The sequence below is a fragment of the Brachycentrus maculatus genome, unplaced genomic scaffold (assembly GCF_059751285.1).
Source record: "Brachycentrus maculatus isolate JH-2025_06_01 unplaced genomic scaffold, ASM5975128v1 h1tg000013l, whole genome shotgun sequence".
Taxonomy (NCBI): Eukaryota; Metazoa; Arthropoda; class Insecta; order Trichoptera; family Brachycentridae; genus Brachycentrus; species Brachycentrus maculatus.
Window position 1 is genome coordinate 1,157,997 of NW_028280767.1, and position 144,179 is coordinate 1,302,175.

Here is a 144,179-nt window from a genome sequence, read left to right on the forward strand (position 1 = left end):
TTCAGGTACCACTCTAGTGCAATATTAAAAAAAAAAATCTCGATCACATCTTCCAAATCAAGCAACGAATTTTCCTACATATAAGTACGTTATGCATTACAGTACTTACGCTAATTACATTTTTTTCTAAAATAAAATAAATATTCTTAATACAATACGTATTTGTTTTTTTTCCCTTAAATTTTCCCTAAGTTATTATTAGCATCCCATACAAAACTTATAATAGATTACCATTTATATTAATTTGATATTAACAGGTAAATAATGCATTGTTTTGTAATCCAAGAAGAGCTGATCGTATTTCAGTAATATCAAGATGATTAATACAAAATGAACCTCTGCATAATTAAAGGTATAAAGCAGATTGGCGGTAAGTCACCCCTGTTACAGGCGGTTTCAGTTTGAAATCCAATAGCCTAATTGATTCCTCGCGGAAAGCTATAAATTGGCATTACGGTGACACGCGGGTCATAGAGAATCGCTTAGTGGATTTGGGGGAGAGAGAATAATGTCGCCGAGAACGAGGCAATGAGGGTAGCTAGTAGCTACCCTTTCCTACTAGGGTAGGCCGAGCACTAGCCGCCGGCCCATGGCGAGTGGCCCGTAGATAGGTAGTGTGACCTCCTTGCCAGCCGTAAACTTGCTCCGACTTAATACATTATTAGCTGCCTCGTACTTAATCAGCCATTTTACGCTCATTCGAGATAGCTGCTGTGGACGAGACCATCCCTTCCATCTTGTATATTATTATATATTATACACACTTACTTTGCAAACATCTTGGGAGATTTTGCTTCGAGGGTTTATTTTTACAACAATGTGCTATATATAGTGTATAATATTGTCATTTACCATCCGACGAGCATAAACTCCCCTACCCTACGTAAATGATCTCCCATTACGTCGAAATATACCTTGCGTGGCACAAGTGTGTTGTATGAAAGTATTCGAAGGAGCAGATTTCTTCTCCATTATATATTTATTCATTTTGATTTACCGTTGATGACTTTTCTTTTTGTTATAATATAAATTAACCCGTATTTTTTTTTTGACATCTCATCGAAGATGAAGAAGAATATGATAATGCATATTTCATCTCACCAATGGATGTCTCTAGTGAAATTCTAATGATTCAAGAACAATGTTTCGAAATTGGTTCATTTATATAGAACTTCCGAGAATTTGAGTAGTGTGGTTGTCAATAATGGGTAGAATTCTTGAATGTTACACGTGTGTAAAGTAATTACTTAAACCAGCCTATGACGGTCGTCATATGCTGGTTTTGTCCACCTCCGTAGTGTAATGGTCAGCACGCTTGGCTATCGTTCTGGAGGTTCCGGGTTCAATTCCTGGGGGATGTCAAATAAATTTAAGTTAATTTTTCATTCTAATATTTTTTCAATTTTTTTCTAGACTGGTACCTGAAGCGCAGGGCTGATCACTTTTCCTTCATGTATAAACGATCAAGATAACACTGCGTTTATATGATGCAGTGCCGTATGCACCATTGGGGTGCGGATAAGGGTTTGAATGACGGTCGTCAGCCCCCTAACTGCCAGACTTCATATTTATCTTCATCTTTGATGAGATGTCAAAAAATAATATGAAACATAACTCCGTTAATTGGAGATAATCTATATTTGTGAACAATTATTTGGACACACTCAAAACGTTGTAAATGAACTTATTGAATAAGGTGATTCTTGTATTTATTGCTCCTTATTTATGTTGTCATCATTTTTTGATCCTTTGTTGAAAACTATTGAATAATTAAAATGATATTTTACGTAAAATTTTCAGTGATATGCTGATGCAATTTTTACTTACGATTTAAATTTAAACTACCACTTTTATAAGTAAATGTTTTGTTGGTAAATCACCAAATGAGTGAAAAGAGAAATACCATATGTTTTTAGAGATGATTTAATTACAAATCCATCTGATATACTTAAGTATATTTAAATATATTATTTTTTACACAGATATAAACAATATATTAAATAAAAAATAACAAGTTGCACATTCGATAGTTATATTCATTTTATAATATATGTTGTTCTTTAATGTACCAATGGCAAATATATTTGAATGGGAATATGATTTCTTCTATAAATATTCATATTCTTATACCGTATGTGCATTAATTATTATAATAAATAATTGCTATTTAAAAATATATATATAATTTTAAATATTGGGGAATTTAATGTTAATTTTATACATATTTCTATAAATTCAAGTAATTGTTGTTGATTTCAGGGAATCAAAAATATTTTGAATAAAACCATTCTTAAGTTTAAAGTTCTTTTGCATGTAAATTCAATCATGGATAATAACGAAAAAATATATCTATTTTCCAAATAAAAAAGATTAAGTGTAGTAACGAGTTGATAATAATTGTTCAATAATTTTTGTTTTTCAATAATACGTGCCTACATACCTAAGTATGAAATAATATCGACATCTCGAGTAAGTACTGCCACCTATCGTTGACGTACAAAAGCTTTACACCAGAAGAGAAAACTGAGTATCCATTTTCCAAGTATGGAAAATAGTACGTTTGCTTAAGAAGTAAAATCATAGATGACTTGATTACAATTTAAGAAAAGGATACATAAACGTATCCTTATTAAGTAAGAAAATTAATTTTATTTTGTTTCAAATAGAAAAGGGTTTTAATTACCTTAATGCAATTTGATCACATATTCATCTATATTATTTGCTTATAATTTCATAAATAAAGTATCACAAAACATGTCGAGAAAGTTAATTGAAAGATTGTTAAATTAGTTTATTTTGAGTTGAAATGAAACTTTTACTTTTCTTCACTTAAGATTCAAACCTTTTTTTATGATAAATATTTTAAGTGAAAAATTTCTTACGATTTCTATTAAAATCTTAAGGTTTTACTTTCATTTTATTTTTAAAGTTGTCTAAAACAGGTATTAATAATATATTGTTTTTATAAGCACAGGATTCTTTACACATAAGTATTAATAATTATAAAAAAGGGAAGATACTACTCATTGATCTACAATCTACCCTATGTTTCTTTACTATGGGGTAGAACTGTACGAAATTTTCATCCCAAGATCCAAACCTAAAACTACTCTAAAGCACCCCTAGTGGCTCACGTAATAAGCTTTGTATAGTACAACCAATTTCACCCTAACTTGGATTATATCATACATGATAATATATTTTCAAGTTGTATTTGCAGATGTCTCACTTATTCCAATTTAAAGCTTTCTTATAACATTTGATATTTCTCTGTCCCATGCTCCTCGCGTTCTGTTTTGTATACTTAGCAAAAATGGTATATAAAACAGATAATTCATAAAATTCAATATCCTCACGAAGTAAAGTCATGAACAAATTTTTCAAAGTAAAACAATATCTTTTAATGCGAAAAAGATGGAAACCTGAGAATTTGGCTGGCTTAAGTAATCACTTTATGCACATGTTTACGTTAACCATTCTATCAATTTTTAACATCCTCATTGCATTAATTTTTTTTAATATGTTAATTTGAACTGTTGGTGGTTTCACATAGGTGTTGAGATTCGGTTTTTCGTTTTTGCTATTGTAAAAGCCAATGTCAGAAATAAAATTGTGTCTTTTTTTAAATATACGTGGTGGGAAAAATAATTGAAATAAAACAATTTTCTGATGCTGAACATATATGTATTATCACTAAAAATGTATTAATAACATCCATTTATCACAAAGGTATAATGTACACGCTTTACAAAGTATTTTAAATAGATTTTTCAAATGTCGTATCACAAAAATGACTGTATTGGTAAAGCGTTGGAAGTCTGTTGAAAAATTACATACTTGTAGTTAAAGAAAGAAGAAAAAAATATAATTTGGGATGAAATTACAATTCAATTTGATTGTGGAATGAAAATCAATAAACTTCATTGTAGGAGTAATATTTCGCCATTTTTAAAATCAGATACAAAATATAAATATTTGTTTTGTTAAATTACAAATTGAAAGATTTAAGCGGTATTAGGTTGGCGAAGGATTATTTAATGTATTCCAGAATGGCGGCAACCCTTCAGTTGTTGAAGAGGCACGAAAATAATAAGTAGAAATGTGTCGCCTACTTTCAAAATCCGCCACATCCATGTCAGTCGATTTTCCAAAAAATGCGAAATTCACCGGGGAACATTTATGTTCAAAAGATTTGTCTATCTTTACGTAAAATATTATGAAATAAAGAATTTTAACATTTTCAAGTTTTTTTTTTAGTATTTGAAAAACTCACAGAGACACAAACCGATAATGACGTCATCTTAATTTTTGACCTATCCCCGCTCTCTGATTGGCCGATATGGGTTAGAAGGCAAGTTCCACGAATATAGCGGAATTTGAAATACAACGCTGTTTTTAAGTATTTTTTAGCAGGGTTTTCAAGTATATAAATATTTTACACAATAAAACCCACAATTGGCATTCCGATAGAGTATTTATTTTAAAATCTTATAAAAATGGATCTGGTGGATTTTGAAAGTAGGCGACACAAATAACAAACACAATTATAATTTGTACAATACTACTACTTAAGAAATAACGTCACAATATATCTAATATTTTCTTATAAATTGTAAATGTTATTAACAAAAAATATTTCATTTGTTTCGTAGTAAAATTGTAAGTCCAGTTCAATACAAACCGCTCTCAAAATTGTAAAAAGTTTCGTCCAAATTTATTTCATATATTTCTGGTAAAGAAATGTAAATACAGATTTTTATAAATATTTACGTACTTTATTGTACTCGTTTTCAAAGTCCCTATTACAGTATTGGAAAGTATTAATATTATTACAATCTAACAGACGTTACAAAACACACAGGGAATATTATTTTTAACACATTTACATAATATTATAATGTACATTTCATATAAATAGGTACATTTACTTACAGAAAAAGTAATCATTTGGAATGATAAAAACACCAACAAAAACAAAAAACAACAATTAAAATAAATGGTTTTTTTAATTATTTACATATTTTTTTTATATTTTTCATTGGTAGGAAGTACATTTTGTTCAAATTTTTAAAATATACATATTAATGAAGTTTAAAGATAAATAATTAAATAAAATAATATACAATTGTAACAATTTATTATTATTAATAAAAACAATATTAAAACAGCCGAAATATCTGCCTGGACTAGTAAACCGTTTTGATTTTCGTGGCCATTTGCCTCCTTCTAGGAATTTTAATAACGTTGAATTATTAATCTACCTGAAAAACGATTTTGATTACAGTTCATTCCAATTATGATTTTATTGTAGAGTATAGAATACTTTTAATCGTCTTCAGGAAATGAATTCTAAGGTCGTAACGGTTTATTTTTTTCCGTTAAAAAAAAGCAATCGATTCACATTTTACGATAAAAATTATATCTTAAAACACAGGTTTTATAAAAAAAGTGATTGTATTTTAAATTTTACTATAGATTTTTATCAACTCATTTTAAAATTGTTTAAATTATCAAAGTTACGTATGCGGCGGTTGCCATAAGAATATATTATAATATTGCTTCAAAGTATGATGATGGTTGAAAATAAGTTGGTTTTTGTGATCATAAGCTTAAACCTAATACTAATTTGGTAAGTCGGATGATATTTACGCTGCAGAAACAACAAATTATTGACGATGTGGCCTCTTCTTCTTTCACCAAACGTTTTATTTTATTTTTCCTACAGAGCAACCCTGTACTTCCACAAAATAGTATACTATTATTTAATCGTATAGTTTATTTAATTTGCATATTTTTACTATTTTATTTAACACTTCCAGATGCGTTCTTTACAGAGCTCTGACAATATAAAAATACATAATACTGTACTTATAGTCTGAACTCGCATTTATTCTAGTTAAATTATTATTATTTGTAGAAATGATCAGGAATGCTATACATAATTAACCAAAAAAACATGAAAATTAAGGTAAATTATACCAAATAACTAATACACCAAAAATGTTTTGAAATACAATAAAATGAATAAAATAGTGTAAAAAAATATTGAAAAAGAAAGAAATTTTGTTTTTTATAATTGTTAATGTTGCCATTATTATTTTGTATTATTCTACCTTATTAAAATGAATGTAACGTAAGTGAAAAATAAATGTATTTTTACGTAAAAAAAAAATAAGTACATCCTCGTATAATATTATACACATAATGATTAAGAAATTATTAATTAATTTCAAATCCATTTCATAAAAGTTTTATTAAAGTAAAATGTTTAAACAATATTAAAAACTTCTTTAAAATAATGATGATGTATAAAGTTTTATAAAGATTTTTTGTCGAAGAGAAGAAACATTATTAAACGGATCTTAGACTTAAATTCGGTCCGGAAGCGAGCCGGGATACTGATATCCTCTCGGGAGTTTATTAAATACTTTGGGATCGTCCTGAGATTAAGGTGGTCGTAATTAATGTTTAAATGGAAACACTGAAGACTGAACGTTGAGTTGTTCGTCCGAGATAATGGGAAAACAGAACAGAAATAGGAACATCCAATAAATGAAATTACAAAGCCCATCATCAAGTATTTATAAACACTGGATTCTGGATTCGAACTTACTTTTCCACAACTTGATACCTATTTTGAATAATGGGCCACTTAGCCTTATATAAAGAGGATGAATTTTATACATTTTTGTTTATTATAAAAACACAAATAATTTTCTCTAAAAAAAAAATAAAAAAACAAAAACTTATGTTTTCCTTGCGCTTCGTGTAATATTGTAAGAATTATTTATATTTTTCAAATAGTTTTAACATGACATTAATCATGACAGTATATGATATCAAAATTAATATTAAACTTCGGATTTTTTTTAAGTAAAAAAATATTTAATATATTTGAAAGATGATAAAATATATGTGCTTGTTAACGTTAAATTATAAATATAGGTTTTACCGGATTACTATTCATAAAAAAATAAATTAATATACTATTTATAAGATTAAAAAAAGTCTTTGTATACTTCCACAGAGCGCTTTTAATAATAATAAAAAATAAGTAGCGAGCAATACGTCAATTCGATTTTATTTTTGAGGAAAAGCATTGCGTTCTGTACTATTGCATTTGAACATTTATTGATGGTCAAAAAAATCATTTAAAAGCACAAAGTAAATATTTCCATAAAGTTATTTACCTAACTATAAGCTCAGACTGAACGTGTTTAATAGAAAAATACCACTAGAGATTATTGTATAGGTATCATTATGTAAATATTATATTTTTAGACCGACCATTTATGTTCCCATTTCTAGCATAAGCCCTGATGTCGAGGTATTTTGTGAAACTAGTGCTAGCTCATGATTACGCACCATAAACTGCTAATATGACGTCATTTCTAATCTTTACTTAAGCCCGATTTGTACCCGTATTCTCAAGTAATGTTAAATGTTTGACCTTATATGTATTGATTTTCTACATAACGAAATTATTTTTAATGTATTCTCATCAAGAGGTAACAGACTACTATATACCGGAAGAACATTGTTAAAAAAATTAAAAAATAAGCCAATCAATTAGCATATGTACTTTTATCAAGATAATGGTAAGAATCCAAATTTTTTATAATCATATATAACTAAACTAACTAACCAACTAACTAACCATCACGCCGCTTCCCCGCAGGGGTAGGCAGAGAGAATAGAACGCCACACCACTCTGTCCTTGCAAACATTCTTCGCCTCTTCCACGTTCATGCATCTCCTCATACATACGACTACGTCACGACTCCTAACCTGACCACTTTTAAGTATTTGGCATACCTGATCGTATCATGTTTTTCTCGGTCTTCCTCTGCTTCTTTTCCCACTAACATTCACCTCATAAATTTGTTTTACCGTTCTTTCGTCACTCATTCGTTCCACATGTCCAAACCATCTCAACACACTTTTCTTAATTTTATCGATAATGCTTATCTCAGCTTTGCATTCCTTCCTTATTTCACTCTTCGCACATCTATCATACATCGTTTTGTCGCACATTCTTCTGAGAGATCGCATTTCGACTGCATTCAGTCTACTTTCATCCTTCTTTTGCCAACTCCATGTTTCACTTCCATACATTAGAGTTGGAACCAGGACTCCGTTGTGCACTGCCAGTTTAGCTTCCGCTGATAGGTTTTTATTTGCTATAACTGATTTCAGTGCACCATTCACTTTGTTCCCAGCATTCATATATACAGTATAATCATATATAGAGAAATAATCTTCCAGTTTGATAGATAATATTAGCTTTTTGTTAAGTACGGATGTAGTAGTTGTGTTTGCATTATTTGCATGGCACTTACTGTCGATCACCGGTTATTTCCTAGAAAATTTTATGGTTTCAACTTGATAAGGGTAGAATCCAAGGGGTGAGAATTGACTTAATCTCTTTTTATGTTTCACGAACATTTTGTTACAAGGTAAAACATTTAGCAGCATTTCTGAATACGGGTAATGATCAAATATATACAAACTGTGAAAATACCGAAACCAAAATCGAAAGAAATGTTACTTATATGAAGGGAATTTTGAAACTTTAGCAGAAAGAAGGAAAATTGACGGTATTAACGAAAGTATCCGATAATGGATCAAACATCTTTGCAAACATGTTATCAGAGATTCAGGAAACATCGCGTAGACAATTTGCCGTGACACGTTTAAGGAGATATTGATGGATAGTACGAACATGCTTTATGGGGAGAAACGCTCTTTTCATTTTTGATATTATTACTGAAACACCATAATGCGTTGAATAAAAATATTCGTTCATAAGTATGTCCTTATCATTCATTATTAAAAAGTTGATTTATCATTACTTTTGTATTATTATCATACATTATTTTGTTGAAATGATTCAGTTTATCATAAATGTACCAAAGGAACCAGTATACAATTATACAATTATTATATTTAATAAAACACTCATGTACATAATTTCAATATAAATGTAAAAACTCACTATCGTATCTGTTACAAAAACAAATTTGTGAGTCACATTATGAACATTTTAAGTAAAAATCACTACGTCAAATAAAAGTACCTTCCGTAGATTATACCACAGTTGTTTTCATGAAATTTCTTACTCTTTTCATTGATTTCTTGAAAAGAGGCAATTTCTCAATATAATGCCTATTTTTGTTAACACAATTGTCTTATAATCATAACGAAGATATTTATTAATAATTGAATTGTTTCAACTAATTGTAAATACAAAATGAAATAAATATTTTTCGAACGATATTAGTAAATAAATAACATTTAAATAAATAAAATTTCTGCTTACAACAAAAATTAAATACAATGTATAAACGTTTAAAATATTTGAATTAAAATTGAAAATAAAGATGAACATAATTGACAAAGTTTTTAAAAAACCAGCATCTATAATATATGAAAAACAAAAATCCCCAACCATCTAAAAAAGTTCAAATTGACCCAAATCCAAATAGATTACTTAAGTACTTAACATCAAGCAAAATATAGTAAGTTCTTTGGAAAAATTATGCATGTATGTGTATATATATATATATATATATATATATATATATATATATATATATATATATATATATATATATATATATATATACACATACATAGTTATAATTTAACTTAAATGATATTTACAACGATATGACTATACAAATATATAATACAGCTAATCCTTCAATACAAATGGAGTCACCACGCACTGTATATATATATATATATATGTATGTACAGTGTACCCTTTCCTTCTTCCCGATTCTTTTACAAGTATTTTTACAAATTTATAAAAGTGGAATAGTACAAGTACTCGCTTTGTAATACTCGTATATGTGAATGACTTATGTTAAATTGACAAATTAAATAATAATGTACAATATCAAACGGTCGACGGGATCAGGGTGGCAGCAGTCACAGGTAGCAGTCGGCCGCGTGGGTGCCCGCGCCGGGCTGGCTCGCCTCCTCGTCGGGCGCGGGCGAGCCGGCGGGCAGTACGAGCTGCACGCGCTTGCCGACGCCACTCGCCAACGCGTTTTCGGAGGCTCGCCTACTCACCTGCCGAGAGCGGTTACCGTTGCTTATCAGATTCTGGAAGAAAAAAGGGTTTGTGATTTTTTTCATGCAAATGATCCACACAGATCTCATCTCCATTTTAATTAATGTTTTACTAAGTAAATACCACTATTTCTTAAAATCTACTGTGACACGTGTTTCGATGCATTCCGCATCATTTTTAAACACCGTATTTGACATCTCAATAAAGATGAAAAAGAAGCTTAATAAATGCTTTCCTTATTTCAACATCGATGTCGGTAGTGCGCTCACATAAACTGTGTCACGAGATTATTCAATACATCTAGGGGTTCCGAAAATTGAGTATTGTGGTTATCAATCATGGGTAGAATTGGTGAATGTTACACGGGTGAAAAGTGATTACTTCAACCAACCCATGACGGTCGTAAACCCAGTAAATGCCCAGACTTCTGTATTCTTTATATTGTGTATATTAAGAGAATTGCTTTTTTTGGTATTGTAATATAACACTCTCCTTATCATTCATCGCTCACATTGAGAAATACCACTTTACAACATCGATGTCGGTAGTGAACTCACATAAACTGTGTCACGAGATTTATCAATATACCTAGGGGTTCCGAAAATTGAGTATTGTGGTTATCAATTATGGGTAGAATTGGTGAATGTTACATGGGTGTAAAATGATCACTTAATCAAGCCTATGGTCAAGCTTACGGTCGTAAGCCCTGTAAATTCCTAGACTTTTATATTCTTATCATATCATATATATTAAGATGTTTAAAAAAATGAGAAAAAACTTCTAATTGGAGATAATCCAGATTTGGGAAGTTTTTGGACACACACAATGCTTTAAAACTAATAAATTTAAAACCTAGGTAGGGCCATAATAAACGGTGTTGCACAAGCCGCAGTAAGATTTCAGAGTCACTATGAGGTTAGGTAATTCAAAAAGGCATTGAAATTCTCCCAACCACATTCCCGGATCTGATACAGAAGCATCTAAGCTTCCTGAAAGACCTATTTTGCAAAGTAATTTTATTTTATGTACCAACTTGCGATAATTATCAGAAAATTTGAAAAACGTTTTTTCTGGTTTTGATGTGAATTTACATTTAATAACTTTCAATTTTCCTGTCACTGCCAATAAAAATAAATACAAGTTTGTAAAACCACCACCAAGTTTCTAGAAGTGCCCCAGTGTAGGCAGTGAAAAGGATTTGTATGAGTTTGTTCAGTTAGTCAGCTAAATCCCAACCCGACGTTGGCCGGTACACAGACGCCTTCACAATTTCGACTAGCATAGCAGACAGACACGGAACAGTGACAAGGCGTTTGCATAGAATGTTCGCATTTCTCGCTTAATAATTTTTCATCGGTATTCAATATAATGCAACGAATCCCTTTCACAAGATGTAATTTTTAGTTTCTTGATACAAACCTATTATTTAGGGTACCGCAAAGGCAAACGCGTTATAATCAACTTTTTCAAGTACCTAAATGTAACACTGATTTTGCCAGAAATACTACAATTAACCGCATTATGGATACTTATAATAAAATGTTTAATGACGTAGATATATTTGGGAAAAGCACTAATTCCATAAAAAATGACATAAGCAGGAAATTAGGTGAATGATTGATCGTTGCCGTTTGTTCAACAAGCCAACTGTTTAAATAGGTACTACACACACACACACACACACACACACACACACACACAAACACAAACACAAACACACACACACACACTCACTCACCCCAACCAACATAAGAATAGCATTATCGGAGGATTTTTTGTAATTGGCCATAGTTTGGTTAATTAATGTTGTATAATATATTGTTTTGGCTGTAAAAATCCCAAATAAAATAAAATAAAATAAAAATAAAATTATTCTTAAACTTAACTAACCCTATCATAATAATTAACAAACGACGGAAGGAACAACCATAACTCACAACCAGCATGATATCCTAATGACATGACACAGAAAGACAACCTAATGCAGCACATAAAACACCCTTTTGATGCAGCACTTTTGATCAAACATAATAATTTAAAAATCATAAGTACAACGTCCGATCCATAAGTCAAACAAGTGAACGAACAGCAAATACATCGTGAAGCACTGTATCTTCATTGGAGAAGTTTTAGTTCTTCAAAGCGCTGCATGTTAGATATTCTCGTGAGAATTATCAGTATAAAACTTGTAGTATTTCTAAGTAAAACTTTACAGCTTCCCAGAATACTTTCTAAAGAACTTTTGCGAAAATTTTGCTCATTTGTACATATTTTGTTTTATAGTTGCCTCAGCGATTCTTTTAATAGTAACAAAATGTGGATGACATAAACAAAGTAAAATATAAAATCTTTTCATAATTTGAAGAAAAAAACATTCATAATAACGAGGCTAAAACCATTCATGGTAGGTTTATACCGATATGACCATTAACAGTCGATGTACAACCAAAAAAAAAATGGAATGTCTCAGAGAATCATAGGATAATGTATATTGGACCTGGGATTTGATTCATTTGGTGATCTGATCCGCTGATTAAAGTGCGTATGTAAAAAACAGTTAATATGCTATTCCAAGATATATGTTTCAAAAGATAAACTCTCATTACTTTAACACGTGAGATCAATAAATAAGTAATATATTTATTTATTTATTATTAATTTTTATAATTTGTTTCGGGAATTGTACGGCTTTACATTTAATTAAGTATATAATAAACAAAAGTTGTCTGCCTCTGTAGTGTAATGGTCAGCATGCTCGGCTATCGTTCTGGAGGTCCCGGGTTCGATTACCAGGGGGGTTTAATAAATATAAGTGATTTTTTCACTCTAATATTTATTCAATATTACACTGGACTGGTACCTGAAGTGGAGGGCTGATCACCTTTCCTTCATGTGTGATCGATCGAGATAACACTACGTTTATATGAAGCAGTGCCCTATGCACCATTGGGGTGCGGTAAGGGATTTATTATTATTTATTATTTTATAAACAAAAGTTACATTAACAATAATAAACATTACATTACATTAACAAAAATAGTAACATTTATAAAAATAAAGCCAGTTAAACAATTCCACATGAATGTTATAATAACTATTAAAAACATTGAGAGATAAAAAAGGGTATGGTTCAAAAAAAAATTGTAGGAAAGAGAATATCTAACGTTTATACCTGCATATACTCACTCGTATATATTAAGTACCTATATTCATATGAATTAAATTGCCAATATTTATGTTAATGCAATTTTTAACAGGTAATGAGATATATATTCATTGCAAGCACATTCTACTCACTTTTTTTAAAATCAATTAAATATTCATATACAAAATTGAGAAGGTACACGCTTAGAGATCAATGTACATACCTATATAGAACATATTTGTTTGTACGAGTATGTACGTTTAATACAGGCACTGTATAAAATATGGATAATGCGACAGCGAAAGGGTGGATTACAGTAAATCGTTTGAAAATAGGTTGGACGTGTTAACGATTACGTCCGATCCTGAAAAACAATTTTTTATAAAAATTTTAGGTCCTTTAACAGTTTTGCATCATAAAATTTTGGTTATATCAAATACCCAATTTCTTCGGTCGAAATAAAAATATTACAAAATAAAATACATCTATCAAGAATACATACATTTTTGACATTTCAACATAGATTGTGAAGAACACACGTATGGAAGTCTGGGTATTTACAGGGCTGTCCTACCTGTCATAGGCTGGTTAACTGATCACCTTATATACGTGTAACTTTGACCATTCTACCTGTGATTGACAACCGCACTACTGAATTTTTTGAAACTCTTGTGTGTATCATTCATCTCATGACTCTGTATATATGTTCACGAGAGCTATCTATGTGGCATTGAGAAAGTTTTAAATTAGCAGAGACTGTTTATTTGGATTTAGTTTGGATCGGATCTCTGGATTCTTTTTTACATACTGCAAATCATTATAAAAAAGACTGAGTGGTATCATGATGTAAGTATTTCCATATCGCACACTCCTTTCAAGAACGTCATAAATCAAAAAACTTGATTTTTCAGGAGAACGTTTTTAAAGTTTAAGAATATAACACAATGTATTAAAAATAAATATCAAGCCACTTATTGAACTTTTTACTGTGCAACACATCTTTTTAGGTAAAACCTGAATATTTTTTCTCAATTTGAAAAATATTAAATATATTTAAAAAAAATATATATTTAAACAATACTTTTTCTTCAAAATGCAAAAACGACATGCAAAAAACATGTACAACTGAAAATTGTCGATTTTTGATTTATGACGTTTTGGAAAGGAGTGAGCTATATGCCCTAAGTATTTTTAATTTTAATTTATAAAAAACGGTTATCCTCGTGTATAAAGTGAGATTACCATCTGCGTGGCCGAGTTCGCTCTCTCCCTGAGAGTAAGGGTGGGTGGCCGCTGCTGCAGCAGGGTGCCGCGGCGCTGGCGATGTGATGACGTCAGCATCTCGCTCAGAGTCGTCGAGTCTCCCCGTCTTCTCGTTCCGCTCTCCTTGCAGCAACATATCCACTTAAAGGGAGGAATTTTCCTGAAAAAAACATGCATTATGGGTTTTGATATCTCATCAGATAGAGAAGAATTTAGAAGTCTGGATTTACAAGGCTTAGACGACTTGTGATAGCCCGGTTTATGTGATCACTTTGTAGACGAGTAACATTCACCATTCTACCCATGATTGACAACTATACTACTCAAAGATAACTATGGTTGACAACATTTTGAGTGTGTCCCAATACTTGTTCACAAAATCTGAATTATCTCCAATTACAGTAGTTATTTTTTAATGATATTTTTGACATCTCATCAAAGACGAAGAAGAATATGGAAGTCTGGGCACGGGGCTGACGACCGTCATAGGCTGTTTTAAGTGGTCACTAAATGCCCAGACTTCTATATTATCCTTCATCTTTGATCACATGTCAAAAAATAATATGAATTATGGTTGAAATTATCTTTTTCTGTTAGTAGAAACCACCATAAAAGTGTATGAAACTCATAAATGTATGAAACTCTCATAAATACATGATACGATTTATACATCGCATCGTGTGCGAGTTCACAGTCAGTATCTATAATTGATTTAAGTACGTTTTTTTAACAGATTCCCTTTTAAATGTACAATTATTTCTAAGATATCGAAATGTAAATTTTTACTCCAACCCAGATTTTTGAACAAGATTTTCAACTTTTTTTTTATATGTAAACAATACATACTATGAGATATTATTTTTTGACATCTCATCAAAGATGAAGAAGAATATGGAAGTCTGGGCATTTACGGGGCTTACGACCGTCATAGGCTGGTTTGAGTGATCACTTTTTACACGTGTAACATTCACCAATTCTACCCATTATTGACAACCACACTACTCAAATTCTTGGAAGTTCTATATATATGAACCAATTTAGAAACTTTGTTCATGAATCACTAGAAATTCACTAGAGACATCTATTGGTGAGATGTAAAGAAGCTTTTTACTAAGCAGAAACTCTTATATTAGTATGTGAAATCCGAATCCTGGATTATAATCACACACATGAGAAACGCCAGAAAATACCATTTTCATTTTTATTATCAAGCTTATAATTTGACCAGATAATTTATTTACAACATTTTGAGTGTGTCCAAATACTTGTTCACAAAATCTGGATTATCTCCAACTACAGGAGTTATTTTCATATTATTTTTTGACATCTCATCAAAGATGAAGAAGAATTTGGAAGTCTGGGCATTTACGGGGCTTACGACCAGACTTATGCCCAGACTTCCATATTCTTCTTCATCTTTGATGAGATGTCAAAAAATAATATGAAAGTAACTCCTGTAATTGGAGATAATCCAGATTTTGTGAACAAGTATTTGGACACACTCAAAATGTTGTACATACTATGAGTGTGAAAAATTTTTTTCAAGAGACTCAAGTGTGTTGAATGTTGTTCAAGACGCAGCCTCCGTATTCTTATCTCAAATTCTTTTTACACATAAAAGATATCAATAAAATTCCAATATATGTGTTAAAAGAAAATCCTGTAAAATATTATATATTATTGATCGATCTTAATCGTTTTGAGAAGCTATTATTCAAAGATTTTCAAGAATTATGACAGATTTAGTATTATAATAGTATTTTTCGTACATTATATTATTTTACTTGACACCGAAAGTGATATCTCTTCTATACATTAAAGATTTTCTCTTATAAACACGATAATACCTCTTCTTTTTATAAGATTTTTATCAAACTTTCCTACAAAATCGCCGTTTAATACATTATTTTATATTATCCTAGTTGGGTTTCATAAATAAAATGTTCTGTCATCACTTTTAAGAGTGTAAAATATCGAAATTCGCTTTTCTTCAATATTAGTTCTGACAAAAAAGGAAATTCTATGTAAAACATGCAAAATACGTGATGGAGTTGTGTCTAAATATTATATTTTGTAATTAAGGGATACTTGAAATTATAAAAGGAAAACACTTGTTTTTAAACACTTGAGTTATATTTATTTCATTATAACAACCCTAATCACGAAACAGAAAGACAACAATACAATACAGCACATTACACTAATAAAACACCCTTATGTTACAGCACATTTGATCAACCATAATAATCAATGTTGCGGAAGCTATGCTTCCATCCTTATGCTTCCGAAACTAATCGTTATAATAAAATAAATTGTGTCGAGTTGTGTTCCCGTGACTAGTATCGCGGACTCTAAAGTCAGAGTTTCTCGGTTCGAACCCACTCTACTACAATTTAATACCTATTTGTAATAATGAACCGTTTAGGCTCACAGAAATAGTATGAAATTGAAATATTTGTGTAAATAATTTTAAAAAAAGTAATATTTCTCTTTATATGTATAAATATATATATATATATATAAATATATATATATATATATATATATATATATATATATATATATATATATATATATATATATATATATGTATATATATATATATATATATATATATATATATATATATATATATATATATATATATATATATATATATATATATTTATATATATATATATATATATAAATATATATATATATATATATATATATATATATATATATATATATATATATATATATATATATATATATATATATATATATATATATATATACAAATACATATATATACACATAAAATATATAACTTAAGTGGTAAAAAAAACAAATGTTTTTCTTTAATAATGTCTTACCACAAAGGGAATGCAGAAACAATAAATACGAAGGGATAATTAAGTAATTGGGAGGTTCCCCTTAATGTTGCCTCAATCCTACAATGAACGTCGTTTAGGTTTGGTAACAGGATATACAGATCTAAGATATTGCCCATTATACGTTCATTATATGTATGTCAGTTACAGAAATGTGTAGGTACTTACCGCAGGCTGTTGAAGATCTGCGTGGAGAAGATGCAGTAGATGAGGGGGTTGGCGGCGCTGTTGAGGGGAGCGAGGCTCTGGATGAGGGTGGCCACCGCCACGCTGGTCTGCGTGCGCGGGATGCAGTCGTACACTTGCAGCAGGTCGAAAACTATGTATGGCGACCAGCAGATTATGAAAACTGGGAAACAAAATACACAATTTTCAGGAATTTCACAAAAAAACTACCTCATAAAAGAATATAAGTATCTATTATTATTTTTTTGTTTGCTTGTAAGCAATATTTTTTTATGAGCAATATTTCCAGACTATTTTTAATTATTAACATATAACCTAGTATATATTATTCATATGGATAACATATACAGAGATAATATACAATGGCAGGAGCTTTTTCTGTGATTTTGAGTTTCACGTTTTTTTTAATTAATTTAATTGGCGTTCATTTTGAGAATGTTTAATGTGGCTTTTATTGTTATTTGAATATTTTTATCTGTAATAAAGTGCGAAATCAATTAAACTTTTAGCTGAAAAATTAATTTAGATTTTTTAATAGTAAGAAGTAAAATTTCGAGTGAACAACTTCCGAGATAGTTTCTGGGTTAATTGAATAAAAATATATAACGGCTAACGACGCGTAAAGATAAAAGATAAAGATCCCTAAAATTACTATTCTAAAGCATTTTAGGGACAATGAAATTGGAAAAGTCGTAATGATCAAGGAACGCAGAAAGTGCTAGGGTAAACAGAAAATTGGTCCGATAAGGGAAGCTAATGACTAAGCACTCTCAACATGTAAACGTGTGTGTAAAATATATTTAAATTTGATTTTGTCTGTAATTTAAAGATTATAATACTTACTCATACTTTCTCTTTAAGACCCTTATCCGCACCCCACTGGTGCATAGGGCACTGCGTCATATAAACGCAGTATTATCTTGATGTTTATACATGAAGAAAAGGTGATCAGCCCTCCGCTTCAAGTACCAGTCCAGGGTAATATTGAATAAATATTACAGTGAAAAAATTACTCATATTTTTTCTTACCCCCCCTGGGAATCGAACCAGGGTCCTCCAGAACGGTAGCCGAGCGTGCTGACCACTACACTACGGAGGCGGATACCACTATACTTTCTTTTTACCTTAAATATACTAATCAATGCTATTTTAATTTTCGTGATTCAGGAAATTGTACATAAATTCATACTATTTTGACATCTCATCAAAGATGAAGAAAAATATGGAAGTCTGGGCATTTACTGGGCTGACGACAGTCATAGGCTGGTTTAAGTGGTCACTTTACACACGTGTAACATTAACCAATTCTACTCATTATTGACAACCACACATCAAATTCTTGAAAGTTCTATAAATATTAACCAATTTAGAAACCTTGTTCTTGAATCACTAGAATCACGAAAATCACTAGAGACATCTATTGGTGAGATGAAAAGAAGCTTTTTATTGAGCAGAAACTCTTTAGTGAATTTTTGATGGTGAATGTTACACGTGTGTAAAGTGATCATTTAAACCAGCCTATGACGGTCGTCAGCCCCGTAAATGCCCACATTTCCATATTTTTCTTAATCTTTGATGAGATGTCAAAGAATAATATGAAAAATAACTCCTATAATTGGAGAAAATCCAGATTTGTTAACAAGTATTTGGACACACTCAAAATTTTGTAAAAAAATGTTTACCAAGAGCGATTCATTTCTCTTGATATTATAAATATTATATAATCTATTCGTAAAAACATTTTTTATCGTTTATTGGCGGTTATAATTCTCTGAAATGAAATAAATCATTGAAGACACTAAACTATTTGCTTTGTAATGTAAGTGGCCTTGTATTTACCCGTAAATACCAACTAGAGAACTCTGTTTAGATGGAATATCTCAGACAAGGATGAAGAAGGGAAAATTCAATTAAATAATAATTACATTCAACTTCAAGGATGAAATTCTATTTACGAAATGTGCAAACAATGAGATTGATCGAAAATGTGTTTTCCGTAATAAATAAATAAATCAATAAGTACTTGAAGGAATATTTTCAAGACGTTAATTTGTAAAAGCATTATTCTTATTACTTCTGTCATAATCAGAATGTTTTTGATGTTTTCGAATTTCCCATTTTGATATTCATTTAGTTGAATCAGTGAGCGTATTAAATATTATTACGTGTTTAATACGAGTAAAAGTTTAACATAAAAGGAGAGAAATATATATCACTGCGAAATTGAGAGATATATGTCGACATAAAGGCTGGTTCAAGTGATCATTTCGTGCACTGTGTAATATTCATCATTCTTTAAATAATAAACAGTGAAACCACATCAATTTTATTGTAATCTTTTAATGTTGCAAGTGACAAGAAACAACGTCTTTGAAATAAGCCAGTAAACAGATAACTAGTAAATAAATAAATTTTTACCTACATTTTTATCTATAAAGGCGTCTTTATCTACCTACGTTAAGATATCAATTATTGTTAACATCTCAAGATAAATGAAGAAGAATATAGAAGTCCGGGTATTTATAGGAAGTCCGAATATTTATAGGACTTCCGACGTATTGAAGACTGGTCAAAGTATCACCGTCCATACGAGAAAATTTGTGAACAAGAACAAATTTGGATTCAAAATTTTGTGAAAGTATAAATATTCATTATTTTTTAAATAAAATAACAACAGTATAGTTATTTTCCAAAAAAAAATTATTTGAACAGCGACCGTGTTTTATCGTAACCAACATCACCAGACTGGTGATGTCGGTTACAACGAAATCGGGTTGTTGGTCAAATGAAATTCATGTGGAAAAAACTAAATATATGCTTGTTATTTTATTCTATAAAAGGCAGTTCCACCAAAAATTGTCAGTACAAAAATTAAATCAAATATATATTTTTTTTAATTTTCTCATTATTAAAGACTGTCTTTTCAAAAAAAAAACATCAGGCGAAATGAATGTAAGTTTATATAAAACCAAATAATGTTAAAAGTTTGCCTAATACTTATCTCACTAGGCGTATAGAACTGTTCTGTCAATAAGATAATTAAATTAACACATGCTGGCGTCAAACAAAGAGAGTCTGAGAATGAATCTTACTTATGAAGAAATAAATACGATTTCTAAAACACACTGTAGAGACGTTTACCTCAAGGGTACAATAATGAGAAGAGCATTATAGACTTAATTAAAAACGGGCTCAATGCTATGCGAATTCAATGACTTTTGACCGAAAAATCAAATTGGATAATGGAATTACTAAGGAAAATAAAGTCGCAAAGCAGACTAAATATAGTCAAAATGCGATCCCACAGAGGAATGTGCAGCATAACGATGTATTATAGATGTTCGAATGGTGAAATAAGGAAAGAATGCAAGGTTGAGATAAGCATTATCTACAAAATTAAGAAAGGCGTGTTGAGATGGTTTGGACATGTGGAATGTATAAGTGAGGAATGAACCGTCAAAAAAATTTATGAGGCAAATATAGTTGGAAAAAGAAGCAGAGGAAGACCGAAAAAAACTTGGCACAATCTGGTATGTCAAATACTTAAAAGCGGCCGGGTCAGGAGTCGAAAAAATCCGGTAAGTATGTATGAGGAAGAGGCGAAGGATGTTTGCAAGGACAGGGTGGTATGGTGTTCCATTCTCTCTGCCTACCGCTGCGGAGAGGCTGCGTGATATTTAGTTAATTAGTAGTTAATATTTTGCTGTATCAACTTGAATTGGATTAGCAAATTTAGATGATCAAAAAGTGATCATATTTTAATAAGGCTAGTATTTTCATCAGATTTTCGAGGATAGTCTCAATGAATAATAGTACAATGCAGACAAAAAAGACGAATTAAATCTGAAGTCCAAATAATAATTTTATAACGCCACGAAAAACCGTACCGCAAATATAACATTTTATTTCTTAATAAATCATAATCTCTTTAGATTTTTTTTTTCATAAATCAGAAATAAAAAGAAAACGATTTCCTTGCTTTGCTTTTTACCCAATTATTTTGAGTGGTTAGTTTATTACCCAGTTTAAGGTTTACGGGTAAATATTATTCGCTTTTATCCCCTATTTGGCTTAGAATGACTTAGAACTCGAGGAGGTATAGTACGTACAAAAATGAGAGTAGCAGCAATAAGTAGGGCACTCGGGGTTACATGCCCATACTTATTCAAGTTTGTGTTAGCTACCGCGAAATCATACGAGTTCATTGAGGAAACCTTTTTTAAAAAAATTAAATTCGTTTATGTTATTATTTTTAACTAACTGAATAACTAACCGTCACTTGGCTTCCCCGCAGGGGTAGAAGGAGAAATTAGTTTTTTCAGATAATTTTCTGCACTTTCATATTCATGCATCTTCTCATACATACCCGCCAATTATGACTCCCTGACCTATGCACTTTCAAGTATTTGAAATACTTGACCATCCCTCGGTCTTCTTCTGCTCCTATTAACAACATTATTCGTCTCATAAATTTGTTTTACCCTTTTTTCCTCACTCATTCGTTCCACGTATCGTAACCTTCTAAACATACCTAAATATACTACTACTACTACTACTACTACCATCACGCCGTTTCCCCGCAGGGGTAGGCATAGAGGATGGAACGCCACACTCTTCTGTCCTGACATACACTCCTCGCCTCCTTCACATCCATACATCTAGTCATACATGCCCTCCGATTACGCAGACTTTTGACACCGCCAGATTTTAGGTTCTGATTGATCTGATCGTGCCAAGTCTTTTTCGGTCGTCCACGCTCTGTTTTCCCTCTCACATTCGCCACATATATTTTCTTAGTCATTCTCTCGCTATCCATTCGCTCCACATGTTCATACCACCGCAAAGAGCTCTTCCTAATCTTTTCCATTATTCCTTGTTCAGCCTTACATTCCTTTCTTATATCGTCGTTTTTAATTCTGTCATACAATGATTTTTCACACATTCGTCTGAGGGAGCGCATTTCAACCTTAATATTAAGTGTGTAAATTTCTTAATTTTTTTCCGTATACCTATCACCGTTCGAACATCTATCATAGATCATTTTGACGTACATTTATCTAAGAGATCTGCATTTAGTCTACTTTGTTCCTTCTTTTCTTAACTCAGTGCTTCACTTTCATACATAAGGGTTGGAGCCATGACTATGTTGTATGCAACAAACTATAAGTAGTTGGGGAATTCCGACTTAATTTCTAGGTTAATTGAATAAAAAGTACATATAGTATATTGTTCATGGTTAAGGAAGTAAGAATATAAAAGGAATTACAGATCTGGGTGTTGAGAGCTTCGTTTATTTATTACTAGGTAGGCGCTGTTTGTTTTTTGGCAATCATCCAATAAAAGGATGTCCCAGACAGTGGATTGAGAGGTTACATTGGAACACGATTTGCTTTTTTATATTCGAGAATTATCTCGGATAGAAATTGACGATTTTTGTTATTATCGAACGAATTGTCGTTAAAAAATTAAAACTGGAATGTAGGCGATAAAATCAATTGGATCTTCTGCTTCAGATGTTTAATAGAAATGTGTTAAAAAGATATTTGATTTAGATTGATATACGAGTATATTTTTTTGTTGTTTTTTAAATTAAAAACGTAGTTCAATTCGTGTGAAAATGACATAACTAGACGAAACAATTGTCGCAATATAAATTTTTATGTGTTTTTTTAATAAAATACAACTTAGTAGACTCTAAAAATACTTGAATGCTTAATGAACCTATGACAGGTCATAGGCCCTGTAGATACCCAGTCGTCCATATTCTTCTTGGTCTTTTTTAAGATACCATATTCACAGTATGCAGAATTAGTACATCCATCACATACGGTATGGTTCAAACTGAATGGCGCCTTGAAATATTTATGTTTATAAATTAGATTAAAAGAAACAGCAAGATTCATGAATAAAAAATATTAAAAAAACTAGCCAATCAACCATCACGCCGCTTCCCCGCAGGGGTAGGCAGAGAGAATAGAGCGCCACACCACTCTATCCTTGCAAACATTCTTCGCCTCTTCCACGTTCATGCATCTCCTCATACATACCCGCCGATTGTTACGACTCCTAACCTGACCACTTTCAAGTATTTGGCATACCTGATCGTGCCATGTTTTTCTCGGTCTTCCTCTGCTTCTTTTCCCACTTACATTCGCCTCATAAATTTGTTTTACCGTTCTTTCCTCACTCATTCGTTCTACATGTCCAAACCATCTCAACACACCTTTCTTAATTTTATCGATAATGCTTATCTCAGCTTTGCATTCCTTCCTTATTTCACTATTCGCACATCTATGCATAAAACTTCTTCAAACTCCATATTCTTCTTCATCTACATATATCGAAATGTCGAAATGTAAAATGACAATTTTATTTTTACTGTAATCCCTCAATTTCCATTAGAGATCTGCTTGTCACATTGTATTATATAATGTAAAGGAGATAGAATCTTTAGTAACGTAAAGTCTTTCTACTCGAGATTGTAATGACTTTTTAAACCGAATACATACAAATGTACTCACAAAAACTGATTCCGTCAGCATGTTCATCACGCGAAATTGGATATTTCCATATATCTGTTACACATCTGAGTCTCTCGCTATTCACTGCTTAAAAAATGAATGTCTGGAAATAATGAGATTTGTCTGCGAGATAATTCCAAAGAAATGTGTATAATTCATGTAAAGAGAAATATTGCATAAAAAAATCGCTTTAAGTAAGCGCTCTTAAATGTCAAATTGATTTTAACAATTACATTTGTTCACAACATTTTGAGTGTGTCCAAATAAATTATCTGGTCAAATTATAAGCTTAAATAATAAAAATGAAAATGGTATTTTCTGGCGTTTCTCATGTGTGTGATTATAATCCTGGATTTGGACCTCACATACTAATATAAGAGTTTCTGCTTAATAAAAAGCTTCTTTACATCTCACCAATAGATGTCTCTAGTGAAGTTCTAGTGATTCAAGAACAAGGTTTCTAAATTAATTCATATATAAAGAACTTCCAAGAATTTGAGTAGTGTGGTTGTCAATAATGGGTAGAATTGGTGAATGTTACACGTGTGTAAAGTGATCACTTAAACCAGCCGATGACGGTCGTCAGCCCCGTAAATGCCCAGACTTCCATATTCTTCTTCATCTTTGATGAGATGTCAAAAAATAATACATTTGTTCAATTCAAAAACCTGAACTATTGACTTGGCATTTTGTTTAAAGAACCCCATAATTTATATTTTAAATATTAAAATCAAACACTCATACTTAGGGTCTACTAAGTTGAATATTTTTATTATAAAAAATTTGACATTGTTAGTGAATTATCAAACTGTCATTAAGTTTGATCATAATCTATCATTATTACTATTAGGGCGTTCCCTAACAATGCGCAACAATTACGAAGAGTTTTATTTTAATGTGTTTTTTTTTTATAATTAAAATATACAATATAGTAGACCCTAAAAATCAGTGTTTGATTTTGATATTTAAAATTTGTATGATTTTTTTACATTTTTACATAGATGAGAAAGAATATGGAAGTCGGGATATTTACAAGGATTATGACCAGTCATAGGCTGGTTGAATGATCACTTTACACATGTGCGATATTCATCATACTGCCCATGATTGAACCAAGATACGAAAACATAGATTTAATATACGAGATAAGACGGAGATCATACTCGTACTTGTAGAGGAGGTGTTTATGGTAGACCTGCTCAAATCAAGGACAATTACTCTCAAGTGATTCGACGTTAGTGAGACTTGATTTGACACGCTAAGATGATGTAGGATTTCCAAAAAATTTAGTAGTGTGGTTGTCAATCATGGGTGGAATGGTGAATGTTTGTACACGTGTGTAAAGTGATCACTTAACTAGCATTGACAGGGCATACACCCTGTTAATACCCAGACTTCCACACTCTTCTTCATTTTGTTCAGATGTCAAAGCTTCTAAGTGGAGAAAACACAGATTTGTGAACAAGTATTTGTTTTTTTTTCATTTAAACCCTCATCCGTACCGCATTGGTGCATAGGGCACTGCATCATATAAACGCAGTGTTATCTTGATCGTAAACACATGAAGGAAAGGTGATCAGCCCTCCGCTTCAGGTACCAGTCCAGGGTAATATTGAATAAATATTAGAGTGAAAAAATCACTTATATTTATTTGACCCCCCCTAGGAATCGAACCCGGGACCTCCAGAACGGTAGCCGAGCGTGCTGACCATTACACTACGGAGGCGAACAAGTATTTGTACACACTCAAAATGTTTTGGATAATATACAAAATGATTTGTTCAATTGAACAGCTGCGTAACAATTATTTGTTTGGAAGATATAAATATTCGGTTGACCATTATCGTAAAGCCCTAAAATGTACATTTAAAATCGTTATGATTTATCCGTGCCGAATTGTTTGCGTTCCGCGATTTGATAAGGGTCCACGGAAAAAGGTAAAATAATGGTGAGCCTGCGAAGTGGAAGGGGTGAATATAAATAGTAATGTATTCGGAGGCCTATGGTAATGGGGAGGATGAAGGCACTTACACAGCGGTCGGCCACACAATAGTGCTGTTAGTGCCGCGCACATTGCTCCTGGTCGACGGCCTCCTAGCTCGATCTCTCTCCGGTTGGGGAATACAAGTGATAATATGTCTTCCGTCTTCATTTTAATAAATTGTGTACAGATTGGCGACTTTTTGTAGTCGTTATAACTGCTGCCACTCAAGCGTCAACGCCAATTTCACCTCATTTGCTCTGTATATATGTATATGTATATATATATATATATATATATATATATATATATATATATATATATATATATATATATATATATATATATATATATATATATATATATATATATATATATATATATATATATATATATGTATATATATATATATATATATATATATATATATACACATACACACGTATATAAACAATCTCACGCAAAAAATATAAAATATTCTTTATTCTAGCATTGTTTATTCTAATAAACAATGCTTTCAACGTAAAATACATAATAATATTGGAAAAACTCAGTATATTTTTAAATTTCATTTTTGTTTTAAGGTGCTTCAATATTTTTCTCGCAGCTTTTTCGTGTATTTGGCAATACACCTCTAGTGAGATTAATTCGTAGGAAAAAAAAAAAACAAATTACATGAATAAAATTGAATAATTATCCTTACAATTAGTTGAAAATCTTCTATTTGAGACAGTGTTAAATATATATAGTACAGTTTCGACGACTAAAACAAAAAACAAACTATACCGATAAAATTAACCAAATTAATGGAACAAAAATAAGATAAAATCACAGTTAGAATACAAAAATTAATACGACAGGTTTGAAATGAAAATTTTAAAATGTTACTAATGATAAGTTAATAATAATACAAATTACGTTTAGTTGAGATAAAAGAAAAAAACAGTTAACATAGTTAGCTTTACTATGAAGCAAAAACGTCAACATTTTTGAAAAATTAAAATAAATAATTAATTTTAGTAAAGGTAAAATTATAAACTTATAAAATACAGTAAATATTTCTGCAGTTTAGTCAAAGTTATAATATAAATAAAAAAGAGAAGATGACAAACAGGGAAATACTATTATTAGACAAAGGCATATAAAACTAGCTCTTAACAGTAGCTCCTAGTCCTTGCCTTCTTTCTCTAGTTTTTATTCCCTTCTACCCGTTTCCAGTTATCTTCTAAGCATTCTGTCACACAAGCTACAGAAAATTATCCTAACAACTCAAAACAAAATAAAAATAAGGAATGAAAACTGATTTTCGTTGTTTTTGAATTGCCATTATTTAGTTAAATCAATATTTGACTTACCAAAAACGATGACAAATGTCATTTTCACAGTTTTGATTTTCGCTCGTGGAATGAGTCCCCTTGAACTAGCTCGCCTTGAATCCAACTCATCGGTGACTGAAATATAAAAAGTGTGTCATATTCAATAATAAAAAAATAATAATATAATATATAAACCTATAAACCAATTAATAATCAAACTCTTTGTTCTTATACTATGTTTATTTATTGATTCGGCATTAACTTTGTGGAATGACATGATCATTTTATTCAAATTAAACACTTGAATATACCACTTTAATGAGTTTTATTTTATTTACGACTAGTTTCGAAAACGTCTGTCGTTTTCGAAACTAGTCGTAAATAAAATAAAACTCATTAAAATGGTATATTCAAGTGTTTAATTTTAATAAAATAATATGTTAATATTAAAAATTATTTCACAAAATGAAATAATTAAAAATCGATCGAAAACCCTTTTGAAGCAGATTAATATTGCGTGCCAACAAACCAGGAATCAGACTAAGTAATACTCAAACAGTTGTGATATTAGTCTCACAAAATATTTAATTGTATGATTTTTTGGACTACGATTCATTAATTGAAGGCTTTGGACACAAAAAAGATTAAATACAGCTCTAAAATAGATTTTCATTAATAGTTTATAACTCAAATCAGTACAAAATTCTTCAATTATATAAATAAAATTAAATAAATAAGGTGTCACTTTTTTTTTAATCCTGAAAGGTACTTAAATTAACTTATTGACGTGTCAAATAATATTAAATCCAAATAAAAAAGAATTCGCGATGTTTCAAATTCAATTTTTGAAACAATCCCGACGTTGAAAAATTATTAATACGAAGGACGTTTCGACTAGAAAAGCTTTCTAAGAAAATGAAACTAGTAAGATTTTTTAGAAATCAGGTTTTCTTCAGTATAATTTAATTATTCTGCAGACATCTGAGGGTAAAACTTTTTTACTTCTTTTGAACTCCCTAAAGGCCAAGATTTCGGTAAAAAAAATGTAGGTATAGAAGTCACCATTCTCTTAAAATTCTAATAATAAGGGCCTTAAAGATTAATTTGGCTTCATTTTAAGGTTAAATAGAGAAACACAGTCTCAACTAAGATAATTCAATAACAATTGACTCAAAAACAAAATTAAAATTAAATCAATTACTGCATCTGTGAATATATTATTATATTTTTGAGTTTGTCCAAATTTAGCTTTACAAATACTTAATTACTAAAAGGAATAAGACATTTACAGAACTTTATGACATATCATTAGCTGGTTTATGTGATAGCTAATTATTTCTAGAATGTTTTCCGCAGATACTTTGTGGCATATTTTATAAACTTTATAAAATTAATTAACTTTGTTTTCACCACTTTTTTATTAATACAATTTAACCTACCGGTTTCGACAAAAACTTCGTCATCATCAGGGTTTGTTTTGATTCAAAAACATTCAAAACATTAAAATACATTCACCAAAAACTTCCACACACTCCGAATAATTAAATTAAATGAAACCGGTGGGCTAAATTGTATTAATTTAAAAAGTGGTGAAAACTAAGTTAATTAATTTTATAAAGATAGCTAGTTATATTATAAAACGTACATAATTGCACCCAAGATTGTATTTTAAACGATAAGTTTTGAGAAATCCAAAATTTTATCACGTGTGACAAAGGAAATTATTTTTTCGAATTTACTTTTTACCGATATCGATTTTATTGATATGCCAAATCTCTGCAAACAAGAGTCTCAAATACCCACCGAGTCTGTTTCTCTTCACGCGTTTGGAGTTCGGTGGACTGATGACGTCCTTGCTCTTGGTCCAGATGGTGATGACGATGACGGTGTAGCACGCCGTGATGGCCACCGCGGGGGCAAGGAACAGCGTCACGGAAATACTCGTCATGTAGATCTGCCAGTTTTGCGGAGATCCAAGGTCTATCCAACACTGCATCTGGTCTGAACCGCGTAAAATAAATCAATTTGCAATCCCAATACTCGATATTACGATGTTCATCTAAGCAACTGAAAAAGACGCTATTTATGGTGAAAAAACACATAAATTATTTTTTAAACCGACAATTAATTTAACTTTCTATTTATTGTTCTACTTTTTGAGGACTTTTTACTAAATACATTATGATTTTAAAAAAAGTTTTTTTTAAAAGGAATAACCCGCAAAGCCTCTATTAAAGGCTTGTCTGCAGGTAGGATAGTAAGTATAGGGGAGTCAAATGTAAAAAAAATATATTGCAAACACCTCAGACCAATTGAAAATAAATATTTCTTGAATTTATTTTGCATATGGTGGAAATGGAACCCGCGACGCCAGTTTCGCAGTCGATCGTCTACTCAACTACACCACGGTACCTGTCGAATAGATGTTTTGCAGATCTTTTCGAAATATTATAACCGGCTTATCTTTACATATGTAAAACGTGCTAGCTTTATCTTTATTTTAAATGCTTTGTAGTTAAATTACGTGTAAAAATGCGAGTTATTTTGCTTTTTGATAATGATAAGGTAGTTAGGAGAATAAAATGAATTGTGAACATACTGCGAAAAGTAATTGAGTCAATCTACATAATTAATTAATAAATTCACTCGAATGTCCAATAAATCTTCAGGTTTTGCAAAATTATTTGTTTAAATTTCGTTTTAATATTCGTCGGATATCCTAGTCATAGGTTTAAAACATTTTTGTAACCAACAAATTTAGGATTCAGAATTCACGAAGCATTAAATTATGCTAAACCATTATTTTAGTTTTTGATCCGGTCAGTTTACATAGAAATCAATATTTTTAAAAAAGCTACATACCTTGCACTAATTTCTCTTCGTAGAGTACACAAATAGGGATAGAGAATACGACACTTAAGATCCAGGCTGAAGCTATGAGACCCCTTGCACGTTTCCCTGTAAAACAAAAAGATACAATTTAAATGTGGGTCTGTTTTTCGAGGTTTTTCTCAAAAACTACGTGCCAACTCTCTTGCTTCAGATAAAAGTGGATTTATTTCAAAGTAAATACAAACTACTTCAATTTTCAAAACATTTCAAAGACTTATCAGTAGTCTGATAACTTTCCTCTAAGAATATATTTTACTTCAATCTGAAGAGGCTCTTTTGAGGAGTATATTAAATAAATAAGATCATAACTGAATAAGAATAAATTTGAGATCTTTCACTTTATTTTAAAGCAGACTCCTAGCAGTAGCTAAATCACAAACACTGAAATAATAAGTATCAGTAGGCAAATCCAAACTTCTTAGTCATTTATGCAGTTCTCGATAGCCTTTTCAATAACAGAAAAGCAATGTTTTTACTTTTTTATTAGCATTTTATATGTATCTCACGAAATACATATATCCCATTCGTATTTGCAAAAATCTGGTATGCCGAACTGAATAATAGGATAAAAAATATTTTATATACGTACTTTTATACCTTTACAATATTTTCGGTTGAAAATTTTCGAATGAAATGGTCAACATTTGCATTTAAATGAATAGGACTAAATTAGCCCCTTTTACCTTTTATCTAAGTAATGTTGGTCACGGTTTCAGTGGGTTCGTTTAGAAAGGCGTATTAATTCGATACCAATTATCCTTGGATAAAAAGGACTCTTGTCTAAACATTTTAATCAACATTGTAAGAGAAAATAAGAAAAATACATCATTTCGAATTGGACAATCCAAATTGGACACCTTATAAATCAAATTAGAAGTTTTACAAAACAAATTGGACGTTACATTGTAGTTTTATAAATAGTTGGAATTTTAAAAATTATATATGAATTAGTACTCATCATTTCAAGTTGTATTTAAAATCTTGCCTGAAATCTGAAGTACACATCGCGCGCACAGACAATGACAGCGCGCCGTGCAGACTTGACAACTTGACGACTAACGCACTAGCTAGACTTAACAATAAAGGATGTGGCCAGGTATTTAAACTGATGGTGTATGTAGTAGCAGTGGCGTGCACAGATAATTAGTTAGTGTAGGCAGTAGAGGTAGATAGTAAAGTAAGCTAGCTACCACCTAGTAAGGAGGGCAGGTACTGATTAGGTTTTTTATGTCACGCGAGTAAGTAAGGATAGGTACTGCTTTTCTACATATATGGAATGCACACCTTTATGTAGAAGGTACTAGTATGAATAAATATATATATATGTAAATATATATATATATATATATATATATATATATATATATATATATATATATATATATATATATATATATATATATATATATATATATATATATATATATATATATATATATATATATATATATATATATATATATATATATATATATATATATATATATATATATATATATATATATATATATATATATATATATGTATATATATATATATATATATATATATATATATATTTACTTATTTTTTTAAATAAAATACAATATAACGCCCAATTTGTTTTATGAAACGTTTAATTTCATTTATTTAACGTCCAATTTAAAGTTTATTGAAAATGATATATATTTGCTTTTTTAAAGTAAAATTATGAATATATATTTGATACCTTAGAAAAAAACAAAACTGTGGTAAAATGTTCCCCTCTCCAGGCAGGGAGAGTTTAAGAAGGTGGTTATTATAAAGCTGCAATTATCAAAGGCTATGCGAGTCAATTATACGAGACTTACAGCTTCCCGAGAAGTTCATGGGGTGGGTGATGGCGTCACAGCGATCTATGCTCAGCGCCACAAGGACGTATGTTGAAGAGTAGGTGACAACTGCCTGGAACAATCGAAAGTACTTCATCACAATATGACGACATGCGAAATTTTACACGACAAAACGTGACAGCTCAAAAAATCAAGCGTCCCTTATATCGAAAAATGTCGGTTGGTTTTAAATTGAGTTTTTGTGTTCACTTTTTTAGAGATATTTATTTCTTTGGTTTGCGTATGACGTTTGTTCTCATTGTAGTTTTAATAACTCCAATATTAAGTGTCGAAATTGTTAGTTTGTTCATGGATCAAATATACAGCTCCAATCTTAGCCTAACCTGATGTGAAATGGACAAAAATTTCAACTAAACAGGCGTTGTCTCGTATTCAATTTTCTCATATACTTATGGGCTGTATAATAAAATCGAATAAATTAATATTGTCAAATTATTTTCACTTGTATTATAACTATCAAACTAACTATCACGCTGCTTTCTCGCAGGGGTAGACAGAGAGAATAGAACGCCATACCAATCAATCATTGTAAATACTCTTCGACTCTTCTTCATTCATGCATCTCCTCATGTAGGTATACCCGCTGATTATTCTGACTTTTAACCTGATAACATTCAAGTATTTGAAATACTTCATGGCAAGTTTTCCTCGGTCTTCTTCTGCTTCTCTATTATCAACCACATTTGACACCATTCTACCCATGATTAAGAACTAACCTTCTTAAATTTTGGAAGTGGTTTTTATCCTTAAATTGACACATTCCTTCATATGCTAGTTCTCGGCACCATCTATGATTCAGTTAAGTACGTTCTTTTAATTAGTAACTATTATTTAGTAAACATATGTGGGACTATTCCCAACTTCCTTTAAACATTGAAATTCTTCTTGCCATATATTCTATGGAGATATCAGTATAAAAATATTGACAATCCAGATTTGTGAACAACGATTCGGGCATACTTTAATAATTGTTATTTTTATTGTTGTCTATTTTATTAATTATTATTCATGAAGTTTTAATATTCATCATAAGAATTTGTCTCGGAAAACTAAAGTTTAAAGTTCAGAAGAGATTCAACGATTTCAAAACCTTTGAATATTATCATAGTAAGTGTTTTCAAACATTTTGATATTTTGACTTCCAATTTATTATCATTCGAGTTTAACTCGAAATTCATAACTTTCCGACGATTTGCTTTAAATATAATACACCAGTGCTCCGCAACCGGTGTGCCGTGGCACAATGGTGTGCCGTGAGCAGGATTCAGATGTGCCGCAGCCAAATTCAATGTAATTGACATTTTTTATTTAACATAATGTAATTAAAAACAAAAATAATTGGTCATTAATAACACACAATGACAAATTATTTTTCATAACATTGTCTTTTATTTCAAAATTATAATATAATTATAAATACATAATTTTTCAACGTATTTTATGTATTAATTGTTAAATCAAACACAGATTTTTAAGTCTACTAGTATTTTATTGTGAAAAAACACATAAAAATTAATATTATGACAATTGTTTCGCTTAGTTATGGCATTTTCAATCAAATGCGAGGCGAAACAATTGTCACAATATAAATTTTTATGTGTTTTTTAACAATAAAAAAACAAGTTGACTAAAAAAATCGGTGTTTAATTTAACAATTAATGCCTAAATTAAAATAGAGTGCTACAAATTAAAATCCAAATCAATAAATAAATTTTCGAGGGTCTATATATTTCAACTTTAGGTGTGCCGCGGAATTCTAGGAAGAATTTTGGTGTGTCGCAGGTGAGAAAAGGTTGCGGAGCACTGTAATACACAGTTTCAATTTAAGCGATATCTTTTCGTTTAGAAAAACTTTTCCTCTTTCAACATTTTCCCTGAAAATAAAAGATTTCTTGTTCAAATGTGTCTAGATATAAAAGTTTACTAAAAGGAATTATTTGTAAACCATCATATTTTTTTAGAATCTAAAATTGTAAAATTTTATTACTACGATCTCAACTTTAGGAATTCGGAATGAGACCTTTTTAAAAATACATTTATCTCACGATAAAATTTAAATCTGTGACTTGAACATACTTTTACGACTTTATTGATTTCTCAAAAAATATGATAATAATAATAATAATAAAACCCTTATCCGCACCCCAATGGTGCATAGGGCACTGTGTCATATAAACGCAGTGTTATCTTGATCGTTTACATATGAAGGAAAGGTGATCAGCCCTCCGCTTCAGGTACCAGTCCATGGTAATATTGAATAAATATTACAGTGAAAAAATCACTTATATTTTATATTACCCCCCTTGGGAATCGAACCCGGGACCTCCAGAACGGTAGCCGAGCGTGCTGACCATTACACTACGGAGGCGGACAAAAGACTTACTCTTCTCATAAGAAGATATCGAGAAGAGAATATTGAAGATTAAAAGCGTATTTGCATAAGTGACAACCTGTGATTGGCTGCCTTCAGTTTTAATTTATATACTGTGTAATATTCACCATTCAACACATGATAATCACTTCTTTTTCATCATGTACGTTATCAAACACTAAAATTTACAAAAAAATGCACTCACTGACGGCACTCCTTACAATACTTAATTAAAGTATTATATCTTTTACGAAAAGTATGACATCCAATCAAATAAGACATGGTCGAAAGATGCGATGTACTTCAGATCTACCCATCTCTACTATTTATTCATGAAAAGCTCTTTTGTACATGGTTTTAATGACTTTTTTGGAAGCAGGTTCTATAACAGTATTGTCTACAAAAAAAAATGACCAAATGAAGCACGTGTTTTGTTTGATATGTTTCTGTGTTGTGGAACTTGGGTTTCTATGATGCACGATTACATAAAGTGTGTTTGTTGAGATTTGTGCGTTTTCAGTAGAAACTTCACTTCTGAAGGTCACTTCTGTGGTTGAAAATTTGAAATATAGACAGGGACTATTATTGATGCATGTAAAATTATTTTACAAATTTTATATTTCATTTACTAGGACTATTAACACGTTTACTTACTGTGATCGCTTGAACCAGTCAGTAATATCTATTACTGGCTTACATCTGTAAGCCCTATAAAATACTGAATCTTACATGATACATATTATCAACTCAATAAACTTCTAAAATTTTGATAGAAATCAGTGAAATGTTGATAATTATATATATATGTATATATATATATATATATATATATATATATATATATATATGAATATATATATATATATATATGTATATATATATATATATATATATATATATATATATATATATATATATATATATATATATATATATATATATATATATATATATATATATATATATATATATATATATATATATATATATATTTATATATATATATATATATATATATATATATATATATATATATATATATATATATATATAAATATAAATTTGTCCACCTACGTAGTGTAAATGGTCAGCACGGTCGGCTACCGTTCTGGAGGTCCCGGGTTCGATTCCAAGGGGGGGTCAAATAAATATAAGTGATTTTTTCACTGTAATATTTATTCAGTATTACCCTGGACCGGTAACTGAAGCAGAGGACTGATCAACTGTCCTTCATGTGTAAACGGTCAAGATAGCACTGCGTTTATATGAAACAGTGCCCTATGCACCATTGGGGTGCGGATAAGGGTTTTATTATTTATATTATATATATATAAAATATGTATTTATGAAACTTCTTAGTGACGTGAAATACAGTATTAGTGACATTTTTGTAATACAAAATAATAATTTTCTTATTAAAGAATATTGTGTTATTAAAAAAATATATCATGAAGATATTTTCTTGGAAGGAGATTCTTTTGAATTATGAATAAAGATAATGAATTTCTAAATATATACCTGCAGGAATCTTATAACTTTACAGGCTATGTGTCCCGCCACCCACGCTATGGTTATCTTTTGTATGATGTCTGTCAGAACACTGATGAGTCCCACCGATAAATCTGAAATTAAAACGACAGAATTAATTCAAATTTTCTTTCAATAAAACCTTTTCCAACCTTCCAGTGACAACAAGGGTAGGTTTCTTTGACCAAACTTACGCATTTTTTTCTCCAAATTGTCAAATTTACATAGATATAACACACTTGACTTATAAGTCAGTAATATGTAACTGTGTAAAAATTATAGTATATGGATGTAAAAAAAGAAGAGAAAAATCCCTCTCCAAGCACAAGAGCTCAGTCTTCTTTTTGGAAAGGCTCAGCGCAGCTAAAATTATGAGATTGTATTAAGTAGAAATAAATAGAAATTGTGTAATAAAATGTAACTGTTTTAAATAAATGAATTTAAGAAACAAAGTTGAATTAATTTTTTTAATTGAATTTGAAACTCTTCATTATAACAAACTTGAGGGTTAAGTAATTACTTTTTTGAGAACGAAATTTATAATATCTCCGTAAATAAATTAATGAAAAATAATTGGGAAATGTAAGCTTATTTATTTAGCAATGTGTGGAATTAAGTATTTGATTGCGAATAAAAATACAATGATTCTGTAAAAGTATTAACAATATGTGTCGAGTTGTGGTCCCGCGGTTAGTGTCGCAGACTCTTAAGTCAGAGTTTCTCGGTTCAAACCCACTCTACTGCAGTTTGAAACCTATTTCTAATAATGAGCCGCTTAGGAATAGTATGAAAATTAAATATATATATATATATATATATATATATATATATATATATATATATATATATATATATATATATATATATATATATATATATATATATATATATATATATATATATATATATATATATATATATATATATATATATATATATATATATAATCGGCGGAAATCGTTAACATAAATAATATTTTAAGCATCCGCTTTTCTAAGCACTTAAATGTGCTTACATTATTTTATTCAGTTTTTTGTAAATATAAGACATCTGAATCAATTTTCATATATCATACATTATACAAATTATCTTCTTTTGACATATATACATACATATAATACATAACCACTAAGGAAATTAAAAAAAAAACATGAAAAATTATTTATTTTGTTATAATAAAATAAAAGAAATCTGATTTTTTGAAATTATAAATTATTGATTAATAATAAAGTCCTAAGTTAAATTATTATTTGTCTTCTCACCGCCTTTAATGCTCTTTTCCGCAACCAATGGTGCAAAGGGTACTGACAAGCGTTGTGGCGTAATTAGATAGACGCTCGACTACGAAACTGGTGTCGCGAGTTCCATTCCCGCTAATTGCAAAATGAATGCAAGAAAGATTTATTTTCAATTAATCTGGGTGTTTGTGATATATTTTTCACATTTACAAGCATCTAAAAAAGACGCTTTGCGGGTTATTCCTTTAAAAAAATCGTTTCTACGCATTGTTATTTTAATTGTCAATCTTACACAAAGGCCAGATAATTACAGCCATGGGTGTTTTTAAGTAAATATTATTTAAAAAAATCACCAGTGCATTTTTTTGACCCTCCCGGTATTGAATACAGGATCTTCGGCATGGCAGTCAAATGGAAGCAAGCATAATGTATTAATACAAAGTTTTTTTTTATCTAAGGCAGATATATGTTACTATAAAATTAAGGAAACGTTGATTGAAATCATCTGAATTTATTTACCTAAAAATCTAATTCTTAAAATAATCAGAAAACCAGATACTCGTATTTTGGCAAAAATAACAAGTATTTTTAAACAACTCTCTTTCATTTATACGCAGGTACATATTTGATGTTATATTTTCAGTATTTACTCTGATGCACAAAAATATTGCTAGAATCAATAACCTTGGAAGTCTTATCTACCTGAAATAACGTTTAAAAGTAAAGCTGCGTTACATATTTACAAACATTGCATATTGAAACTAATGTGCAGAATATGACTGATCGTGATCCCTGTAAATACTTCTTCCCTGTAAATAAATAAATCTTCAATAATTTATTCATCCTTGTTAAGACTTCGATTGGGATAGGTATTGTTTCAAGAAATCAAAGTCGCACGCTAATTATGACTCCACTCCTCTGTCCGCCTCCGTGGTGTAATGGTCAGCATGCTCGGCTACCGTTCTGGAGGTCCCGGGTTCGATTCCCAGGGGGGGGTCAAATAAATATAAGTGATTTTTTCACTGATTTATTTATTCAATATTACCCTGGACTGATACCTGAAGCAGAGGGCTGATCACCTTTCCTTCATGTGTAAACGATCAAGATAACTTTGCGTTTACATGACGCAGTGCCCTATGCACCATTGGGGTGCGGATAAGGGTTTTATTTTATTATATTTATAATTATGACTCCCAAAGATTTTTTTATGCATATAAGGATTAAACCTACTTTCAAATAATAATAAATCAAAATAATATATATTTCGAAGCTATGTATTAAACACTATAATTATGCAAGATTTAATTTTTTTCATTCATCTTTTTTGTATAACATTTTGAGTGTGTCCAAATACTTATTCACAAATCTAGATTATCTCCAATTGTATGTGTTATTTTTCATATTATTTTTTTACATCCAGCATAGACGAAGAAGAATCATGGGTAGAATTGGTGGTAAAGTGATCACTTAAACCAGCCAATGACGGCCGTAAGCCCCGTAAATGCCAAGACATCCATATTCTTTTTCATCTACGTTGAGATGTTAAAAAATAATAAAAAATTGAATAAAAAATGCGAAGTTTAAAAAAAATCCTTATCGCATTTGTATCCTCATAAGTTGAAATGTGTTTAAATTGTACCTACATACAAACGTACTAACAAACATATAAAAATAGAGCTTGTGGTTGAATCTTAGTAATACGATATCTGGAAGTATTGATCCAGAAATTTATGTCAACGAAGGAAATTTCATATCAATAAGATCCCATTTTTTATTATCGTTCCATCAAACTGCATTCCTGGGTTTGTTTTGAAGTTGGGGAAAGACGTCGGACGGAGAAAATCGCGAGCTATATATCATCTCTGCCGACCATCAAACTCTGTCGACGAAAAGTTATCGCTAGACAGCAGCACCAGCTCGCCCCGTTTCAGTCAAAGCGACCCGTATGACCTCCCCATCACTCACGAAGGGCATTTCAGATTCGCTACCAGTAAATATTACGTTTTTCTTTTACCAAAATTTAGGCAACCATATCTTCGCCAGAGAGAGATTTAAATCCTTATCTCGCAATATGACTGGTAAACGTATATTACATACAGGGCGAACTATCTGTATTCATTTATGTATTACTTTTAAACCAAACACAAATATTTTGAGTTTACCAAGTTGTATTTTATTAACAAAAATACATAAAAAAATAATATTGTGATAATTGCTTCGCCTAGTCATGGCATTTTCAAACGAATGTGCCATAACTGCCATAACTAGGCGAAACAATTGTCACAATATTAATGTTTTATGTGTTTTTGTTAATAAAATACAACTACATATGTTTAGTAGACTCAAAAAATCTGTGTTTGATTATAAATTTGAGTTCTACAAATTAATCGCTAAATCAATAAATACATCTGTATTTACATTATTTATAGATTTGGCGTTTAATTTGTAGGACTCCTTTGTAATTTATAAGTTAAACTTTAAAATCAGACCCTGATTTTTAGAGTGTACCTAATAAGTTGTATTTTATTGTTAAAAACACAAAAATAAAATTTGTGACAATTGATATTAGTTTGAAAATTCTTTGGAATTGTTATGACAAGGCGAAACAATTGTCAAAATTTTTATTTTTATATGTTTTTTACAATGAAATACAATTTGCTACATTTTAAAAATCAGTGTTTGATTTTCATATTTCCTCATCTCCTTGTTCTTCTTTTTGTAGATCCTAGGGATCTGTTTGTGCCTCCGCATGTCGCTCTTGGGATGCTGACTCCCAGCTGTATCTCCATCTTTTCGGAGATATTTATTTTATTTTTAATATTTAATTTATAAATTCATACTCTTTAATCCCCGAAAATTCTGTACTTTGACTTCCAGTCACATCAATAATTTTAAAATAAAGTTACTGAAATAAACTTTCGTCATTCAAATATTATATTTTTATGGCTTTTAAGGTCAGAGAATATTTATTCTTTTATAGCTGTAAGCTTCTTTTGTAATATAATAATTAATTTTTTTTAAGGGCAGAACAATTATCATTTCTCTTCAGGCTAGCGACTGTTTTTTTATTGAATTGATATTTATAATTTCAAAAAATCAGATTTCTTTTATTTTATTATAACAAAATAAATAATTTTTCATGTTTTTTTTTTAATTTCCTTAGTGGTTATGTATTATATGTATGTATATATGTCAAAAGAAGATAATTTGTATAATGTATGATATATGAAAATTGATTCAGATGTCTTATATTTACAAAAAACTGAATAAAATAATGTAAGCACATTTAAGTGCTTAGAAAAGCGGATGCTTAAAATATTATTTATGTTAACGATTTCCGCCGATTATATATATATATATATATATATATATATATATATATATATATATATATATATATATATATATATATATATATATATATATATATATATATATATATATATATATATATATATATATATATATATATATATATATATATATATATATATATATATATATATATATAATCGGCGGAAATCGTTAACATAAATAATATTTTAAGCATCCGCTTTTCTAAGCACTTAAATGTGCTTACATTATTTTATTCAGTTTTTTGTAAATATAAGACATCTGAATCAATTTTCATATATCATACATTATACAAATTATCTTCTTTTGACATATATACATACATATAATACATAACCACTAAGGAAATTAAAAAAAAAACATGAAAAATTATTTATTTTGTTATAATAAAATAAAAGAAATCTGATTTTTTGAAATTATAAATATCAATTCAATAAAAAAACAGTCGCTAGCCTGAAGAGAAATGATAATTGTTCTGCCCTTAAAAAAAATTAATTATTATATTACAAAAGAAGCTTACAGCTATAAAAGAATAAATATTCTCTGACCTTAAAAGCCATAAAAATATAATATTTGAATGACGAAAGTTTATTTCAGTAACTTTATTTTAAAATTATTGATGTGACTGGAAGTCAAAGTACAGAATTTTCGGGGATTAAAGAGTATGAATTTATAAATTAAATATTAAAAATAAAATAAATATCTCCGAAAAGATGGAGATACAGCTGGGAGTCAGCATCCCAAGAGCGACATGCGGAGGCACAAACAGATCCCTAGGATCTACAAAAAGAAGAACAAGGAGATGAGGAAATATGAAAATCAAACACTGATTTTTAAAATGTAGCAAATTGTATTTCATTGTAAAAAACATATAAAAATAAAAATTTTGACAATTGTTTCGCCTTGTCATAACAATTCCAAAGAATTTTCAAACTAATATCAATTGTCACAAATTTTATTTTTGTGTTTTTAACAATAAAATACAACTTATTAGGTACACTCTAAAAATCAGGGTCTGATTTTAAAGTTTAACTTATAAATTACAAAGGAGTCCTACAAATTAAACGCCAAATCTATAAATAATGTAAATACAGATGTATTTATTGATTTAGCGATTAATTTGTAGAACTCAAATTTATAATCAAACACAGATTTTTTGAGTCTACTAAACATATGTAGTTGTATTTTATTAACAAAAACACATAAAACATTAATATTGTGACAATTGTTTCGCCTAGTTATGGCAGTTATGGCACATTCGTTTGAAAATGCCATGACTAGGCGAAGCAATTATCACAATATTATTTTTTTATGTATTTTTGTTAATAAAATACAACTTGGTAAACTCAAAATATTTGTGTTTGGTTTAAAAGTAATACATAAATGAATACAGATAGTTCGCCCTGTATGTAATATACGTTTACCAGTCATATTGCGAGATAAGGATTTAAATCTCTCTCTGGCGAAGATATGGTTGCCTAAATTTTGGTAAAAGAAAAACGTAATATTTACTGGTAGCGAATCTGAAATGCCCTTCGTGAGTGATGGGGAGGTCATACGGGTCGCTTTGACTGAAACGGGGCGAGCTGGTGCTGCTGTCTAGCGATAACTTTTCGTCGACAGAGTTTGATGGTCGGCAGAGATGATATATAGCTCGCGATTTTCTCCGTCCGACGTCTTTCCCCAACTTCAAAACAAACCCAGGAATGCAGTTTGATGGAACGATAATAAAAAATGGGATCTTATTGATATGAAATTTCCTTCGTTGACATAAATTTCTGGATCAATACTTCCAGATATCGTATTACTAAGATTCAACCACAAGCTCTATTTTTATATGTTTGTTAGTACGTTTGTATGTAGGTACAATTTAAACACATTTCAACTTATGAGGATACAAATGCGATAAGGATTTTTTTTAAACTTCGCATTTTTTATTCAATTTTTTATTATTTTTTAACATCTCAACGTAGATGAAAAAGAATATGGATGTCTTGGCATTTACGGGGCTTACGGCCGTCATTGGCTGGTTTAAGTGATCACTTTACCACCAATTCTACCCATGATTCTTCTTCGTCTATGCTGGATGTAAAAAAATAATATGAAAAATAACACATACAATTGGAGATAATCTAGATTTGTGAATAAGTATTTGGACACACTCAAAATGTTATACAAAAAAGATGAATGAAAAAAATTAAATCTTGCATAATTATAGTGTTTAATACATAGCTTCGAAATATATATTATTTTGATTTATTATTATTTGAAAGTAGGTTTAATCCTTATATGCATAAAAAAATCTTTGGGAGTCATAATTATAAATATAATAAAATAAAACCCTTATCCGCACCCCAATGGTGCATAGGGCACTGCGTCATGTAAACGCAAAGTTATCTTGATCGTTTACACATGAAGGAAAGGTGATCAGCCCTCTGCTTCAGGTATCAGTCCAGGGTAATATTGAATAAATAAATCAGTGAAAAAATCACTTATATTTATTTGACCCCCCCCTGGGAATCGAACCCGGGACCTCCAGAACGGTAGCCGAGCATGCTGACCATTACACCACGGAGGCGGACAGAGGAGTGGAGTCATAATTAGCGTGCGACTTTGATTTCTTGAAACAATACCTATCCCAATCGAAGTCTTAACAAGGATGAATAAATTATTGAAGATTTATTTATTTACAGGGAAGAAGTATTTACAGGGATCACGATCAGTCATATTCTGCACATTAGTTTCAATATGCAATGTTTGTAAATATGTAACGCAGCTTTACTTTTAAACGTTATTTCAGGTAGATAAGACTTCCAAGGTTATTGATTCTAGCAATATTTTTGTGCATCAGAGTAAATACTGAAAATATAACATCAAATATGTACCTGCGTATAAATGAAAGAGAGTTGTTTAAAAATACTTGTTATTTTTGCCAAAATACGAGTATCTGGTTTTCTGATTATTTTAAGAATTAGATTTTTAGGTAAATAAATTCAGATGATTTCAATCAACGTTTCCTTAATTTTATAGTAACATATATCTGCCTTAGATAAAAAAAAACTTTGTATTAATACATTATGCTTGCTTCCATTTGACTGCCATGCCGAAGATCCTGTATTCAATACCGGGAGGGTCAAAAAAATGCACTGGTGATTTTTTTAAATAATATTTACTTAAAAACACCCATGGCTGTAATTATCTGGCCTTTGTGTAAGATTGACAATTAAAATAACAATGCGTAGAAACGATTTTTTTAAAGGAATAACCCGCAAAGCGTCTTTTTTAGATGCTTGTAAATGTGAAAAATATATCACAAACACCCAGATTAATTGAAAATAAATCTTTCTTGCATTCATTTTGCAATTAGCGGGAATGGAACTCGCGACACCAGTTTCGTAGTCGAGCGTCTATCTAATTACGCCACAACGCTTGTCAGTACCCTTTGCACCATTGGTTGCGGAAAAGAGCATTAAAGGCGGTGAGAAGACAAATAATAATTTAACTTAGGACTTTATTATTAATCAACATTTTAATCAGTAAAACTAGTAGGTTAAAATAATCTAGAATTTTTTTCAAACCCTTATCTGCACCCCAATGGTGCATAGGGCACTGCATCATACAAAAGCAGTGTTATCTTGATCGTTAACACATGAAGGAAAGGTGATCAGCCTTTCGCTTCAGGTACCAGTCCAGGGTAATATGGAATAAATATTAGAGTTAAAAAATCACTTATATTTATTTGACCCCCCTGGGAATCGAACCCGGGACCTCCAGAACGGTAGACGAGTGTGCTGACCATAACTAGAATTAATCCTCTTTAATTATACAAGTCTGACGCAAAAAATGAAGATTGTCCTATGGAAATTCATGTAGATAGCTACATACATGATACGAAGATTGATTTGATACAATATATTGATCCTTTATTTCGTATGATACATCGTCCCTGTCATCTTGTTTGCGAATCCGATTGGATTGGCCAAACAAACAACACGTATATGTTACGAGAGCTCACAAATGTGGAAACTTTAAAAATTGTGACCCGGATTTGGACACTTGAAATTGGGGCTTGATATTTGGACGTGAAACTATTCTGCAAGATAGAGAATCTCGCAAAGAAGCTGGAACGTCCGAACAAGAAATCAATCCGGGCGAGTACTTAGAACATTGCATTTCGCATTTACGAAAATATTCTCATAACCCACTGTTTTCATTCCAACAAGATTTTAAAATAAACAATTTAAAAAACTTTAGGAGCTTGATGGTATAAGTTTATTATTATATCAATTTTTGTTCATTTGTTGTATTTCGTATTCAGTCATGTCATATTCATCAATTTATAACCCTTATCCGCACCTAATGGTGCATAGGGCACTGCATCAAATTGATCATTACTTACATGAAGGCAAGGTGATCACTCTTGCGCTTCAGGAACCAGTAAAGAGTAATATTAAATAAATATTACAGTGTTAAATCACTAATATTTATTTTCACCTCCCCCCTGGGAATCGAACCCGGCACCTCCGGCACGGTAGCTAAACACGCTGACCATTACACCACGGAGGCGGACAAAAATCAAAAATCATCAATTTAGAAAAACTAAAACATGTAAAAAATAGCGCATTTAAAAAAATACTCCTTCATACTCATATGCTATTCACAAAAGTTAGTATTTTTCTTTTATTATTATCATATATGTACTGATAAAATTATACCTCTATCATAAGTACTCGAAAGCAAAAAGAAATAATCTAATATAATCGGAAAACAAGGAAATTTAGCAGTCAGTATAAGAATAGAAAACAAATTAATATATTGTAAAAAAAAATATTATTAACCTACTCAGCCTTTCTTTCTTATTTTTTTCTGGTAAAAATGGCTCTACAAGTAAAATTAATGCAATTTTTACCCTAAATCTTACGATTATTACATGTTAAATGTTTGCAGGCGCAATAAATCAAAATGCGTTTTTAATTGACATTTTTACCCTTGGACTAGTTTTCCCTCGGCTTGATCTTCATTACCCATGTAATATTAGTAACACCATATCGCCTCCAGTCCTATTGAATAATTTTATCGTCTCAACTAAATATATGCACATACTCGTGCCTAGTGAACACGTTCGCATATTTAATTAAATGTAGTTACTCGTTACGGTCGTACTGAAGGTGAACAATGAGATATGTATGCTGAATAATTAAGTATCTAGGAGAAAGACAGATATAATAATATCTCGAGTTAATATGGAATAGATTTCCCACCTGTCCCCCCTTCACCCTCTACCCTCTGCGCAGACCCCTTTAGAGTACACGTCATCCTAATCGAGAAGAGTCCTCTTTCGACAGTGAGTTCCATACGTTTTCTTACTTAAAGAACCGATTATTAACAGTGCAGAATGAATGATAGAGCCGATATTTTCAAACTCTCCTTATCATCCATCGTTCACTTTTTTCAATATGTAAAGCCTTTTTTTTAAATACCAAACCACAAAATTAACAATGATTTTAATCAACAAAAAAAGACATTTTCATTATAAAAGAAAATCACTTGTTTTTTTTACCACTTGAGTTTATTTTATGAGGACTAGTTTCGGAAGCTATGCTTCCATCTTCAGGTCTAAATGTAAACCAAAACAAAATAAATAATTCACTGTTTTATAAACAAGGAGAGGAGTAAATTATTTGGAGGGAGGGTTAGTCAAGGGGGTAGAGTTTAAAACGAAAAAAGAAAAATAGAAATCAAAGGTGAAGAATATTGAAACAATATATTATATATTAAATTATTATTAGAATTTAAATTTTCTGAATAATTTATAATTTGGCGTTTGTGTGGTATAAGATGTAATAATTTTAGTTTATGAGAGTGGAATAAGTGATTTGTATCTATTACGTGATTTGCAAATTCCGAAAAATAATTACTAACAAGACCGCTACGATGTTCTTTGACTCTAATCATTAAATTTCTCGGGGTTTGGCTTATATATTTTCAATCGCAATCTCCACACCAAACAATAATGCCGAAACAATACATAAGATATTTTCATTCATTAAATGCTTGACTATTTAAAGATTTTTAGGTTGCAAAAGTAATTATGACATTTTCATTCGGATTGCTTGAGTTCTTATGTAAGCACAACACAAAGTATATAAGTACCAAACATGTAAATACAGAAAGTGAATGCATCAGAAAATGAAGAGAATCTTGTAAAACTGGTTCCTATAGATTGCACTTGTGGTTTATAAATACTACAAAGAATTTCTACTTCTTTAAGTATTTCCAGGTGGTAATGAGGAATGCATATTTTATTTAGTACTCTACAAGTACCACTCTAAAAGCCCATTTCAACAAAATTATACGGTAAATCTACGTCTAAAAAATAGAAGAATAATATTTTTTTCAAAACTTTTTTACTACATTTTACAATTGATAAGGAATATTCATAACGAATATTCAAATTGGAGTGTATTTATTTTTTCTTCTCTATTAAATCAACTATTACTGTGATGACAACTAACTCAAATAAAATTTATGGTTCTGAAAGTACCTTTGTTGAATATTTATATATTTATACGTGCTCTCCGTATGAAATATTCCCGTTTTGCAAATATACTGGAATGAACCACATTGTGTTTATTTAGATTTTATGAATTTTTAACTGGACTGTTAATTATTTTATTTCTGATATAATTATTAGCTATACACAACGTTGTGTCCATAATATAAATCATATTTCATAATGAACATCAATTGTGTAATAAATACAAACATTAAACAATTATGTTTTTGAAAATGTAAGTGAAAAAAAACCTTACATCTTGTCCTGTCGCATAATTAAAACAATTAAATGTTTTGAATATTAGAGTACGTTTAAAATAGATAATTCAAAGTAAAAAGCAAATATTCTACTTGAATAAATAAAAAGTAGGTACCTACTAATTTATAAAATAAGTTAATGTAGACCTAATGTTATCATTTTATTATTATTATTAATATTATTATTTTATATGTAGAATAAATTAAAGTATTCATGACTAATGTTTGAGTGGTGTATTTGGTATGAATATGTGAGGCAAACATTATATAGTATAGTATGTAGTTGGAGACCGTAGGCACAAGATAAAAAGATATTTGCGAGCTCTCATTGCGACGTTTACAGCACCATAGTTTATCGTATACATATTTTGTAGCTATTTGTAAAAAAAGTGGCAAAGCTTTTAAATCTTATTATACATTTCACACCATATTATCATTATTAAATGATTATAAATACAATCGGATTATAAATGATAAAATGAAGATATGCAATTTACGTTTGTTATTTTTGGGGCCATCGTCTTACAATAAAATGATTGCCCCTGTTATAATATCGCCAATAAAAGATAGTTTTAACGGAAAATATCCTACAATAATATGCTACCTATAAATATATACATGTTAATTCATGTAAAAACGTATTAAATGTTAACAAAATCAGATGATTGCATGCATTTTGTAGCAAGTATTATATACTAGATTTTTGACTATTGGTAACGTACAACCAATGTTTCAATTTATATGTGTTTTAAATCTTTCAAGTGCTTATCGTAGGAATTCAAGATTAAAATATATATATATATATATATATATATATATATATATATATATATATATATATATATATATATATATATATATATATATATATATATATATATATAATATAAATTAATATATATTTGTATATATTTCACAAGATTTTGGAAGATTGCCACCCTTAAAGCGAATTTAACAGTCTATAATATATACGAATATACGTACCTAACCATGTATCTCCATTTTGTCACTTGAAAGTTAAGGTTGTATTCGCAGAGTTATGCGGCGCGTTTATCTAACGGAATGAAGGAGTTATCACGAATGCATTCAACCAGAAGTTATTCGTACACCCCACAAGAGTTTTGTATTTATTTTGAAGCTGAATGCATTAAGAATATAAACAAAACAACTGGACTTTATCTTGAACAAATTTTTATTTTAAAAATGCACGTATTTTAAAAAAATACCAGTATCGGCTAGGGTAGTAAGATTGCGTACCCATACTCGTTAAATATTAAGTAAAGACATAATATAGTTTATATGTAAGAGCCCATTAATGAGATGCTGTCAATAAAAATAGAATGTAAAAATATACGTAAGAAATCAAAATTTACTTCTAAAAATTGTAAATGAAAACTCTGTTTTTTTTTTACCTCGTCAGTTATATTTATTTAAACGGCTAGTTTTGGAAGCTAAAGATGCTTTCATCTTTGGGTCTGAATATAAACAAAATATATGTATATTTGGGTCCGAAGATGGAAAAATCTGAAGCTTTCAAAACTAGTCTGTGTTTTCATTTACAATTTTATCATGTTTTACCACAAAATGAATGTCGAAACAATAAATTAAAAAAATTCTTAAGTCTGTTTATAATCATGCACTGGGTCCTGTATTACTGTATTGGATTGACGGCGTATTATCTTGATATTTAATATTATAAAATAAATTAAAGGTCCTGTGCTCCAGATTTTTTTATAGTAGTTGAATGCTTAAATAATTACGTTGATTTAAATACAAAATACACGCTGTTTCCACATCGTTGAGTAGAGATAGTGTTCTTACTTCCTGGAGCGATCCGTGTTCCAGATTCGTACTCGCTTGGCATCCCTCCACCCCCCACCCTTCCTGCTAAGAGACAAAGCAGTGTGTGGAGAAAAGTGGATGGAACAGGGGTGAAGAGTTTATGGGAACGCACATTACAAGATTAATCATCTTTATGGTGCATTTTGTAAGATTTACAGGATACTTCTCCACCAAGTATACAGTATACAGCCGCGGTGCAAGCTCGCCCATTTTTGGTGCTAAAATCCCCTATTACAAGTTGAATTATGTCCATCAGGGTTTGATCTTGTTAAATAATGTTGATGTTTTTTTTTTCTTCTTTTATTTATTAATATTTTTATTTAATTTCAATTATATTAACGTTTTACAAACATTTCTTTGTTCTTGTAAATTTAACGAGCATTTGTTTTTTAGCATCATAAATTTGGCGTGAAATTAAATTAAATGTAATATTTTTCACCATAAAATAGATCACATTTGATTCGAATTGATAAACCATATTTTTAGTTTACAATTTTTATCACTAATTTTAACTTTTTAACTTTAGAATCATTACAAATAAAATTCAAACATATATTCATTTAGAAATATGACATTAGGATCCAATATTTATTATATTCATAAGTAAATATGTATTCAAGTTGTTTTTTGATATTAATATTACGATGGTTGATATACAAAAATTAATATTTTGCACGAAAAAAAATCTTAATGACTGAGGTCTTACTTGTTGTTCAAATACATTTTTTGATAGAAGTTTAAATACAGAAAAAAGCAATTTTATTTTTGCTCGAGTGCTGTCAAAATGTTAATTATAATAACATTAAGTCTCCTTCGAAAGCGAAAATTTAATATATTTTTACAAACATAAACTCCAAAAGAAAAGAAGGCAGCTTTTATAGTTCATTGACCAGCAAATATCATTTTTGCACTGGTATCAATTTGATGCGGTGTCCTATGCACCATTGGGTGCAGATAAAGGTCAGTAGCATTAATTATTACGGATTATCTCCCAATTATAGGAGTTATTTTTCATTTTATTTTTTGACATCTCATCAAAGATGAAAAAGAATATGGAAGTCTGGGCAAATGCCAATGAATATGAATTCTGGATAAATACGGGGCTGACGACCGTCATAGGCTGGTTAAGGTGATCACTTTACACACGTGTAACATTTACCAATTCTACCCATTATTGACAACCACACTACTCTAATTCTCCAATTTTCATCTCACCAATAGATGTCTCTAGTGAAGTTCTAGTGATTCAAGAACAAGGTTTCTAATTAGGATCATATATATTTAGAACTTCCAAGAATTTGAGTAGTGTGGTTGTCATTAATGGGTAGAATTGGTGAATGTTGCACGTGTGTAAAGCGATCACTCTAACCAGCCTATGACGGTCGTCAGCCCCGTAAATGCCCATACTTCCATATTCTTCTTCATCTTTGATGAGATGTCAAAAATAGTATAAGACTGATTCTTAAAACTACTTTCACGTAGGTTTTAAGAAGATAATGTACAAATTCTAAAATAATCCCGTAAAAAATTAGTTAGTTTGTATATTTTTCGAAAGTAAGTTTTCTTTTATATTTCTAAATGAGGGTATAAACATTCATGCCTCCCTGGCCTAGGGTCTAAGTTGGATTTCTTTAAACTAGTTTTCACTTCAGTCCGTTGGGTGAGTCAACCTACATTAAGAAGGGTTTATTAAATTCATGTTAGCGATTTCACAGCTATTATTTGAGATTTAAATAAACAGGAAATTGTACCGTGTCCCTGTTTAAGCTTTTCGCCATTATTAAAATCCTTGCTATTGTATTCAGCACCCTTAAGGATTGTCTTAATCTATTAAAATTAATTAATATTCTGATTGAATGAAAACATGATTAGAAAATACTGTCAATAACTCGTTGTTGTCTAAATAAAATTGTTTTGAATTTATTTAAAAAGTAAAATTGATTAAAAGATCGCCTTTATACCTTATTTTGTATATTAATCATATTTAAATAGCTATTTAAATTTTGTACCTCGCATTTTGAAATTAATATGAACGTCATCAAGGGTAATTGAATCCGGAAATTCAATAAAGACTACGAACATGTCAATCTGTTGTTGATACTCAATTTAAAAGCATATGATGAAAACTTGATACCTGTAGTCTTTGAGAGTCAGTTTTTTAGTATTCAAGATACAAAATAATCCATTGGAATACAACGGTGATCAAGATTTCTTGACATTTAATCTCATTACATATAAGAGAATTATTTTTTGACATCTACATCTTTTTCAACAAAGATGAAGAAGAACATAATAGTCTGGGCATTTACGGGGCTTACGACCGTCATATGCTGGTTTAAGTTATCACTTTACACGTGTAACATTCACCAATGATCCAATTTCGAAACATTGTACTTGAATCACTTTGAATTTCACTAAAGACATCTATTGGTGAGATGAAGAAGCATTATTATTTAGCAGAAACTGTTTTATTTGTATATGAGGTCGGAATCCTGGATTATAATCACATACGCGAGAAACGCCAGAAAATATCTTTTTCAGTTTATTATTTCAGTGAATAATTTGAACAGATAATTTACTAATATAATTGAAATGGAACTTTATTTTAAAATCATTATGAATATTTTATTAAAACTTAATTATAATATCTACCGGTTTCGAAGCTAACCGCTTCAAGACTTGTTAATTACATGTTAAATTAATACTTGATAAAGAAACGGTCTTGATAAAGTCTTGTATAAATAGTCTTGATAAAGAAGCGGCTAGCTTCGAAACCGGTAGACATTATAATTAAGCTAAAATAAAATATTCATAGTGATTTCAAAACAAAGTTACATTTTAATTAAAAAATGGAAAATCACAAAGTTAGTGCTTCAAATATAAATTATAGATAATTTACTTTTTACACTCAAAATGTCGTAAATAAGAGAACATTTAATTTTATGTGAAATAAAAGTAGTGCTTAATATAATATAATATGGTGAATGTATCGTGATATTTTTAGATTTATCTAAGAAATGGGGCTGGATCCAAGAGGCATAAATTATTGTATTTGCTGATATCTCACTGAGTATCATAGTCTAAATATATCTCGAATAATGCTCACGTACATAGACAGTCGGTGCAAGTTCTTTGTTCTTGCGAACCTTGAAGCAGTGAGACGTGATGCTTCATAGTCACAGTCACCGTTAAAGACGTTTAACTCATTTATATTAAAGCTCAATTGCCGAATTAACATTATAAGGATCTTCTTTTTATGTATCTGCATCAGCGATTCCCAACTTTTTTTAGCTTGCGTACAACTTCGTACGCTTAAATGTACCACTTCGTTAAAATGATTGTGTTTCGAGAAATTTGGTATTCAATTTGCATTGTTAATTTTATAAGGTGACTATATTTATAAAAAATCATTTTTAATTAATGTTTTACTTAGTAAATACCACTTTAATGGTATTTACTACCTAAAAAATAATTAAAAACGGATAGATTTTACCACAAAGTGTCTGCCTTTACTGAAATTACAAAAATTCAATTTATTAAGGTTTAAAAAAATACTTTAATTTTTTCTGATAAAAATGAGACATATGAACTCTACATTTCAGTGTTTTTTTTTAATAATAGGTGAAAAATGTATTTTTGAACAACAATTTTTTCTTAAAAAAAAAAAGGTTATTAAATTAAATTATTTGTATAAATAAAATTAAATGCGCCTGAGGCATTTTTTTTTTCAAAATTATAAACTGTAGGTACATATTAACTGTACTGCATATTATTAATAAATAAAAAATAGGAAAAAAAAATTAAATGATATTTTCATGCGTCCGTTTTTTCATTTTATCAGCCATTACTGAATATTTTTTGCGAACCACCAACTGTCGACTCGCGCACTACAGGTTGGGAGCCGCCGATGTACATAATTCGTCGTAAACAATGCTGTCAGATGTACGAGTATGGCCGAACTGAGTATCACGTGACTGAAAACTTTTTTTTGTATAATCAGTCGGGGAAAGGCGATAAAGTCGAGCAGTAAAACTTGTAATGGGGAGATTGTCCTTCGAGGGTTATAGTTGATGCAGATTATGGAACCTTTCCCAATAAGTCGGGAGAAGTAGGTTCTAGCAAAGGGAATACGAAATCTTACGTAAATAGTATTTTGCATGGCTGATAGTAAAAAATACATAAAAACGAAGCATTATGTATTTCAACGATGTTAACAGTTAAGTCCACTCTACTTAGTCATCATCAACTTTAATGTCTATTTTATTCCTTAAAATTTCCAGTATATTTTCTGCATATTTCAAAATATATAAAATTTATACATTGCACATAATTTTAATATCCTTCCTACAAAATATTTTAAGCGAATCTAAAAACATGACATCATCAAATGCATATCGTAGTCATACAGGAGAAAGTGACCAAGTGCATTTTTTACAAAAACGTGATCATTGACTATTTGAAATCTTACTAGCTTAATATTGCCCTGAAAAAATTCCTAAAGGATTTTATACTTGGAAGTATAATATATTGACTTGTGAAAAATAACTAAATGCATTGATGTTTATTTTATTGGCAAAGCAAAAATGGCCCTCCTGAACATTTTAAGTTATGTTAGTTGGTCACTTTCTCTTGTACGACTACGATATGTAGATAAATAATGTGCTTTTGTTAAATGGAACTCCTAATCCTTTTAGATCGTTAACAGCTTATTAATCGGATTCTCAGCATACACACATACACACAGACGCCGAGGTCTGGTGGTTAGCGTGTTTATCTGCCGTGCTGGAGGTCCCGAGTTCGATTCCCAGGTGACGTGACAATAAATAGAAGTGATTTTATAATCTAATAGTTTTTATTATATTTTTATATAGCGCGGGAGTGATCACCTTGGCTTCAAGTAAATAACTATCAAGATAATACTGTATCAATACGATGCATTGCGCTATAGTGCAGTTCGGTAGGGAGATAAATATGTAAATATATATATATATATATATATATTTATATATATATATATATATATATATATATATATATATATATATATATATATATATATATATATATATATATATATATATATATATATATATACATATATACATCAGCCCTCCGCTTCGGGTACCAGTCCAGGGTAATATTAAATGAATATTAGAATGAAAAAATCACTTTTATTTATTTGACCCCCCTGGGAATCGAACTCGGGACCTCCAGAACGGTAGCCAAGCGTGCTAACTATTACACTACGGAGGCGGTATAGTATATATATATATATATATATATATATATATATATATATATATATATATATATATATATATATATATATATATATATATATATATATATATATATATAGTCGTGTTGGGGAAACAAGGTTCTATCTAACAAAATAAGGTATTTTACATTTAACTCTAACTCTACTCAGATTTAAATTTCGGTTCCATCTATATAAAAATTACAACAAAAAACTAAATCAATCGTCGGAAATTCAAAGGGAAACAAAGTTCTATCTCTTATCATGAAATATCATTCAGACAAACAAGGTTCTATCTTGACTAATTTCATACTGTATAGTATTTAAGATGGCGGAATTGCTGAGTTTTGTGAACCGCCAAACTCGAGTTTTGTGTGATATAACTGGTGAATTTATTAATATTCCCGAAAAAATTGATACAGAAAGGTAGTGTAAATATAAATTTTTCTTATTTTGAAATAAAAATTAGTTATTTTCGGGATAATCCGTGGAATTTACACTGTTGAATTTATCATTATTTACCAGAGGCAAGCTGGTTGCTGCTCCAAAAGTACTTAACAAGAAAAATTGCTTGAAAAATGCAGCCTTTATAAATATTTTATAAAATATGTTCATTCTTCCAACTTTGGCAGTAAAAACAAATTAAAATTAATATTTTGATCTTCTAAGTGACTGCAACGAGGTTTTATTTGTGATAGAACGTTATTGCATTGTATTATTTGAATATTTTTGAAAAATCTCAAGGTAACAAAGTTCTATCTGAACTTTTTTCTTAAAAATTGTTTATTATTCCAACTTTTCTGAAAAAACTTGCATTAAATTTGCTTTTTGGTTTGATTTAATAATATTATTAAAATAATAAATAAGAGAAAACATTATCTAAATTTACAACATATCTCATATCTCAAAACAATAAGGAATCCACATAGAACCTTGTTACCCCAACGCGACGATAAAGTGATTTCTATCCCTGTCTCTTTTTCTCCGGTACAATCATTCCGGAAAAAGCAAATTATTACATTTTTTGATGCAACAGTTCAGTGCTCGCGTGTTGAAATTGCTAATAAATTTCATTTAAACTGCATTATAAAATCTTAAACACATCCGCGCTAAGAACTTGAAATAGTTAAACTGAACATAAAATATATTTAAATATCCAACAAACTAAAAGGGTTGTGATGAAAAACCAGTGACATTACACCGTGGGGTTTGCGTTTGTAACAGTTCTCCTCAAAGGAATCCAGAGATCCACAAAAAGGTCAGTCCATTTATTCCATATCCTCTATAAATATATATATCGCTCACTCCTTTCAAGAACGTCATAAATCAAAAAACTAGTTGTTTCAGGAGAACGTTTTTAAAGTTGAAAAATATAAAACAATGCATTAAAAATAAATATCAAGCCACTTATTGAAATTTTTACTGTGGAACAGATCTTTTAAGGTAGAACCTGAATGTTTTTTCTCCATTTGAAAAATATTTAGTTTATTTTTTAAAAAAAAAGTTTAACAATACCTTTTCTTCAAATGCAAAAACAACACTTTCTGCCCTGTAGTGGGTAAATATTAAGTTAAAAATATGCAGCTTTTGCTGGGATATAGTACATTTTCTGGGCATTCCGAAAACATGCACAACTGAAAATTGACGAATTTTAATTTATGACGTTCTTGAAAGGAGTGAGCGATTTATATATATATATATATATATATATATATATATATATATATATATATATATATATATATATATATATATATATATATATATATATATATATATATATATATATATATATATATATAAATACATAAATCTATAATCCTACGTATTCCTTTTAAAGGGTGTTAGGCCAGCTTATGACTCACCAAAAGAGGAAAATATGACCTCCGTAAAAGTTTCTTAGTTTTCCAGATATTTCTACTTTTATAAATTTCCCAAACATCCACGCCTTAGATCAGTTTTTTGAGTGCCAATCTTTTAATTTGTCATAGTTTAGGATTCTAATTATTGTTTCATAATACTGAATAAGTATTATATTGATCACAGTCCAAAATATTACCAATATTGGCTTGCCTTGGCGGAAAAAAAATTATATTTATGCCCGGTCAATGATTCTAAAATAAATCTTTAGGTGACTTTGACTCTTCACCCTGAAAATAAAATATATCACATTAACCTAGCAAGTTATTTCAAAAGATTGTTCAATTTTTGTCATTTTAAAAACAGTATAACATTTGCTTTATTTCACAAAAATATATTGTTTTTTTATTGCAAAATGAGCTGATTAAATAATAACTTCATTAATTAGGAATTCCAACGTAAAGAATTACTTTGTTTCATTAAAGTGGAAAATGTTTATGTTAAATTATATTGTTTTTATATAACATGTTATTGTGAAACATAAATTAGAATCCTAAAATACGAAAAATTGAAGAAGTGAATTTAAAAACTGATCTAAGGGGTAGATTTTTGGAAAATTCATAAAAGTGGAAATATCTCGAAAACGAAGGCACTTTTACTGAGGTCATATTTTCATTTTTTGGTGAGTCATAAGTATAAAATATATGTAAATACATATATTAACATAAATATGTATTTATTTGTATACTGATGGTTATTCAGTTTTTGATAATGTCTTTCAGTTTAGTAATTTCTATCCCTGTCTCTTTTTTTCTGGTCCAACTATATATATATATATATATATATATATATATATATATATATATATATATATATATATATATATATATATATATATATATATATATATATATATATATATATATATATATATATATATATATATATATATATATATATATATATATATATATATATATATATATATATATATATATATATATATATATATATATATATATATATATATATATATATATATATATATATATATATATATATATATATATATATATATATATATATATATATATATATATATATATATATATATATATATATATATATATATATATATATATATATATATATATATATATATATATATATATATTATATCCTGTCACTATCGCACCTTTTTCGATCATTCCGGAAAGGGAAAATTATTACATTTTTTCTTGCAATAGTTCAGTGCTCGCGTGTTGAAATTGTGTTGAAATCGCTTATCAAATATTATTGAAACCGCGTTATAAAATCTTAAACAGTAATGAAATAATGAAATCGAACATAAAAGATCTTTAAATATCTAACAAATTAAAGGGGTTGTGACGAAAAACAAGAGACATTACACTGTGGTGTTTGCGTTTGTAACAGTTCTCCTCAAAGGAATCCGAAGAGCTACAAAAAGGTCAGTCCTATATGCATATAAAAAAAATTATTGGTTAATGATTCGTTTGGTAACAAACAGTTTAAATCGAAATACATATCTGCCAAAAAACGCCACCATTTAAGATCACCAAGAAAAATAATAAAGGTGTAACCTATTTTATTAAAATTAAACACTTGAATAAACCACTTTATCGAGTTTTATTTTAATTTACGACTAGTATCGAAAACGATTGTTTTCATCTTCTGGTACAAATTAAAACTAACGAATAAAAATATATTTAGTTGTATATAGGTAAATAAATATAGGGAGGGGGGTTAAAGAACAACATTTTTGTAAAAGGAAACATTGATAATAATGGTGACGTATTTTGAAACAGTATATTATTAATTATTGTTTTATCTGAATTAAAATTTTTATGTATTTCTAAATTTTCTAAATTATTCATGACTTGACCTTTATTCGTAACAGAGTGTAATAATTTAAGTGTATGAGAGTCAAATGAGTGGTTAGTTTCCATGATATGATTTGCAAATTCCGAAAAATAATTACTTGTTAGTCCACGGCGATGTTCTCTTATTCTAATTCTTAGACTTCTCGCAGTTTAGCCAATATATTTTTTTTATTTCAATAAATAATATAAGGTGTAACCTAAGCCCACGATATATTTTTTGCCCGCTGTTAAAAAATATACAGTATAAGGAAACAGATTTTCTTGCTTTGAATATTTTAAAATACAAATTTACACTATTTATATTGGAGAGCTGGCTTGAAATTCGATTAAAAATCTTTTGTTTGATGCCTGCAGCCCTATCAAATAGGGATTGTAGGGATAAAATACAATTTTCCACGGTCCCTGATTGCGAGAAAAAAATCCACCAAAAGCAGTCGTGGTGGGCGTCAGATAAGCTTTTGGACACGTACGTATTTTTAAAGTTATAATTTTCCGAAATATTTTTTGACTGACGCGAAAAGTAAGCGACGAGCGCTCGTCAAATGGGAAAAATAAATAAGACAAAATAAATATGCGATTAAAATGTTGAATATGAGATTTGAGTTTTTGTTTTCAGGTGCCGAAGGCGGTTTGATGACCATGGAGATGTATGATGTATGCCAGTGAGTAGCCAGTGCCGATTGCTATGCCACTTTAATTATATAAGTGATGGATACAAACTGCGAGGTAATTCTTAGTCTTATCCCCTTATTTTACAAAAGGTGTTTTCTTTATAAACGCAATTTTTAAAAATGCGTTTTCTTTATAAACGGTGAAAAAAAAATATTTTTTTTATTCACCGTTTTAAAACCAAAATTAGTTTTATTATCATTATATTTTTACTACTACTACTACTACTACCATCACGCCGTTTCCCCGCAGGGGTAGGCAGAGAGGATGGAACGCCACACTCTTCTGTCCTGACATACACTCCTAGCCTCCTTCACATCCATACATCTAGTCATACATGCCCTCCGATTACGCAGACTTTTGACACCGCCAGATTTTAGGTTCTGATTGATCTGATCGTGCCAAGTCTTTTTCGGTCGTCCACGTTCTGTTTTCCCTCTCACATTCGCCACATATATTTTCTTAGTCATTCTCTCGCTATCCATTCGCTCCACATGTCCATACCACCGCAAAGAGCTCTTTCTAATCTTTTCAATTATTCCTCGTTCAGCCTTACATTCCTTTCTTATATCGTCGTTTTTAATTCTGTCATACAATGATTTTCCACACATTCGTCTGAGGGAGCGCATTTCAACAGCATTCTTTCTGCTTTCATCCTTCCTTATATTATCCTTATATAATTATATTTTTATATTCATTTTATTTCAATGGCGTCCAGCAACAAGTTAAAAAAATTGCCAAAAATCTGTAGTTTGTATGTGTGCATGTGTATATATGTATAATATATACAAGCAGAATACAGAAATCATAAATGTTTTTTTAAACGCTTCTTTTATACGTACTTATTTTTTATATATTTAATAAATATTTAATAATGTCTTCCTTAGTTTTTACATAATAAATTATAACCTTTTTCCTAAGTGAACCTTACAAAAGTTAAACATGGGTAGTACTCGTTATATTGTCCACCTCCGTAGCGCAGTGGTCAGCGCGTTTGGCTACCGTGCTGGAGGTCCGGGTTCGATTCTCAGGAGGGTCAAAATAAATATGGCCGATTTTCACTCTCATATTTATTTAATATCACCCTGGACTGGTACAAGAAGCGCAGGGCTGATCACCTTGCCTTCATGCAATTAACGATCAAGATAACACTGCGTCGCTACGATGCAGTGCCCTAAGCACCATTGGGTGCGGATAAGGGTTAGAAGTACTCGTTATAGAAAAAGGATATTTTTTCAACGAAAATTCTTTGAAAACATGTAAGTAAACAAGAAGTATGTATGTTGAAAATACACATATGCGAGAATACATTCTTACGTATGTATTATAATGGCAACTTAAAAGTTGAAGTGTTCTCTGATATGGAAAACAAGGGAGGAAACGTTGTTAACACGGTATTCTCAGTTCTCAGAAAAACAAGCTCTAACTGAGTGAGATGTGATAAGTAATAGTGAACTTACAAAGTGAGATAATGGTAACGACCCCATTAGTCAATGCCTTTATTCGGAATTAACGCGCCTTACGCTACTACACAGAGCTAACGCGTGTGACGTATTCTCCATTTTATTTCCCTCGGACAAGCCAGCGCCAACAGCAGCGCTCAGCTCGACTCCCGTAATTGTGTTCGGGATGATTTATTCCAGAAATAATACACGCTTGTTTAGTGGGACTCTTCTTTTTGGCTACGTTTCACCTTGAAAACAAATAATACACGCTTGTTTAGTGGGACTCTTCTTTTTGGCTACGTTTCACCTTGAAAACAAATAAATCGAACAAATCTAATCGCACTGCGGAGACGTGAATACGAGCCGCTAGTCGCGAGACATTTTACTAAACCAATTATTAGTTTTGCATTTTTTCATCTCGATATAGATGAAGAAGAATATTCAGGGCTTATGACCTTCATAGGCTGGTAAAGTGATCAATTTCCACACGCGTAAAATTCACCATTCCACCCAGGATTGAAAAACAACACTACTCACATGTTTGGAACCCAAGTATTGCGAGTTCAATCATGGGTAGAATGGAAAATATTACACGTAGATAACGTTATCACTTAAACCAGCTCATAACGGGTCGTTAGCCTTGTACATACCCAGACCCGCATTTTCTTCTTTATCTTTGTTGAGATGTCAAAAATGTTATAATTTTATTATTTAATACTCGAAAATACGTTATAGGTGGGTTTTAAAAATAAATATTTATATATTCCAGTATATTATTTTTGTTTTGCAGATATACACAAAATCTTTGTTAATCTGTATTTGTTCACTATAATGTAAAATAATATTACAACAATGTAATTTTTTCCACATGAATTTCATTTGACCAGCAAACGGGTTTCGTCAGACTCCAGTCAGGTGGTGTCGGTTACGACGAAACCCGGTTGCTGGTCAAATAAAATTCATGTGGAAAAAATAATAGAGTTGTTATTTTATTTTATAAAATGCAGTTCCAGCAAGAAATATCAGTACAAAACTTAAATTCATATAATGGTCAATTTATATAGAACCAAGTGGAAACAAAAGTCGAGAACTTATGTACAAAAATAAATTTAGTTCATTCATGAGACTAGCTCAATAGACTATTAATCAATTTTTTTTTAAATTGTTGATGCTTTAAAAATACTTATAGTATGAATAACCAAAAGAAAATATTTTTCCTTGAATGTTTTTCGCTTTGTGGCACATTTTATAAACTTTATAAAATTCAACCACTTTGTTTTAACCACTTTTTTATTATTAGTACACTTTGACCTACCGGTTTTGACAAAAACCATACCATCATCAGGGTTTTTTAAAATCTAAATCATTAAAATACCCATAATTAATTACATTCCCTTACCAAAAAATCCTAAATGTTATTTTTATTATTAATTTCAATCAAAATAGCATTTAGGATTTTTTATGGCTTTTTTGGTAAGGGAGCGTAATTAATTACGAGTATTTTAATGTTTTAAACTTTAATTAACCCTGATGATGACAAGGTTCTTGTCGAAACCGGTAGTTTAAAGTGTACTTATAATATAAAAGTGGTTGACACAAAGTTGTTTAATTTCATAATGTTTTCAAAAGAAAATAGACAAAGATACTATGATTGTGCATTAAAATATGAATTGAATGTAGTTACTAAGGCATTTAACCATAATTGGATCAAGTTTTCATTTCCTAATTATTCCTTTTCTGCTTGTGACAGAAGAATTGTTTTGGAAATTACAAAGGTCCGATGACAGAAGGTAAATTAAGACGTTGCGAATTGTATTAAGCCAGGAATTTGCCAAGATTAATGATCCTGGAGATAACTCGTTGACCTTCCTTCTCATTGAATCGTATTCCTTCTCCACTCGGCACGGTAGGAAGAGGAAACAAGAGGAAGATGTTTGCTACTCCGAGGCTGGTAATCTACTTAACGAGCGACATTCTTCCGCGATTAGTGAGCCCGATTATTAGCTACCCCTGAAGATAAACAAAAACATGTTTCACATTGAAAATCCACACGTATCAAGTTTAAAACGAACTAAAAAAATATTGCGTCATTTCTTGAAATATATTTTTTTAATTTTAAATATGATTATTGTTTTAACTATGTTTTCTAGATGGAATAACAAAGCTACATATATTATATAGTGAAGATGTCGGATATTTATTTGTAAATACTTAATCAGCTACACGCACATACGACTAATAAAAAGCAAGAACACATTCCATGAATATTATATTTTTTATGTTAGTTTAAAGTAAAAAAAAAAATCGTATTATTTTAGGTATAATATGTATTAAAAAAAATATACACGTATAGCACCAAAATACTCATTTAAATTATTTCTTTGCAATGAATCGGTAAAAAACTTTAAAAAAACTTACTTTACATTATTAATGGAATTGCGTACTTTTCCCAAACCTACATAAAATATGCGTTTATTTAGGTTCCGTACGGCAATTGGCAAAAAAAGTAAAGGATTATTTGATTACGCAGTACAGTATTTAAAATAACAGTACAGTATTTAAAATAATTAAGTAACTTACCATCACCCCGCCTCTCCGCAGGGGTAAACAGACAGAATAGAACGCCTCAACACTCTGTCTTTACAAACAATCTTTGTCTCTTCCACATTGATGCAATCTCCTCATATATACCCGTCTACTCATGGCCAGGTTCAAGTTTTCTAACAGATAGCATTTCGACTACATTCAGTCTGCATTTAAAATTCTTTTGCCAACTCCATTCTTCACTTCCATAAATAAAGGTTGGTACCAGAATTTATTGTGTACTTCCAGTTTTTCAAGCTTTTCCTGATAGGCTTTAAACTGAATAAAACATATTTTATTTATTGTTTCGGCATTAACTTTGTGGTAAGACGTGTTACAATGATTAAAGAAAACACTTGTTTTTTACCACTTGAGTTTTATTATAGACTACATGTTTCAGAAGTTAAACTTCAATCATTCAGGTCTGTATAATAACTATTATACAGACCTGAATATTAGACTATCATTATATTATTAATAGTTATTATACAGACCTGAATGATGGACGTTTTACTTCTGAAACATGTAGTCAATAATAAAACTCAAGTGGTTAAAAACAAGTGTTTTCTTTAATCATTGAATAAAACATATATGATATATTTTTAAGTGAAAACGGGACACGTTTCAAATTTATATTTTGTCAATATTTCAAATTATAAAATTCCATGTGGAGACTATTTTTTAACGCAATAAGCTAAAAAATATGGTACTTGAATGATAAACTTCCATGGGTAAAGTACCTTACTTATATTACGCTGATGACGATAATGAGGGTAATTTTTCATGTAGATTTAGGGGAATCAACCCCTCGATAATATTGAGGCTCGTGAAGAATGTAAATGAGGAATGCTCGTGTATGCATGTACATATTATATCTACGTAGACATATAACATAAATTTGACGTCCATTATTTCATACAAGGCTGAGAAATAAGTTAAGAAAGAAAAATATGAAATAAATTTTATTTAAATCAATACAAAATTTTAATTTAATTTATAATGTGGTTCTAGCCCATGATGTCCACTGCTCAAGATCCGTCGGCGGTTCTCCTATGAACTTTGGGACGCGGACCTGACTTAGGAGGCTGCGAAGGAGCTAGCAGCTCACAGAAGAGGCAGTTTGGGGACTACATATGCATATCGCCCACTCCTTTCAAGAACGTCATAAATCAAAATACTTGATTTTTCAGGAGAACGATTTTAAAGTTTAAAAATATAACACAATGTTTTAAAAATAAATATCAAGCCACTTATTGAACTTTTTACTGTGCAACAGATCTTTTTAGGTAAAACCTGAAGGTTTTTTCTACATTTGAAAAATATTTAATTTATGTATAAAAATAATTAAACAATACATTTTCTTCAAAATGCAAAAACAACATTTTCTGCCCTGTAGCGGGTAAATATTAAGTTAAAAATATGCCTCTTTTGCTGGGATATAGTACATATTCTGGGGATTCCGAAAACATGCACAACTGAAAATTGACGATTTTTGATTTATGACGTTCTTGAAAGGAGTGAGCGATATGACTACATCACATGGGTAAGTCAATACTTATATTACTTATTAATTATGACTTGAAGCAATTTCATACCTTAAACGATTGTAGTAATTATCTTTGTATTTATATATATATATATATATATATATATATATATATATATATATATATATATATATATATATATATATATATATATATATATATATATATATATATATAGTTATATATATATATATATATATATATATATATATATATATATATATAGTTTTAAAAAAGAAACTCATTTTTTTCTTTTGACTCTGAAGCTCGCATTAATATATACCTCAAAATTATCAATATCTCATTAAACGATTTTACCCTTACAAATCATATATACCAAAAATACGTGTAGCTATTTTCAATGTCCCCAACCATCACCGCTTAGTTAGTAGAGAGGTAACACGTAATTAGTGATGTGCCGCATGTATTGTAGTTACACAAAACTTCAAAGGGACGACCATTAAAAATACTTAGCAATTAGGGATTGGTCTTCACTCGTCTGAAATGACAGTAACCGACACGAAACTTAACTCTTCAGAAACTTGGTAAACTTTCACACTACATTAAGCGTAATGGGGAAAATTTACACTAAATTCATCTCCGAGAACATTAACTAACTAAACACAGTAACAAAGGTACGCGGATGTACAGTAGAGGTAACTTTACAATTCACATTATTCTTATTTTAAACGCCTAGAATAAACAGATAATATTGTGCAAAGTTTGGGAATGATAGAAAGTTCAGTTTATCAGCACTGGAGTTCCTATTCTCGTTCCTGCTCTACCACATTTAAAATTCATTTTCATTTAATATATTTACATTTTTATTTATAACATAATACATTTGAATCATTTATACATATGGAGAACTTTTATATTTCGATTCGCTGAGCCTCTCCATAAAAGAGACTGTGCTCTTGTGCTTGGAGAGGGACTTACACTCGTGGTTTAATGTTATATAATAAATATATATTATATAACATTAAATGTTTTATAATATATATTTATTATATAACATTTAATAGTCTTTTTGTATATTTTTTCAAGATTTAAATGTATAGAGCTTTAATTTTTTCTTAAGTATTTTAATATCATCTATTTTTTTTATTTCTTTAGGGAGTTTATTGAAATATTTGATTGCCAAATATTTGAAGTTTTGCTGAAATTGCTTGGTATTGCATTTTGGAGTAGAAAGATCGTTTGAGAATCTCTATGATAAATTTTTTGTTAAATTTAAATAGTTGTCACCCTTTAGTATTTGAAAAATTGCGATTTTTTTTTATAAATGGATTCTATATTTGGGACTTGAAATTTTTTAAATAATAATTTTGTTGGATATATGTTTTTTTTTTCAAAATAACTTTAATTATGGTTTTCTGCACTATTTTCACTCAGTTCAGTATGTTGTTGTATGAGCCTCCCCATGCAACAATGGCATACTGTAGTAGTGAGTGTACGATAGCATAGTAAACTCTTTTTAGGTTGTCGATGGTTAGTATGTTTCGAATTCTAATGAATATATATTTGCATTTTCTTATTCGTTTTACTAGTTCATTAATGTGACTATGGTATTTCAAGTATTTATCTATTATTACTCCGAGATATTTTATTTCTTTTTTTGGACATAAGTTTTTGCAATTTGAATCCCTGCAGTCACCATTGAGAATTGTAATTTTTATATTTGTCGGTATCTTGAGTTTATGGATACAAAAAGGGATAAAGAATGTTTTATCGGTATTTACATACATGTACATTTACAAACCCTTTAAATATATTTTTTAAATCTGGCAAAGAGACCTAAGTAAATAACATCTGGATATTCAGTAAATTGTTTTAAAATATTGTCCGTTTAATTCCGTGAAATCCTCAACATTCGTTAAGGAATTCTAAAATACCGTCGTTATTATTTCCTTCAAACTCTGTAATTTTATCAGAATCATTTTAAAATAATAATTTAAATTTTTTGTTAAAGTGAACGTTGATTAGACCAATTATCCCTTAACTTAAATCGTTTTTGATAAATTTTTTTTTTAAATAAGAAATCCAAAAACCATCACGCTGTTTCACTGCAGGAATAGTCAGAAAGAATGGAACGCCACACCAATATATCTTTTAAAACAATCTTCACTTTTTAGACATTCATGCACCTCCTCATATACACGTATACCCACGGATTATTCCGACTCCTGACCCTTATTTGAAATACTTGATCATGCCAAGTTTTCCTCAGTCTTCCTCTTTTTCTTTTACCAGCCACATTCGCCTCGTATGTTATACTTTTCTTTCTTTACTCATTCAATTCATAAACCCAAAGCATCTCAACAAACTTTTCTTAATTTTATCGAAATATTCGCATTCTTTCCTTACATCACCATTCAAACATATATCAAGCATCGTTTTCGGCATATTCGTTTGAGAGAACGTATTTCGATTGCATTCTGCTTTAGCCAACTCAATGCTTATCTTCCATAGATTAGGGTTGGAACCAGGTCTATCATGTCCACTACCAGTATATAAAGTATCTTCATTTAAGATAAATTGTTATCGTTTAAAAGTACTGATGGGATAATCAACTTTTGATATTTAATAATTATTATTTATGTATTAATATATATATATTCCTTTACAACATATTGTGTGTGTCTAAACACTTGTTCCCAAATCTGGATTATCTCTAATTATAGAAGTTATTATTCATATTATTTTTTGACATCTCATCAAAGATGAAGAAGAATATGGAAGTCTGGGCATTTACGGGGCTGACGACCGTCATAGGCTGGTTTATGTGATCACTTTACACACGTGTAACATTTACCAATTCTACCCATTATTAATAAAAGAGTTTCTACTCAATAAAAAGCTTCTTTTCATCTCACCAATATATATCTCTAGTGAAGTTCTAGTGATTCTAGATCAATGTTTCAAAATTGTTTCATATATATAGAACTTCCAAGAATTTGAGAAGTGTGGTTGTCAAGAATGGGTAGAATTGTGAATGTTACACGTGTGTAAAGTGATCACTTAAACCAGCCTATGACGGTCGTCAGCCCCGTAAATGCCCAGACTTCCATATTCTTTCATTAATTGATTCGGCAGTCACTTTGTGGTAAAATCTATCCATTTTTAATTAATGTTTTACTTAGTAAATACCACTATTTATTAAAATCTACTGTGATACGTGTTTCGATGCATTCCGCATCATTTTCAAACACCGTATCACAGACACGTTTCAAACACGTGTCACAGTAGATTTTAAGAAATAGTGGTATTTACTAAGTAAAACATTAATTAAAAATTCCATATACTTCTTCATCTTTGATGAGATGTCAAAAAAATATAATATAAATATTCCTTACTTTGAAGTTTGATAATATGGTTAGGTCATTTCGCTATATTTCAATATTTTAGAATAGTTTGATGGAATGAAGCCTTTTCAAAATATGAAAATAAAACAATAAAACTGGTGTAGTCTTCTGAAGAAAACTTTTTTAAACCAAACTTTAACCATATTAATTTGATTTGCGACAGTGGTTCTCGGAAATGAGCAATGTGTACTTTTTACAATTCCAGTATTACATTACTCGCACTGTATGTCTGTCTGTACGCGTGGGTAGTGGTAGATACGTATGTAGGTAGATACAGTCCGTATACTAACTTTTTGTTACGCGATAAAGCTCGAGTTGTTTTGGTGAATTTATTAGCGGCGTAAAAATATTCTCCTCGAATCTCTTCGCTCTCTACTGAACATAAATATTCCGCGGTAGTCAGTTACCATTCCCTACATGACGTGTACATAATATGGTTATCACCAAATAAACTTACCTCCCGAATAACAGCACTTGCTCTCCCTCTACACTCCGCGCGTTACGGCTCTACTCTTATTATGGATGGATTGAAAACAACGTATTTTGCCAGAAAAGTTTTTCTTCGTTGATCGTGAAATTACATTTATTAATGAAATGAAAAAGTGACTTAATTTTTTAAGGTCTTTAAAGACTTTATTCGTTGTTTAAACAACTTATTCGACTTATTTTTTTTTTTACAAATATGTTAATAAAATTAGTATATAACCACTCACCGAGATTTTTACGTCTACCGGTTTCGAGACGTACCCGTCTCTTCGTCAGGACAATCACTAACACAGCATGCAAACAATACTACCCTTCACCACCATAGCACCATTTACACACTCAAAACTACACAAAATGTCTAACACATGCGATTTTTGGTCGACCCGAAGACCAACATGCACTATAGTTTTCAATACAGACATGCGTTACGAGCCGAGGTTAAACGTACATTAAAATTAGACTAGGAATCGAATCTACTTATATACTTGTAGGATGAAAGGAGTGGGGGGGGGGTTCGAATTGGATATTGACGAATCGTGTTTAACCGATGTCGAATCAAACAATGGACTATATGTAAAATTTATTTGGTTGTTAATTAGAGGAATATTATTTTTAAGTTCTTTTCCAATATAAAAAAATCTCCATATTATTTAGTTTTAACCCTTTATCATTAGTGCTTAATATTTTTACTCCCGTGTCTTTTTTGAAGACGTTATGAAGAACTTATTCGAACTTATTTCAGATGTCCCGAAAGACGTAGCAATGTTCCGAAAATAATGATATGTGAATCTATCGTTGTAAAATGCACATACATATTTATATTTATTTTATTATTATTAAAACTCTTATCCGTACCCAATATCCCAATCCCAATCTGGATCATATAAACACAGTGTTATCTTGATCATTTACACATGAAGGAAAGCCCTGCGTTTCAGGCACAAGTCCAGGGTAATATTAAATAAATATAAGAGTGAAAAAACATTTATATTTATCTGAACCCCCCTCCCTCCCCGGGAAATCGAACACGGGACCTCCAGACCGGTAGCCGAGTGTACTAAACCATTTCACTATGGAGGCGGATAGTATAAAGTTTAAAGTGTGATTTTACGATAAAGTTATTTGAAAGTTACAAAATGGAAAATCACAAAGGTCGTGTTTCAACCATTAATTTCAAGAAATATTTTTCGGACAAGTTCCCTTGGATAGCGTTAGTTGGATAAAAATATTTTGTCAGTCTAATAATAAAATTTTGTCCACCTCCGTAGTGTAATGGTCAGCACGCTCGGCTACCGTTCTGGAGGTCCCGGGTTCGATTCCCAAGGGGGGTAAAATAAATATAAGTGATTTTTTCACTGTAATATTTATTTAATACTACCCTTGACTGGTACCCGAAGCGGAGGGCTGATCACCTTTCCTTCATGTGTAAACGATCAAGATAACACTGCGTTTATATGACGCAGTGCCTTATGCACCATTGGGTGCGGATAAGGGTTTTGTTATATTTATTATAATAATAAAAAAGAAGCTAGATTAAAGTGAGAGGGTATAATTATTATCATTTCTCAGATGTTCGCATACTCGCACACAGTGAATAAAGGTATGTGGGACGCGGACGGCATTTAACCATAAACCGTCGGTGTATATGGCAGGATTCCAACCACTCGGCAGTTGGTAGCGCCGCGACTTCCACACTCGGACTTTACGAGACCCCGATGCGCGATGGTTACATGATATAACGTAATATAAATACAATTAAATCTTGTTTTCTCGACGTATTTTTAGCCTTGAAAATAAACAATTGCGATTACATCCACTCTCCACGAATATAATCGCATCTTGGAGAGCCATTCGAATTTCGTTCAGCACATATTTTACTCTTACGAAATGTTTAATAATAATAATATTTTAGCTAAGTCCAACCATTCCACCTCCGCGGTATGGTAGTTAGCGCGCTAGGCTACCATGCTGGAGGTCCCGAATTCGAATCCCAAGAGGGTCAAAATACATTTTTGTGATTTTTCAGTCTAATATTTATTTAATATTACCCTGAGCTGGTTAGTGATCACCTTGCCTTCATATAAGTAACGATCAAGATAACACTGCCTCAATACGGTGCAGTGCCCTATGCACCATTTGGCGCGGATTAAAGTTAGAAGTTAAACCATCACACTTAATCCGATTTTATTTTCATGTGACTCGCGATTCATTCAAATTTTCCTAACGATATTTGATAAACAGTTTTTTTATATGTTATTTTCTACCGGATGTGTAGAACTGACTGAAATAAGGTATTAAATAATGCATAAGTTAATACAGGGATAGCATATTTCAGATATAAAACTTTAATTCATATCTCAGCTTAGATGAAGAATTTTATGGATTGTAGAGGTGAAAATACACAAGTCTGGGAATTCACAGGCCTTTTAACTTGCCATTGGCAAGTTTAAGTAATCACTTTATACACTTTGTAACATTTACAATTCAAATCTAATTGTGGTCCCGTGGTTAGTGTCACGAATTCTGAGTCCAAAATTTATCAGTTCATGCTCACTTTACCAAACACTTGATTGTATTTTAATAATAGGTCGCAAAGGCTTCAAAATGGTATGGGATTAAAATATTTTGGTTTACAATAAGAACACAAATATTTAAATTTTTAAAGAAAAAAAACCTACCCTCTGTTGACAACCATATTACATAAATTTGGAAAAGTTTTTTTATAAATTATTTTGAAGTGATAAATACACAAGGTTTTATTTTCAGCATTATTTACAATGGTTTAAATAGATTGTTGTTTTTAGTAATTCAGCTGATTTTTTTAAAGAAAAAGATTAATATTTGTGTTTTTATTATTTACACAAATATTTCAATGTCTTACTATTTCTGTGAGCCTAGGCGGCTCATTATAAGAAATAGGTATCAAATTGTGGGAGAGTGGGTTTGAACCGAGAAACCCTGACTTAAGAGTCCGCGACACTAACCACGGGACCACTACCCGACACATTTCAATCTTCTTCAATAATGATTCACCATGAACAACTTAATACATATATAAACAAACTATGAAGTAAAATACAACGAACGTAAAATGTGTATATTAATTAAAGTACAAGTCCTATTATGGTCTGTGATAATAAAAATGTACGCATTTGGATTTTGTAGTATTTTTTTTACTTAATTCATCGTCATTAATTTCGGTGAAGATCAAACCAATTGTTTTAATTACGCTGATAAAATCGAGGGCGTAAAAATTGTTGGGTCATATTTTCTCGCCAAGGCCGTGAACTGATTATTCTTCATAAACTGTCTTTGATTAATCTCCTATGGCGTTTTTTTTTCATTCGTTATTTTTTAACAAAACAAGTAACTTCTCGTTTATTTTTCAATCTCCATCGTCTGCCAACAGATTATTGTCAGACTGAAGACTCGGCCAACGAAAACCGTATTTCTGAAATCATATATATATATATATATATATATTATATATATATATATATATATATATATATATATATATATATATATATATATATATATATATATATATATATATATATATATATATATATATATATATACATATATACATATATATGTATATATATATATAAATATATATATATATATAATAAAACCCTTATCCGCACCCCAATGGTGCATAGGGCACTCCGTCATATCAATGCAGTGTTATCTTGATCGTTTACATATGAAGGAAAGGTGATCAGCCCTCCGCTTCAGGTACCAGTCCAGGGTAATATTGAATAAATATTACAGTGAAAAAAATCACTTATATTTATTTATCCCCCCTTGGGAATCGAACCCGGGACCTCCAGAACGGTAGCCGAGCGTGCTGACCATTATACTACGGAGGCGAACAAAGTAAATGTATATGGAAAAAATAAATGTATAAAAATAAATTTTATGTATAAATACTTTAATGTTAAATGTAATTCTGCTTATCTCCAAATTGAAATTACCGTTATTGGGTAAATTAAAAAAAATATAAGTGACAAATGCTTTATTTAAAAAAATGTTTAATTTGTATAACGCACGAATGTAAGTAAAATGAGTGCCTAAATACTTTAGGTACCTAATATAGTTTTTAACAAGAAAGATACGTTTTTACGACCCGTACAAATATTATTTATATATACGGGAAGAAGCATGTACCTAACATAACTATAATAGTCACGGATTTCCAACCAATATTATAGGTCAAATGACCTACGTGACGTCATCGAGTCTTCTTCATTGGGAAAATCAAATTTATACCACAATAAAATCGACCAACAACACATCGAGTGGCTATTGGAAGGGGAATATTTCGTAGCAACACTATTCTTTCCGCATTTTGAATGATTTCTAGTCCAGAGTAATATAAAAATAACTATATATAAATATATATATATATATATATATATATATATATATATATATATATATATATATATATATATATATATATATATATATATATATATATATATATATATATATATATATATATATATATATATATATATATATATATATATATATATATATATATATATATATATATATATATATATATATATATATATATATATATATATATATAATATACAGGGTGTCCCATAATCCGACGGATTCCTTGTAAGAGGTGTTAGGCCAGCTTATGACTAAACCAAAAAATTAAAATATGACCTCAGTAAAAGTGCCTTATTTGTGTCCAGATAATTCTATTTTTATGAATTTTCTGAACATCTACGCCTTAGATCAGTTTTTTGAGTACCACGATTTTAATTTTTCATATTTTAGGATTCTAATTTTTGTTTCACTGTGACACACAAAAATAATTTAATTTAACATATTGAGTGGGAATAGGAATGAAGAAAAATGTCAATTCATGAGTTTTTGAATTTGAGATTATTTAGTGAATTTGTTTAAGTTGTCAATGTCGAAAAATGGAGTTGCAATTTCCAAGGTATTTTGTACAAATACAGAAGATATCTTCATAAAGTATTTCACGTTTAAATCAAATAAATGTAGCAATAACTTTTATAAATACCTTATATAAAAGCCATATAGTCTTTAGCACCGCGGTGGCAACATTTTTTAAAAATATAATATGTTGCCATAATAATTATTTTTTAATAAAAATAATTTTGCAATAATAAACTTACACCTAATGTACCTAAAAATGCTTTGACCTTTGAAATGTTAAGACCAAAAGACAAATAATTTTCAATTCAAATTATAATTGACTGGATACAAGAGCAACTGATTAATGTTTTAACTTGTTTAAAAATTAAAAAAAAAAAAATTATTCGCTTACTTGTTTTTTTAAATCTCAACATGTACATGTGTATACACTACGTTTTGCTGGAGGGGAATTATTTTTTTCCAATTTCAGTACTATTTTACAACTAAGAAATCTTATTCAAATTTCGTTAAATCGTAAAACTCATGGAATCTATCTATCTAACATATCTCTAGATAATAATTTACTGCTTTTAAATTGCTACTGCTCAATTCCAATTCGACTTTATACAATTTTCAATACGGTGGGATAGAAAAATTGAACATGTTTGGTTATAATAAATAAACAGTAGATGAGGACATTGAAAGATCCATTCTGTATACGAATCTAATATTAAGACCTCCGATGTTTTTTTTTAAAATTCACTCTTGTTAGCAAAAAAGTGTTTTCAAAATTTTGTGTGTCCAAATTTTTGTTAAAAATCGAGGTTTATTTTTTATTTATTTATTATTTTTACATTTTGACATCTATACATAGATTAAGAAAATAAAAGGGTCTTTTATCAATAAAAGTTTTTCAAACCAACCATTGATGTTGCCGTGAACTCTAACACGAAGTGATATTAAATTGGATGGTTGTCATTCATGGGTATTGGGTAATATAGTGAATGTAACACGTGTGTAAAGTGATTCCTTTACCAGCCTCTGACAGGTCATAAGCACCTGTTCATATTCTTCCTCATCTCATCTGGTGAGATGTCAAAATGCAAATAAAAACCTATGAACAGTTTTATTTTTCAGTTATATAAGATTAATATTTCCGATCGCTAGCGAAGTCAATTTCCTTTTTTTATTGTCACTATCACTGCAGTAACAATTTTTCAGTAACAAACATGTATGAAACCATTTATTTATATCATAAGATTTTAACAATGATGAGGTTGGCTTAGCTTAACATATCGCTCACTCCTTTCAACAACGTCATATATCAAGAATCATAAATTTTCAGTTGTGCATGTTTTCGGAATGCTCAGAAAACGTACTATATCCTAGCAAAAGTGGCATATTTTTAACTTTATATTTACCCGCTACAGGGCAGAATGTGTTGTTTTTTCATTTTGAAGAAAAGGTATTGTTTAATATTTTTTTTAATATTTTTCAAATGGAGAAAACACGTTCAGGTTTTACCTAAAAAGATCTGTTGCACAGTAAAAAGTTCAATAAGCGGCTTGATATTTATTTTTAATAAATTTATTATATTTTTAACCTTTAAAAAGGATCTCCTGAAAAATCAAGTTTTTTTATATATGACGTTGTTGAAAGGAGTGCGCGATATGAAAGCATGGCCTAAAGCCGCGCCCGTTCCTAATGTCCCATTAATAATAAAAATATTAGTTGATATTCCTCTCATTCAATACATACTCAAATGCACTTAAAACAGTATATTAAGATGTAATGTTAAGAGGAGAGAAAGTTAAGGAAATGCGTAATACACGTATTCCAGTGAAGTTATAGTAGTATTCAACTAAAATGAAGTTACCTGCAATCGCGAGGTGCATGATGAAGTAGTTCATTCTACTCTTGCGAGCCTTGGAGAGTAGCAGCGCCGCTATGACACAACTGTTCCCTCCAACAATCGAGATGAACAGCAACCACATCACAGAGAACTGGACTGTCTGAAAAGAGAACACGTTATTTCAAACATTAATTTATATTCTGATATATTATTTTCTTTGTGCGCGTTTCACAAATGTCACTCGCAAAAGCGATGTTTAACCCTTTGGTGGGCAAATTTTATTCCTCATAATTACTTCAAATTACTTACGTGTAATTATTAACAAGCCATTTTATAATATAAATGTAAAAAAAAATATTTAAAAAATACTCGTGGTAAGAAGGTAATCGTGGTGGGAAGAATATATCCCACGGAAAAATCATCATATTTTTTTAAATATTAATCATAGTAGGTAAACATTAAATAAACAAAAAGGACAGAATATTTTAATATTTTTCAATGGAAATTTTTGAAACATGGGTCCACGCAAAGCGGCACCTCGCACCCGCTGCAAATATACGAGTATTTGGTACGTTTTTCGATTGCTTTGGTACTGCAACCATGCACCGTCTATGAGTGCCACATTTTTCCATTCCATTTTTTAGCCATCTAAATATAATAATGAATGTAAACAGTACAAAAAAAACATAATTTAAAAAAATACACACTTATAATTTTGGTCACATTTAGTTCCATGGGATATAAATTTCCCACCAATTTGACACTTGATTGTAAATGAACGACGTGCGTGTTTTCAGATATGTATTAATCAATGTAAACATGAATACAAACCGTGATAGAAATATAATAGTATATAGCTTAGAAAGCGCTTAACGTTGAATAAAACGATTTTTTGAGAAAAAAACTCCGAAATTTCGTCAATCCGACACAAAAAATCTCGACTATGTCCACTCCGAACGATGTACTGTCGAAAACTGACCGTTAGTTGTAAAATATTTGATTGGAAAAGATTCCAGAATATGTCAGCAGTTGACATTAGTATAATCCAAGTGAAAACACCGCTTCCCAATGACTTTTTTGTGCCATTTTCTTCTATACATACATAATATACATCTTCCCACCCCCCACGAAAGGGTTAATATCACATTTTAACCCTCCGTACGCCAGGGGGGTTTGAAGTAAAACAATTGGTTTTTAAAGCGCAATTCTAAATATCTGTATTCCCAACTGGTCTGATGTTTCGTGGAAATGCTGTCGACACGTGAAGACGTCACAAAGCACGCCAGTAGAGCGTATGACGTCTTTCGTGAGTACGTGCCTGGGTGTTTTCGATTCGCTACGGTTTGGAACGTAGGGAAACAATTTCAATCAATTAAGGCTATATTCCTTGTTTTTATTAAAAATGTAATTTTTAAAAGCCAATTACACTTTTGGTTATTACGTTGTTATTAATTAATGAGTTGTCAACTTCTAAAAAATAAAATATGCCGCATTTAAAATAAATCTTCGTTGAATTTGGAATATATAAAAAACATTAATTAACATTTATTTTCCTTGTTTTTTTATAATTTTCGGTTAACGTATCGAATTCCACTTTTATTAAAAAATATACAAAAATTAAAAATGGAATTCTACCAACTGACTACAGTTACAATAAATAATTTGTTTTTCTGTTTTGTGTAGGCTTATTGCGACATTTTATGTAAAAGATGAAATGAATAATATTGTTTTTGTATGAGACTACCATGTTTATCCTCAAGAACAGAATATGCAAGTGATAAAATATAAATTATTATGTTATTAACTACAGATATTCCATCGCAATATCCTGCTTTGTAATATTTATATTTCAAGGAAACACATTCATATTCTGATACAAAACTAAATGTAGGAATGATAGGATACACATTAAGCCGAGAGTTGAGACATTAATAGGAAGTTTGCATTCTTGCGCGCTTCATGCAATATTGAAGATGCACATTTAACTAAGGGCTCCTTCGTATCGTAGCCCCATGAATATTTAAAGAGAACGTGGTTAAATGTATTGCGGTATTGTAGTTAAAAAATAAACAGTAAAATTATTTTATTTGAAAATCGTATTTACACCAACATGAAAATTCTTGATTTAATTGATAAAATGTTTAGTAAAATGTTTACATTTTTAATAGATTTATATTATCCACTGACACTTCGTGATGGAATTACATTTTTAATATATTATTAGATTAAAACCAATATTTTTAGCTTTTCCACTTTATTTTAAAATAAAGTGGAAAAGCTAAAAATATTGTTTTTTTTTAATCTAATAATGTATACATTTTTTATAACTTTTTTAATACATTTTTTGTACATTTTTGTAACCTTTTTTAAACGTTTAAATGCCGTTTTTATAACTACAATGACTATATCATTTCATCAATTATCATTTATAAAAAATCATGAAATTGCTGGTGAGAGAAATTTTCTAATGTTTTTAAATATATTTTTTAATAAAACTATTGTGAATCAAGCCGGGAATATCATCATGGATAGTAGCCAAATAGTATAACAAAAACGGAAGGGCTATTTTTCTTTATTTTCTTATATTCGTAAGCTCCATTCGGTTCTTATCTTAGCTGTAGCCTAAAAATAAGCTCTCCATTTACTAACGATAAAAGTAGCGCCGTTTAAATCCTCGTGGTCCATTAGCTGCGGGAAATGAAACAACGAAGAAGAAGAAAAACTATTGTAAAACCATTACAGAACCCAGTTGAATGTGTTTTTACTCAGATCAATATACCCCCTTAGTTGTAGAGAAAGCCGCTACCAAATTACAAAAATATTATATTGTGTAAGTGACGAAAATTGAACATAACGAGATTTCTCTTAGATTGATGACTTTCTTTATTGTGGTCGCAAACAAGATTTATATTTGATTATTTGTTAAAAAGGACGTTGACGTTAGTTAAGTCCTGCGTTCCAGATTATTGGAATAAGGAGTTAAATATATTTTATCAGATAAAAGTGGCGGTAGTGAAGGAGCATAGATAATAAGACAGGAAAAAGGAGTTGTATCTAGGAAAAAGAGAATAGCGGTAACTACTGAGGGATCAGGGTTGCATAGATGTACTCCTACTAGCTTGTATAACTTAACACATATGAGTCCCTCGAAGACAATTAAAACATGTACCTATATATTTACATATACTAATTCAAAGTCTCGCCAAGCATTTTATGTGAAAGAATAAAACAACAAATTAATAGCTTTAAATATTTATTTTATATGACCAAGGACCGGGTTTAGTCATTACCGACATCATAAGACTGGCAGGTAATAAACATTCTAATTTCGTATTATTTTTTGACATCTCATCAAAGATGAAGAATAATATGGAAGTCTAAGCATTTACGGGGCTGACGACCGTCATAGGCTGGTTTAAGTGATCACTTTACATACGTGTAACATTCACCAAATTTACCCATGATTGACAACCACACTACTCAAATTATTGGAAGTTCTACATATTTGATCCAATTTCGAAACATTGTACTTGAATCACTAGAACTTCACTAGAGACATCTATTGGTGAGATGAAAAGAAACTTTTTATTGAGCGGAAACTCTTTTTGTAGTATGTGAGATTCGAACCCTGGATTATTATCACATACATGAGAAACACCAGAAAATATAATTTTTATTTTTATTATTTTAGCTTATAATTTGACCAGTCAATTTATTTACAACATTTTGAGTGTGTCCAAATACTTGTTCACAAATCTGGATTATCTCCAATTATAGGAGTTATATCTCCAATTGTAAGCAATAACTCCTATAATTGGAGATAATCCAGATTTGTCAACAAGTATTTGGACACGCTCAAAATGTCATTCTTGTTTCGTTTGTTCGAGTCTGAAAACAAAGTCATTTCAAAAAAGATGTTATTTTTAATTAAATAAATAAATAATAAATATTCCCCCTGATATTGGCACCACTGGGTTTAAAGAATAAATCATCTTTTGGTTTTAATGTAGTATTTTTACTCCTTTCAAGATATCACTTGAATTTCCAATGAAAATTTATGACTGAAACTTGCTAAATCATTAAAAATAATTGCTGTTTCGAGCAATCTCATAAATTTCGAGCGTCTGCCATACTTATGTATAATATTAGCAGATATCCGAGATCGGTAAGTGAAGGTAGATTTAGGGCTAGCCAACGATGAATCCATTAGGAAGATGGTGCATTATACTATAAGACTCGGATGCTGTAAGACGCCGGAGCATTCGACTGAATAGTGGTATAATATCATAGTTTAACATGGTATCTCTGTAGGAATCGGTGATTAGGATATTCGGATGAAAGGAATATCTTTGAATATTATAGCTTCACTCGCTTTACGATTTCATTACTCAGCACTTTGTGGTTATTTATTTAAGTCGCGTGACACTTTTAGTTTACACATTATATGTAACCTAAGTAATATTAATTATAAAGGAGAGAAATCAGACGATTTAACCAACATTATCTTGGAATTTTCAAAGTACAATATAAATTTTTTTATTTTAACGCATTCTGTTTCAATACCAAAAAGAGCGATATTGCTTTTTTGAAGACTCTGAGGTCTATGCCCAAAGCTGGGTATAGAATGACACATCGCTCACTCCTTTCAAGAACGTCATAAATAAAAAACTTGATTTTTCAGGAGAACGTTTTTAAAGTTTAAAAATATAACACAATGTATTAAAAATAAATATCAAGCCACTTATTGAACTTTTTACTGTGCAACAGATCCTTTTAGGTAAAACCTGAAGGTTTTTTCTCCATTTGAAAAATATTTAGTTTATTTTTAAAAAAATATTAAACGATACATTTTCTTCAAAATACAAAAACAACATTTTCTGCCCTGTAGCGGGTAAATATTTAGTCAAAAATATGCCGCTTTTGCTGGGATATAAATCATTTTCTAGGCATTCCAAAAACATGCACAACTAAAAATTGACGATTTTTGATTTATGACGTTCTTGAAAGGAGTGAGCGACATGTTATAAGAAAAGTGTGTAATCATAGTTTTGTAAATTTAAGATAAAATTTGATAATTTCTTTATTCACGCTGAAATTTGCCTAATATCTTCCAATTCTTTGCCCATCTACCGAAATATTCGGCTCTGGCTTCCAATTTCCGATTTATAGATATTAGCACGTTGCTATTTTTTTAAAGATTAAGATCAATCGCGATGACGGAGATTATTTTAAAAAATTAATATAGTGATCTCCTAAATCAATCTATAATTTAGTATTAATTTATGTACGTAGCGTGATATTCGGAAATTAAACAAAAGCAATAAACGTTCGTTAGGCGCAAGCGTGTATACATTGGCTGATTTATTTAGCTTTCCGTTTATTAATCTGCGAATAACGAGCCCTCGTGTCTCGCGTCTCGTTAGCTCATTGAGTTCTCACAGTACCGGAGGAATGCCGCAAGGTGCTCTGTTTAATCAAACGATCGATAGCAATTAACAGTGTCGTATAATGAATAAACCCACTTCTCAAATATGCATAACTTCATTTCCAAATCAATTTAGCGTGAGATTACCAAACACCCCCTTCTCTTACCCCGCGAATACTGACAACCGTGTCCGATGGAGCACCGGTCCAGTCAGCCTCCCACAGCCTCTGTCTTGTCCACCTAGCTTCCTTGCAGTTCAAGTCTCCGGTCCACTGTTTTGCCTTCGGGCGCGGAACATATCCATTGAGTAAAGGAACAACCTTCGCGACATTTATGAGTTCAGTTTATCATCCCAACTCCATATTTGTAACGTAAATTACTAAGCTGGCTACTCTTTATGATTTAGATTATCAATAACTTTAATATAATAAAATAACAACTCTATAGTTTTTTCCATATAAATTTTATTTGACCAGCAGTCGAATAAATAATTACAATTAAAACTATGCAGTGTTAAAATGATTAAGGAAATGCTTTTTTTATACCGCTTGAGTTTATTAATGACAACTAGTTTCGGAAGCTAAACTTCCATCGTCAGGTCTGAATAATAACTAAAATATAAAATTAATAATTAAAAACTGTTCTATAGATAAGGAGAGGGGTAAGTTAAAGGGGAGGGGGAAACAAGTGTTTCCTTAATCATTTTAACATGTCTTACCACAAGGTAAATGCCGAAACAATAAATTAAATAACTATGCAGTGTTATTTTATTATATAAAATGCAAAAATGTCAGCACAAAACATAATTCTGATAACTTTAAAATCTTGTATGTGTTAACTGAATATACATTTATGTTTATCTGTACATGTTTGTACGAATGCAGTGTTGAAAATAATGGACCTAAGTCAAGTGATCCATTTCTACATTCTTCATTTCCTTTATAAAACATAATTTAATTTCTCCGTTCCGGGCTCCATTAATCACGTCGTATTAATCCAACATAATATATTTATATTCCACTCGCAGACCAGGACTCCCAGTGTTCAATGCGCCGCTGGATGCACATAGGAACCGAAGAACAAGCAAAAGATACATGCATTCATATCGCTCACCCCTTTCAACGTCATAAATCAAAAAACTAGATTTTTCAGGAGATCGTTTTTAAAGTTTGAAAATATAGTTTAATGTATTGAAAATAAATAACAAGCCACTTTTTGAACTTTTTACCGTGCAACAGATCTTTTTAGGTAAAACCTGAATGTTTTTTCTCCATTTGAAAAATATTTAGCGTATTTAAAAAATTAATTAAACAATACCTTTTCTTCACAATTCATAAACAACACTTTCTACCCTGTAGTGGGTAAATATTAAGTCAAAAATATGCCGCTTTTGCTGGGATATAGAACATTTTCTGGTCATTCCGAAAACATGCACAACTGAAAATTATCGATTTTTTATATATATTATGACGTTGTTGAAAGGAGTGAGCGATATGTATTTATCCCTTTATTGCTTTTGTGTCTTTCATAATAGTCAGTATATAAGTCTTGATTTTAATGCCGAATGCTCAACTTATTAGAAGTTTCATGGCTAATTGTTATGGCGTTAACTTTCTAACACTTTATAATAACTTATAATTTAATTAACTCGGTTAAAGTTAAACTAAATTATGGATTTGAATTTACGGAGCTTTTGCTCTTCCGAAACTGGCGACGTATATTTTAAACCTTAACGTAATAAAACTAAAATAATGGAATAATAAGTAGATGAAATGTTTTTCCAGTAATCAGACGTTTGAATAAATATTTTTCTTTAATTACTTTAGTTAACACATATTTTCTAGATGATAATTCATCCGCGCTCGTGGCCATGAATAAACAAGATTCTCTATTTGTCTCTGTTTTGTTTTGATTTATGTCTTAATTAAATTGGGCCACATAATATCTCCGGGCTACCGACATAATAATATTTACTCCCGGAATATCAAGCACTCGATTCAGGAGCGCTGAAATAGATTCCAAGTAAATAAACCGGAGGTGGAGAGATATTTTACAACTGCGCGACAGCTTCCCACCAGCCGCGGCTGCTCGCTTCAGAGACAGCTTACAGTTACACCGCGAACTGCCGACCACTGCTGCTGGCTGTTGACGTCTAATTAATGGAAAAGTTTAGGAGTTTGTGTTTACAAAAGAGTTGCAGAATTCTTACTGAAAGACGGTGATATTTCATCAATTTGGTGCATGATCAGAACTACTAAACCATAAACTGATGACAAACTTATTTTAATTTTATATTTACATATTTAAATATATTATTTTAAAATATCCCATTTTAAACAAGAAAAAAATATATTTCCATTTTTTACATTTATTTTGATTTTGTCATTCAATGTATTGTATTAACTTAAGTTTAAGAAGGCAGGACTGATCACCTTGACGATTAACGATTAACGCGTTGACTGGCACGGCAATTTTCAGAATTCCGGTCTAAAAAGCCAATTTCATTATTTAACTTTATTTTGAATATTTTATTTTAAACTATATTTTCTGTTCATTTATTAATAAATTTTGTGTTCATGTAAGCCAGCATTGATTTTTTGTTCTCTTCATAGAATATATCCATATTAGCACTGATATAGGCAAGTAAACATAGTACGAGATAACTCGTAATCGTCGTCCTAGCATAGAACGCAATCTACAAGTTGTCTCGTAGTTGGCAGTCAACGTGTCAAGATAACACTGAGCTGATACGATGCACCTTTGATTCGTTCGGGTTGGATAAGGGTTAAAATAAGAAAAAATAAAATAATACATACGCTATGTAAACCTCAGAAGCTTGCATACTTCACCTCAAAATGCAAGAAATAAATATAAAGTACTCACATGTATAATAATTTTATGAACCTACATGCATAAAAATATACATATTTATAATTTTAAACTTATAGCTAAAGTAATGATTATTTTTACAATGTTTTTCCTAGTTGATTTTTAAAACGGAGTAAGTAACGGAGTGTTGTATTATTTCATGAAAACCGTTTGTTTTTTATTCGGTCGGTAAAGATAAGCCTTTTATATCAACAGAGGTAGGTCTATCGATGATTTTTCGAACCAATCATAAAAGTCCAATGTTGTCCAAAAATTAATCGCCACCTTGGGCATCTGATTTTTTTTAAATTCATGGTTTCCCTTCAACTTTTGATTATTTTTACCACTCAATTTTTTATGTTACCATTTTCTTTTTTTTTAATCATTCATTTAGTTCATCATTCATTCATTTAGTGCTGAGTTCTATGTTTCAAATATAAACGAACTTTTGGTATAAAATAAATATGTGATTCAAACACTATTTATTATATATTTTATTGTATCAAAATTACAAAGGTAGATAAATAATTTAAGCATGTTCCAATTTCTTTTCATGGGATTTGTATAAAACTGAGACTCAAAAATGTATGCGATGACCTAAAAATTTGCGATATATCGATTTGGATGAATTACATATCTAAGTGTGTTCCGTCTTCGAACCTTCACAAATATAAATTATAGCTAGAATAAAAATTGTTGTTTTGTTGTTATTGAAATTTTGTATTAGAATAAAACCGATAAGATGATTGATGAATGAAATTCATCAAACTACCTTCTTGTTAAATGTCACAGCGCAGCGCCATCTCCCGACCAGCGGCAGCGGGGTGTTCCCATTCCACGACGGTATCGGTAGTTGGCTTACAGGAGGAGAGACGTAACGCGAGATTAATAAATGTGTTTTTTCCGTTTCTATTTCGATGAAATACAAATTTCTTCTTCCAGAAACTTCTTTAGGAGTTTGACAAAAACATTTAACTCCAATTTAATGTTTTCATAAAACCTTTTCTTTGATGAATTTAGACTTACATACTACATCAATAACGACTTATGATGTCACGATATTGAATTCGAGTCTGTAGTAATTGGATAGTCATTTGAAGATTTAAAAAATAGATTTTCATTGAAAGTATGAAAGTTTCACTTGAAGCTTTCAATCCAAAAATCAATCATAATTGATTGGATATTTCCAGGTATTTTTTTGGGTGGTTTGAGAAAAATGACGAATAATGATATCCAGACTTACAAATTTACATAAAATGTTTGATATATACTTTAAAATATTATACAACTTTGCGTTAAATAAAGATAAATATGAATTACGAAAACTTATAGGTTTTTTAAAAGTATTTTGAAAATAAATATTTGACTAATCGGAATGCAAAATATCGTTTCATTGAAACTGTGGCAAATAGCCCATAGGACTTTCCAAACAGTTAAATGCAGTGAAACCAATTACTATCATAAAAATACTTGCCCTCTGTATCTTTCCTACCGAGCGCTAGAGATTTCTTATAATTTTTCTTCTTCTTCTTGGTAAAGGCCCTGTTTTTAGAGGAATAGCCTCTCTCAATGTCGATTCCCATCTGTAAATCCATCTCTTTGGTGATCTACCCGAGAGTCGTCTACCTTGGGGAGTCTAGATGGTTCCATTCTCCTCACATGCGTATACCATCGTCTCCTTCGTTGCCTTCCCCACATAACGACATCTTAGATCTCGCATATTTCGCTTATCCTTGTGTTCCTTATTCTATCTCGTAGACTCTGCTAGATATGCTCCTTAGAGTCTTCATTCCGCTCTACATTTTTGATCGCATATGTCACGATTCCTTGTAGTATAATGTAATAATACTTTCTTATTTTAAATTAGTTTACTTTGTTAGCTCAGAAGGTTGAACAATTTGCTCTTGACTCTCAGGGTGTAACAGCATGGGTCTTCAATTGTATATCTGAGGAACTTACTTGGGAATACTATCTCTCACCAAATGATAACACTTAAAACATTTATACAAAGGGTTTATTTGAGGTTATGTAGACAAAATGTTTACAGGTTCACAAAGATTTATAAATACTAATTATAACTACATATTAATTCTAGAGACACTGTACCAGACTAGATTGATTAATGTTTGTATGGATTGTCTGAATTTCTATTAACTAGGATGAAACAATACTACCTAAGTTTTTGGAGGTTCACGAAATGTCAAACTGTCAAACCGCTGTACAGCAACCTCTGGCGACCAGAGCGGCAAACTTGAATCCGCTAGATGGCGCCGTCAAGGGCGTGGCGCACTGGAAACGGTTGAAAACGATGACGTCATCTGGACTCCGGAAGTGGCCGGGGCGAAGATCTCTGAAGATGGAGTATTGTAGACTTCGAAGCTGGAGAAATGAATCTGAAGATATTACAGGGCACGAGGCCAATATAGTTGGCGGGAATTAGAACACACAACGCCCGCGTGCACGTGTTTGAGAGGCTATAGTTGGCGGGAATTAGAACACACAACGCCCGCGTGCACGTGTTTGAGATGCTATTTCAGGGCGTAACACGTGCCCAGGACACAATGCCTCTCACAACTTGGCTTGGCTGAGATTTGGATCCATCCTCCGATATCTTGGCGGAGGGGTACGTGATGTTTGTGTCCGACTAACTCTCGCGAGGACACAAGCCGGAATCTGGCTAAGTCTGGCTATGTTGGCTCCATTTCCATAGGTTAACTTCGGTTCGGATCACAGAATCGTACATTTGAACTAGGAACACTAGAACACAGACTAAATATATAAAAATAACTTTCTTAAGCAGATTATCGACGTAGTTTCATGATAAAAACCACAAACCAGCACAAGCACGTGCGCTCGGTCGGACCGACCAAAAAAGAGTGAGTGGGGGGACTGGGTTATGTAGATCAACGGAAGTGAAAACCTGTGGCTAGTCACGTAGGCGGAGAAAGAATCACGTGACCACTCGATGACTAATTTAAATTTGACGCGTAATACCGTTATGAGTATTACAATAAACATGATAATTTTATTTGTTAATAACACGTAAATATTTCACAAGACGCTACTGCAATACTAAGCAAATAACGTGCAGGAATTGTCAATATTAACTTGCCGATCTTGGATCTCTTTATTGTGTATTTACTACCTTTTTTATCTGTATAAACGCTTTTTTGCTTTTTTATATTAATTTGTGGTCCATTTTTGAACTTTGAATTGAACCTCTTTTTTAATATTTTTAAATTTGTTGAAAGTACAGAGTTGGTTCATTTTTATTCAAAATAATTCTGATCAAGGTGATTAACCGCTACTAATTGCCTGAGCCATTTTGAGGGAAATATAAATGGACTCGTCCTTCGTTTTTGAGTTTTCTTTTACTGTAATTTTTGTATTATTTTAAAATATTATTGCTTAACTACGTTTATTCAAACTTTCTTTATTATTCGTATTTTTTTGTAATCTACATATTTTGTATTCGATATAAGGTTTTTTTTTATTGAGAGCTTCGCTTTGTACTTAACGCACTTTAATATTAAATAAATACAGAAATCGTCGATATATTGTACACATATATTAAAAATAAAACCTGTAACCAAAGGTCTAATTTTAAGAAAATATTTTTTATTCAATTAAAAAACAAACACATAAAAGCATAAATTTTCACGTAACACACATGTACTAAATGTACCTACATATCACGCATAAGTTGGTTTCTATAGAGAGAAAAGCTAATGAAAAGACCGTGTAAATCGAAAGCCATACATTTTATTTATGTTTTTGTGTTCCATTCATTACGACTTCCTAAGAAATTCACTTAAACTAAACCTTTTCCCTACCCTTTATATGTACCTACCCAGCCGGGAAAGTGTTTTTTATGCATATTTTTCTTACGTATCATGATATATACAATACGTTTTTGGAAGAAAAAAACAGTTTTTAAATAAAATAGTTTTTTCAGGTTTCTATATCAGGTGCCCTTTAGATAAAGAAATGGCGCATTATAATCGCAATCATTCACTCCAAAATATATACAACACGATTTTATAATATTTTATAGATTTTTTTTGCGAGTTTGTTTTTTAATATTGGTTTTCAATTATATCAGTAGTTCTTTGTTTTACGATCACTCTATAGTACGTACATTATACAGACAAGAGGAAGTACACTTGATAAACGGAAATTATGGCCGGAGTTTTATTATCGAGCTTATATATTGTCCATTGAGCTGACATTGGTACGAGTACTATTTCCAGGTACAGACCATTATCTCTGTCGTACAGACCACTCGTGATATTCCTTTCATTGGTTTATTTATTTTTTAAAGGAAAATGTACTCGTGTAACAGAAAATGGCAGCAAAGATTCAATTATTAAGTATCCATAGTAATAAGAAAATAAATACTATTAAATTGTTTTTTTTTTAAACATGTCTGGTTTCACATAAACGAATTTATGAAGAAGAAATATATAAAGCCGTTTGTTTTGCAAAAGCCTTAAACAAAGATTTCCATATGGAGGGAACATTCCCTCTAGGAGGTATTTGTAGTATAAGATATATGTACAACATTTTGAGTGTGTACAAATACTTATTCACAAATCTGGATTATCTCCAATTATAAGAGTTATTTTTCATATTATTTAATAAAAGAGTTTCTGCTTAATAAAAAGCTTATTTTCATCTCACCAATAGATGTCTCTAGTGAAGTTCTAGTGATTCAAGAACAATGTTTTGAAATTTGTTCATATATATAGAACTTCTAAGAATTTGAGCAGTGTGGTTGTCAATAATGGGTAGAATTGGTGAATGTTACACGTGTATTAAGTGATCACTTAAACCAGCCTATGACGGTCGTCAGCCCCGCAAATACCCAGACTTCCATATTCTTCTTTATCTTTGATGAGATGTCAAAAAATAATATAAGATATGTATTTATTATTATAAAAAGTTAACTTTTAAAAAGTGTATTAAAAAAAAATATATTATCAAATGATTAGTTTTATTCAAATTAACCACCATAATTAATTTTTTGACATCTCAACATAGATGAAGAATAAAAAATAAAAATAAACTTTTATAATTGGAGATAAACCAGATTTATGAACAAGTATTTGTATTCACCCAATATGTTGCTAACCATAATTAATAACATGGAACCACTAACAATGGAATTGATAAAATAATATTCATAATTCATTCCCAGAGTCTGAATAATTGGTAGTTTTGTTGTTTATTTCATTATTAGTTATTCTACTTTTTAACTCATATCAGTCAAAAACAATTATTTATTTCGCTAGAGTTTAATCTCATAAATCGTAAACTCTTGAACTATTTCGACTACGAATTTGGAAAAGTGTTTCATCAAAACAAAGTTCATAGTATTATGAGTTGTAAAACATTTCCAGTTGGGAATACGGGAGTTAAGTAGTAAGTAAGTCAATGTTATGAATATGCTCTTGTTGTAGGTAGTTTACTATCAAAATACCAAGTTATATAAGGATTTTGTAAAGAACTTATAACTTTTTGGATAATTTTTCTGCCGCTGAAAGCTTTTACTACTCGTCCATATCTAAACTTACTTATTGTTCATTCGTACGAAATAATATTACTTTGTAACTAACTAACTAACTATCACGCCGCTTCCCCGCAGGGGTAGGCAGAAAGAATAGAGCGTCACGCCACTCTGTCCTTGCAAACATTCTTCGCCTCTTCCACGTTCATGCATCTCCTCATACATACCCGCCGATTGTTACGACGCCTAACCTGACCACTTTCAAGTATTTGGCATACCTGACCGTGCCATGTTTTTCTCGGTCTTCCTCTGCTTCTTTTCCCACTTACATTCGCCTCATAAATTTGTTTTACCGTTCTTCCCTCACTCATTCGTTCTACATGTCCAAACCATCTCAACACACCTTTCTTAATTTTATCGATAATGCTTATCTCAGCTTTGCATTCCTTCCTTATTTCACTATACGAACATCTATCATACATCGTTATGTCGCACATTCTTCTGAGAGATCGCATTTCGACTGCATTCAGTCTACTTTCATCCTTCTTTTGCCAACTCCATGTTTCACTTCCATACATTAGAGTTGGAACCAGGACTCCGTTGTGCACTGCCAGTTTAGCTTCCGCTGGTAGGTTTTTATTTTCTATAACTGATTTCAGTGCACCATTCACTTGGTTCCCAGCATTCATTCTCCTTCACTGCATATTACTTTGTGAAAACGTGTAAATAATCAAATAATATAATGTAATATAATTTATGTAACTTTGTTTCAAAATCACTATTAATATTTTATTATAACTTAATTATAATGTCTACCGGTTTCGAAGCTAACCCCTTCTATATGAAGACTGATTAATACTAGAGTTCGGAATCCTGGATTATAATCACATACATGAGAAACGCCAGAAAATATCATTTTCAGTTTATTATTTCAGTTAATAATTTGAACAGATAATAATTTACTAATATAATTAAAATGGAACTTTGTTTTAAAATCACTATAAATATTTTATAATAACTTAATTCTATTGTCTACCGGTTTCGAAGCTAACCGCTTCAAGACTTGTCAATTACTTCTTAATTAATACTTGATAAAGAAGCGGTCTTGATAAAGTCTTGTATAAATAGTCTTACTAAAGAAGCGGTTTGCTTGAAAGCCGGTAGACATTATAATTAAGTTATAACAAAATATTTATAGTGATTTTTAAACAAAGTTACATTTCAATTATAAATTGGAAAATCACCAAGTTAGTGCTTCAAATATAAATTATAATTTAATAATAATCTCGCATTGTTTATGTTTTGATTTTATTATTTTTTTAATTTATTGCGAGTGTTTTCATTATTATTTTTGATTAAGAAACTGTCGTGTCAATTAAATGTCCAATAAAATAAATAAAATCTCCGCCTAATGTTGTGGAAAAATGAACAAATAAAATGGGAGCTTTATCGGCAACGCTTACTCAACCGTTCTTATTAGTAAATATACCTACAGGGTGTTTATCAATGATATTTTATCAGTTATTTTTGATACTGAAACTAGTATAAAAAAAACACATTTTTATTAATTTATCAACATGAATTAGTTTGTTTGAGAAACTGTAGAAGACTGTTTATTTGCAACGAAAACAGTGTTTTTTTATTATTCTCGCGTAGCAGATTACCATCTCATTTTAGTTTTACATCTCTCATTTTAATAAAATAAATATATAAAGGTTTGTAATATACGTAAACAGATATTACAATTAGATTTTATTTTCATATGAGCCTAAGCAGCCTAGTCTAACCATAAAAGGAGTAGATTTTATTATAGGTTTATAACAATAATTAAAAGTGAGTTTTTATTCCTATTTTAATGTTTAAAAATTTTAATTTCCAACATGTTTTTTTCGGTGACTAGTTTTTAGATACCTGAGTTTTCAAAATTAAATTTTGAAAACTCAGGTATCTAAAAACTAGTCACTGAGGTTCCGGGTTCGATTCCCAGGAGGGGGGTGAAAATAAATATAAGTGAATTTACATTCTAATGTTTATTTAATATTACCCTGGACTGGTCCCTGAAGTGCAGGTGTTATCACCTTGCGTTCATGTGAGTAACGATCAAGACTACACTGCGTCAATGTGATGCAGTATCTTATGCACCATTGGATGCGAATAAGGGTTTTATCAATTTTCAATGTGTGATGCAATCAACCTGTCAAACTATCAAGCAATTTATTAACAAAGTAATAAAATCACTGTTATTTTAATTTTTTGGACGTTTCTTAATAAATATTTAAAGTTTGTTATTTATGTATTAATAATAAAATTTGTATTGTAATAATATCTTATATAATTATTTTATAATTTCTTATATTTTTCCTAATAAATGGTAAATATGTTAATAAACAAGATACAAATATTAAGATGAAACTTACCTCGTAGAAGAAATACTGATTGATGACATTTATCGTTCCATTCCCGCCACCGGAATCACTGAGCCAACTTTGGTTCCCGAAGTCAGGAGAGTCTGTAAATCCCTCCTCCATCAGAGCCATGGTAGATAGTAAGAAAGCACTTCCTGTTGGGTATTCGTCAGGGTACAGCACATCTGGCCCCGATATCTCAACTCTATCCACCTCTAATTGGTCCGTCATATTTTAAACTGAGTTTAAATTTAATGTACGCATTTTTCTCGGAGATTTTTGGCATCCTTTAAATCAATGCATCATATAAATGCGTAAAACTTGGGCGTCATAGTAATTTGGAGGAAAAACAACCATCTATCCTTTTGTAGAATTTCAATAGATCTGTAAAAAAAATACATATTATTGTTGTATTTTGTTTATTTATTCAATCACTAAAGAAATTCAGAATAAAATATGTCTAAACTCTCTTATATGGAAAAAAAAACTTTTGTGTGAAAGATGAAAGATGTATTAAAAATATCATAAGTTTATCAAAAGTGTGACGTTTTTTTAAGTTGTGTTAGCTTTTGTAAGGACTCAACATTCAGAGGTAACATTTTGCAAAAATGTTCTAATGAAGCCTCGATTAAGCGGTTACCCATTAATCGACATTTTATTTTATTCATATTCCAAGCTCATAATTAAAAATGATAACACCATCAATTTTGGCCAATGGATATTATTATTTGGTACTAGATTTTTGATATTTAATGCAAAAAGTATTATGAAAGCAACTTCAAATAAAACAATTTTAACAGATCTTCCTAATTGTGGGTGTTTAGATTTTACAGTAAATACTCTTCATTGTTGTTAACAGTATCAACTCATTTTGTGATACATTTAGTGATAATTCAAAGTTAAAATTAATAAAATGTTACCATTTTTAAGAAAACTTTAGAAATTATTCACTGATAAAACATTATTATGCTAATTAAAGCCATCAACTTTCGTCTCAGTAATGGGTTTGTCGTTAGCTAACACGATCAATGAGCCATGAGGAGATACGAGATGAGATAAGTTTACAGGGTTATATTAAAAATGACTCCTTATAATGTATTGTATATATTTTCCTTTAAATTTCTGTTTCCTTATCTTTATTTATTCTTATTTGATAGATCGTCGAATTCATGAAAAAAATGTCGAATATTTCGATTTAAAAAATTAAAAAATCAAATTACTCATTGAATTTACGCCGTTTTAATCGTAATTTGTCAACGAACATTTCGATTATATTAAAAAATATATAAAAATCGGTTTTCATAAATTGATATCATCAATAATTTTCAATACAATCTGTGCATGCTACATAAAAATTGTAAAAAAATACATTTTACCGTATTTATTACCACAACATGTGTATGAAGAAGTCAGAACTAAAATACGCATGTACATATTTTATCAAATCTAGTGTCATTTTTAACATTAAAAACACATTTTTTTTAAAAACTCATACAATTTTAAATCAAATAACAAATATGACTTTGTGAAAAATATATAAAAACTTATTATCAAATTGTAAACGTTATAAAATTAGAAGAATCATAAAGTATTTTGAAAACAAAAAAATAAATATCTTTCTTATACTACTTCAAGAAAGAGGGAGGAAATAGTAAGCTCTAACAAGTGGCTAATAAATATATAAAAGTAAGGTAAAGGTTGTGAGAGGTGCGGTGAGGAAGTTGTGTAACGTGTACTCAACCAAATGCTTCTATACATGCACCCTCCACCTGTTGCGCTTATATTCTGCATACTCAACATTATAACACTCACATGTCGCCATTACTGGAATGACTTTCCCCATCCCTACCGAAGGTGGTATCAGTGGAGTTTCTTCTTTTAAAAATAAGCTAGACAAATGGTATCGAATAATAATAAAATAAGCTACTCTAAATAATATATATCGAAGTATGTGTATTAATTAGGGAATGTACATAATCACGAAACGGCATTATCGAAAAATCGATAAAAACACAAATTTGTCGATTTACTGGTTATTCGCGCACAAATATGGATGAGTCTAAAATATTATTATACCATTATATTGTATTACAATATAGAATACTAGTTTTAAAAATTAAATAAAAATATTTATCTGCGTAGGTTACCGTTATTTTGTAATATGTGTATTAAAATTTTCCACTAATACATATCGCCCACTCCTTTCAACAACGTCATATATCAAAAAACTTGATTTTTCGCGAGATTTTTTTAAAGTTTAAAAATGTAATAAAATGTATTAAAAATACATATCAAGCCACTTATTGAACTTTTTACTGTGCAACAGATTTTTTAGGTAAAACCTGAATGTTGTTTTTTTCATTTAAAAAATATTCAGTGTATTTGAAAAAATATTTACATAATCAATTCCTTTTCTTCAAAATGCAAAAACAACACTTTCTGCCTTGTAGCGGCTAAAAATTTATTTAAAAATATGCCGCTTTTGCTGAGATAAAGTACATTTTCTGGGCATTCCGAAAACATGCCCAATGAAAATTGACGATTTTTGATATATGACGTTGTTGAAAGGAGTGAGCGATATGTTAACTCGTTAATTTTCATTTTCTAACCAGCACAATATTGATAATTGGACGGTACCCTAATGATATTTGGTTCAAAACCATCTCGGCATTGCAGCGGAAGCTAAAATATATCTTATTTTTTGACATCTTAACAAAGATGAAGAAGAATATATGTAGAAGTCTGGACATTTACGAGGCTTACGAGAGACGCTTACTTTTCGTAAGCCCCGTAAATGCCCTAACTTCCATATTTTTCTTTATCTTTGTTGTGATGTCAAAAAATAATGTGAAAAATAACTCCTATAATTAGAAATAATAAAGATTTGTGAACACTTAAGTATTTGGACACACTCAAAATGTTGTAAATATCTTATTTGTTGAGAATATCGTAGTTACAAATTATGTTAAGCATGAACAAATTAACTGCACTATAAAACATTCAATAATCCATTTTATTACAACTGTTCGCACAAATAACATCGCTTAAAAATTGATTACCTAATACAATTAAAGAATGAATTAAATTGTATTTTGCGTTAAAAACTACAAACCGCATTTGATACTATTTAAATTTACTAATTTTGTTATTGACTAACACAAATTGTTTATTGTTGTATTGTACAATTGACTAATTCCTTGCTTTTGTTTATATTTTTATATAATTATTATTGAATTATTTGAAGACAAATAAATTATGCCCTGGTGTGTATTGTATGTTGTACGTTTATCACTGTTACCATTTTAAATACATTTGTAAAAAAAATGTTTACATAGTAATGTACGTATAATTAATTCGGTGTTGAGATACTGGTATTCATGGCCGGCGGCTCTAACAGGCAATAATTATAACGAAACATTATATTAAAGGAATACTCGTATATTACAGTTTGGCGAACTACATAATACCATTCAAGTATAAGGATTAAAGCGTCTTAGTACTTATTATTACAAAATAGAACGGTAATGAATAAATCCTTCTCGTTTATCAAGATTAACCTCATATAATAATTAATCGCTCGTGATGTAATCTAGTAAAGACAGTGGCAACAGAATAAATGGTTATAATATTGTCTCGGGGGGTGGATAAGGTTTGTTATTGCGAGACATAGGTACTGAGATAATTATAACGAAGCGCTCAGACGTGCCGGGCGCTGCGCGAGAGGCCTCCGCCGAGTACTGTACGTACCCCACATACAGACTGCCAAGTAGGCACGTTGTTACCGACTTCTGCCGACATACTCGGATTATGTATGTACCCTGTACACGCACTTGCAGGCTTCACAAGGATTAGCGAAGGCGATGCGATACAAGATATGACTCGAATCCTAGTCTACGAACTTGCTACATCATTTAATAACTTACCGATGCTTAAAAATATACTTCTGAAAGGATTTTTTATAGACTTGATAATAAATATTTAAAACAAAGACTTCTAGATTCCTTTGTCTGTAAGATCTAGTCACGTATGCCTTCCGATTAAGTAGACTTTTAACACCACCAGATTTTAGGTTCTGATTGATCTGATCATGCCAAGTCTTTTTTCGGCCGTTCTTATTCTGTTCTCTTAATGTTCACATTCGCAAAATTTACTTTCTTAGTTACTGTCTCTCGTTATCCATTCGCTATACATGTCCATATCACCTCAAATAACTTTTCTTAATCTTTTCAACTATCCAAATTTAAATATGTTAATACAATACATTTAAATATAATAATTAGGTACCGACAAAGACGAAGTTAGTTGATATTCCGTTTATGCTGTTATTCCACATGTACATACTTCTATGTATTATGCAAACACGCCATCAGAAGGCAAGAATGGGAATTATACATAATGCATGTTTGCCGACAATACAATTCTTCTACTATATATGGTAAGGGACGTAACGAGAATTCAACAGATGCCACAAATACAGCATATTAACATTTTCAGATGGTCGCGTGATAATGTCGTAAATCTACGATTAAAAGGAATAAAACATTAATAATTCGCATTTCCTGGATTATCTCACGTTAAGCCATTGTTGTGTTGTGAGGGTACAAATTGTGTAAAGAAAGTAATCCGAAATAATGATAACAATCAAATGAATTCGTGATAATAACTGGGGAGGTTTAAATTATATTTTTGAGGTATGAATCCCTCGACATTGTATTATTAAAGTTATGTAAGGAAGCCCTTTAACTTAGCAAATTAAAATAAAAGATTGTGATGAATTTTTTAAAACCATATCAAACTCCGCCCCTTGACTAACCCCCTCCCCCTAACTTTCCCCTTTCCTTATTTATAGAACAATTTATTATTTTATATTTAAGTTATTATACAGACCTGAATGATGGAAGTTTAACTTCTGAAACATGTAGTCTTTAATAAAACTCAAGTGGTATAAAACAAGTGTTTTCTTTAATCATTGTGAGTTTCAAAATAGATTAACAACTTCAATAAATCTACAGAATAGATAAAAATAAAAACAATCAAACAATAAATATTAGAAAACATGATAATATTTTTAAGTAAGAGAAATAGAAAATATTTAATAGATTTGCAAACAAGTAAATAATCCCACGATTTTATTAAATGAAAAAAAAATTGGCATTGAAATAATAAACTTACTTGATATTGAACAAAGAATGATTACAATGCTTACTATAAATAAATGATTGAAAGTAAATAAAGCGTTCGTCGGAAAATCAAACAATTTATTGATGTTATTTGAAATGACTTACTAACTATGGATATAGCATTCGTAACCTTTTTCCTTATTTCATTCGAAATGGCTATTTTTTTCATCCGAAATCTTATTTCCGTGAATCGATTACAAATATTTGGTTTGACCCTTTTCTCCGCGTGATGGAGGTTTTGTAAACTCGTGTCTGTCCACCCTTAAGGATCTGCGAACGATTTATGACTGCGTAACGTAATCTTAAGGGTTTCAAAAATATCGAATGGATATGTCAGTGTGTTGTTTAGTCAAGGGGGGTAAATGGAGCGTGCAGTATGTGTACGTAATGTGTATATAAGGGTCCACAGTCAATACTCCAGACGAAGTTATTTTTTAAAATCTCCTGAAAAGCTTCGAAAACAACAATAGTCAGTAGGCACAATTTCTCCGTGGTTTAGTGATAAGTGCTCTGTCCACCACTCCAAAATATAAGATGGTTAAAATTTGTATCGATTCGACATGAAAATCTTTATCTTAAACTCTGAACTGATACCTCGAATTGCATATTTAAACCAATTAGTATAGATACTATGAACACGGTGCCTTGCCTATATTCGAGCGTAGGCGATCACATACCAAAAAGTCTATACACACAAATTTTCTTACTTTTCACTAAAATAATATGATTATGCATATTTTTTGGGCCTAAATTTTAAGTAAAATGATTTTGAATTGTCTAGTAGTACAAGTATCCATAGATACCATGATTGGACACAGGCCCCTTGACGTACACACTCGTACAGCCCCTTCCCGCCGCGATTCTACGTTTCAATTTCCGTTGCAAAACTCATCTCAAACCTTCGTAACAATCGTAATGAAGGAAATTGCAAAGTGAAATTAAAAATTCAAGTCAGCTAGTACCAAGTTAATGACAAACACAAAGATCACAAAATCATTTAATAAGCTTTAAATTTATAATAGTATAAATTCAATTAAACAAAATTGTTAAAACAATATTTGTATTTTTTCGTGTTATTGGGAGATTGAATCGACATCATAATTTTTATATTTGTAGTTAAAACTAAAATTATGTTTTAAGAGAAATTTCTTAATTATAGTATAATTTTTAGCGGTGATAAATTATATTGACTCAATTCATTTACTTACATTCTTACATATGCATGTACGACTATTTCGGTATAATTCTACTCCTAAATCACTGTCTAGCGTCAATACAAAAGTAATTGAAACTAGTTCGTGAAAGTAATTTTTGAATTGAAATGTTTTAACAGATTTTTCGATATAGATGAATATATGATCAATATCTTTACAACATTTTGAGTGTATCCAAATACTTGCTCACATACTAATATAAGAGTTTCTGCTTAGTAAAAAGCTTCTTTACATCTCACCAATAGATGTCTCTAGTGAAGTTCTAGTGATTCAAGAACAAGGTTTATAAATTGGTTCATATATATACACAGAACTTCCAAGAATTTGAGTAGTGTGGTTGTCAATAATGGGTAGAATTTGTAAATGTTACACGTGTGTAAAGTGATCACTTAAACCAGCCTATGACGGTCGTCAGGCCCGTAAATGCCCAGACTTTCATATTCTTCTTCATCTTTGATGAGATGTCAAAAAATAATATTAATATCTTTAATACGCTCACAAAATATTCTAACGAAAAAAGTCCTTTACCACAAAATTCTGAATACTGTTTCTTAGAAATGAATTAAATACAGTTTTGTATTTTATTGAAACGAATGGTTTTGAAACGTGGCCCATGTGCTGTGCAAGCTAGTTCCCAAGATTTACACAAGCCCATCCCTTTAAAGTATTGAATGGAGTTAAATCGCATTTCACTTGAGTTTATTTTCTGTATGTAAATTGGCATAAAAGAATATTAAAATATCCCTCGGAATAAAAATCCATTTCCTACGTATTTACTATCTAAAAGATTTATTTATGTAAATAAAATTGTTATTTCCACTACATTAATCTACATTGAGACTTTATTAAGTAACTGGAATACATTTTATGGACAAAGATTACTATGATAATAGATTTTACATATAATTTGGGAAATGTATATAGCTTTTTTATATTTTATTCAAATGTGGCCTAGTCTGCAATTTATTAGAAAAGCTTCATAGAGTAGACAAAGAAAGTATTTTATAAAAAATTTCAATAAAAACGGTTTTTTGTTTATAAGCATAAGTTTATAAATATTTTTTTAAAACATTAAATATGAATAGTTTTTAAAATAATTCCAGGCTCAAACTCATTTTCAACAATATAACATCGACTTTTATGATTACCTAATAAAAGAAATGGTACCTACCGATATATTTGCGCTACAGCGGCGAATTTAAAGAAAATATATTAAGACTTCAGAACAAAAAACGTCAAAATATCAAGTAATTCAAATGTTTTTAATGCAACATGTACATACATATTTTAAAGAATTTCATATTACACAATTTATTCACCTACAATTGCTAAATAGCTTAAAAGCTATTTAGTAATTGTAGGCTCTACGGAAAGAAATATATCTACCTATTTTTTTCTAAATTTCTTAGGAAGTCGCTATTAAAAAGAGAAGGTTAAGAATTGGTAGAAATGACAGTAATTATATAAAATCTAAAGGAATTACAGACATATTTAACGAAATAAGCGATTGATGTTAGAAAAGCTTACATTATTACATAAGCCCCAATAAGCTGATATGAGAAAAACTTTCGTCCATAACTTTTAAGTTTTCTTTTGTGCCCACGACCGCCACCCTACCATGTGACATATTGCGTAAATTCTGTCGAAGATACTTTGTCCTGGCAACATGTTCCTAACGGCTGACTTTAACCATTTTATTACTTTTTCATTACTTATTTTTTCATATGTTGTACAAAATAACGTAATGATACGTTCTACCTAAAAACTTTTTACAATCAACCTCCATGTGACCCGGAATTCAACTTATTGGACGCAATATCATTTTTTACAATATAATAAATATAATACCTAGCGATATTAAGTTGTAGAACGATAGCGATAACGTGGCAGACTAACTTATGTAATAATCTGAGGAAAAAACTTTGTGAAAACCTCATACATATGATACATATGTACATATTCGAGCGATGTGTTGCTCTGGTGCGAGTGCACGCCTGGTCTTAGGGAAGCTCGATTTTTTTATGGAAGCATATTCAATATCATAATCAGTCAAATTCCGATTATGATATATTAACAAACAAAACACTTTAAGAAATAAAGTATATTTGTTTTGACTTCTTTCAAAATGATTCTCTCTCCATTATTGTCCGACAAAGTAATAAATATTCGACTATAATAAATATCCGAAAAAATAATAAATATGCTTATCGATTATAAACTTAAATTTATCCTATGCACTTAAATATTGCTGACTTCAAATACCTTTTTTGACATAGTATGTTTAAAGGCGCATACTTTACATTAAATTACAGAATCGAATTGTCAAGCTTATAATTTAAAAGTACGTAATAATATTTCAATAAAACGTGTTGCATGATAATTTTAAAAAAGTAGTGATCTTGAGTGTATTGTGTATATCATATATAAAGTTGACACACCCCCCTCAGCAGCGATGAGATTTATAATGGAAAGCGGAGAAAAAGGGATGCTGGAGGCAGGGGTCAAGTAAGCCAGGATTAATTGAAACTCTATGACACTTCATTTTCATCGATTTATTATTTAAACACAAAAAGCCACCAAAAAGCAAAGAAGAAGAAGAAGAATATTTATTTTTAACAAAATAATTTACTTTTATCTTTATCGGAACTGAATTTTCGGCCAGAATAAAAATGCCACACATCAAAGTATTTTATTAAATAAATAATTTATTCTGCATTGATATCGGATATTTATGAATAATTTATTACAACGTATTAACGGGTGAATATTCCGAGAGTGTTTTATTGCGCTTTATGAGAATGCAGTACACTTTAGTAATACTATAGTACCATATGCCATTGACATAAATTTAATAAATAAATTTAAATAAACCAGACACTATTAGAATATATTTTTAAATAATTTCAATAATACGCGAGTTGTCGCGCTGGAGTTGGTATGCCGACATCACGCGCCTGCAAGCTTTTAGCGCCGAACATGTAATCATTCCAGCGCGTTGTGACTAGAGCAAATCGCCCACTCCCTCCTTTCAAGAACGTCATAATTCAAAAATCGACAATTTTCAGTTGTGCATATTTTCGGAATGCCCAGAAAATGTACTATATCCCAGCAAAAGCGGCATATTTTTAACTTAATATTCACCCGCTACAGGGCAGAAAATGTTGTTTTTGCATTTTGAAGATAAGGTATTGTTTACTTATTTTTTTAAATATACTAAATATTTTTTAAATGGAAAAAAACCTTCAGATCTTACCTAAAAAGATCTGTTGCACAGTAAAAAGTTCAATAAGTGTCATGATATTTATTTTTAATACATTGTATGTATTATATTTTTAAACTTTAAAAACGATATCCTGAAAAATCAAGTTTTTTTCATTTATGACGTTGTTGAAAGGAATGAGCGATATATCACATATTCAATAAAATGATATTTTGTATAAAAAAAATGAGATGAGTTTTAGAAGATTTTTTACTTCCGTTTGCTTCCATGTATTTAATTGACGATTACATGTCTTTGCGTCAATCGGGTATTCCGGATGTTTAATCATATCATGCCCACGCCGGATCTCAGTGTGGGGGATGAGGGCGATTATAGCGGTTCTGTAGAGGACATCACAGTCGGCAGAGGAGATGGCGCTCCTCTCAGTTTCTTTACCCACCATCACCATCGCACGAGAAGGCGGAAGTTTGCCTAGTACTACTTCTACATATGTCGATGTATGGAGTTTGTAAAATTAATTGTTGAAGGACCACTTCGACGATGTTTAAAAGGGCACAAACTTAACTTTGGTATTACGATTATTAATACTCTCCTTATCAATCATCGTTCACTTTGTGTGATACCATTTTTTTTTAAAAACACTAAAAATAAATTTAATTTTGCATTAGTGTCAGACCGTTACAATTTCTTTTAACCTGATGATTGAATGATTATTCCGAAACCGGTAGTCACGAATTAGTGTTTTTTAAAGTTGTATTACATAAAGTGAGCGATGAATGATAAGGAGGGTGTTATATTACCATACCGCAAAGTAAATGTACAATGCTTTTAATATACAAATATATTAAGATTTTTATTTGTATTCTTATATAAGATGTCTGAATAAAAACAAAACATACTTAATACGAAAGAATATGGGTGTCAGAGAATTCACTGGGTTTGCGACTTGTCATTGACTGACTTTTTGTATCACCTTTAAATGTTAAATCTAGTGTTTGTGTACAATGTGTATATATATATATCTATATAAATATATATATATATATATATATATATATATATATATATATATATATATATATATATATATATATATATATATATATATATATATATATATATATATATATATATATATATATATATATATATATATATATATATATATATATATATATATATATACATATTTATATATTGTACTGGTTATATTAGACGTATGTAAATTATAATTATATTTTGGGCGGCACCGAATTGGTGAAAATACATTTGAATGAACCTTTGGTCAGAAAAGGAAAGATATTTACTCAACAGAGTTGTTGAGATAAGAAAGGTACTGTTGAGATTTTTTAAAATACTTCAATTTCACTAAAAGGGCAAAGTAAATACTTTTATGTAGATTTGTTATAATGGTACATTTCGAAAGAAAGAAGAAAACCACGTGTCAATAAGTCGGTACTCGTAATTACTAACAATAAAAAATGTAAAATGTTGTGTGGGACAATGTTATTAAATGTCGACCCGGAAATATGACAGGTCCGCGAGTCCGTGGACAGCTAGCTAGACAGCGAGACAGCGAGACCGCCAGCGCCATCAGCCGTGATGGAGTGAAACTATCAGGGATATTAATCGTTACTCTAGTTTTAATAATCCGCGTTTTCAGTTCTCCGAGCGGCGAGTTTGAAAATAAAACAATCATTATTAGGCATGTCGATAAAATGGCTGCACAACTTGGGTAAATAATTACACTATCCGTTCATTTAATTATGATAAATTGTTTACAGAATGAGATATCGGGTCTATTGTCTAGGGATATTTTACAATAAGCAGTTATAATGAGTTTCCGTTGTGATATATGTGCCATAATGTACCTACATTTTATAAAATGTTATTTAGTGATATAAATACGATTTTATATAGAGACATTAGCGCTTTATTAATTCAAATCAATTTCGCCTTAAACGATGAAATATTTTTTTTAAATATTTTATGACAACCATTCGCAAGATTTTTTATATTTCAAAACTTCAGTTTTCTTAGTAAATACTTACACATGATTATATAAATATACAATTATCAAACATACTTCAAATTATGATACATTACTAAACTAAAAAAAAATTAAAGCGTAAACATTAAAATCGAGGTTCTAGTGATTCAAGAACAAGGTTTTTAAATTGGTTCATATATATATATATAGAACTTCCAAGAATTTGAGTAGTGTGGTTGTCAATAATGGGTAGAATTGGTGAATGTTACACGTGTGTAAAGTGATCACTTAAACCAACCGATGACGGTCGTCAGCCCCGTAAATGCCCAGACTTCCATATTCTTCTTCATCTTTGATGAGATGTCAAAAAATTATATTTGAATCGAAAATATACAAGAACTATTGCTAAAGGCGTAGAAGAATCCCGCTTTGGAAAACTCCTTCAGACACATGGAACAGGTCAATATCCAATGAGATATTGTTCAACACAGCGGTAGCTCTTCCTACAGGCATAACCATCGGCAGGTTGGTCCTGTGTATAGGAATATGAAACAATCAATGCCGACGCTGTCTTAGGTAACTATCGGGAACATACAGACCAATGCTCCGGATAATTTCAGGATTATCGATCATACCGCGCAACAATCGATAAAATGCCTAATCAAATTCCTTCTAGTCTCTAAACTATTGTAGCCAAGCATACCCTGGAGAAACTCGGTCGGGTAGAGCCAAGGATAATAGCATGTAGAGATACCTCAGAAACTTCTTTTGGACTTTCTCTACCATAAGAGAGTACTTAAGCTCGGCCCCCAAATCATGACATATTTTCATATTCTTCTTCAAACCTCTATCAGCACCCCAATGGTGCATAGGGCACTGCCTCATATTAACACAGTGTTATCTTGATCATTAAAACATGAATGAAATGTGGAAGGCCACATATATATTGTAGTAAAATTATTTTTGCTTACTTAATTTTTTTAAATGTTTTGATTATTCTTTGATTATAATGCAATAAAGCTGTACAACCTGCTTCCATTATATGTCGTATCTGATTGCATAAACAATTTTCATAGATTATTTTTTTAAATGTGCCCTCGGCACGGAAAAACACAGTATGGGCACTTAATGTAATTTGTTATTTGTAATTTTGAATATAATTAAATAAATAAATTCGTTCATAAAAATATTTCCACCGAATTAGTTAAAATGTTTTATTTTTCAAATTATTACTTAACGTGGTATTAAAAAAACCTTTTTTTTTTGCCAAAGCGATAATTTCACTATATTTTAACATGAAAAAATAACATTACTGCAATTTTGACGCGACCACCGCAGTATTATGCTACTAGAATATTCTTATTTTAAGGGGGCTAAAGGGAGACATTGGGTGTTTACTCAATATCAGCATTAAGTATCGAGGTTATACATATGCATTCATCATTATTATTTAGTATATCCCCGAGAATCCAAACACTATAAATCGCCGCTAGTTTCGAAAGAGCAAATACTCCGTAAATTCAAATCCATAATTAAGTTTTACTTTAACCGAGTTAATTAAATTATAAGTTACTATGAAGTGTTAGAAAGTTAACGCCATAACAATTAGCTATGAAATTTGTATTTAGTTGAGCATTTGGCATTAAAATCGGAAATACTAACTATTATGGAAGATACAAAAGCAATGAAGGTATATATACATATCGCTCACTCCTTTCAAGAACGTCATAAATCAAAATCGTCAATTTTCAGTTGTGCATGTTTTCGGAATGCCCAGAAAATGTACTATATCCCAGCAAAAGCGGCATATTTTTATCTTAATATTTACCTGCTACAGGGCAGAAAGTGTTATTTTTGCATTTTGAAGAAAAGGTATTGTTTCATTGTTTTTCTTTAATTTACTAAATATTTTTCAAATGGTGAAAAACCTTCAGGTTTTACCTAAAAGGATCTGTTGCATAGTAAAAAGTTCAATAAGTGGCTTGATATTTATTTTTTATGCTTCGTATTATATTTTGTAAGAAGCAGAAGAAGACCGAGAAAAACATAGCACGATCAGGTATGCCAAATACTTGTTAGTGGTCAGGTAAAGAGTCGTAACAATCGGCGGTTATGTATGAGGAGATAGATGCATGAACGTGGAAGAGGCGAAGAATGTTTGCAAAGACAGAGTGGTGTGGCGTTCTATTCTCTCTACCTACCCCTGCGGGGAACCGGCGTGATGGTTACTTAGTTAGTAAGTTAGTATTATATTTTTAAACCTTAAAAGCGTTCTGCTGAAAAATCAAGTTTTTTTGATTTATGACGTTCTTGAAAGGAGTGAGCGAAATGTGTGTAGTGCAGCAGTTAGTAGCGACCTTGTATACACATGCACTCGGATGATTGTGCACAAGTACACTCGACGAGCTGTGATCTGTTTACCTCGTTATTGCGCCCGCACTATGGCAGCGCACGTGCATACGTTGCGATATGCGGTGTATCAATCTGGCAATCCGTCAATAAACTTATCGATGAACCATTTAATGTTCATCTTTAGCCAGGACCAAGGCTACACAAATAATAATAAAATTATGCTTAAATAAATAAAACTATATAATTTTTTAACATCTAATCAAAGATGAAGAAGAATATGGAAGTCTGGGCATTTACGGGGCTGACGACCGTAATACTCTGGTTTAAAGGATCACTTTACACACGTGGAACATTCACCAATTCTAACCATTATTGACAACCATACTACTTAAATTCTCTTCAAGTTATATATATATATATATATATATATATATATATATATATATATATATATATATATATATATATATATATATATATATATATATATATATATATATATATATATATATATATATATATATGAACCAATTAAAAGCCTTGTTCTTGAATCACTAGAATGTCATTAGAGACTTCTATTGGTGAGATGAAAAGAAGCTTTTTATTGAGCAGAAACTCTTATATTAGTATGTGAGGTCCGAATCCTGGATTATCACATCACATACATGAGAAACGCCAGAAAATATCATTTTCATTTTAATTATTTTAGCTTATAATTTGACCAGTTAATTGATTTACAACATTTTGAGTGTGTCCAAATACTTGTTCACAAATTCGGATTATCTCCAATTATTTTTCATATTATTTTTTAACATCTCATAGACATTTTTTGGAATAACATTTATAATTTATCTGTTTTTTTTAATGATAAATATTATATAAAACCTTGGCAATAATATTCACTAAATGGAAGTACCTACATAATTTATTTTTTCAACGATACAAAAAAATAACTGATTTTGAAAACTTAATATTCGTATATTATATCAGCATATGTGATTATTGAATATAATATCTCAATATTTAGTTATTCTTTGAATGCATAAACTGGGTAAAAATATATTTACGATAAAATTGATATCTCTCACGGGTTTTTATTTAAAAAACGATGAATATTAAAATATACTTTAAATATCACAAAGTATATTTATTTTTCCCACAGAAAATTAGTTCGCGTTAGAATGAGTTATTAAAAAGATGCAACAAAGAAACCTTAATCCTTTATTTTCCTCCACTTTGCACGTTACTTTATGAGATTACATCGAGAAAATGCATTTAAAGTGCGTTATCGCCGAGAGAAGCCCTACAAAGGCCTTAATCAATCGAGTTTCCGTCTGCTCTCAGTAAGAATATTCATTGTTGAGTGTGTTATAGAATGACGTACTTGCAACCATGTTAATAGAACCTTTTTGTTTATTTGTTAATTAATTTCGAAATAATTTTTCTTTCATTCATTATATTCTATATATATATATATATATATATATATATATGATGGATTTTACTCCATGCAGGGGTTGTTTGAATTTTTTTATGATTGTTGATATCTCAAGGATAGAAATACATACGAGTAGATTCATAGTATTATTCGGTAAAATCAACCTTTTGTGAAAAAAAATGTGGACACCTTTATGTATATACAAATATATCAAAATTATCGTCAGTTAAAATTAAATATGAAATATTCATATTTTTTTAATTGATGAAATTATTACGTAATTTATAAATAATTTAAATATAATAGGTTGATTTTTTTATCCATCGAACGTTAAACAACCATTTTCAAATAATAAATATTGAGTTACGTTTTTTGTCATTTCTCTATTTTAATCTGGTAAAAAATAAATTTAAAAAAAAATAAATAACATGTTTTTTTTTCAAATTTTCTTTAAAAAGTTTTGAGAATTTTTCACTTTTTATTTTACATTACCCGAGAGCTGTAGAACTAATCACCTAACTTTTGTTTACCAAACAATTGAAAAAATATTATTCTTTCTACAATTTATGAAAGATATTTATTTTAAAGTTTACTCAAAGCGCCCTCGAGGTAGTCTTTTAAGAAAATGGGACTTTATAAACTATTCAATAATATTCTTAAAATGACCTTAAAATAATTAATGATTAAGAAAACACGTCAATTCGATACGATGCGATGGTGTTTTGCGTCTCACGGACTAATAATTTTTTAATATTAATAAGTAAGGAATCTATTTACTTTATCAAATTTAACTGATTTATGCATCCTAAATTACACATTCATACTTTTTCTTTGTTCTATCGATAGCTACCTGAAAATCAATCAGGACCATTTTCCTGTTGGATGTTGAGAACATAATGAATATATTGATTTTTAATAAAAGTAAGTGTTGGAAGGCCTTAATGCAATAATGAAATAAAATGAATGGTGTGTTACTGTATTTTAGGTAATCTAGTTTTGGAGTGGCTCGTGATAAAGAGGGGGATATGAACGTTATTTCCGGTTAGATGTTGACTAAATGGATCCATTGTGTATCGGAAGGGAGAGAAGGAGACGAGCGCGTGGCACGCCGCGCCGCGCCGCGTGCCGTGGCGTGCTGCGCGCCGCGACTCGGCGATTACTTGCTCAGAGCACTAAGCGCATTGCAATTTCTCCACTCTTAATTACTTTTATCGCTGTTCAGATTGACGTGCGAGAATCGTGAGCAGTTTCTCCCTTTTCTTGAAGTATATTAACCCTTAAATTCTAGACTTTTCGACGAGTTACGTAAACTCCGACATGTGCCAATTTTAACAGTAAACTAGAGTAAGTAGGTAGTTATCTACATATGCTTATACTTTTTAAGCTTTTCTATTTGTACAGATTTTTTTTCCAAATCCATTTGTTTTTTTATAAAAAAATACATTGAAAATTTCGTACAACGTATATTTTTTCCTCGAACATATCGCTCACTCCTTTCAACAACGTCGTATATCAAAAAACTTGATTTTTCGAGAGATTTTTTTTTAAGTTTAAAAATGTAATAAAATGTATTAAAAATAAATATCAAGCCATTTATTGAACTTTTTACTGTGCAGATCTTTTTTGGTAAAACCTAAATGTTTTTTTTCCATTTAAAAAACATTTAGTCTATTTAAAAAAAATATTTACATATACAATTCCTTTTCTTCAAAATGCAAAAACAACCATTTCTGCCTTGTAGCGGGTAAATATTAAGTTAAAGGTATGATGTCTCTTTCGCTGGGATATAGTATATTTTCTGGGCATTCCGAAAACATGCACAACTTAAAATTAACGATTTTCGATTTATGACGGTCTTGAAAGGAGTGAGCGAAATGTTCAACGTATGCAAATTGGTTTGATGTAAAGTTTGCTAAAAATAGGATTTCGAGGTTTTTAACTTTCCGGCGTCAAAATAAGTTTTGTTGTTGAAATTCACTAATTTATTCGTTATTCGTATCTACGAGAGAGGTACGCTTTCAAAAACGAGAGAAATAGTATAAGTTATGACTAACTATTAACCTAAAATTTTAGATAGCTGGAGGCAGAGCCGAAAGCGAAAATATTATTTTACCACTTTAAATCAACTTTTAGTTCATTTTTCATGACAGACATGACTGGAAGGGATAATAAAATACAAATGCCTATCTTTATATGCTTGAAAGGTAAAACCTTGGGTTTAAATCAAGAAAATATTACGAAGGTAGCTAGAAAACAAAACAATATATCATGTCGATCAAATGAGAGAAAAAAATCACGTTTTTTACAACAGAATAAAATCTACATTAAACCAATACACAAAACATATTTACTTCTTTCAATTTGTAAAAAGAGATGAAAGTATGTATTGTGGTTAAAAGAATAGTTCTGAAGATTCACATGTGATTTTAAAACAAAGGTTAGGCTTACTATATCTTTTGTAATTTAGTTATACTTAATTACAAAAGATATATATATATATATATATATATATATATGTGTATATAAACATATATATATATATATATATATATATATATATATATATATATATATATATATATTATATATATATATATATATATATATATATATATATATATATATATATATATATATATATATATATAAAATTGTAAATTTGTTACATGAGTGAAAAATTCATTTTATCTTCTTTTGAATTTTAAACCAACAGTCGTATTTAAGAGTCTAATAGATAACTACAAAATATTGTTAAAATTCCCTCATATATGAAGATTAGAAGTTTATACCATTGAATAATTAATACATCCCAATTATCCCAAACGAACAACACACGATTAATATATAATGTTTATTCTGCGGGGAAAGTAATGAAACGCGACGTATTCATTGGTTTTCCGTTCACGTAACAGTGAAGCAGTGAAGTGTCGTGAAGTCATATAATATTATTTCCATCAGCGCCAGCACCATGGGATGCATACAACCACCGACTGTACATGTTCGTGTGGGAAGTATGTAGGTATATAGGAACAACATGGAACACAGAACACAAATATGCGTGAGAGGAAATTGCGATACTTTCTACATACTTAACTCGATCGCTTGGCGCAAATATCCTCATTAATTGATCACGAGCAACTTGTTATTTAATATGTACCATAAATTTCTGGATAAATACAAAATTAATGAAGTCGATGATTTTTTTGGGATGTTTTCATATTCCTGTAAAATATACATATTTTTTACAACATATATGGTGTCAATAATACTCTATAGAGTATGTCCAAATACTTGTTGACTAGATCTGTATTATCTCCAATTACAGGAGTTATTTTCATATTATAGTAGAGTAGTGTGGTTGTCAATGATGAGTAGAATTGGTGGATGTTACACGTGTGTAAAGTGATCACTTAACACAGCCTATGATGGTCGTCAGCCCCGTAAATGCCCAGATTTCCATATTCTTCTTCATCTTTGATGAGATGTCATAAAATAACTCGTTATTTATTGACTTGGCGTTTAATTTGTAGAACTCCATTTTAATTTATGTATTAATTTTAAATCAAACACAGATTTTTTGAGTCTACTAAGTTTCAAAAAATCTGTGTTTGATTTAAAATTAATACATAAAAATAACTCGTTATTTAATATGCAGCATACGTATTTCTAGATAAATACGAAATTACTGATGCCGATGACTTTTTGGGGATTGTTTTCATATTCCTATAAAATAAACATATTTTTTTAATGGAAAAATCATTTCACGTAAGTACTTATATTGTGTATGTACCTACTTTTATACAAAAAGTGAAATATTGTACATAAACAAAAAAACGATCCGTTAAATTTACATTACACGTTGTTAAATTAAATTTCTTCATTAATAATTGCGTAGTAAAAAACCAAAAACGTGGTGATTGCGATATGTATTGTTTTATTTCGCAGTATTTTATCGAGTAACAATCAAGTTAAACGAAGTATCACTTTGGTAGAGTTAAAATATTGGTGACACTTCACACTCGGAATTGCCACTTGGCCCCTGTGTGAATAGCGATTAAGGACACACTTTGTCAACATCACGGATCACGGATGAAGGGAATTCATTACGCTAAATAAATGGAAGCTGTCCCTCCGTTTCACGTTTTAATTTACTGTTACGAAGTGGATACTATGGTGTATAGTATGTGGTGTGTAGTATACAATACCCATATTATAACATGGATTGCATCCACCATTAAAAGCGAGTATTATGAACCACTTAATAACGAATAATTATTAAGAAGCAATATATCATAATCAGGTAACTTTTTACATATTCTTAAATAATCAGGTATTGTTTTAAGCATTTTTCAAAAAATGTCATTTCGATCAGATCTTTTTCCTAGTAAGGTAAGATCGTTTAGTAAAACCTTTATGTTGAATTAATGAAACCCTTATCCGCACCCCATTGGTGCATAGGGCACTGCGTCATATCAACGTAGTGTTATCTTGATCGTTTACATATGAAGGAAAGGTGATCAGCCCTCCGCTTCAGGTACCAGTCCAGGGTAATATTGAATAAATATTACAGTGAAAAAAATCACTTATATTTATTTAACCCCCCTTGGGAATCGAACCCGGGACCTCCAGAACGGTAGCCGAGAGTGTTGACCATTACACTACGGAGGCGGACAAAATGTTGAATTAAGGTAGTGTATTTTTTTTATATTATATTTATTTTTTTTTAATTATGATGATTTTGTTACATCCTCAATTATTAGTCTTCACTAGGTAAGCATTTGATTTGAAAACCGTTAGATACCGCCAAAATATGGCAACTGAATCAATTAATTTAAAAAATATTCTTAGTAATTTCAATTGTTTTTTTTTATAAAAAATGCGTAATAATACTAAATGAATTTAATTAACTGTCACATTAATATGATATTTTTATAAATAAATTTACTAAATCTTATTCGTTTGAAGCATTGATAATTTACAATTTACGTTTACATATTCTATTATTTGTATCATTGCACTAAAATATAGGAATAAGATTAAATAAAATTAATAAGAATAAAGTTATGCTAAATTAAATACCCAGCTGTATATATTTACGTTAGTATAAATCAAAGAAATGTATTTCTTATTATAACGACTAAATCGCTATTCCGAAATGGAAACCTGTTTTTAAAAGAGATTATGCAAACGTGAAAATTCTCTCGAGAAAATGGATTTGTGACGATGGGTTGAGTAGAGTTATTTATTCTTGTAGCTTCTAGACTTCAAAGAAACGAAAACTTTTGTCCAATATAAAAACTCAGCATACTGGGAACTTAAAGTCAACAGTTACCATTTACGTGACAGAACAAAGACGATTAAAACTCGGTTCTAATACAGTCAAGATGGGAAAGCGAATCAACTTTCGCAATTATTTTTATCTGAAGACAAATAAGGCATCATTACTGAGCTGTACGATTGTCGAAAATATATTAATCGGAGTAAATGACGTAACGGGTAATACCATTATCTAAAAGGCAAACATTTTGAAAACTTGTTTTCACTTAAGGTATCTATCTTATCAAAATAATAATAATAAAACCCTTATCCGCACCCCGATGGTGCATAGGGCACTGCTTCATATAAACGCAGTGTTATCTCGATCGTTTACATACGAAGGAAAACTGATTAGCCCTCCGTTTCAGGTACCAGTCCTGGGTAATATTGAATAAATATTACAGTGAAAAAATCACTTATATTTATGTGACCCCCCCCCCCTCTGGGAATCGAACCCGGGACTTCCAGAACGGTAGCCGAGCGTGCTGACAATTACACTACGGAGGCGGACAAAAATCAAAAAATTATCAAAATAATAGTAATAAAAGTATTTCAATAACTTAACTCGGGAAAGTTTATGGTAATCGAACCAACGAACAGTCCTCTACTATTCCTCTTTGATGTTAGTGGGAGGGATTTCCGCTTCTCGCGGTGCTTTCACTGGGTCACCCCTAGTAACTCCCTTGTCGGCGCATGACGTAGCTAAGGAAGTTTTTTGGAGTTGCCAGCCATCTGGTAAATTCCCGCTAAACGTACTTCGTCGATTGAACTAACGTTTAGATATTAACATAATAAATCTAGTATACTATATGTCCCATGTAATTGACGTTTACAAGAATAATGACGTTGTTTTATAATTATTTACCTTTTAACCTACTTTTCGCAATAAGTAGGGTATTTATTTCCCCAGGTAATAGATATCGATTGTTATTGACATAAGTAATAAAATCTATACCATACGCCGTCATATTTGTGATATCACACATACTCGCTTCATTGATTTAGAAAACAACAACTGGCTTACTCAAATACTCAGTGAAAAGATCACGTTGATTGTGCAGATATTAGTTGATGCTGTAATAATGTTCATTTTATCCTAAATATTGAATACTTTGACCTCTCTACCGTTTCCAGATCGAATCGTCGGGTCAAATTGCTGAAAGAAGATGTGGAGATGTTTTCATGACTTTGCTACTGCCAACCATATGCTCGGCTCTCGCACAAAAAGTTAGGTTGAAACGATTAAAATCCACTTGCTTTTCAGCAAATATTGATGCTAATATTTACTTGAACATGTGTGAATGTGTTCATTATTTTTATAAGTTTTTTTTTGGTTTATTTGAATTTATCTTGTTAGTGATGTATTCTATCCTAAGTGGGAAAACCCATGCATAAAACCGTCGCTTGCAATACTTTGTATCAGTTAATAAAACTTGAACAGTGACGGGGCTTTTACACATTGTAGTCAACCAACACAATTACCTATGTAAAGCACGAAGCCTTTTGATGTAAAGAGAATCTCATGTTAACGTTGTTTATGAAAGATGGATAGAAAACGCTGCGTAGACACAATATAAAAGGATTACATAAAAGATTGTTAGAACATTTTAAGGCATAGGGGAGAGAAATAGGATACTTTGGATGGAAAATCCCTCGGTAAGGGCGAAGTAACAAATAAGCACACGAGAATACTGAACTCACGCTTTGTGAATACAATGAAACACGCGTACATATGTACATAATTCAAATTAATATTTTGTCACAAGGAAAGAAACCATGTATGGCACGTTTCGTTGAAATATACCTCATACTGGAAATAATAAAGCCCTTGAATTTCGTTAGGAAAATGATTCACAGATGTCATTGAAAATACGATAATTTAATCATGTACCTACTCTTACTTTGATACAGCGAGATATGCGCATTTTTCTGAATCCTCTTGAATCTTAAAATTAAAGCTTTATCAAATATTTACAAATTAATTAAAATATTTCCATTGGATAATAAAAGTTCAGCAATTACTTTTTTTTATTTTTAAATCAATAAAATATTTATTCAATGTTATTTACAGTAATTTTGTATGATATCTACAATTCAAAATCAGTATTTTCCAAACGGTAGATGCAAATAAATATAATTTGAAATTCGATAAGTAAACCAATGGGCCAGTAAAATAACCCTACTATCATTCTTAGCATATTTTATGTGGGCACATAAATATAAAACAAGTTGTTAAAAAATGGTCACACCGTCTATAGATAGTTTAAAAGTTGTAAAACAATCATAACATTATCATTTCCATAATTATTCATTTATAATGTCGATTTTCTATTATTTTAATTCCCTATCGTTCAAACTGTTGTAGTGAGCACGTTTAGCTAAATGTGCCTGGGGCTCTATCTATTTTTAAATTTCTTATCTTTTTTGTACATTCAAAATTTCAATTTCAATTATAGATTAGAATTTAAGCGTAAGAATAATATTTTTAAGCCAGGTATTTTGAGCAACGTAGTTATTTCTTTTCTTTTATTAATTAATTCTGCAGTTACTTTGTGATTTTTAGAATTTTTTGTGATACTTTGATTTTTTTAAATCTATTGTGACATGTGTTTTGATGCATTCTAAAACATTTTTAAACATTCTGTTTTCTTCATGGTTTGTTTTTTTTTCATTAAGTAAATTGTAATTTAATTTAAATAATTGCATACGCAGAAATAAAAAAAAAAACTATATTATTTGAAAATATTTCTACTTGTACAATTACATACGTACAAATACTATAGAAACAAATATCTTAAAATCGAATAAGAAGAAACAATTCCTTTTAAAAAAGCGCTCTTCCCAATGTGGAAGAGTGCAGTTCACAATGAACGATTGAGGGAGGGTAACATCCTCTCTATTGACATTCAAATCGGCTAGTTAGTTCTACCGATCAGATGGAAGAACAATCTCATCTTCCAAAATCGAAGACCGATATCAAGAACACAGTTTATCTTCATGATAGTTGGGTCGAGCGATACATCAAAAAGTAAATCACCAGTATGATGATGTCGGTTACAGCGAAACCCAGTTATTGGTCAAATAAAATATATGTGGATAAATCTAAAACCAGTTATTATAAAATATAAAATAAGAAGGTTTTTTTACATGGGGCACCCACTGTTTTAAGAAAAAAAGTTGGAATACTATCGACAATGCCCCAAGTTGGGATATGTTAATAATGAATTTCTGGTATTATCATATAAAACATGTTTACAAATCAAAAAAATAATTAACTTAATAGATTTATTCTGGAAAAAAATATAAGGCATTGATTTTTCTCTAAGTATAACTAAATAATATATATATATATATATATATATATATATATATATATATATATATATATATATATATATATATATATATATATATATATATATATATATATATATATATATATATATATATATATATATATATATATATATATATATATATATATATATATATATATATATATATATATATATATATATATATATATATATATATATATATATATATATATATATATATATATATATATATATATATATATATATATATATAAAAATTTTTATTTTATTCATTTAATATATATACATTTTTATTTACAACATAATACATTTGAATCATTTATACATAATATATTAAATAATATATTGTTTTTGTTTTTATTCTTTAAATATGAAATCTAAAATTTCAACGATCTTTTTTATACTGACATCAAAACAGATCCGCTTTTCTACTCTTTCTATGCTTTATTATTAATATTATATTTTCTTTATTTTTACTATCAACTTTATGCTCATAATTTCCAAGGGGTTCAATCGTGTAGTCTGCTCTCCAAGAACGAGAGCAATAGTTCACCGAGCGATTCTCTGAACTGTTGAGTCCATACATATTACCGATATTGGATGTCTTCTACGCCACGTTATTTCTGCGGAAGAAATTGTATGGCAATATATGAAAAACCTAAAAATCCTCTTTTTAACTTAGGTGTTTATTTAAAAAATTTCTAGTCGAAACAAAATGCTTGTAGAAAAAGACAAATGAACTATCAATATTTGAAGGGGAGGCAATACTATCGCTTTAAATTAATATAATTTACAACATTTTGAGTGTGTCCAAATACAGGAGTAATTTTAATATAATTTTTTGACATCTCATCATCGATGAAGAAGAATATGGAAGTCGGAGTCTTAAGAGTTTCTGCTTAGTAAAAAGCTTCTTTACATCTCACTAATAGGTGTCTTTAGTGAAGTTCTAGTGATTCAAGAACAAGGTTTCTAAATTGGTTCATATATATAGAACTTCTAAGAATTTGAGTAGTGTGGTTGTAAATAATGGGTTGAATTGGTGAATGTTACAGTATGTAGTATTATCTCCAATCACAGGAGTAATTTTCATATTATTTTTTGACATCTCATCAAAGATGAAGAAGAATATGGAAGTCTGGGCATTTACGGGTAGAATTGGTGAATGTTACACGTGTGTAATGTGATCACTTTAACCAGCCTATGACGGTCGTCAGCCCCGTAAATGCCTAGACTTCCATATTCTTCTTCATCTTTGATGAGATGTCAAAAAATAATGTGAATATTAATTTCATAATAAATTTTAGCATCAAACGTCAAGTGGCCATACTTGCGATTTAATATATAGGGATCTTTAAAAAAAAAGTAACAATGCTTTTTCGATATAATAAAGCGGAAATAATTTTAATATCATTAAAGGAACGTAATTTCGCAACAGGACAGCTCCCGTCACGGTTCGAGCACAGTGCCGTCTCGCGGTATACTTTTCTCCGAGTAAAAACTAACTGACGGAGACCATAAGCTAGAATTAATAAAAATTTATCCGAGAAAAAGGCTGATTAAATGTAATAAAGGCACCGCGTTCAAAGGGAGGCGGAGAGGGCGCCGGCACCGACTCCAGCTTCTCGCCTCTCACTCAGCACCGCGTAAAGGGCTTTACACCAAACGTAGGCAAATTCAATAAACATTTTAATATTCCGACTGGCCATTGATATTCTTCTTATAAAATGACAAACAGAGAAGATGCGCAGAGAACTAAAATTAAAAATCTCCATTCAATGGATTTATTCATTTATTTCATTTCATCATACACATAATTCCAAATTATAATATGCACCTACTGAATTTTCCCGTTCTGAAAAGACATTCAACAATACTTATTTATAAACTAAAATGGAAGGAAATTGTGTTGGAAATTATGCCAGGCAATCAAATATGACATGGCTGAATGATCTACCCACTTATATTTTCTGTTTATTAATATCTCTAAGCAGGTTGTACAACTTTATGGCTTGATAATAAAAGTTATTTTGACCAAAAGAGGTTTGTTTTAGTCAGTTTTGTTTTATGTGTTTCTGTGTTGAACCGATTATTTAGTGTGTTTGTATGATTTAATCGATACAACCAATCAAATTGATAATGTATGAATTTATGTATGTACTTATATGCTCATATTTCATAATTACTATTCATCTCAGTATCTCCTTTGACGAAACATTAATTTAGGACGCCTTTACTTTGAAGTACAATGATATCAATCGGCCAATATATTGTATATCAATGAGAAACAGTATATTAAATATTATGGTTTACTGCCTTATACAAGTATGATTTGGCAATAACATATTTCAAATAATTTATTTTATATAAGATAGGTACTGCTATGATTATGTGAGTGTTTTGAAATTTATTGTTGTCATTTTTTTAAGAAATGATCAAGGTAGCAAAGGTTAGAAAAAGTCCTTATTTTTACAACGTAACTTGATTAAAAACTGTATCCTTGTCAAAAATTTAAATAATGTGTGTAAAATTAAGCAACTCGATTATTTTGAAAGATATAAATTCATATGTTCGGAATTGTAAATAAAAGATATAAAATCAAACTATTAAACCTGTAAAAACGATTTTAATTGACTTTAAACAGTAAATACATCGAATCGTAGAATCATACAAAAAAAAATTTTTTTAAAGAAATTAAATATTTTAATGTATGTCATTACCGCAGCAAATCTAGGAAAAAGAAAACTATGATTTTTTTTTAATTGAGGATTGGATTTGAATTTAACTCGCCTGTTTACTTTACCTTCTATTCTTTATAGTGTTTGTCATACGTGAATATTTACAGTCGTAATATAGAATGAATGTATGAAAACCATCTAGAAAACGTCTGCTTGATCACTTCTTTATTCATTATTCCCCGATAAATAGAAATGCCAGTATGTGATTGGTTATATTATCTCTCATGAAAAACATTTCGCCTTTGACTTTTTGTATAAACAATATTTATACAAACGTACATAAATAATAAAAGTATACGTTTTTATATATTTAACGATTACTAAGAATAGAAATTGGCCACAAATGGGATTCATAGGCGAATCGTTATCGTTGTTTCATTACTTTTTATTGAATCAATGGTCCGGAATATTCCGTATTTTCTTTTCTATAGAAAATAAGCAGATTTTATCTACTATATATAAATTCGATAAAATGCGGAAATTTTGAATAAATATATATATATATATATATATATATATATATATATATATATATATATATATATATATATATATATTTTTATATATATATATATATATATATATATTTTTATATATATATATATATATATATATATATATATATATATATATATATATATATATATATATATATATATATATATATATACATATATATATATATATAATATATATATATATATATATATATATATATATATATATATATATATATATATATATATATATATATATATATATATATATTTATATATTATATATATATATATATATATATATATATATATATATATATATATATATATATATATATATATATATATATATATATATATATATATATATATATATATATATATATATATATACATAAAAAAATGTAGTTTATTTACATATATTCAAAATTTCAGCATTTTATCGCATTTCATTATCCAATCTAATTCTTCAATAGATAACTTAAAAATATGGTAAAGCACCGATTCGTTTTCATTATATTTTTTTAGATTTGCATCAAAAATATTTATTAACTGATTTGTTAAAGCGCTTACTTTCAAGAAATGTGTAATTTACTTTATTCTAAATTGACCAAAAATCATCATTTACTAGGTTTTGAATTAGGACAATCGAGTAAAATATTCTTAGCATTTTCAACCCTCGCTTATCCGAAGTTATTTTTCATTCATGGATCACAGAAAAGGAAAATTATATTATTAAGTATCCCCCTTCTATTCGCTTTTAACATTTAAAAAAATTCTGATTAACTACGAAATGAAAATTGACTTTTTTGTATTCGGTAAAATAATATATAATGGTCGTAACTTTTTATTTCACAATTCATCAAAAATCTTTTTTGGAAAGTTATATTTTTTTTATTTTAGGATTATTATGTAAAACCCACATTTAGGTGTGGATAGGAATGATCATTATGTACAGCTTATAATAAATACTAATTAATTTAATTAAAAACAGTTTGCATCCTAATTGATAATCTACCGTTTTATATAAAGAGATTATATAACATAAGATTATTATTATATACAAGCTACTTAACGCAAATTCAAAATTTTATTTTAAAAAATGGTTTTTGAAGCTTTTATATAATATAAAGACGTTAAATACAATTTCCTGAAAGTCAATGCTTTTCTCATTAGTCACCACGAAAGTACTTTATTATAAAAAGCACTCATAAAAATACATAAATTGGTAAATATATCTTAGCAAGAGCTAAAAAAACAATTCGCTAATTGTAATTAATCAATTTGCAAAGGTACTTAGAGTAGGTTATATTTCCTGGCACATTGCCTATTGCTTGCTTTTTTGTTTTGTTTTTAGGATTTTTCCGGTCTCTTTAAAGGTTTGTGCGAGATGAAGAAAATACAAGTCAGAGACAAATTTCTTAGTTATTAAATCCATTGAAAAAAATGGGAAGACTGTAGACCTGATTGATCAATTGTTCAATAATCCAACCGACTGTCAGAATCAAATAACGCAATTAATTTCATGAAAGATATTTTACTGTGAAATTTTGACCATCGATTTATTTAAAAATAAAAGTCCCTGATTTCTTTTCACAGTGTAGTTCATTAACAAACCATTTTGTGACTGAATTGATCAAAATAAAAATTTAAGTAAATGTTAGTTGTTTTCTGACACTGTCCGAAATATTATATTTGCCCGAAAACAATATATCAGTAAAAAAATTCAGATAAAAGTATCATAATCGTTACTTTAAAAAAACAAAACCCGCAAGAAATGTGCAAAAAACTTAAATATATATATATATATATATATATATATATATATATATATATATATATATATATATATATATATATATATATATATATATATATATATATATATATATATATATATATATATATATATATATATATATGTGTGAGTGTGTGTGTTTGAGTGATTAAAGAAAACACTTGTTTTTTACCACTTGAGTTTTATTATAGACTACATGTTTCAGAAGTTAAACTTCCATCATTCAGGTCTTTTTTATATTTATTTGCCTTATTTGCTGCTATGAATGATGGAAGTTTAACTTCTGAAACATGTGTCTATAATAAAACTCAACTGGTAAAAAACAAGTGTTTTCTTTAATCATTGTAACATGTCTTACCACTAAGTTAATGCCGAAACAATAAATAAAATATGTGTGTTTGAGTGTAAAAACATAATTTATAAAAAAACATGGGTAATGGTTAAAAAACATAATTAAATTAATATTCATAAAATGTCCCAAAAATAACGTGAGTATATTTTTATTCATCGCTTAAGATACCATATTTACTCGTACGAGGAGTAAAGAATAAAATGTTTATTGTTTCCTGTTATTCGTATTATTTGTATTCTGAAATCGTTATGCTATAACAAAGAATAAATGAAATGTCCCTTTTTATGTAGGTTTATGTAGTTGTCTTTAATTTTTGTATTCGATACTAATACATACAAGCTAAAAATCTCATTTTTTCCATTAAAACTTTGCTTTATAACGTTAAAAATATACAAAATGTTGATTGTCAATATGATTTTACCCAATAAAGCATTATTTTCCCCATCAAATAGCTTATAGCTTTGTCAAACACATAACTTCAATATCAATTAATCATTTTTGATATTTTTAAAAACAAAATGAGTAAAATAGTAATGAAGCACTTAAATATTTTTTTTAAATACGATCTTGCGTTTAAATGACGTTTAACGTGTTTTTTTTCGTATTTCATTTTTCATCTGGTAGTAAATATTGTTGGAGTAATTCCGCGATCCTATTTTCTCACTTTTATTTTTTTAATCTAAACCTATGCACTTCGACCCAAAAATAAACAGTATTTTTTTTCTAAAGCTTCATCATAAAGTTCTCTCTAAAGTCAATAGTCTATTTTGCAAACATACATACTTTTATAAAGTTATGAAAAAAACATACATTTCTAACTGAACAACATAGTTTATTATTAGATTAAAACCAATATTTTTAGCTTTTCCACTTTTTTATTTGACCAGCGACCGGGTTTCGTCGTTACCGACATCATCAGACTGGTGGATAATATAAATCTATTGAACAACATAGTTTTACCTACACGTAAATTACTGTACATAAAATATATATTATTTTGAAAGTTTAAGATTTCTCTGTACAAAAATGTGCATATTGAGATATTTTCATCACTCACTAGTCACGAGTTAGCTTCACTCGGATTTGTGGGTTTTTACAATAACATCGATGTCCATTTAGCTCGCTTTGTTATTGATCTACAACCATAAGTACCTATCCCTATTTCTAGCCTTTTTTTATAATTCACGCTTTTTGATCTTCAATATTTCTTCTCGTTTTTCGTGTGTGATGTTTAATTCAATAACACGTATTGTATTCCTGTGCCAATTATTTGATCAATCAGAAATATTTATCAAGTAACGTAGATATCGTTATCTTTTGGCCGTTTTAGGTAAGGTTAATATTTACCACCTATTTATTAGATATAATAATAATAATAATAAAACCTTTATCCGCACCCCAATGGTGCATAGGGCACTGCGTCATATAAACGCAGTGTTATCTTGATCGTTTACACATGAAGGAAAGGTGATCAGCCCTCCGCTTCAGGTACCAGTCCAGGGTAATATTGAATAAATTATGACAGTGAAAAAATCACTTATATTTATTTTACCCCCCTTGGGAATCGAACCCGGGACCTCCAGAACGGTAGCCGAGCGTGCTGACCATTACACTAGGGAGGCGGATTATTAGATATAAGAACATTTTAAATTAATTTACTCTTTTATTATTATTTTATAGCTCGATATGTTTTTAATAAAGTAATTGAGTGCCCGTAGCTTTATTGAAATAGTATACCAATTTAAGTCACTTATTTCCTCCACACTGCCACTGGTCAATAAATATATTTTGACTGATCGCGTTAAATTGGAAACTGGTTAGGAGTTAATTCGAATATTTATATATATGTAGCGTTACTCGCAGATCCCCGTCCTGGTTTCTCTATATGGAAGTGATTAGGTCCGCCTCTGCGTTCCGGGTATACTCGTACATGTGTGCGCGCTAACGGTGGCACTGCTACTTATCAGTACCTACTAAAAAAGGGCTACTTTTACTTTAAATTTCTTGAAATTATCTTAAAAACAACTTTTTCTGGATTTTTATACTAATAAACTATATTCAAATAACAAAATGTTAATCTCTATTTAAAAAATCTTAAATTCCAATTCAAAAACAAAATCAGAATATATCATTTATTACGAACATAATATTGAAAACAAAAGTAACTTAAAAAATAAAGCTTAGACTGAAATGATTAAAAACTGAATAATTTCATTAATTGATTCGGCAGTCACTTTGTGGTCAAATCTATCCATTTTTAGTTAATGTTTTACTTAGTAAATACCACTATTTCTTAAAATCTACTGTGACACGTGTTTCGATGCATTCCGAGGCATCGAAACACGTGTCACAGTAGATTTTAAGAAATAGTGGTATTTACTAAGTAAAACATTAATAAAAAATCTGAATATTTACGTTAAATCAACATGACAAAAAGTAAAAATATATATTTACATTAAAAAATAAATATAGGTACCGAATATATTTTTTATTTGAACTTTCATTCCTTTTATTCCATTTAATAATCACCGCAATAAGAGATACGTACGTACGATATGTATTTACATATACGAGTGTGATTCAATTATGTACCTACAAGAAGTTCGGTTTTCTTTGTTTGTTTAAAATGGTACATCACGTTTTTATCTTCAAAAGTAGTTAGACTTTCTTTACCACTATTATTTCCAAATAAGGTGAGTTTCCAGTTACTTTTCAAAGTAATAACTCACAAAGAATATTAAGATCTGAAATCTGATATATGTTTTGGATGTGCATATTTGTACCTACATATGTTACATATATGGTTCCAATTTTATTTAATTTATAGTTATAACATATTTTAATTATGATTGTGCACTTAGCATGTGCATAGAAGTTATTAAATATTATAATGTTAGCACGTAGATCAATTTTTTATTATTACCATTTATTATTACCATTTATCAACATTTATTAATGGGATTTCATTATAAAAAATAAAAGTAGATGTTTTAGATTTTAGATAAACACGAACATTTAGAAACTTTACAACGTTATATAAGTTTAATTAATGTAAGGTTAATTATTTAAACCAGCAAGTAGGTTTTGGGATGTCTTCGCTTGTAAATTATGTAATATTAATATAAACGAAAAAAAATGGTTTTTTCCTTTAAGCCTTCCTACGATAAAAAAAAAAACAACTTGCAATCTACAAATCAGTTATGGAAATACATAAATTATGTAAACAGCTAAGTATACACCATAAAAAGTGAAAACACTAGTTATGTACTTTATTTTAATGGATGCTTTGGATTTCTTAAAAATTAATTATCAAAGCCACGTCAATACTATAAAGGTTTTTTCAAGGTATAGTGGAACCTAGTCCGCCTTCGTAGTGTAATGGTCAGCACGCTCGGCTACCGTTCTGGAGGTCCCGGGTTCGATTCCCAAGGGGGGTAAAATAAATATAAGTGATTTTTTCACTGTAATATTTATTCAATATTACCATGGACTGGTACCTGAAGCGGAGGGCTGATCACCTTTCCTTCATGTGTAAACGATTAAGATAACACTGCGTTAATATGACACAGTGCCCTATGCACCATTGGGGTGCGGATAAGGGTTTTATTATTATTATTATTATAGTGGAACCTCTCATAACGAGTAATTCGCATAGCGAGCAAAATATCTAAAAAAGTTGCTTCCTTAACGAGCCTTGCTTCACATTTTCCCTTTTTCCCTTCCCTTAACGAGTAAGATGCTGGAACGAATTAAACTCGTTATGAGAGGTTCCACTGTAAACTTTATCGTTCGCCTGCGACAACATTGTAAAGATAATTTTCTCGTTTTTTCTACAACCTTAATATGTTACTTGTTAATTCACCATTAATGTGAAAAAAACTTATTTTATTTACCATATGTACCTATTGAGGGCACTCAAAATCATCGATTATATTAACAAAAAACACTTTTAAAATAAATTAATAAATAAAAATAAAATATCTTCTGACTTAACATTTTTTTATTTATAAGTAAATATTTGAAGTCAACGTTAAATTTATCATATACTTACTTAAGTTTTATTTTACATTTTTCTTTTTTTACAATACAATTTTATTTTTATAACTAATTTAAATGAATTAATGTTTCATCAAAATCATTAGAGCTATATTTTTTTTGTTTAATTCATTAAATTATGACAATTTTTTTAAACGTTGTTTATAATTATAAAGTGTAAATTAAACAAATTTTATTCCAACACCTAGAAAATATACTTCTTCTAGAATACTTCTTTTTAGAAGTGACACGTTTATTTTAATTTTATACTTTGAATGATTTATTTACAATTTTTCAATTTTCTTTTTAATTTTTTATTTTTTTTTAATATATTTATAAATATTTTTATACGTGTTCGATGTATTTTAAAATTTTTATCAAAAGATTCGGTTTAAAGGTGAGATTCTAGAATCCGCGACAATCATTTTTAATTTCGCATGAGAGCTTTCGCTGTTATTGAACGTGTATTTTCTTCATTTTAAAGAGAAGAAATCCTGCTTTGATACCTCTTTTTTCAAATATTATGGTTCGTTTATTTTCTGAGCGGTTTTTCATCGAGGCCTCCACATCAGTGGAGGCTTCTCAGGCGCTTCGGATATTTTAAATTTATTTAACGTAATGGCACACTTTGAAACAAACAACCATCTTCAAAGCATCGGTTTAATTAAACTCGATGACATTTTAAAGGGTAAATATGTCGTGAACGGGAAAATGAACGATCTCGGTTTTTTTACAATAGCTTAAAGAATGAGAGGTCCCCGCGTCAATGGATAAAGTAATTGAATACTTTTAGTTTTATGTAAATTATCCAGTCAAAACCTTTAAAATGTTGATGTAATTATATTTTCCTTTATGTAATATATATTGGTAATAAATATGATGTACTATCAAATGTTAAAAGAAAAAAATATATAGTTATTGGACGAATAATGTTTCCCATATCAAACTAAATCGGTGTTCAAAAGATATCAGATACTATCATTCACAAAAGTCTCATACCATAGCTTTTGCTGTTTCTATGGTATATGTGAAGACAACTTTTTTCGTTTTTAAATAATAAGAAAAATATGAAAACCAAAATAAAAAGATAATAAATGGACCATTTACTCATGTTTTACTAAATGCACGAATGCAAAAAAAACCTATATTAATATATACCAGTTACATACTTAATATCATATAAAAGTAAAAATATTTAAGATTTCCTTATTTAAAAAAAGAAAAATATTTTTGTTTTTATTATTTACACAAGTTTTTCAATTTCATACTATTTCTGTGAGCCTAAGCGGCTCATTATTAATAATAATATTTCAAATGGGTATCAAATTGCGGTAGAGTGGGTTTGAACCGAGAAACTCAGACTTAAGAGTCCGCGACACTAACCACGGGACCACAACCCGACACGTCGATAATTAAGATACAGAAGTTTCTAAAATTCTTTTAATTTGCAGTTTAGAGTTTAATAATTTTTTGTAATACGAGTATATCTTTAAAAGAATCATCAATAAATATTTGCATGAATATTGTAATTAACTCCTTTTGAACGTGTAAAATGTGAACTTACAATCGGGTAAGGTGTCGCAGGAGGATAATTATCGCACTGGTCACTGGTCACTGGTCACTGGTCACCAACAGCGGTGGTGTGTGTGCATGTGTGTGCAGTCCGTGTGAACTAGTGGCACGATGGATATGACTAGCGTTCTCCACACATCTCGCGAAGTCTGAAGCGCGATAATCCGAGCTGCGCACGTAAACCCAGTCCGTTTCAATAATACGGCACAGATCACGTATGTCACGTATGACAGGTCTCCATATTCACATCACAAACTGTTTCCGACGGCTCGGAATTTTAATGTCTTCTTATCGGCTATGGTTCTGTTCGGCAATCGGCGATATTTCTTTTCTGGCGGTTAGTAAAACTTTTTCAAGAGTAACTTGACTTGGAGGCGCGCAGCGGCGACGGAGGACACACTTTGCAGGATTACACCGGCTACTGAAAATTAAGCGCGTTTTTTGATACGCAATCTGAAAAAAATTAAGCGCAAATATCCAAATGACAAATTTTCCAACAAATTCATATATCCATAATTTATTTAATTTCATTTGAAATCGATAGTTCATTTTCATTATTATTCTGCGTAAATATATCAAGGGTATTCATTGATTTTTCAACTAGAGAATATTTATCTTCTCGGTTTTCTTGTTTATTTACTATGAAACAATAATCAATTAAAAAAGCTTTAAACGTGTTACGGATAATTCATACCTCCTTTTCAAGTTGAAAATGTTCAAAGTATATACTTTGTATTCATATTAAGCAGTAGGAGTAAGAATACGACTCGTGTTTTTCAAAGTACAAAAAAAAACATCATATTTTTTTCATAATAAACTATTCGAATAAACTTTAAAACTTACATTTAATGTGAGCTTTTTTTAGAAAAATGTATAAAATAAACTCGTGCGTTATAATGAGACTGATTTGGAAACGAGCACTGGTAAGCGAGTATTCGAGAGCATCCACAATTGTCAATTGATAAGTAAAATTTTCCCGCTCTCCGGTAATTGTGAAAATTTGAGCGAAACGCCGGCTGCTCCGTGACGCGGCGCGAGGCAGGCGACCGCGCGGCGAGCCGGCTGGCGGGCGAGTAGCGAGTAGCGACTCCAGATCTCATCTCGAAACTGCGAAATAATCGAGAAAAGCAATCCAAACAACTTCAGCAAACTGCTCCGAGCATATTCCAGTTAACAGTTCATATTATTAACAGTTCATTCGACACCTTTTGTGTACCTACTCGTAGGGATGGGATTGAAAAGTAAATAAGTCTATTTTTCTTTTCATCAAAGACCAGCATTACTTACCCCATTGACAAAATGAAGAGCATGTCGGCCTTTATCTACATACAAAGAAGTAACAAAACACACGTTTTGGTTAAATAAAAGTTCCTTTTTTAAGGACACACAATTCGCTCACTCCTTTGAACAACGTCATATATCAAAAAACTTAATTTTTAGGAGAACGTTTTTTAAGTTTAAAAATATAATACAATGTATTAAAAATAAATATCAAGCCACTTATTGAACTTTTTACTGTGCAACAGATCTTTTTAGGTAAAACCTGAATGTTTTTTCTCCATTTAAAAAATATTTAGTATATTTAAGAAAATACTTACAATACCTTTTCTTCAAAATGCAAAAACAACACTTTCTGTCCTGTAGCGGGTAAATATTAAGTAATAAATATGGCGCTTTTGCTGGGATATAGTACATTTTCTGGGCATTCCGAAAACATGCACAACTGAAAATTGACGATTTTTTTACATATGACGTAGTTGAAAGGAGTGAGCGAATTGTCCGAAATATTTGCTTTCATGCAGGTATTATTTATGAAGTATTTATATAAAAATATAAAAATGATAAAAAAGTTGTTATTCGCTATTGGTCGGTGTCCAGTAAATAAAAAGCTTCCAAAAATCTTTCTAAAGAATTACTTCGTACAACTTTTTTTTGTGAATAGTTGCTTATATTGTGTTGTTTTAAAGATATTTATTTTTTATTTTTTAAAGAATTTCACCAAAAATGTGGTTCACTTTTTCTTTTGTACTATTTTACTACTTAACATGAGGAAGACTATATCATTATTTTGATAAGTCGTGAGTTTTCGCCGTGCGTTTCAAGTGGCAGTGTAGAATAACCAACTTTCATAAATATTACAATGAACAACTCCAAAACGTATTTAAATTCGGAAACATTCATTTTATTTAAAGTATTGAGTACGCGTATTGTAGACTTTCGATTAAAGAATCTATTGTAAAGACAATTACAGGATCGTATAGTTTATAACTGCGCTGTGAATATGGAATATCGCTCACTCCTTTCAAGAACATCATAAATCAAAAATCGTCAATTTTCAGTTATACATGTTTTCGGAATGCCCAGAAAATGTACTATATTCCAGCAAAAGAGGCATATTTGTAACTTAATATTTACCCGCTACAGGGCAGAAAGTGTTGTTTTTGCATTTTGAAGAAAAGGTATTGTTCAATTATTTTTTTAAATATACTAAATATTTTTCAAATGGAGAAAAAACCTTCAGGTTTTACCTAAAAAGATCTGTTGCACAGTAAAAAGCTCGATAAGTGGCTTGATATTTATTTTTAATACATTGTATTATATTTTTAAACTTTAAAAACGTTCTCCCGAAAAATCAAGTTTTTTGATTTATGACGTTCTTGAAAGGAGTGAGCGAAATGTGTTGACGGGTTTTTCAAACAGTTCAGAAGCAAAGAAACCTCCGTTAAAAGTTGTGTAGTTTTGTTTGACTTGAACATACGTAATTAGCCGTAGAATACTCCTGAACTGAGAGTTTAATAGGCTTTTGTCACGATGTTGGATTATTGGCTGGTAAATTAATGTGAAAAATCACAAGACTATCGATAACATTCTTATTGAAATCTGTAGGGAGCTAAGGGAGATATGAAAGTTTAAACTTTAGATATTTGAATAAACGAGAAACGTGCGTTCGCATACGTCATCAAATTTCCGTCATCGAACGTTTTATGACGTCATATGGTTTATTGTCTATGATTTATGGAGCTGTAATAGTAGTAGTATGGATTATTTGTTTACCGCTACACTACCATTTGTGTGTTACAAATATGAGGGGAGGGGGGGTGGGAGGGTGGACCATAGACATCAACAAATAGAGCTGCCAATAATTTAGCAATGACACCAACATTAAAATAATTCCATCGTTTCTGTAACGTCATTCATTGCCAACATACGAAAATAACGAGTTTTCGAAGGCGAATTTTCCAAAAGAAAATAATGAATGAAAATATTAATTATATCGGCTGTTATAAACACAAAACGAGTCTAATATAATCCTTTATAGGTTGAGTATGTTTAATTAGATATTCCTCCCGTCTGACAAACATCCATTATCAGTTTGAAAGTGTAAGTCCACCTTCTTGGATAATTTCTACTCGACAGTTGTGAAATTCAAAACATCAATAGATTGTGAATGACGTACAGTATTATGACGGCAGTGTTTTTAATGGAAATCATGGTGTAACCAAATAAATCTACGCTCTTCACGGGAGCCTGCTTCTGTAGTTATCGGTAACAGGTGTTTGGCGCTGATATATATAATGGGTCCCCTTCGCGAGACAAGAGCTGCAGGTAAACACGAGATAATGATACCGAAGTGCACTTTACCTAAATAAATACATCCCAAAAACGCTATTACTATATTATATTATATTATATCTGGTGATTAACCGATCCAAATTGAAAAAGGCAGTTTCAATCTTCATTTTCCGTTTTGTTTATGTTTTTATTTGTTTTTTTCGATATCTCAACAAAGATAAAGAAAAATATGTAAATGTATCAAAAGTTGGTGTTTAAATGACCAATTAATATAATGTAATTTACACCATTCTACCCATGATTGATAACCATACTACTCAAAATTTTGGAATTTTATACAGGTATATCAGATAATCGACAGTTTTTTTTCATATGTGAGTTCTCAGCGGAATCTATGGTTGATTTAATAAAAAATGAACATCTAGTAAGTAAATCTACGCTTAATGCCAAACCCCCTATTTTTAAATGAATGTAGGATTCTTTACGAATTATTTCACATTTTGTGAAATGCTTGAAAACATGATTATCGATTTATTTTATTCTATGTACTTAAGTAAAAAATAACATGATTTGCTAAAAGGGATTTGATCATACTCAAAATGTTGTGATTCATTAATAACATCTCAAAGAGACGAAACAATTTTTTGAGTGAATGAAGTTTGGAAAAATATTGGTAAGCATTTAAAATTTACTCGTTTTATTATTCTTTCATTTTCAAATCTCATCCCTGTCATCTATTGGAAATTATTACTATCTAACTATCATTGTGAAATTTGACAGCAAAAATTTGGTAAATTAACTCATTTTTCGATAGATGGCATTGCTTGCAAAAATACGGGATATATGCGCTGGGTTTTTGTTAGATGTAATGACATCTAGCGACAAAGAAAAGGTCGGTTATCACGCATTGGCATGACGACGATTCGAGACGTCGCCGTCGGGCTGGAATAATTCAAAGCCCGTATATGATTTATTTTCATCATTTATGTTTTATTTTTATTTATATCTTGTAGTTCTCTGTATGTTACCATAGAGTGTGTTAGTTGTAATTTGTTTACCTAACTGTGAGGTGTTATCTCCTGTTTTGTGAGTAATTCTTAAATGCATACGTAAAAAATAGTTTTAGCATATACATTAGGCCGGGCCGTTTTCACTTTTTTCGATTTCCTAATGGGCACAACGATCAAAAGGTGCCAAATTGTCCTTACATAACATGTGTTAAATATCAATTCAGTATGATAACTTTCTTTGTCTCCGGAATGATGTCAAAGTTTAATTTTTTCGTGATTTTCGACGTTAAATTCAGTTTTGATTCCAACCGATATATTAAATTATTTTATACATACGGCATGATTTCAGACCAGTATCAGGGTGTTTAAGGGGTGGGTGGGTCGAGTTGAGAAATACCAGCACATTTGCGAGCACTTCCTGCACACGTTTCCAGAATAGCTCAGACCAATAAAACGTGAAATTGTGTTGCGCCCGTTTTTAACATTTTTGCCGTAGATCCTACTCGTACAAAGTGAAAATATCGGTTGTTTACTGATTTATGTAATTGACATTAAATACAATATATTACCAAACTCCGAAGATATAATGAAATTACTTAAATTACTTAATTACTGAAATTACATAAAACCGGAATAATGTAAAACTAAAAAAAAAAAATAGAAAATATAATCATGTCTAAATTAAAAAAATATTGTCCAAAGCTTCTAAACCTACTATTCAACATAAACAAGTGAAAAAACTTATATAATACAAAATACTCTAAAAATCATACCCTAAAATACTTTTTATGATAATTAGTTTTGCCATATCAGTAAATTATTGTTTGAAATTTTATACATTAAACAGCAAATCATCTGCGTATTGCATGTAAAAAATACCATTTTCGACACTTGTTTCTTCAAATGATGGTAGAATCTGTCGATTTCGAAATGTTATAAAAAAATCCGTTATTAGGTTTTTACCAATTTTAACAGAGTTACTTAAGTGTTTCACTCCAATATCAATATATACTAGAAATATTTGTGATGAATTGCGGTTCTTTCCTAAATATTTCTAAAAGATTTATGAAACGAATTACTGGACAACACTATTTCACACCCAACGGCTTACTAGTGCTAACTAAATTCTTCGTTCGAATATTTCAAAGAGTCTGTTTCGGAATAATTATTACTTCTTGCAAAGTATGTTGTAAGCGTTTACTCTCCAACGCAATATATTTTAAAAATTTACCCTCCCTGTTAAGACGGAGAACAAAATATATCAATAGAACCGATAACTAAAATATATATGGAAATTCAACGAAATAGTTGCATTTCTTGAGCTGCAAACGTATTGCTCTGAACCACCCATTAGTGACGTAGCAGTTCGTTGCATTCTAAAAGCTAACAACATTACGCTTCGAATGATGCATCATCTTTCACTGATTTTTAGACTGGTAGGAAAATATAACCGAATCACTAATATCCAACACTTTGCCACACGAAAGTAGAAGGAAAAATATCTTTTTGGACCTCTCACATCATACTTCAGCAGTTAAAAAGACAATGAAGACCTCAACAGTAGCTTCAGTTACATTATGCAGAAAATGTAGAAAAATAAGTTTGCCAGCAAAAATTATTTTATTTAAATTCTTCACACGCTTTACAAGAAAATACCTCCCCAGCTAAACGAAATACTTATGGCCAAAAACATACCACATGAAGCATTCATGGAATTACAGAATCAAAAGCACAGAAACACATCAAACACACCAATACCAAGTTTTGTCAAATAAACTTTAAGTGTCTCGCAATAAAGCTCAATAACCTACTGCCACTATCCATAAAATCATCGATTAATGGAAGTATTTATAAAAGAACTATTCATAATTGGATAATGGAAATGGTTAGATACGAAACAGATTGTGTCTTTTAGCCACGTTATCCATAATTGTACGAGTCACGATTGACAAACAACTCACAAATAATTTATGTATCCATTATTGTAAAATAAGCTATCGGCACGCAAAAACCCAGTTGGACACATTTTTGCAACTCTAAAATGCTCATATTTATGATGAAGTAAATAATATTTTCATGAATAGCTTTTTGGCAAAATTTAACATTGTTATTAATAAGTGTTACCTTTACTATTAAATTTTGTTGTAAAAACCCTTATGACCCTTTTGATTTTATAGCCTTAGTGCGAGAATTCAACTAAAAAACCCAGAAAAAAAATCAATATTTCAAAGTCGATCCGGAGACACAGGATGATTTTCGATGTGTATAATTTTTTTTATGTATGGTAAAAACATCATGTGGCAACTTTTTCTTTCTGTGCCCGATAGAAAACGAACAATTTTTTTCCTCCGTAGAACTGTGGCCCTGCCTAACGTACACTCAACATTCAAAACCTGAAAAAGGAGATACTGTTACTAGTTCCAAATTTTGACACAAAACGATTGGCGGCAGAACCTCCCGGTAATTTTAATTATTTATAAAATGTGACAAATTAAGCACTTAAAACTATATTCGTATTTTTTCATGATGATTTTTTTTTTAAATATACTAAAAAATATTTTGAATTTCGAATTTTATTTCTTTTTTTAAAGTATAATTTTTGAAAAATATATGAATAAATACATCGGGATGCCTCAGAGACTCTGTGTGGAGGAACAAACACGTGAAAATAGAAAGAAAAATGAAAATATACAAAACATGTGTTCGACCAATAGCCACTTATAGGATTGAGGCAAGAGCAGATACTTCCAGAACAAAATCTCGACTTCGAACCTTCGAAATGAAGACTTTCCGATCCATAACCGGAAACGTATTGCGAGACCGAGTAAGAAATACCGACATTCGAAGCATGTGTAAGACGGAGGATATCGTGAGTGGGGACGACAACGAAGGCGAAATGGAAGGAACATATAAACAGAATGTCAGAAGACAGACTTCGACGTTTCACCCTCCAAGGCAACCCTGAAGGACGCAGACCCCCAGGCAGACCTCCGAAAAAATGGAAAGACAGCTGGGAGTCGACATCCCAAGAGCGACATGCGGAGACACAAACAGATCCCTAGGATCTACACAAAGAAGAAGAAGAAGAATAAATATGTAAACCTGATTTTAAACTATGTTTATTCTCAATGTAAAATAAATTAATAGTGAACATCATTTTCTCATTTAATATTGTACTCTCTACTTTTGTCATTTTTTTCACAAAAACCAACTATGCATTTATTTTATTATTTTAAAAAAAATGCATTTATTTAAGAGTCTACTAATGACTTATATTGTTTTCTTAATACATTTCCAAAAAAATCCTCCGAGGAACCCCGTTAATTTATTTCTAAACTTATTTTTGATTATATTTGTATCATATTACCCCGATTTTTTATTTGCAGGTAAGTGCTAAAATATTTAAGTAGGCACCTAGATTAATACTCCTAGATCTGGCAACTTTATTCTGAGTTGTCAAAAACATATTAGCCATTTTTCCCGCACTGTGCTCTCAATTATAAAAATAAGTATTTAAAAAAAAACGATTAATTTTGCACATAAGGAAAATACATAGCGATAGATGGCCGAAAAGCGAGATTGACTTAGAAAAATGTGTAACGTGGTTGCAATATGCGTGATGTTGAGCAGGTTCGCTTTACTTGTATTTTTTATCGAGATATTTGCAAAGTTACTTTTTTTTTATCGAGATATTTGCAAAGTTGCAGGATGTGGGGTTTGTGGAAATAGCAAGGAAATCTTTTTAAATCATTTTATGTTTTAGGAAGACGCCTTTCCTTGTTTCAGAGCGGACTTAACGATTTAATTCATTTCTCTTAGAAATCAAACCCAATGGTAAGTTATCAAAGTTATTGATGCGTTATCTCGATATTATTTGCGTTATATTTTGGCTAATTTGCGAATTCACTAACTGAGTAAAATCAAGAACTAAAATCATATACCTAAGTAACTTCACTGCTAACTTAGAATCAATGAAATGTATAAACTCATGCCTCTAGCGAGATAGCGAGTGTTTTTGCCTAGAACTTTCACTCATGAATTACATGAAATTATATATAAAACCCTTACCGCACCCCAATGGTGCATAGGGCACTGCTTCATACATACGCAGTGTTATCTCGATCGATTACACATGAAGGAAAGGTGATCAGCCCTCCACTTCAGGTACCAGTCCAGGGTAATATTGAATAAATATTACAGTGAAAAAATCACTTATATTTATTAAACCCCCCTGGGAATCGAACCCGGGACCTCCAGAACGGTAGGCGAGCATGCTGACCATTACACTACGGAGGCGGACGCATGAAATTATAGTAACTTTAAACATAAAGAGTAAATCCACTCACAAGTAGGCATAGGCTATGAAACTTATAAAGTTGAAGCCTGAGTAGGGACATGATAAATGGTGTTGCATAAGCCGTAGCTAGATTTCAGAGTCACTTGGACGTTAGGTAATTAAAAACAAAAAAAAAAAAAAAACCTAGCGCGGAGACGCAATGCAAGGATGTTTTTTATATGTGAATGACGCAAGCAGGCGCAATGTAGCGGCGAGTTGGCGTCGCATATTCCTTATGAAAGTTTCTTGACAGCTGCCCACTTGTGCATTGATAAGATGTGTGGAAAATCATTGTATGATAATATCTAAAATTAAGATATTGTCGGGAATGGGGAAGGATGCAAAGAGAACAAAGATTAACTATTCAATTGAGTTTATTTAATATATGTACACATGTTTTCCTAATCGACCGACCACTGTCGCAGATCACCTTATTCGCTCTGCACTGCTCTCTGGCGCACCTCTGCTTGCTTACAACCGACGCCCACAGATGGCACTATACAATATTTTCATTGCTTAATTCTAACAGATATAAGAAAGAAATCTAAGGTGTAACTAGAGATAATTGAGAAGACTAAGAAAAGTTCTTTAAGGTGGTATGGACATTTGGAGCGAATGGATGATTTAGAAAGTATGTTTAGCAAATGTGTACGGGTGAAAAGAATGAGGATGGCCCGATATTTTTTATGTCATTATATTTTTACTTAGATCTCTCCCATGTTCTTCAACAACCGATCTGGCTTACCCGTATTGCAATTTACTTTCAGTGTTCTGCAGTTCAACACATGGCAGTCCAACGACATTTCAGCGCATTCTTCCGACAACAAAGGAGCCGTATTCGAATGCACCCCCCCATTCGCCATCGCCAAATGTACCCGTCCACACGCCATCTCCAAATGTACCGCCCACACGCCATCTCCAAGTCATGGTTTGAGTAATGTATCGACACCTAAAAACCCGGAAGCTTGCCGCAAGATAGGTACAGAATACTTTCTTAAAGGAAACGAATCTATCCGAGGAAGATTGCTTCTTTGTGACAAGATGGGGAACCGTTTCGCTCCCGGCTTTGGGGGTACGGTTCCCGCAAATTCCGTCCCCTCCTGTCACCCTCGTGACGGAAAAGATTCAAAAGAAATTCTAAATGATTCGCCCAAAAATGTCAACAGTATCGATTCAGATTCTCTCGGTAATCTGTCCAGAGATGAGAGACGTCTCGCACTTCTATTAGAAACGCATCGCCCAACAGAGGGGTCTCTTCAGCCCCGTCACTCCGTCAGAAACATCTCACCGGAATATGGCATTCATCACCGGAATATGGCATGCCCAACAGCAGCATTCATCGCACAGATGAATGAGATCTTAGAATAATGGCGACTCCATTCACAGTCACTCAGAACAATTTAGAAGCGATTCGAATCTGTCCCAATTGCAGACTCACCCGCTAAACAGTCTGTCGTGGCATAAAAACAATTGATGGTATGACCATATAGTGCATTGTGGGGGAGTGCACATCTCGTGCATTCAATGTCAAATTCAAAACCCTCATCCGCACCCAATGGTGCATTGGGCACTGCATCATATAAATGCAGTGTTATCTTGATGGTTAACACATGAAGGAAAGGTGATCAGCCCTCCGCTTCAGGTACCAGTCCAGAGTAATATTGAATAAATATAAAAGTGAAAAAACAATGTGTGGCTAAACGATGTTTGATAGATGTTCAAATGATGAAATAAGGAAAGAATGTAAGGCCGAGATAAGCATTATCGATAAAATTAAGAAAGTTGTGTTGAGGGTTTGGACATGTGGAACGTATGAGTGAAGAAAGAACGGTTAAACAAATTTATGAGGCGAATGTAGTTGGAAAAAGAAGCAGAGGCAACCGAAGAAGACTTGGAATAATCAGGTATGTCAAATACTTGAAAGCGGCCGGGTCAGGAGTCGTAATAATCGTCGGGTATTTAAAATACTCGATCATGCCAAGTTTTCCTCGGGTTTCCTCCATTTTTTTCCAACTACATTCACCTCATAAATTATTTTTGCTGTTATTTCTTCACTACAGTTACTTAGTTTTCCCGATAATGCTTGTCTCAGCCTTACAAATACTTGGGTGTGGTTATAATAGGTTAGGAGTGGGTATAATAGGTATAAGCAGGTGTATGATGAGATGGAAGAGATGTTTGAGGAATGTGGAAGAAGAGATGATTATTCTCAATATTATTAATATTTAAAGCATTTACTTTGTGGTTAGTCATTTTTACTTATCTATTTTTTTACAAAAATATTAGTATATAACCACTCACCAAAGTTAGTATATAATAACCCAAGTTAGTATATAATTAGATATTAGTATATAACCACTGGTGAGTGGTTATATACCAATATAACCACTCACCAGTGTAAAGTAAGAGTAGATTGTTTGCAAAGACAGATTGCTGTGGTGTTCTATTATCTCTGCCTACGCCTGCATGAGAAGCCACGTGACAGATAGTTGGTAATATTGTAGTAGTTATTCATTATCCCAGTACGGCTGTCCAAACTCAAAACACAGTAAGGGACATTTTTTGTAGTAGGTTTTTTTTTGCATTTTTGGACGAAGTAGATTCTACTTGTCCAAAAATGCAAAAAAACGTACTACATACAAAAAAAATGTCCCTTACTGTGTTTTAAGTTTGGACAGCCGAGTAGATGTCTCTGCGTGTTCCATATTTTAGATTCTTTCAATTTACTTTAGTGAGTTTGTCAACCCGGCCTTATAGCAAGGCACCTAGTACCACCTATTTTGTATAGCATTATATCGAGGGTCAAGATTTCATTGTGATTTTTGTGTAATGGTAATGGTCAGGACGCTCGGCTACCGTTCTGGAGGTCCCCGGTTCGATTCCAAGGGGGGGGGGGGGTCAAATAAATATAAGTGATTTTTTCACTCTAATTTATTCAATACTACCCTGAACTGGTACCTGAAGCGGAGGGCTGATCACCTTTCCTTCATGTGTTAACGATCAAGATAACGCTGTGGAGTGCTAGTTATTGAATTGAATCTTTGTTTTCAGCATATGCTGAACAACCTTTTGGCGACCAATTTGATGTTGATTTATTTTTTATATAGCATTGTCCTCCGCATACCGCGTCCGAGGACCGATGTCCTCATCTCTCCTCGAGCTCTCCCCAATCTGGTGCTCTTGGCATCTACGTGCAGAAAGAAAATATATATTTTTACAGAATAGAATTTTGTGATTGTAAAAATGGAGAGGTGTCCGAGTGATTCCACATAACTAATACCTAAAATTGGACCGCATTTGTCAGGGAATGACGCATTTGTGTACTTTGATATATGTTTATGAAATGTGTTGGAAATTAGTTTAATTAAATAAATTATATTGTAAAGTAACAATAATGAAATCATATTTTAATAAATATTTTTATACAAACATTTTTTTCTTTGTAACTCTTGATAGTAAAAAATTCAGTCAAACAGCTGTTTAAATTATTTTCATATATGTAATTATTTTTTACAACAAAAAATATGTACCATATATATTACATAACTAACCATCTCTGTGCTTCCGCAGGGGTAAGCAGAGAGAATTAACATCTCGACAGAGATGAAGGATAATATGGAAGTCTGGGTATTTTCAGGGCTTACAACCTGTCACGGGCTGGTAATCACTTCATAAATGTGTAACATTCACCCTTCTACCCATGATGTCAATTTTTTTTTTACTTGGTTGTGTTGCTATTTTTTCTAGTTCTTTTGTGTGTGATTCTATGTTTTTGAATTCCTAAATCTCTGTTGTCATGGGCTAGTTACACTTTCCGACATTTGTCCTAGTGTCAAGGTAACCATGAGAAACCTTAACCGGAAAGGGGTTATCTGTGGAAAAAACATTGACACGTTTTTTTACATTTCTAATATATTTTTATCACAATGATTAAAGAAAACACTTCGTTTTTTACCACTTGAGTTTTATTATAGACTACATGTTTCAGAAGTTAAACTTCCATCATTCAGGTCTGTATAATAACAGACCTGAATGATGGAAGTTTAACTTCTGAAACATGTAGTCTATAATAAAACTCAAGTGGTAAAAAACGAAGTGTTTTCTTTAATCATTGTAACATGTCTTACCACAAAGTTAATGCCGAAACAATAAATAAAATATTTTTATCACAGTTTTATATGACAAGCTTTGAGTTCCAGCCTCTCTATTTATTCAATTATTTATTTATTGAACGGCTGAAGCCTTTAAGATAATACATATATACAGTATCTAATATAAAAATAAAAAATACACTAATGAATACACTAATAGAGAAACAAAAAGTCTTGTAACAAATAGTCATATAACATAAAATCATAATTAAAAAAATATAATAATAAGTAGTAAGCACTAGTAAATACACGTCTCCTTCAAACACTATCGGCGAGCAGTAAGAGAGAGTGAAACACAACATTTAAATTTATCTATTATAACATGGAGAAGAAATGCTAAGAAAGTACAAATTTCAAGGAGGATAACAATATATTAAATAAATCTATACTTTCAAAAGCATTAGCTAACATGTGAAGCCGCGGAACCGGAGAGAACATGGCATAGTTTGCATTATGTACAAATACTGCGAATACAGATTTTTGCCTAGTACCTCTTTGGCGCACGCTAAGCTTTATTTGATTTAGGAGATCAGGGCTGTCCAAAAAATTGTTAAGAATTTTATGTAACAGAACCAGATCAGTAATTACCCTTCTAACTAAGAAAATATTAGGAATATTGTCTGCACCAGGGGACTTCTTACAATCAAGTTTTTAAATTTTCCTTTTGATACTGTCAGAGTGTATACAGCATGTACGTAAATTAAAATAATCCAGAACATCAGTAGATCGTGTATAAGTGTGTGCTGTAGAGTCGTACACACTACCAAAGAATTCTGAAAATAGATTAACTATTATTTCCAGATTGTCACTGGATCTTCCGTTCAAGTACATAGTGTTGGGATAACCAGTCATTACGTACTGAATTAGTGAATTTCCAAAGTGCTTTTGTTTTTGACTGAGTTTTCAACGGTATGTATATAATTCGAGTAGCATACTAATGACAGAGACTTGCATTGTGCCCTTAATTTTGAGAATATACTATAATGATTTACGCTATTCGTTCTTTTAAAAATTAAATGAGCAATCTTTTTTTTCAGTTATAATGTTAATTTATTCTTTGGTAAATCATTTGGGATAAAGATTTGTTTTATAGTTTACAACTGGTATATTTTGTTCAACCACTTTATAAATTATGGGTTAAAATTGTTCAATATGTGTGTTAATATCATCATTCATTACTATCGAGAAATGACCAATCTGTCGAGAATAAACTATCAGACATCCTCTGGTAGTCGGCTTTTAAGAAATTCACTGAGCGTATTGGTGAAGGAACTGGTCTCACCACAAAAGTATTCACTAATATATCGATGGGTGGATGATACGAGTCCATTGGGAGTAGCAAGTCATGTGACGGATTCACTTTAGTTTGTAGATCACTAGAAAATACAAGATCTAATAAGCGGTTATTAGAACAACATACATGATTAAGCTGATTCATACCCGTTAATAAAGACATATCTAAAATAGAGCGACACTTATCACTAATACTATCCCGGTCATTTTCAATATCATTTGTCCAATTAATATTCTCGGGAAGGTTGTAGTCTCCAATTAGCAGAGTTTAGCTTTAGGATACCGTGCACGGATCAGTTCAATGTCCTCAATATGGTCTCTATATTTCTGGTGATCGGAATCAGGTGGGATGTATACACACCCTAGAATTATTTTAATGGCTAGGTTCTTGATTTCTATGAACAGATGTTTGACACTTTTGTTTTTAGAAGTAATCTTCGCCGAATTAAGTAAATTTGAGGTACATATCATTACTCCCCCTCCTCGTGATTTACTGCTTGAAAGGTTACTCCTGTCACATCTGAAAATATTGTACGGCCGAGGCAGGTATGCGGTATAGGTAGATAGACGGCGCGAGCCGCGTCGCCCAATCAGGGGCTCGGGATTTGCACCGCTCGCGATAAGTGAATTCACTTCTTTGGATTTGTGTACGCAATAATTTCAATTTGAATAACTTTTATCGTTTTATCTGTACGACTGTATAAATAATTAAATAAATGAAATGTCAAATACAAAGTTGCACCAGATCACTGTAAATATTCCCGGAGCGCAAATTCACATCTGCGTGCTACTACGAACCGAACTCGAATCTCTGCTTGTTCATAGGTCTTATTTTATCTATAATTACTTTGGCCAAGCACACAAACATCCTGGAGAGCGTGCAATTTTGCAATACTTTTGGAAAGTCTTCAAATGGTATTTTTCGTCTGTCGCATTCTTTTTTAAACGAGTATCTTTCTTTAGCGATCATTGGGCAGTGAATCAGCAGGTGCTCGACGCTGCTCCGTCTGTGCGTCACAGGGGCAAGCCGGATTGTCTTTCAGTTTAAATCTATGTAGATACGAAAGTGTAGCTCCATGGTCCGTCAGTATTTGAGTTGACTCGAATGTAGGTGTGTTTGTTTTCCTAAAATTTTTGCACTCTTCTAGTGTCTGAAAAAAGTATTTAGTACCAGTGTACCTGTGGTGCTTGCTTGGTATCGCTCCTCCCATTTGGTAATGGTTGAGCTTCTCAGTTCTCATTTGGCATAACTTAGTGGGAATTCAGTGTAAAGTTTGGCAGTTTTTACATGAAGAACCGCGCTTTTAGCTAATTCATCAGCTTTCATTTCCTGCAAGTCCGTTATGTCCTCGAATCCACATAAATTTGCAATTAATGCCTTTTGACTTTAGTTTCCGAGATGACTCTTGGATGTAGAAAACCATCGGATTGTCGGGAGCCCCTTCTTCGAGTGCCTGAACTGAACTGAGTCGGACAACAGGTTGACAATCTTCCAGTTGCTCGTCTTGCTAGAGACCCAGTCCAAAGCTTTCATAATGGCGAAGAGTTCGGCTTGGAATACCGAGCAGCAGTCGGCCATCGGAAGCTTCTTACTGTGTACTTCTCCGCGATTATTAAATCCGACGAAAGTTGCTCCCACTTTTCCTTCAGCTTTACTGCCATCCGTGTATATGTCGATTCTGTCTGCCATACGAGTCTGGGTAGCTGGTGATCTCTCCAATTTGTTCACTTGGATGCGGCAGTTCCGTGTAAGCGATCTTCCCCTGGTATTTTTGGTCTTCTGGTTCATCAGTAATGGTGAGATTCTTTTTTGTATGATAGATTTCTCTCAGCTCTTTTACCATTAGGTCCAGTGGGATCATTCCTGCGATTGCTTGTACTGATGTAAGAGAAACGGTGCGGTACGCTTTGCAAATTCTTATTGTTTGAACTCTATTTAGTTTGGCCTGTACGTTTTTCTTTTTTGCTGCTTCCGATCACACCGCCAAGCAAACGTAATAATTGGCTCCACTACCGCTATATATATATATATATATATATATATATATATATATATATATATTGTGCGCAGTATTTCGGGCTTGAGTCCCCATGTAGGTTATGCCATGAATGTTAATTTATAAGCTACACTAGCTGTGTGATTTCAGGATTCTTCGCACTGTGTACAGTCTATCAAAAAAAAACCACGTGGTCTACCATGTGGTTTCCTTTGATTGCCTTGAACAGAAAATTTTCCAACTTTGGATTTTAGATGTCCTGATTAAATGTTTATATTTTTGTCTCAATTCTAGATAAGCTGGTAATGTTACATTTATTCTTCGGCTGGTGGCTGAGTTCACTAGTTTACATATTACAATGATTAAAGAAAACACTTGTTTTTTACCACTTGAGTTTTATTATAGACTACATGTTTCAGAAGTTAAACTTCCATCATTCAGGTCTGTATAATAACTAAAATATAAAATATAAAATTGTTCTATTAATAAGGAGAGGGGAAAAGTCAGGGTAAGTTTACATATTATTTTTTGACATCTTATCAAAGATGAAGAAGAATATGGAAGTCTGGGCATTTACGGGGCTGACGACCGTCATAGGCTGGTTTAAGTGATCACTTTACACACGTGTAACATTCACCAATTCTACCCATTATTGACAACCACACTACTCAAATTCTTGGAAGTTCTAAAACCACACTACTCAAATTCTAAAGTTCTAAGTTGTCAAAAAATAATATGAAAATAACTCCTGTAATTGGAGATAATCCAGATTTTGTGAACAAGTATTTGGACACACTCAAAATGTTGTCACTAGTTTACTTTTGGCTTTAACGACATCTTTTTTCAATTCGGTTAATTCTATTGTCCACCATGGGCATTTTTTAAGAGGCGCAGTTTTAATTATGGGGATCGGTGCTCGACAAGTTTCAAAGATTGCGTCTATATATTCATCTACTTGTCTGTTTAAGACACTCTGTTATCTGTATCGCTGCCTCTTGTGGTTTCGAAGGTGGGAATATTACCCGTATTGAGTATGTGAAATTGCTTTTGAGAAATGATATCAGTAACTTTATCGCCTCTTTTGTCTGCTCTGTCACTCCCCCACCAGATGCTCTGAGAGTTTGCATCTGCACCGATTATGATTCTACTTTGGCGTTTATCATTTGTGAGGGTGTTAAATTTACCTAGGCAAGAGTAGATGTCTTCAGTCGGTGAAAGCCAATTATCAGTGGTTGCGATTCCACCGTTGCTTCAATGAAGATATTGGCATTATTGCTTTATTTATCAAGTCGTCTGCAGTTTTTGGAAAATTCCTGGTTGATTATTATAACGGCTGCCTTGACCGAGGAATTTAATCTGCATTTTTGGAAAAAATTTCCTACATATGTAGTTTCGTTAATTTTTCCTGTGCTTCCAACATATGATTCT

The 144,179-nt window shown here is 30.6% G+C and overlaps 1 protein-coding gene and 1 long non-coding RNA gene across 2 annotated transcripts; one reads left to right on the forward strand and one right to left on the reverse strand.

Moving 5' to 3' along the window:
• Positions 1 to 9,752: 9,752 nt before the first annotated feature.
• Positions 9,753 to 91,661, reverse strand: CCAP-R (Crustacean cardioactive peptide receptor). Its single transcript, XM_088263769.1, has 10 exons — positions 91,364 to 91,661; positions 75,172 to 75,307; positions 36,019 to 36,122; positions 32,088 to 32,181; positions 30,229 to 30,324; positions 29,170 to 29,367; positions 27,406 to 27,501; positions 17,531 to 17,711; positions 14,466 to 14,646; positions 9,753 to 10,110 (listed from the first exon to the last, which is right to left on the reverse strand). Exons 1-10 carry the CDS (start codon positions 91,580 to 91,582, stop codon positions 9,934 to 9,936), a joined length of 1,482 nt encoding a protein of 493 aa, XP_088119895.1. The 5' UTR covers positions 91,583 to 91,661; the 3' UTR covers positions 9,753 to 9,933.
• Positions 91,662 to 134,460: 42,799 nt separating this feature from the next.
• On the forward strand, positions 134,461 to 138,515 carry LOC148313395 (uncharacterized). Its single transcript, XR_015837885.1, has 3 exons — positions 134,461 to 134,604; positions 134,738 to 134,808; positions 136,078 to 138,515. It is a non-coding gene; the product is annotated as an uncharacterized LOC148313395 (long non-coding RNA).
• The last annotated feature ends 5,664 nt before the right edge of the window (positions 138,516 to 144,179 follow it).

Coding starts and splice junctions, on each gene's coding strand:
- CCAP-R (XM_088263769.1), bottom strand. CDS start 91,582: ATGACGGACCAATTAGAGGTGGATAGAGTTGAGATATCGGGGCCAGAT. Junction 30,325..32,087: donor CATGAACTTCTCGGGAAGCT/GTAAGTCTCGTA, acceptor TTTGTTTTACAG/GGAAACGTGCAAGGGGTCTC. Junction 17,712..27,405: donor GACATTTGTCATCGTTTTTG/GTAAGTCAAATA, acceptor TTTGTTTCCCAG/TTTTCATAATCTGCTGGTCG.